The sequence below is a fragment of the Vitis vinifera genome, chromosome 4, assembly GCF_030704535.1.
Source record: "Vitis vinifera cultivar Pinot Noir 40024 chromosome 4, ASM3070453v1".
Lineage (NCBI taxonomy): Eukaryota > Viridiplantae > Streptophyta > Magnoliopsida > Vitales > Vitaceae > Vitis > Vitis vinifera.
Genome location: NC_081808.1, coordinates 24628171 through 24772349, shown reverse-complemented (window position 1 = coordinate 24772349; position 144179 = coordinate 24628171). Strand labels below are relative to the sequence as shown.

General features: G+C 36.0%; 6 protein-coding genes across 11 annotated transcripts in view; 3 read left to right on the top strand and 3 right to left on the bottom strand.

Moving 5' to 3' along the window:
- Positions 1-130, bottom strand: part of LOC100854361 (NAC domain-containing protein 82) — a 6806-nt gene extending 6676 nt beyond the window's left edge. The window contains exon 1 of the mRNA XM_003631867.4: positions 1-130. This exon is cut by the window's left edge and continues 41 nt beyond it. The gene's annotated coding sequence lies outside the window, so the exon portion shown is untranslated.
- Positions 131-7967: 7837 nt separating this feature from the next.
- Positions 7968-55662, bottom strand: LOC100250628 (phosphatidylinositol 4-kinase beta 1). Of its 3 annotated transcripts, none has more exons than XM_010651077.3 (16): positions 53697-55662; positions 48987-49190; positions 48814-48862; positions 47753-47885; positions 47163-47634; positions 45878-45958; positions 45673-45795; positions 44930-44999; positions 33288-33385; positions 33106-33210; positions 31117-31170; positions 18311-18454; positions 18155-18208; positions 17981-18055; positions 8967-9050; positions 7968-8878 (listed from the first exon to the last, which is right to left on the bottom strand). In XM_010651077.3, the coding sequence occupies exons 1-16, from the start codon at positions 55140-55142 to the stop codon at positions 8777-8779; spliced, it is 3294 nt and encodes a 1097-aa protein (XP_010649379.1). In that variant the 5' UTR covers positions 55143-55662; the 3' UTR covers positions 7968-8776. The 3 variants fall into 3 exon arrangements, 2 of the variants coding, with proteins under 2 accessions (XP_010649379.1, XP_002274482.1); XM_002274446.4 differs by having other exon boundaries at positions 48987-49175; XR_002029935.2 differs by lacking the exon at positions 7968-8878 and adding an exon at positions 9172-9288.
- Positions 55663-69114: 13452 nt separating this feature from the next.
- On the bottom strand, positions 69115-69928 carry LOC100252399 (chitinase 1). The gene has a single exon (XM_002274580.4). The coding sequence runs from the start codon at positions 69922-69924 to the stop codon at positions 69115-69117; it is 810 nt and encodes a 269-aa protein (XP_002274616.4). The 5' UTR covers positions 69925-69928.
- Positions 69929-75088: 5160 nt separating this feature from the next.
- LOC100242141 (O-fucosyltransferase 38) lies at positions 75089-101019 on the top strand. 2 transcript variants are annotated; one of them, XM_059736534.1, is made up of 11 exons: positions 75089-75366; positions 76499-76574; positions 77114-77181; positions 88416-88504; positions 88612-88789; positions 96590-96718; positions 97133-97266; positions 97788-98001; positions 98107-98291; positions 100014-100109; positions 100411-101019. In XM_059736534.1, exons 1-11 carry the CDS (start codon positions 75166-75168, stop codon positions 100535-100537), a joined length of 1497 nt encoding a protein of 498 aa, XP_059592517.1. In that variant the 5' UTR covers positions 75089-75165; the 3' UTR covers positions 100538-101019. The 2 variants fall into 2 exon arrangements, with proteins under 2 accessions (XP_059592517.1, XP_010649380.1); XM_010651078.3 differs by having other exon boundaries at positions 75092-75366; positions 97130-97266.
- A 4095-nt stretch (positions 101020-105114) lies between these two features.
- On the top strand, positions 105115-108996 carry LOC100264428 (uncharacterized). The gene is made up of 3 exons (XM_002274669.4): positions 105115-105278; positions 106772-107537; positions 107660-108996. The coding sequence occupies exons 2-3, from the start codon at positions 106931-106933 to the stop codon at positions 108535-108537; spliced, it is 1485 nt and encodes a 494-aa protein (XP_002274705.1). The 5' UTR covers positions 105115-105278; positions 106772-106930; the 3' UTR covers positions 108538-108996.
- A 571-nt stretch (positions 108997-109567) lies between these two features.
- Positions 109568-142402, top strand: LOC100259256 (probable inactive ATP-dependent zinc metalloprotease FTSHI 4, chloroplastic). Of its 3 annotated transcripts, XR_785709.3 has the most exons (18): positions 109568-109974; positions 115481-115736; positions 117319-117694; positions 118441-118699; positions 123307-123438; positions 127535-127609; positions 127683-127808; positions 127901-128010; positions 128090-128168; positions 135901-136038; positions 136144-136255; positions 138392-138555; positions 138651-138756; positions 139559-139635; positions 140911-141054; positions 141145-141313; positions 141666-141746; positions 141925-142402. XR_785709.3 is itself a non-coding variant. In XM_002274694.4 (17 exons), exons 1-16 carry the CDS (start codon positions 109726-109728, stop codon positions 141286-141288), a joined length of 2547 nt encoding a protein of 848 aa, XP_002274730.1. In that variant the 5' UTR covers positions 109568-109725; the 3' UTR covers positions 141289-141313; positions 141925-142402. The 3 variants fall into 3 exon arrangements, 2 of the variants coding, with proteins under 2 accessions (XP_002274730.1, XP_010649381.1); XM_002274694.4 differs by lacking the exon at positions 141666-141746; XM_010651079.3 differs by having other exon boundaries at positions 141666-142402.
- The last annotated feature ends 1777 nt before the right edge of the window (positions 142403-144179 follow it).

The following is a 144179-nucleotide window of genomic DNA, read 5'->3' as shown; positions in this document are numbered from 1 at the left end:
AGGCTATGAGAGAGAGAAATGAAGAGAAGAGAGTAGAGAAATAGAGGTGGCTATGTCTCACTGCTAATTGGAGGGAAGCGTCTCCTATAATCCAAGGCTTCTGATTGGCTGGCTCGCCTCATAAATCAGAAATTCAATTTCCTTTTCTCTTTTATTTTTGTTTTATTTCATGAAGATTCCTTTTGGTAAATGCTTTACCAAACCCTGTTCACACCACTCACTACTCACTCTGTGACATATGTCTTGGATTATTACCACTCGTCTTTATTTTTATTTTTAGAAAATTCATGAAAATGTATATCAAATTTGACATCATAACAAAATCTTGTAAAATAATTATTATTATTATTTTTCCTTTGTATTAATTAATATATTCGAAATTAATACTTTGACAAAATTATTAATTGAAAGTACTTCCAAATATTTCATAGTACCAAAATTTATTACATCAATAAAAATTTTACAATTAATAATTTAATCGTATTTTCCAAATAATTATTATATTTTATTTAATATTATTTTACAAAAACTAAATTTTGTTATCTAGAACCTCATTTTGAGAAGGAAAACAAAAATTGAAAAAGATACTCTTATTTAATTTAAAATTGAAAAAAAATACTTTCATTCAAGTAAAATTGTGAAAATGTTAAATAAAATAAAATAAAATAAAATATAAAAGAAAGTTGTTTATTATCGAATCATAATGGAAAATATTATTGATAAAACTTCTTTTTTTGATAGTTGAATGATTTATTTGAGCGTCAAACCAAATCCCTAGATGATATTTAACTATATGTATGTGATTATTATATTCTTATTTTAATATGTCTCTATATCCTATATCGGATGCATTTGATTCTATAAGGAGTAATGGATGAGGATGTGAAATGTTAATGTATTTTTCCTTAAGTCTTTTGTAGAAAGGTTCACTAATGATTCTTAAATCTTTGAAGTATTTAGAAACATAATTTAAACATCATAAAAATATTTGTAACTGTTTCTTATCCTTAATTTTATTAGGAAATTTATCAATAAATTCTATTGACCTTTAAATAGGTTTTATCATTCCTTGATAAATTTTATATCCTAAAAATCTAATTTTTGTTTGAAATAATATTATTTTTGAAGCATAACACGTCATTTCATTTTCTTTAATTAAATTGAATTTTTATTTTAAATATATGAAATGTTTTTCTAATGACTCAGAAAATATTAAAACATCATCAATGTAAATAATAATGAATTTGAAATGAGAATTAAAGATGTCATTCATTATATTTTAAAACTTACAAAGGGCATTTTTAAGTCCAAAATGTATAATATTCAATTCATAATGACCAAAAAAAACGGTAAAAGTAGTTTTGTATTTATCCTAGTCTTCAACTTGTACTTGCCAAAAACCCGATTTCATGTTGAATTTTCAATAAATTATTGCACTATCAAGTCTTTTCAATAAATCTTGTTTATTGGGTATTGGTTATCTAATAATGAATCTATTTCTTGTTTAGACAAGTCGAGTTGTGTGATAGTGCAAGTTTTCTGTACTACAACTAAATAAGTAATAAATTTAACTTCCATGGTTAACAATGTTGTACAAGTTTGTTTCTTACTTCTCCATGAGATCACACCATTATTAAGCAAGAATGTATATCCAAATGTTGATTTGGACTCATCTGGATTACCTACCCAATTAGCATTCGAATAACCCACCAAGCTCAATTCTTTGCCTTGATAATAAAGGGAATAGTCCATAATGCCTTTTAGATGCCTAAGAATTCTCTATACTTCTTTATAATGCATTGTTCTAGGATTTACTTGATAGTGGCTAACCATCCCAATAGCATAGCAAATGTTTGCCCTTGTGCACATTGTAGCATACATTAGACTTCCAACAGCATTGAAGTAAGGAACATTGTTCATTTTCCTATTTTCTTCTGGAGTTTTGCTTAGGTTTTCATTTCTTGCAAATGAATTGTTAACGAGTTTGCAATCTTCCATATCAAATCGTTCAAGGATTTTCTTAATATAGTGTTTTTGTGAAAAAACTATTAGTTTATTAGAACGATCTCTATGGATCTTTACTTCAAGAATGTAAGATGTTTTTCTCATATCTTTCATTTCAAAAGTAGATGACAACCATCTTTTAATGGTTTGGACAAACTTCAAATCATTTCTAACTACAAGAATATCATCCACGTATAAAGATAATAACACATGTTTACCTTTATGTCGCTTAATATAAACACAATGATCCTTATGAATTATTGTGAAATTATACGAAGTTATTACACAATGAAATCTCAAGTATCACTGTCTGGATGATTGTTTAAAGTCATAAATTGATCAATTTAACTTGCATACTTTGTGTTCTTAGCCTTGAATTATGAAACTTATTATTGTTCCATATAGATTTCTTCATTCAACTCTCCATTAAGGAAAGTTGTCTTGACATCCATTTGGTGTAGCTTTAAATTCATATGAGCTACTATAGCTAGAACAAGGTGAATCGAGGTAAACCTAACTACTGGAGAGAAGGTTTGCTCATCGTCTTCCATTTTAAGTCAAAGATATCCTTGGGTGTTTCTTCATCCTCAAGGGTATTTGATAAATCATTTATGGTGAGAAAATCTTCTATCATGGACTTCCACATAGTACAATTTAAGTTGTTAAGTTTTATTATGGAAGTTAAACTCCTTTCCATTTCCATCCTTTCTCAAAATAAGTTGTAGGGAAACCTGGATCTATCCATTCCCTATTACCCGAATTAAGTTAAAAGCATGAAAACTTTTCTAAGCATTTCTCAATCTTATGCACAATGAAAAAATTGCACTTTAAAATAATAACAAGATTTAGAATGTGTAATCAAATACAATACCTCAATTTGGATGTTCCCGAATTAGTTCTACACGATGAAGTTGAAGCATGAAGTATTCAAAGGTTTATACACCCAAGATCTTCCACTCAATGGCTCTAACTCAATCTTGGCACTCCAGGGGTTGGTCTTTGGAAAGGAAAAGACGATGGCTCTCTTTTCTTTGGAGGTGGAAAATGACTCTCTTGACCCCTAAGAGGGTATTTATAGGGTTTCCTAATTAGGCTTAAGTGACTTAAAGTCTACCAATGACTTGGATAACTTAATCTAGTCTAAAATGGGTCATAATTGATTAATTAACTTCATAATATCATCTAATTAATCAATTAGTCTAATCCAAAGACTTTGTTCACTAATCCCTATGCAACCTCATGTAATTACCAAAACACCTTTATGCACAAAAGTGAACCTAAAGTCAATTCAATCATAATAGATCGTGTCATTAAGGTATATGAGCTTGAGTAGGGACCATTGGGACTTATAGGAGTTCTAACTCCCTCAATATAATTCTGAAGTTGATTCAACATCCGACTATAGAAAATCAACTACACTCTACTACTCTATATAAATAACAATGAAATGAAGCTTGAGCTCGTGACCTACTATCCACTACATGTAGACTCCCTATAAACTAGCATTTATAATCTAATAAGGTAGTGTTGTCACCTATCAAGATTACATCTTCAAACCTTAAATTATAGATCTTATTTATTATGTAATCAATTAACATACTCTAACTCTAAAGAGCATATGTTAAATTTCTACTAAAGGAAATGTTATAATCATAATCTTTTAGGTCACAAGTCCTTTGAATCATCCAAGGGAACGCATTGTCTCAAACCTATAAGATATCATGGTGTCTCTATTGAAAACACCTATTATCACTAGCCTTCATCAATAGTGACCCAATCCATAAAGATATATGACTACCTTAAGATCTCATCCATAGGTCAAAGTCTCTTGTCAACTCTGGCACAAACTCAATATTGTCTCAAGATTGAGAGTCCATGTAATATAGTAGTTTGGTGAATCATGACAATCAATAATCTTACGTCATGATTCACCATACATCTTGTCCAATGTGTAACAATACATACTAATGCACTCACCATGGAATATACATCTCAATGGCTAAGACAAGTCATCCCTCCAATTAGGAGGTAGTGTAGTACAATCTCTATTGGATTGCTCAAATTTATGAACTTACTGTGAACAACTTATCTACTTTTAAGGAACCAATGAGTTGCATCCTCTATGCAACTCCTAATGCACCCAAGTCATATATAATGTAAAATATATGAATGTGTATGCTTAAACAACTAATTAATGCATATAAGATAATAAATATGAAACTAAGAAATATAGATAAATAAATTTATTAATGAATCTTAATTTATTACATTATATCATGCTTTCTATGACTCAATCCCAACACAAGGATCCTCACTAGAACCAAACTTTGATGCCACTTATTGGGACCTAGGGGATACTTCACTACAATGGGAGATAATCGATTGAAATAGAGGATATGGAATTGATACGAGGGACAAAGAACTACATGAACATAAAACCTAGTTTTTTGCTATACAAATCCAATTTGCTCCACCATAACTACAATAACAACACAACCAAAGCAATAATAACCTAAAAAAATATCAACAAGGTGACATCATATGTAACATGAAAAAAAACCTACTAAAGGAAATGAAAAAACCATGGAGAAATATTCTTCCATTTCAACCAAAAATGGGAATACGAAGTCCTCATTGGCTTCTATAACAATGAAGACTATTGGAAATACACCAACACTTTGAGATGGAAAACCCTCTTCTCAGGAATACAAAGAAGAAAAAAGAGTGTAATTTAAAGGGTACCACAATGGTTCAAGCAGTAGCCTCCACAAGCAAAGTTGGAAAGAAATCAACCATAATGAACGTCACCTTCAATGCCTTTGAACTCTAGAATGGTGCATCAAGAATCACCCCCCGTTCTCTCTTTTCTTCTTCATAAGTGGGCTCACAATATGCTCTCTCAGCCACCAAAAGACAGTGTCACACCTTTTTATTATTATTATTATTATTCTTCAACTAAACAATTGATACTCAAATACAGTATAAGTGCTCTAAACAATTTAAATGTTGAGTTCCTGCTTGAATTTGTTCAAAAAGAAGATACGCAAAACCTGTTATAAAGAGCACATCCTGTATTAAACTTTGTAACTATTAGTTAACAAAATATGTTTTGTTTCACGAAAAAAAACTTGTACTACATTAATTTACATATACCAAAACCTCATTGTTCACTACGAGTAGCCCATACTACAAATGTGTTTGACAAATATATATATATATATATATTACATCATTCCTACAAAAAGGTTCAGTCTTTGATACAAAAGGCAAGGCCTCAAAAGACTTTCAATGCAAGCAAACAACATCCAATCACAGTAAAGCATTGTTCAAGCATTATTTCCTACATAGGTTTTCTGACCTGCATCTAGAGGTGGAAGGGATGGGTGAGTTCACAACTCAATAGAAAAGTTTATAATCATCCTAAGCATGCCCTTAAAAACCTTGAATTAAACGTTTAATAGCATGCATGATAAACATTTCATAACCATTAACAAATGTGTAATCATGTCAAACATGTATGCAAGTGTTTGTTGGTTTCATCTTTGCTTTTCCTCATACATCATTTCACAACTGATAAACTGCTTATCCCCACCAATCTACACATCCGATATCAATGCTCCACAAGATACTCGATCAATATAATAATGACTATTCTGGGACATCACCCAATGGAAAGTCATACCCCGTGTCTTTTGGGACTCATACCCAAGGGCAAGACCAACCCTATGTCTTTAGGGACTAAAACCCAGGGGCAGGACCAACCCTATACACCCACATCGGAGTGTCTTCCTCGAGGGCTTTAGGGACTTTCACCCAAGGACCCACAGTCCCATATAAACAATGTATCAAATGATAATGCTTGTAGCATCACATAAACACTTCCCACCAATCAATTCTCTCAATATCATCTATGATAATTCCATATCCTTCTTGTAATGCAACCACACCATGAACCATTTCAACAATATAGAACCATGAATCTTCATACCAATATACGTTCCAATATCATGGTAACATTTTAATGCAATAAACCGAGATGCAATGACACTTTAAAACATTTTATGAAATCATAGAAATAACATGAAATTCCAACAAATGATTCAAGGAAAGAAATCAAATACACCATAGAATAGCATAAAATTTCCTAACTTACACCAGTTTCCTTTTTATGTTTCTTCTATGTAGGCGATCTTTGCCTATTACGAGGAACTGAAATGAAACAACATAATTTAGATCTCCTAACCATTAAAATTTATTCAATTAAAACTTATGAAATTTTCCTTTCTTACTAATTTTTAACAACTTTCTGTTATTAATTTTCTTTTTCAAATCTCATGTTCCCCAATTAATTACCAAACACTAATTCTTTTGATTTTCTTAAAGCCTAACCTATTAACAAATCTCAAGTGTCCAAATAGCCTAATTAATCACATATTTACTAATCTATTTTTCAATCAAACCAAATTAAATAAAGATTCATGTTGATCTTACCATTAATAAAATACTTCAGCTAAAATACTTTAATATTTAATTAATTGTGATTTTTAACTAAAACAGGTTTATAGTTAATTACACTCAACTTTTACACAAATTTTACTATTAATTCTTTTCAGCATACCATTAGGAACCAAAATAAACGAAAATTACAAAATTAAACAACTTGCTTACCTCAAATCTACACTTTCTCTCTCTAGATTCTCTCTCTAACCCAAGTTGCTGCAGGGGAACTAGTGCAAAACGAGCTACAACCCCCTTATAAAGGAGTCTCCATGCAACCAAGCATGAGGTGGCAGACCACATGGCTGCCACCAATCCACCCAAGTAGGAGGTGGCTTTCCACTAACTTCAATTTCCTAATTTTGCACTTTAGTCCTTCAAATTATCAAAAATAAAACCCATAATTGCCCATTAGTCCTTTAGGTTTTCCTAACCCTAATCAGTCCCTAAGAACCTAATAAGCATGCTTAGGTCATTAACTAGTCTCACTTAACCTTAATCAAAGTTTAATTCATAATTAAACATGATTAGCACTAAACTAGTTTTAACATCTAATTAAGCATACTTAAAGTTCAGTACTAAGATAATCATTATTGCCTATTTAATTCATTAGTACTAGGTGTTACCGACAGCCCTAGTCATTGCCAAATAATGGGCTTAAAACCCAGCCACCAAACACAGCCAAAACGTGGGCCTAACAAAACTCTCACGGGCTGGAACCCATATGTTTGAGTTAGCCCAACAATTTTTCAACCAATCTTTACTAAACCTGGTGCATTTGGCTGTTCTCCAGCTGCCGCAGCTGAAGCACAAGGGCCTCCTACTCATACATCACACTTCTCAACTTCATTCCTAGATTTTGTTGTAAACCTCTACCTCATAGCTTGCAGCTTTCCTTCATCACTTCTTTTCTGATAAGCTATCTTTTACCCTGGGTACCTGCAATCTTGACTTAAATTATGCAGACATTAGTGGAGACCCTGGGCGTAATTAAATTTTTTTAACCTTTAGAAAAGCCTCACCTTTTCCAAGTTCCAAACATCCTTAAAAGAATCACATAGATGTTGCCCCTTTCCATGTCTAGATTAGATATGACTATGACAATTCTAGTTCCAAAATGAAACCAACGGTTAATAGTAGTCGCTACATAACCAAAAAGAAAAAAGAAAAAACCTACAAGATGGAACAATCCCTCTACAGCATAGCTAAGTGATGACTTACCAGAGCAAAGAAAAAAGCAGCACATTTAACACCAGATTACAGTATCACAAGCCAAAACATTACCTAGGGTTGGTGCACCCTAGCAATTGTTATTATGAAAATAGTGATCCTGGGCTTTGCAAAATTCTCCCTAAAGGAACAGTAAGACTTCACTGCATGTAACTCAGTACATCTCCACAAGCCAAACCAAATTATTGACTACCTACCACTTGAGTAAGGTGTACAAAAGGTATTGGAAACAAATGTCAACAAACTTCTGATTTTTATATATGATGAGTATTAGAATGAACAATTGCACTGTAAAAGAAACTGAAATCAATAATATATTATACACAATACAATCATATCCTTTTTCCAAGGGCTTTGCTAACACCAATAACAACTTAAAAATGTATCGAAGAATCATGCTTCAGGAACACACGTGCATGATCAAGGGGCTGAGACCACAGAAAGAAACAACAGGCAACCTTTCCTGTGGTGGAGTTATCCATGCCTTTTGTCTGAAGAAGAGATCGACTTTGTACAGAGTCAAAAATGCTTTTCTACTTCAGATCACTAGCCTGCAACACATCATCTGATAAACATAGTCTCAAAAATCACTCCGTGTTCGATCTGCTGTCTCCCTTGAAATCACTCTTTACAGTGTGCCATTTGAAGATGGGTAGAAAGAGGGTTGTATATCTCCTTCAAGTTGAATCAAGGTATAACCCACAAGCCAGCAGAGTTCCATATTACATGAGACAAGAAATGGAAAGAGGGGAAAGACCAAAAAAAATAAAAATGGAAAGACTCTGCTGAGGTAAATCTAGCCTGGAGACTCCCAATGAGTGTTTCTGCCGATACAAATACAAATTCCTCACACTGAGAAAAAACAGGCCACAAACTTTTTTAATCCTTTTCACCTCAAAAGAAAAAAAATCTTTGAAGCCATCCCATAGTGAAACCCACTGGTCTTCTATCACAGTGATTTACAAATGCAATGTTGATTGAAGTGCTTCACTTCACTGAGTAGGCCTTGTCAACAGGACCATGTAACCAACAATTGAACCTAATCTCACAAGATCCCATTTAAAACCCTCTGATAATAATCATACTGCCGTGTCCGCCATGCATCTAAGCTGCTGCTGATCAGGGAGAGCACCAAAGATACACATTGCTGCTAGAAATCAAGAAATACTGTCAATGACCATCATCTCAAAAATATATTAGCTAATACTAAAATGATGATAAAATTAAAATCAAACCTCTTCTGTTAAACTCAGATGGAATCGTTTCCTTAAGTTTTGTATTGTCCGGGGACCACCTTTGAAGCATGGGAAACCAGAATCCTGATCCAAACATAAAAAAGGGTAGCCTGAGCCAACCATTCATTCTAGAAACATTCATTCAATCTTCTTTCTACCAGAATTGAGATGACAAAAGTAGTATGACTCTACTACTCTTTCTTACACTCAAACACAGACACTGTTACAATCTGTGGGGATCCAAATGAGGTGCAAGCATCACTCCTTGAGGCTACCTAGGATGGCAATGAGGCTGATACAGGACCATTGACCCTTCCTTTCACTGTTTAGAATAAAAAATAACTCCTTTCTTTAATCCGATGGGTGGAATAGGACTGGGTTAGAAAAAATGATGGGGGTGGGGCAAGCCCTCAATATAATCTCATATATTACAGTGGACAAAGGTTTAACTTCTGTTCAAACCATGCATTTAATATCTATATATCCCATCAGAAAAGCCTTTATATGTTAACAAAACAATGCCAAAGCCAATTTAGCAAGCTCTTTATGGAGAAGCTGGATGCTCTACAACATTTCAACATGTACACTTGATTTTACACTGAAACAAATCAACAATGGAAGAAAACCCAAATATATAGCTTTTCAGCATCATAAGGCAACATCAGCAGTTGCTTTTCATAGTTGAGAGTCAGTGCCTTTGACTTGAATCACATATCAAAATATATTAGTGAAAATTTCCTATAAGAAAGAACTCCTTCAAACATTTCCACCTGTTAGGCTCTTCAAGAGAATGGTAGCAATTTTTAAAGATAAAAATTATGTTTCCAATATTTTGATAGGTAAAGCAAGAGAATATTACAAAAAGTAAACGCCAATAGAGTACCCCAAAGTACACAGGAAGTATATAACTGTTAAAAGAGAGAAAAAGGAGAAAAACCTTAATTCTCATTCATATGTTTTCTACTTACAATTGAGAGATATATATATACAAGGCTAGGAGTCCTAACTACCATACATGTGACCTATATTAACAAGGAAAGATAATATACTATAAATACATTATATTCAACACTCCCCCTCAAGCTGGAGCATATACGTCATATGCACCAAGCTTGTTACAAATATATTTAATCCTAGGACCTCTGAGAGATTTAGTGAAGATGTCTGCTAGTTGATCATTTGAATTAACAAAACTTGTACCAACACATCCTGATGCGATCTTCTCTCTAATGAAATGACAGTCAACTTCAATATGCTTGGTCCTTTCATGAAAGACTGGATTGGATGCAATATGTAATGCGGCCTGGTTATCACAGATGAGTTTCATCTGTTCATCCTTTCCAAATCTCAACTCCTGAAGAAGATGTCTCAACCATATGAGTTCACATGTTGCCAAAGCCATAGCTCGATACTCGGCTTCAGCGCTAGATCTGGCCACTACATCTTGTTTCTTACTCTTCCAAGATATTAGATTATCTCCAATAAAAACACAGTACCCTGAAGTGGAACGTCTATCTGTGGGTGAGTCAGCCCAATCTGCATCTGTGTAACCAACAACTTGAGTATGACCTCTATTCTCTTACAACACACCTTGGCCTGGTGTACTTTTGATATATCGAAGAATACGGATTACGGCATCCCAATAGCTATCACATGGTGACTGTAGGAATTGACTAACAACACTCATAGGAAAAGAAATGTCTGGACGAGTAATGGTGAGATAGTTCAATTTACCTACGAGCCGTCGATATCTCCCAGGGTCTCCTAAAGGCTCCCCCTGTCCTGGTACAAGTTTGACATTCCGGATCCATAGGTGTGTCTACCAGTTTACAGTCTAACATACCGGTTTCTTCCAGGATGTCTAAAGCATACTTCCTTTGGGAAAGGACCACACCAGAACTGGATTGAGCTATCTCAATTCCCAAGAAATACTTGAGTTTCCCCAAGTCTTTGGTCTGAAAGTGGATAAAAAGATGTTGCTTTAGTTTCTGAATACCATCCTCATCACTGCCTGTAATGACGATGTCGTCCACATAAACAACCAGATAAATACACTACCCCAAGGAGTTATGATGATAAAAAACTGAATGGTCTGCTGTACTGCGAAGCATGCCAAACTCTTGAACAACAGAACTAAAACGGCTAAACCATGCTCGAGGAGATTGTTTCAAGCCATATAGAGAACGGCGTAACCTGCACACTAAACCAGACTCCCCCTGAGCAACAAAACCAGGAGGTTGCTCCATATAAACTTCCTCGGCAAGATCACCATGAAGGAAGGCATTTTTAATATCCAACTGATAAAGAGGCCAAGAACACATAGCAGCCATGGAGAGAAGCAAGCGGACAGAAGCAATCTTGGCAACAGGGGAGAATGTGTCACCATAATCAAAACCATAAACTTGAGTATAGCCTTTAGCAACTAAGCGGGCCTTAAGGCGATCAACCTGACCATCAGGACCAACCTTAACGGCATAGACCCAACGACAACCAACTGTAGATTTACCAGAGGGTAAAACAACAAGATCCCAAGTGCCATTAGAGTGCAGAGTAGCCATTTCATCCACCATTGCCTGTCGCCAGCCTGGATGGGAAAGAGCTTCATGGGTGCTCTTTGGAAGAGAAACAGAGGATATAGTAGAAACAAAAGCAGAATAGGGTGAAGATAAGCGATGATAACTCAAAAAATTGTAAATAGGATGAGGATTACGAGTAGAGCGAGTACCTTTCCGAACAGCAATGGGTAAGTCATTAGGAGAAGGCAGAGTCGGGGCAGGTGAAGCCGAAGGGATAGGAAGTGAGTCAGCAGGTGCCTCAGGAAAAGGGAGAGGAGCAACGACACGAGGGCGACGATGATAAACCTGAAGTGGTCGAGGGGGCATAGCATCAGGTGGGGAGACAATGGGAATGGGCAAAACTTCAGAAACAGGAAGAGACTCAGAAGTGGTGGAAAAGAATGGTAAGTCCTCAAAGAAGGTGACATCAGCGGAGATAAAGTATCTATGAGTCTCAAGGGAATAACAACGATAACCCTTCTGAAGTCTGGAATATCCCAAGAAGAGGCACTTCATGGCTTTGGCGGAAAGCTTGTCCTGTCCAGGAGTGAGAATATGAACAAAGCAAGTACAACCAAAGACACGAGGAGGAAGGAAATAAAGTGGTTGGTCAGGGAAGAGAAGGGAGTGAGGAATCTGATCGTGTAAGACAGAGGAGGGCATACGATTAATCAAATAACAAGCGGTAAGAACAGCGTCCCCCCAAAAACGAAAAGGAACGTGACTATGGAGGAGGAGAGTACGAGCTGTCTCAACAAGATGTCGATTCTTGCGTTCAGCTACCCCATTTTGTTGAGGAGTATGAGCACAAGAAGACTGATGAAGAATTCCATGATGAGACATAAACGAAGTAAATTGGGCTGAAAAATATTCCCTGGCATTGTCACTGCGTAACACACGAATAGAAATATTGAACTGAGTTTGGATTTCAGTATAAAATTTCTGGAAAATAGAGAATAACTCAGCTCGATTTTTCATTAAAAATAACCAAGTACATCGAGAATAGTCATCAATGAAAGTGACAAAATACTGAAATCCTAAAGTAGACGCAGTCCGACAAGGACCCCAAACATCAGTGTGGACAAGCTCAAAAGGAGACTTTGCCCGATTATTCAAACGCTTTGGGAACGAGACACGAGTATGTTTCCCAAGCTGACATGACTCACACGGAAGCGACGACAAAGTGGAAAAACGAGGAACCATCTTCTGGAACTTGGAGAGACTAGGGTGGCCCAGACGAGTGTGAATGAGGAAAGGAGCATCAGTGGAAATGCAAACTGCAGGAGATGAATCTGAGGTGAGGTGATAGAGGCCTTGAGACTCACGTCCTATGCCAATCGTCTTCCCCGTACTCCGGTCCTGCAAGGTCACAAATTTATCAGAAAAGGTAATAGAGCAATTAAGAGTACGAGTGATTTTGCTGATGGAAATAAGATTAAAAGGACATTCAGGAGTATAAAGGACAGAAGTGAGAGGTAGAGAAGGCAGAGGAAGGGTCAAACCAATACCTTTAGCCACAGTTTGAGAACCATTAGCTAAGGTAACAGTAGGTAAATCAGAGGTAGTAGTAATAGAGGAGAAAAGATCCTTATTACCAGATAGGTGATCAGATGCTCCAGAATCTAGAATCCAGGGTCCAAGAGAAGATGTGTGGGTAAGGCAGGCAGAGGCATTACCAGGCTGGGCAACAGAGGCAATAGAAGCCTGAGATGTCTGAGATGCGGAGGAGCTCGGAGGCTGAGGCAGCGGAGAATCAGAGGACTGGGCCATATGGGCAGTGCGAGGAGGTCTTCCATGTAACTGATAGCAACGATCGCGAGTGTGGCCAAGTTTATTGCAATAGGTGCAATGAGGACGTTGACCTCTACCTTGGGTACCACTGCGTCCTCCTCGAGAGGTAGTTTGAGAAACTAACACAGAAGAATCTGAAGCGCTATCAGATGGCAAAGTCTGTGTGGACGAGATACGGAGGAGGCGAGCAAACACATCATCCAAGGACGGAACTGATGAACTTCCAAGAATCTGATCACGAATAGACTCAAGATCCGGACGGAGGCCAATAAGAGTAAGGACCATGAAGAACTTGTCAAGCTGTATTTGTTGAACCCCAACATCAGGAGTAAGAGGCATCACAGTCAAGAACTCCTCCTTAAGAGAGGCAATCTGACCAATATAAGTAGATAGATCCAAGTCCTGTTGGCTGAGATGGACAATAGCAGAAGCCACCTTATAAAGACGCTGGATATCATTCGTGTATAATCCTTTGGCCTGAGTCCAAAATTTAAAACAAGTGTTATAGGCCTGAAGATGAAGAAGAATCCTGGGATCAACCGATTGCCATAATACACTACATAACTGTGCATCTATCTTCCTCCACTGTACGCGGTCAACCTCAGGGATATCTGCCTCCTGGGTAACCAAGTGATCCTCATATCCTTGACCCATAAACCAAAGTTCAACAGAGGCAAACCAGGAGCGATAATTCTCACTGCCAACCAATTTCTCTGAGGTAATCATAGGAGATCCAGAGATAACAGAGGTAAAGATCTGATTTTTGGTGGTCATATTCACGTATTTGGATTGAAGAGAGCCCTAATACGGCTTCAGATTGCAGCGTGGCACCACCGAAAAAGGGAGACGACCTCAGATCGCGACGTGGTACCACCAGAAGGGTAGAAGAACACTTCTCAAGGCACGTGCAGGGATTGGGGTGGAGAAAAAGTAGCCGGAACTTCGCCGGAAAGGCTGTTTGGAGGGCTGACGGAGACAAAAATCCCCAAAAGAGGTACGTGCAGGGCTCGGATGGGAGAACCAGGTAGGTAGGGATGCTGGTCGGCGTCAGGCGAGGCTGGAGGAGGAGGCGCGTCGCCAGAAAAGGTCTCACGCGCCGGCGCGTGAGATTCAGTCGCCGGCCGGAGAAGTGCGCGTGGAGGGTTTTCTGGCTCCAATGCTTTTGAAGAAGTTGGAGATCTCCTCCAGGCGCTCCTCTTGGTGTGGTCGGTGTCGGAAAAAGACGTCGCTGGGAAAGTTCGCCGGAAAAGGTTGCCGGCGTGGTGGAGATCCGACGGCGATGAGGTTGTCCGGAGTGGTTCGGGAAGAAAATGAGGGGACCGGAGTGAAACACGGTCACTGGACGGTTCGCCGGAATTGATTACACGGCTAAACCGAAAAAAAATTAGGTTTTCTCCTTTGGCTCTGATACCATGTTAAAAGAGAGAAAAAGGAAAAAACCTTAATTCTCATTCATATGTTTTCTACTTACAATTGAGAGATATATATATACAAGGCTAGGAGTCCTAACTACCATACATGTGACCTATATTAACAAGGAAAGATAATATACTATAAATACATTATATTCAACAATAACAAACACTTTTTTCGTTCAAAACTTAATCCATGCTCAAAAATTACAAAGAAAAGTGTGTTTCAGTTCTTAGTTAGAATGCTTCTCGTTTTTAGATGACCTTTTGTTCCTTTCCTTCCAAACAGTCCAATAGATACATAAGGAGCAACTCGCCACACCTTTTTCTGTTTATACCCACAAAAGAGTCATTTCATCCTAAAAGGGTCTATCTGACCAATGAGGGTAGCACCCATGACATGCCAAATAGGAAAACCAACAATTACCATAAACTCTTGTTTTGACATAGTGAATAAGGATGTGATTAATAAACTCTTCTTCGAAATGACAAAGGAAACATTTATTTTCCAAAGAGAACCCCTTCCTTTGTAATTAATCCAAAGTTAATACCTTTCCCTACATTGCCTCCTAAGCAAAAGAACTCACCTTTGGTGGCACCCAAGAATTCCAAATAATGCTTGTGGGGAAAGATTTTGAACTCCTCGGCTCCAAAATAGAGTAAAGGGCTTTGATAGAAAACTTATCACTCTTTGGCTCTGTCCAAATCACCTTATCTTCCTCTTATTCTAAAAAAAAAACTCATCCACATTTTCCACCTTCCATCATTGAGAAACATAGAGAAGCAAGGAGTCCAACAACTTCCTTCATCTTATTAGTGATTACCCACTGAGAAGGAAACCCTACTGCTCAAAAGAACTCAATCCTTCTTAGTTGCTTTCCATAACCCTACCTTGTACCCTTCTCTCACTTCTCGGGTGTGCTACCCCCTTCTTCTCCATTCTTCAAACTTATAACTTGCTTCCAAAAGGGCCTCCTTTCATCAGCAAAACATCAACTCCATTTACAAATCAAGTTGAGAGACACCTAAACCACCCATCACCCTCTTCCTCTTTCATTTTTTTTTTAATAAGAGCCCCATCTCCCCAAAGGAAATTCCTTTGAATTCACTCTAACCTCACCCTGACTATGCTTGGCATGCAAAATAAAGGGGACCCCATCCCCCATTGCCACATTTTTAAACGGGGCACTGAATGGAAGACCTAAGAAGATGGAAGCACACCCACCTTGCAACCAAACTCTAGTGCCAACTTTTCTAAAATCTTCCCCTTCTCCACTGTAATTAGCTTGCTTTTATCCAGATTAATTCTTAGTCTTGAAATGACCTCAAACCACATAAGTAGTCAGTTCAAATAAGTCAATTGGTCCTGAGAAGCCTCATAAAGACAATGTTATCATCAACAAACAACGGATGAGAAACTTCAACCCTTGCATAACCTCTGTCCCTCACCTGATAACCTGGTAAGAAACCGTCATCCTTAGCCCTCTTGAGAAGGCAACTGAGAGCCTCAATAGTAAGATCTAATAAATAAGGCAAGAAGGGATCCCCATGTCTCAATCCCCTAGAGTTGTGAAAATAACCCAACGGGGCACCATTAACAAAAATAAAGAACCTTGCTATAGATATGCATCATTTAATCCATTTGATCCACTTATCACCCCAACCCATCTTATCTAAAACTAAGAGCAGAAAGTCCTAATCAACATGATCATAAGCCTTCTCAATATCAAGCTTACAAAGAACTCCACACTCATTGTTTTTCAATATCAAGTCAATGGCCACATTAGCAATAAGAATTGCATCCATTGGTCTTCCCTCCACAAAGGCATTTTGGGAATTAGAAACCACTTTACCCACCACCTTCTTTAGTCCATTGGCTAACACTTTAGCCAACATCTTATGAAGGCCACCCACCAAGCTAATAGGCCTACAACCCCTAAGGTCTTTCGCTCCCCTTTTTAAGGAATTAAAATAAATAACGTTGCATCCAGGCTCTTTACAAATCTACCCTACTTGTGAAACTCTCTAGAAAAGCCCATCACCTCTTCCTTCACAAAATCATGTTTTGAATATTAAAAAGCAGTGAGATGATAAAAGGTGAAGGGTGGGGGTAGGGTGGTGAAGGGCCATTCCAAGCATGGATCCAAGATGTGTTGTGAACTTGATTACCATGCCTATCCCTGTACTGCTGCTAGGTTCCCATCCCTATTCCGAGTAGAGGGGAGGGTTACACGGTACAAGCATCTCCTTGCCATCCTTGTTGGCATCTAGAGCATGTACCTTCATAAGCACACAAAAGGATAATTTTATCCACAAACCATTTAAAAATTTCATTTGTTTTTTTTTTTTTTTTCATTCCTTATAAGCATTCTTCTCAGGACCTATGCTAATGAAGATAGCGAAATGTTTTTCCACAATCAGACTGCATGTTGGAGTTATACTCAGTAATTTCCATTAGAGTATCTCCAGCATGGTAATAAAGCATTAAGGTCTACACATCACATGGGGCGTCTCAATGCCTTGGCTGCTGTCCAAATTCATGTTTAAAATATGACTGGTTGCCGCACCAATGCAGTACTGTGCTAAGCACTTCTTAAAGTTTCCATATGTTCATCTATGCTTGCTTTTCTAGCTAAAACATCACCTGATTTTTCTAAGTGAGATATCACCTCAACAGATAAATTCATTTAGAATCATCAGTGATATCAATTAAAAGATGATAAATGTCATATACAAACTAGCCCAGAAAAAACAGTACACTACTGTTGCAATAAAAAGATCCTATAAATTTGTGGTTGAACCTTCCATTAAATGTATTTCGAGGTTGAATATTAGAATTGAATTTGTGAAACCTTCTTCTCATTTTCTTCTCAATGAGTACCATAGTTTGAATTCAAATGAATGAAAAAAAAAATGCATAGTTTAAGAATAGAAATACATCATTCTATTGGCTACATCTTTTTTAAGATGTAAAATATTGGCGCAAAACTGTGGATAAAATTTCAAAAAAGGAGAAATTAGACATGTTTTAATCAAATAGGTATTGGCCAGCAGAAACTTATTAAAGGGAGTTTCAACTACCAAGGCATCACCTAATTACCTAGACTAAACTATTATTTTTAGTTGGACCGACGTGGGTGCGACTGCCAACTTAGTGGCCTGCCAACTTTCATGATAAGGTTCCATAACGTAATAAGTGACAATTTAGTTGATATTGAAAAGTACTACATACAGAGAAATGTCGCTAGTTGCTTACCTGCAACATTTCAACAAGAAGAATAATGCGCTCTGCATGCTTACGGCATGTTAGAAAACCTTGAATGCATAGAACCTGAATGCATGGGGCAACAATCAAGAGATAATTTAGCGTTTGAAGATATGACAAGGCCATCTGAAGATTGAACTAGTCAAAAGAGTAAGAATTTAGTACTTTAAAATAGTCAAAGAACTCGCTTGGAACTCCCTCAGCATCAGAATCCATGACCTACCACAAGTTCATGTCTTGATCAGTTCAGGATCAATTGAGGAACAAACTCAATATAGAAAGAAGCTTAAACCTACAAGCTGTAATATATTAGTATATTACCTCAAGAAGTTCCCGAGTTAATTTAAATGGTGCACTCTCAAAATTCACACCACCAGGTGAGTTGGAGAGCATGAAGCCAAAATCAATATGTATTATATGACCTTCTTCATCCATCAACAAGTTCCCATTGTGCCGATCCTTCACCTAGCGACCAGAAGAGGAGGATGAAAAGGCAAATATATGTTAAACCAACCCACCAAACTGGTATATACTACAGATAATCCGGGCTCATTGACCAACTAATTCACTGATAAAGTGAATAATGAAACTGAGTTGTAATGAGTTATAATTCATCTTTTAGCAAAATGTTTAGGGGGGGGGGGGGGGGGGGAAGCAGATACAGCTTCTTAACATGCAAATCTGTTGATCAAAGTTTTATTGGCCAATAGGCAGAACATATAAATAAAGGCGCCTAAAAAAACGGGGCACAACCCTCGTACACAGGATGTATGATACAAAATGCACAAAGGAAAAAAGGAAAGAAAAAAAGAAAACAAAAGGGCCAAACATAACTGCCCTCAACTGGGATGTCTTTCACCAGTCAGTTTGCAGTTATCATTAATATGATGGTAATGGATGGAATATGGCTTCTAAAGGTGGCTGATGGGTAAACTTTTTCTCCTTCTTGTTTACTATTATGGTTAATGTAACTCAGAACAATGATCTGTAGGCTGAAGAGTGTGGTCTAGTCGAGAGGTTTTAGATTGGAAGGGATATAGTGAATTTTCCATTTGCAATTTGCAAATGACATCATTTGTTTTGTCTAGTGCCAATGAAGAGCATATTTATAAGCTTAAGCTCATTTTTTAACTTCCTGTGGTGGTGCCCAACCTAAAGATCAGCATAAATAACAGTACAGTCTCACTTCATTGGTGCAGATGAGTGGCCCTTATCTATGTCCTGGATCTGCACATGTATACAATCCACAACTAAAGAAAGCTTCTAAATGGCTACATGGGTGGAAAAGAGTTTACCTGTCCTTAAGGGTTAGGAGTAATTTACAGATCTATCTAGCACAACCTACTACCCTTGCATCTCTAAACTCCCAGTAACCCCTAGAGTAAAGTTGGAGGGGACTTTCCATGGTCAGAGAAACCTCTTGATTGGGTGGTTTAAAGTTTAACTTCTGGGTTTGAGGGGGGACTTTTATGACGACTTCCTCATTAGCAAGTGGTTTCACATGGAACATATTCCTTATTGCATCAAGTGGTTAGAAGCATTTGTTTGCAAAGTAATGGGCGGATTGCCAACTTTTTGTCGTCCGATTTGCACCAATGTCCCAAGGAACATAACGACCTCATTTGTCATGTCCTTTTTGTTGTTAATCATGGGTCACTAAACTCTTTTCAGGAGCATTGGTGCATGGAGAGATCAACCATTCTTCTACCAATATACTGTCCCTAGCACTATTAGGATTTCTTGTCCCAGAATTTTGCTTAAAGACTTGATACGCTAATTATTTTCCTCAAGCATAGTCCATTTGAAAGATTAGAAGTCCTTCAAAAGTCAGACTATCACCAACATCCCCTTGAGCATCATCATGCTGGATCAGAGGCCAAGATGCCTTCCTCTTGGGACAATTAAAAATAGACGTCTTTGCTTGATGAAAGCCCTGAAATCAATTTTGATAGGTACTTATTGGGTAACATGTCTCATATGGGTAGTGAGTGCCTTTTTAAAGATCATAAAGGTGGGATTATCAAGATGTTGGGCTAAATGGTCTCTTATCTCCGAATTTTCCTTGAATGTACTCTTAAGTCCATATTTGGTTGGCTGGATATAGTATATGATGGGATAAAAGATGGGATAACATATCTTATCCCATGTTTGGTTTGTGATGGGATAGGATAAGTTTTCCTATCACTTATACTATCCTATGTTCAATCAAACATGGAATAGGATAAATGATGGAATATATTATCCACTCTTTTTTATATCTTTTCTATATGATATATTAATCCTACATTAAAATATGAGATATACACATCTCATGTATCATAAATTTTTTTTTATATTACATATTTTGAAACATAAAAAATTTATATTAAAAAAATGAAATTTGAAATTAAAAATGAACTAAAAAAATATATAAAATATATCATAAAATAATACTAATATATGTATTATTTAATATATACAAATTATTTTTATATATTGAATAATATAATATAAAATTTTTCATTTATAAATTTTAAATATTTTAATCATGAATATTATTAACAAATAGACAAAAAAAATTATTTACTAAATTTTAAATTGTAGAACAATATCCAAATAATACTAAATGACAGAAATTTCATTTTTTTTATTAGAAAATATCAAATTACAATATAATTTTTATTTTAAAGAAATATCAAATATTGAAAAATAGTATGTTTTTCATTTCATATTTTTTATTCATTTTACAACTCAAATATAAATATGATATGACATATCTCATTAAAAATGGTATCTTGGGATATCATGTCCATTGGATATAATATCCAGGAATATCATATCTCATTAGAAATAAGTATCCTAAAATATGTATATCCTATCCAGTGGGATATGATATCTTAGGATATATATCTTATCCTATTCAATCTCATCAAGCAAACATAGTCTTAAAGATTTGATATTCTGATCATTCTTTTCCTCAAGCCTAGGTCATTTGGAAGTCAAAACTCCTTCAAAATTTAGACTGTGGTTAATATCCCTTTGAGCATCATCTTGCTAGAACTGGATGGAAGATTGAGATGCCTCTCTCTTAGGTAGTAGGTGACAATTAGAAATAAACTTCATTGCTCAGTGGAAGCCTTGAACTCAATTTTGAAGCATGCTCCAGGGGTAAAGTGTGCCATCTGGGCATTGGTTTTCTTTTCGAAGACCATAATGGTGGAAGCAATTCCCATTCCAACCTTAACTCTTGTTTATGTGTAATAATGAATGGAAGCAAAGAGTGGGCTCAATAACAATTTGGAGAATGACATTGAAAAAAAAAGAGAATCGGTTTCCTCATATGGACCCAAGGAAACTGATTTTGATTCCGACTACATATTTATTTTTACAAAAACGCACCCCTCAACACCACCCATTCTTCTCTTCTCACCATCACCCAAATGGGTATATGTCATAACAATATCAGCCATGCAATTTTTCAATTCCTATTTTTATAATTAAAAAGACAATCTTAAAAATTATGATTAGCCTCTTTTAAAATAAAGTAAAATTAGAAAATATAAAATATTAGCACAATTACTTGGATTTTTCTTTTTAAATTTTCATAAATATTTTGCACATTTAAATATTTAATGTTATTTGTTATATTTATAGATTTCTTAAAATGAGTTATAATCAAATCCATATTAGTACAATATTTACAAATATCAAATAAAAAAATATAATATTAAAAATAGCAATTATTTAAAAATAATTATAATATATCATTCATTTTCATTCCTTATAATTAGTAATCAACTCAAAGTCAACGATTTTCATTCACATACTCTTTTTTGATTGTTTTATAAACACTTCAATCAAATTTCTAATTTTGATTCTAGCTCCATCTATTTTGTTTCCCCCTCATTTTGATTCCATGTCTCCTCCATTTTGTTTCCTTAAAGTTTAATAAACATGCCATACGATGCTTGAAAGAGGTACATCATTGGTTGTTCCAAACTGGAAGGTTGATTGGAATTTAATGAAAACCCCTTTTTGGGTATTTGAGTAAGAGAGGGCTACGAACAGGCTACGAAAATATTTTCATTGGTTGTAAGGAAGACTAGAGCTTTCTAGAGTGGGTGGCTCATCATTGTGAATTTTAGATTAGCAAATGGGGAAGCCAAAAAGCTGGTCAAGAAAGGAGCCATCCCTCCATTGATTTTGTCAGGAAGCTTCTACTCTCTTAGATTATCCAAGTATTTCCATTACTTTTGCCTCTTACCTTAGTTTGAGTTCTAGGATGGATATTGGGTTTGCCTTCTTCACTAAGAGACACTATCCTAAGTTGGCATGGGAGTTTTGTGGAAAAGAAGCGTAGGAAGGTGTGAAGGGGATGCTTCAGTGTGCTTATGTTGGATTATTTGGAAAGAGAGAAATTACAAATCATTTTGAAATATGGAACGGTTAGATAAAACTCCTCAGATATCATTATTGTGTACCCTTTTGCTTTAAGCTAAAAGGTTCTTAAGATGCAACTTTAATGTCTATGTTAGAATTAGTTGATTGATTGCATTTTAGAAAAAAAGTAGAGAAATGTTTTCATCACTTTCGCCTTTAATCCAATTAGTGCCCTTTGTATACTTCCAATGTAGTTGGCCGTGCTCCTTTCTAGTTAGCACTATTAATAATATTTTGTTTACCACTTTGGAGAAAAGGACATTCTTGTTCATCCTCAAGAAGCAAGAAGATTTGGTTTCATATGAACCATAGATGCAATCTATGTAAAACATTCCAACATCGTGCACAGATTTCTTCTTTGCTTTAAGGTACTGAAAGTTATTTCTTTGTTAAGTATTTCTTGGGTTTTTTTTGCTCTACCCAAAAACTCCCTAGAGTCTTAGAGAGGAGGTATTGTGCAAAAGAAAAAGAGGAAAGTTAATAGGATAACTCTATAATGTATTGTTTGCTTTCTACCAAAGGACAAGAATCAAAGAGTTTTTGAAAGGACTTAATTATATATTCTGTAGGTCTTGTTTCATGCGGTCAAAGAATGCAGTTGGGGTAGGTGATAGTTGTTATTGGTTCTTACACTTTTCTTTCTTGCCATTATGTTTGGATAACCTTCTAATACACATCCTAGGGACAATGAGTTCCCCTCTAACCCTTTAATACATCGATTATTACTTATGGGAAGAATAAAAGGAAACATGTATAGATAAATAAAATGATTGAAGATGAAACCGAATTCTCCCCTATTCATAAGGTGGGTATTAAGATTATGTGAGATTTGAAGGGACAGATGAAAAAGACAAAAACCCTAGGAATAAGAAGGTCACGGCTGTTGAAGGATAGCAAATGGTTGTTGCTAGTATGGGTCACAATACTCTCGTTGGGCCGACCAATGAGGAAAGGGAGGTGACCTTTGACCTGTTGAGGGTAATCTTGGCAAACGAGAGAGTGAGGGGTTGTTTCCCTATGTTAGAGTTAGGGGATGAGGAGGGTGTTGATGGGGCCTTTTCAATAAGGGAGTTAGGAGGCGGGTTATTGGAGGAAGAGGGAGAGGCTTCAGATTCATGGATGACTAGTTGCCTGGCGAATTTTTGCCACTGCTTGGGTATGCCAACCAAGCATTTTGAGGGGGAGATTTTGAAGCTTCTTAAAAGGATGAAAGGGAGAAAAGAACGGAAGGGGAAGGTCATTGGCAAAAGGAGGAAACTTTAGAGTCCTCAAGATTTGAACTGGAATTGAAAAAACTTGAGTGCTTAGTGAACTATAGTGGTTCAAGATGGGTGTGTGGAGGAACCACCTTGAGCTAAATGAAGCTACGAATTTTATCATGGAATATAAGAGGGGCCGATGACAGTGATAAGAGAAAGGTGATTAAGGCTTTAATTAAGTCTTAGAAAGTGGATTTGGTTTGTCTACAGAAAACTAAGATTCAAGAGATGTCCAGTAGGATAGTACGAAGTCTTGGCATGGGAAGATGCTTAAAATGAGGTCATTGAGAATTTAGAGTTAAAAGACTTGTCTCTACAAGCAAGCCCATTCGTTTGGAGTGGCAGCCTGAACAATCAGTCTAAATCGAGACTTGATCGTTTCATGGTCTCTGAGGATTAGGAATGTCACCTTATTGGGTTGTATAGTGTGTTTTCCCTAGACCAATCTCTAATCACTTTCCTATTCCACTTCATGGGGGAGGGCAAAGGACAGGTCTCATGCCTTTTAGATTCGAAAAATATGTGGTTGAAAGAAGGCTTTAACGATATGTTGTAAGTTTGGTGGGAAGGGTTCAATTTCAATAGGTCAGCTAGTTTTTTTTTGGCTACAAATTTGAAAGCCATGAAATCTCTCCCGAGAGACTAGAATAAGGAAGTCCTTAGTAAGATTGAAATCAAGAAGGATTTAGCCTTAAACCAAGTGGACTTTTGGGATAAAGAAGAGAGAGCCCGTACACTTTCCATGGAAGATATGGAAGCTAGGAGAGAAGCAAGGAAGCATTATAAAAAAATAGGTTCTCTTGGAGACAGAAATCACAAGAAGTGTGGTTGAAGAAGGGGATAGAAATACTAGATTTTTCTATAAGGCAACTAATGCTCATAGGAGGAGGAATTTGATGGCTAGAGTTAAAATTAATGAAACTTGGTTAACATAGGAGAATGAAATTAAAGGAGTGGCCAGAGCCTTCCAAAACCTTCTGACTACTACAAGAGATAGGAGACCCAGTGTAAGCAAACTCTCTTTTGAGAGGTTAGAGACTTAGGAGGTGGCAAGGTTGGAGGAGCCTTTTTCAGAGGAGCCTTTTTCAAATGAGGTTTTTGGTGCCCTTTTGGGTTTTAGTGGGGACAAAGCGCCAGGCCTAGATGGGTTTTCTATGGCCTTCTGGCAGTTTTCATGGAAGTTTGTGAAGGATGAGATTATAGGCTTTTTCAAGGAGTTTCATGAACACGATCGTTTTGTCAAAAACTTGAATGCAGCCTTGTTAGGTTGATCCCAAAGAGAGGGGGAGCGGAAGACTTGAGGGATTTAGGCCAATCAACTTGGTGGGAAGGTTGTACAAGTGGTTGGCCAATGTGCTAGCCAACAAGCTAAAATTGGTGGTAGCCAAGGTGATTTCCAAGGCCTAATATACTTTTGTGGAGGGTAGACAAATTTTGGATGAAGTGCTTATTGTCAATGAGGCCATTGATTTGATCTTGAAAAGCAATGATTGTGCAATTTTGTGCAAACTTGATATAGAGAAGGCGTATGATCATGTGGACTGATCCTTCTTGCTTTTGGTCATGAATAAGATGGGTTTTGGGGAGAAGTGGATCGGGCGGATCAAGTTGTGTATATCCACAGCTAGCTTCTTTGCTTTGGTCAATACCCGTTTAGGTTTTTTCCAAAGCTCTAAGGGTCTAAGGCAAGGAGACCTCATTTCGCTCTATTTATTTGTGATTGCAAAGGAGACACTTAGTTACTTCCTAAAGAGAGCAATGAATGGGGGTTTTTTGTCTGCTTGTCAGGTGAGGGGTAGAGGTGGCGAAGGGATTCAGGTTTCTCACTTATTGTTCGCTGATGATGTACTTATATTTTGTGAGGCTTCTCAAGATCAGGTGACTTATTTATGTTGGCTACTTATGTGGTTTGAGGCCATTTCGGTGTTAAGAATTAATTTGGATAAAAGCGAGTTAATTCCACTAGGGTGTGTTGATAATGTGAAGGATTTGGTTGTTAAGCTTGGTTGCAAGGTCGGAAGCCTCCCTTCTTCTTACTTGGGGATGTCATTGGGTGCTACTTTTAAGTCCATGGCAACTTGGGATGAAATGGAAGAGAGGTTCCACAAGAGATTGGCTATGTGGAAGAGACAATACATTTCTAAAGGAGGGAGAATCACCTTGATTTGAAGCACTGTCTAGTTTGCCCATTTATTTCATGTCTTTGTTTTCCATGCCAAGGATGGTCAGATTGAGATTAAAGTAGATTCAGAGGGATTTTTTGTGTGAGGGTCTTGATCAAAAACCTCATTTTGTAAGGTAGGCAACCATTTGCTTAGACAAAAGAAAATGAGGATTAGAGGTCAAGTGTCTTTCTACTCTCAACAAGGGCTTTTCTATGCAAATGGAGTAGGCTCTTTGCGAATGAGAAAGGAGCCTTTCGGAATCAAGTGATCAGGGGGAAGGATGGGGAAGAACAAGGGGGATGGTGTTCTCAAGAAGTAAGGGAAGGGTATGGTGTGGGGTTGTGGAAAGAGATTAGGAAAGATTGACACCTTATTAGTAGTAGACTTTCCTTTGTGGTGGGTAACAAGCGGAGGGTGAAATTTTGGAAGGATAAGTGGTGTGGGGTCATACCTTTGTGCGATTCCTTTCCCACTTTATTTGCTTTAGTTGTATCCAAGGAGGCTTGGGTGAAAGATGTCTGAAATTTCTCAAATGGAGAGGAGAGTTGGAGCAATCTCTCTTCTCTAGACCTTTTAATGATTGGGAAGTGGATGAAGTATAGAGTTTCTTGTTCTGTCTTCATGGGAAGAGAGTGTAGAGGGATGAGGAGGACAAGGTGCTTTGAACGGAGACAAAGAGTGGCAAATTCTCTATTAAGTTTTTTTTATATAGATAAAGAGAAATATAATAAACTGAAAGAGGAAACACCAAACTAGTGCCCTCTAGGTATACAGGGAGTATACAAAAGCAGCCCACAGACTCAAAACCAAGGAAAGGGAAAGAAACAACAACCCCTACCCTTACTTAGAGCCTAGCCACTCAAAAAAGCTAACAAGAGAAAAAAGACTCAAAACTATAAACACTCTAACCCAAGACCAAAGATTACATACAAAAGAATGTTTCAGCCTTTAGAGTGAAAGCACCTCATTCCCAAAAGCCAACAAATTTCTTTCCTTCCAGACTAACCAAAATATACATAAGGAGACCATTTGCCACGCCTTTTTACGAGTTTTCCCCACAAACGCTCCATGCCATCCAAATAGAGTTTCCTTAACTAAACCAGAGAGAACCCAAGCCACACTAAAGAGGGAGAAAAGAAGATTTCACAATGCCCGCGTCTTAACACAATGAAGTAAAAGGTGATCCACCGTTTTTGCTTCAGAAAGGCAGAGAAAACACCTATTTGCCAAAGAGTACCCCCTCCTCTGGAGTTGCTCCAAAGTAAAGATTTTGCCCTAGGAAGCTTCCCATGCGAAGAAAACTACCTTAGGAGGCACATTCGCTCTCCAAATACTACCATAAGGGAACAAAGCAAAACCTTTGGGCTCCGAAATAGAATAGAGCGACTTGACTGAGAAAACTCCACTTCTAGATGTTGCCCACACCACTTTATCCTCGTCCTCCCTTTGCACCCTAAAGGCTTGGATTTTTAGCATAAACCGCTCCACCATCTCAATCTTCCAATCATTAAGTGCCCTTGAGAAAAGAGGGGTCCAACCATCCCCCACACCATCTGGGTTCCACACATCTGATACCCAGGCATCTTTAGCCAGGGATATGGCAAATAAAGAAGGGAATGACTCACAAATAGGCTCATCTCCACACCACTTATCCTTCCAGAATCCCACTCTCCTACCACTGCCCACACGGTAGGCCAAACTGCTATACATACCCATCCACTCCTTTCTAATAGCTTTCCAAAGCCCTACACCATGCCTCCCGCTTACGGCCCGAGTACACCATCCCCCCTCCTCTACACCATATTAGTGACTAATCGCTTGCTTCCACAAAGCCTCACTTTCAATGGCAAAGCGCCAATTCCACTTACCCAAGAGAGCTTTATTCATCAAAGCTAAATTTCTCACACCGAAACCACCTTTCTTTCTTTCCAGACAAACCAAGTTCCGCCTAACAAGATGTGGCCTTTGCTCAAGAGCTCCTCCCCCCCCACAGGAAGTCCCTCTGAATCTTCTCCAACCTCAGCCTTACTTTTCTGGGCAAATAAAAGAGAGACATGAAGTAAACAGGCAAGCTAGAGAGAGTGCTCCGAATTAGGGTGAGTCTTCCCCCTTTTGATATATATTGTCTCTTCCACATAGCCAGCCTTTTCCGAAACCTCTCTTCAACACTATCCCATACCACCTCTGATTTGAAGGGTGCACCCAAAGGTAGACCCAAATAACAAGAAGGCAAACCACCCACTTTACAGCCCAACTCCAATGTCAAATCCTCTATATCATTCACCCTCCCCACCGAAATAAGCTCACTCTTCTCCAAGTTAACTCTCAACCCTGAGCAAGCCTCAAACCACATGAGAAGCCAGCTTAGATGCATCAACTGATCCTGAGACTCCTCACAAAACACCAAGGTGTCATCCACAAAAAGCAAGTGAGATATCAAAATCCTCTCTCCACCCCTGCCTCTTACCCTCCACACTGATAAAAAGCCCCCACTAATGGCCCTTCTCAATAAGCAACTAAACACCTCCATAGCTATCACGAACAGATAAGGGGAGAGGGGGTCTCCTTGTCTCAAACCCCTTGAACTTTGGAAAAACCCGGAGGGGGAACCATTTATAAGAACAGAGAATCTTACAGTAGAGATACACCACTCTATCCACTTAATCCATCTCTCCCCAAAGCCCATTTTTTTTAGCACTACCAACAAGAACTTCCAACAGACATGATCATAGGCCTTCTCTATATCCAACTTGCACATCACACCCCCTTGATTGCTTTTCAACCTAGAATCCACAGCCTCATTTGCAATCAAAACTGCATCAAGTATTTGTCTACCCTCCACAAAGGCATTTTGGGGTTTCGAAATCACTTTTCCCATTACCTTCTTGATTCTATTTGTCAACACCTTGGCCAACAACTTGTAAAGGCTTCCCACAAGGCTAATCGGTCTGAAATCTTTCAAATCTTCTGCACCTCCCTTCTTAGGGACTAAAACCAAGAAGGTGGCATTTAGAGATTTTACAAATCTGCCCCTTTCATGAAATTCTCTAAAAAAACCCATAATCTCAACCTTCACCACATCCCAACAAAAAAACCAAAACGCCGTGGTAAAACCATCCAGCCCCGGGGCTTTGTCTTTGCCTAGATTTGAAAGAGCTGCAAACACATCTTCCTCCGAGAAAGGAATCTCCAACCCCTCAGCCTCACTACTATCTGAAAGTTCTCTGTTAAGTCTCTCTACGAAGCCTTAAGAGTTAGGTTTTCCAAATCCTTTCCCAATGAAAATCATTTGGAATTCACGGGTATAGCCCAAAGTGAGCTTCTTTGCTTGGGAGGCAATGGGGAAACACTTTAACATTGGATTAAATTCAGAAAAGAGGATGGTCTTTAGCAAATAGATATTATTTTTGCCAAATGCTTTATTTATAAATCGCATCCTTCTCCATTGTGTAAAGACAAGGGCTTTATGGGAAATGTTCTTTCCTCTTTTTGAGGTGTCTTAGGTGCTTTCTTCTTTAATTAGGTTAACACTTTTGGGTTGGAATGGATCATTTGTGGGCAAAAAGCGAAAAGAAGTTTGGAGAGCAAGCCCCTTATGTATTTTATGGGCGGTGTGGAAGGCAAGGAATAGAATTTGCCTTTGAGGACAACATACTTTCCATTCAAAGGCTAAAAAGTTCTTTTGTTTGCTTTATTTGGCCAGAGACTGAGAAATTTATAAAGGATGGTCCTTTCACGTTAATTGGTTTCATTGATTGGTTGGCTTCTCATTGAGGGTGGAGATGTTTTTTGCACCTCCATTTTGGCAGCTTTTTTTGTTGGAGTTGTGTGAGGGTGGATGTATTTATCTTGTATACACGCCTCTTTTTAATATATATATATATATATATATATATACTCTTCTTTACTTATCAAAAAAAAAGAAGAGGTAAAGGAAAAAATAGCACAGTCAAGAAGGGAATAATTACCCATAGAATACTAATACCCGACAAGGGTGTCTTTTGTTGATGGAGTTTGGGCGCAAGGGCAATAACGAAAACTAACCAGAAATATCTCTTCAATGTTTGTGTCTGGAGGAAGGTCCACCTCAGAAACAATAAAAACATAATGGCATTTGATTTTTTTCCCTTGAATGTTTTCTTTTCCTCATTGAAAACAAGCGTTAGCAATCAGATAGATGGTCTTACTATTAACAAGAGTGATTACAGTGTTTTAACTAAGTCTCTAATATGTTCTGACTGTAATGAGGAATAGACTTAGAAGAGCTTTTCGAAATCCTTGTTGGAGTGGTCTTGGGATGTGATGGGCATAGAGATCTTCACAATGTTAGATTTTTTAGATAGCCTTAAATGTGAATAGATAGGTCGTTTTGTTACCTATCTTTTTCAATTACTTTTTTCCTTTCTTTTTGGCGCCTTTTGTGTACCACATGTGTAGATTGGGTGCACCCTTTTTGTTAGGCATTGGTCTTTTAATATATTATCCATTTGCCTATTTTTTTTTTAAAAAGGCTTAGAAGAGCTTTCTATAATGTACTTCCCTAGTAGAAATATGTGGTTTGAGAAACACAACTTGTATGTTTAATTAAGTAAATATAGACAACCTATGAGATATCCAGTTTATGTCTTAAAATCAACAAAGAAAGGTGCAGTTAAAAATTGATGCAAATGCATACAGAAGACCCTCAATTTTGTGTGTCCCACTATATTCCAATATTGAAACCATGGATGGTAAGGTCTAGTTTGGGGTAGAATTGAAGTCCTTTGAAATCCCTGCTGAAAAGAGATTACAGGGAGGGTAGAAGGTAGAGCGTTGGAGAGAGGTAGATGCTTTTTCCAGGCCTCCAGCTAAATCAAGTTTGGGAAGAAGAGTTTATCTTGGTTGCTAGAAGGAATGGAATCATGGTGCAAAGGTAAAGTTGTGCTCCCTTTTTGCAAGGTTTGGATGGAAGGGGGGAGGGTTTATTTGCTTGAGCTGCATAGAAATGGTGCAAGGAGTTATCTTCAGTGCTTTGTTTGCACTAGCAAAGCAAATAAATTTTTGTTGGCTTTTCCAGAAGGTAAAAAGCTTTCCATGAGGTTAGGATACCCTTGGTAAGAAGCTTCGGAAAATTTACATCAACACATAAACTGCAAATACTGATATTAAACACCTCAACTGATATTTCAGACCATATTTGTGCTCATTCATATATATATATATGAGCCAGTGAATTATGCATATGGGTCCAGAATGTGTGAGCACATGCATGCATCTGGAAGAGGATGGTAAGAGATTATCATACCTGCAGAAGATAGCACACTAGAGAATATCCAGCCATACTTTCAACAAAGTTCCTCTGCAATGAAAAATCAGTTCCCAGAACCAAAAGGTAAAATCAAATCTCTAAAAGAATATAAATCAATCTTTTTTTCTTCCCTTAGGAAGTCTAAACAACTATAAAAATCAATCAGAATATGTGATTAGCAAGAACAATAACTTCAAGAATGCAGAAACAACCATGGTATACAGAAAAAATATATAGAACATCCAACCATGATGGAAAAAGGAAAAGGGCCCACCTAAAGGGACTTAGGACTTTTTTTTTTTTTTTTTTATCAGAAACAGAAAATACATTGATAATAATAAAGATGAAGAGAAGGGTGAGAGATCCTTCCCTCAAAGTACAAAACCTGATCAAAGTGAAAGTATACCCTCCACTGTTCTAGGAGAAATACTCATAAAAGCATGTAAAAAAAACTCTCAAAAATAAAAACCAAACTCTCTCAAAAGTTATCTACCCCTTTCTAATTACAACCGAAAGCCAACTAAGCAGAATAACACTAAGGGGAATTCCTCTAAAAGCGAGGGTACAAGAAGCCCAAAAAGAGGAGTAGCAATGAAAAAGATCCCATAACATCCCTTCCGTTCTACACTTTTCCTCAAAAATCCTAGTATGTCTCTCTCGCCACACAACCCACAATACAGTGATACATGCAACATGCCAAAGCATCTTGCCTCTAATTGAATTCCCCAAGCCTCTAAATGAAATAATCATCATATCTCCAATACTCTTTGGTAGAACCCAATCCAAATTAGTTACACTGAAGAGCTTATGCCAAAGCCCCAATGTTATTGGGCAATGTAGAAAAAGATGATCAATTGATTCTCGACTCTCTTTGCATAAAATGCATCAATGAGTACTAAATCCAGAAAAGATGGACTACTCTCCCTCAAATAATCCTTAAACCAAGAGAACAAGGAAGACCATGGGAAAAATTGTGTCCTAGCAAGCACAATAATTTCATTTCTATGCATTTACATAAGTTGCAAACCACCTTTGTAGCAGAAGATGAAACACAGAAACAACTTTAACTAAAATTCAAACAAGAGTTGCTAAATTGAGGAGAGTAGCTCACAAAACTGAATAGAATGGCCAATAGTTTGCTCAGAATTGAGCACAGGGGGAAATGCTGAAAAAGAACGAAGTCCACCTTTGCAGAGTTCAGCTCTTAAGTAGTTTGAAGACATAAAAATACCCATTCTTAGGAACAATTTATAGTTGATTTGGTGCATATTCCTGACTATCTTCTACCATGGCCTGTTAGATCCTTTCCTTTTACCTAAATTAAATTTTGCATTACTTATGTATCACAAATCATTAGTTCCATTTGCAAGTCTTTCTTAATAAAAATGATATTATAAATAAGTAGGCTATTTGCTAATGTGCTTTACATTTTTTTCCCCATGAAAAAAATATGACAATTTATATGGAAGTAGAAGCATGTTGCATATGAGGTTGACACCTACCCAAGGGACAGAGTTGGGTTCCCCTTCCTGTTAATCTAGCTAAAGCGCGCCAATCATGTGCCAAGGACACGCCGCTGTGCCCAAACCTGCATGCCTTCCAACTCCATCCACTAAGCCAAGACTTTCTAACCCAACCCCCACACCCTACCCTCCCCTTAAGCAGAAGAAAAAAGGGAGATATAGTAATTTTATAATATTTAACTCACTTTCCTAGGAATAAATTCCACACCCCTGTAATCTCTCACGCTGATATTTGAGAATTAACTCAAGGTTAGGCAAGGAGATTTAAGGTGGCACAACCCTGCCTCCAGTAATAGTAATAATAATAATAATAATAATAATAATAATAAAAACAACAACAGCAACAATAATAATAATAATAAGATTTTTCTCAAAAGTATAAATAGTTCCAATAATACATGGGGACAAGGATGCATGGCTCCCACACAAACTGAAGGCTAACTACTTTTCTGTTGTCAAGTACCTGGGCAAGCTTAAAGCTTGGAGAATTTTCTTGATACTTGGCTATGAAAAAATCACGTAAACTTGTGATGTTAGGAAATCTACTTTTGAGAGCATGAAGTGAGGCCTACAAAAATAAACATCAAAGAGATCAAAAATCTTCTCACAGTAAATTCATTTAAAACCATCAAGTAAGAAAATTACTGTATCTGGAATGGTTTCAATGAGAGCTGTGTAGGAAGAAGTAACAAGGACTTCGTAAGGGCGCAGCCAGAGAGGAAGACCAGCTTCTTGGAATATATCTGGCATTATCAACCAATGATCAAAAAGTTTCAACCAGCAATTAAACAGAATGAGAAAGAAGACCACTCAACATTCTTAAAATAAATCAGTTAGGACATTGTAGTCAAATTTGGTTTAGTTTGCCATCCATCTTTCTTATTTACCAGTTGCAAATGTATGATGAAGAAAACTTTGGATGGCACAACAGAAAAAATTGAGTAAAATTTTGTATTTGTTTGTTCACAAGGAAGATCACATTACACTAAATCATAATGACTGAATTATCCAACAAAAAAGATCTTCAAAATGCTATAACACAAATAGCTAAAAAAACACTCAACATCAAGGATGGAGAATATAAATCCTGTAAAATTCTCAAGTTAGATTATCATTGTTCTGTCTGTGAACAGAAAACAAGCCCAATGCATTGAAAACCACTCATGATTATTTTTTTTTGATAAGTAAAGGATATTCAATCAAAAGGCAAAACGCCACAAAGTATACAGGGGGTATACAAGGCAGCTAAAGCCTCAAAAAACAACAAAAAAAACACCTCCCTTTAAGTGGAAGCTATCCACTCTAGGAAGCCTATAAGGGAGAACGCCTCCTCACCTACATACAGTTAGTTTGGCCCAACTCCACAAATTTCAAACAAAAAAATTCTTTTGACTTCTGAATGTTCACCACCCCCCTCCCCCCCCTAAAAGCTAATCTATTCCTCTCCTTCCACACCGTCCAAAAAATACACAACGGAATGGAATCCCAAATCTTTTTCCTTTTCTTTCCCACAAACGAACCCCTCCAACTAACTAAAACCTCCTTTACAGTTACTAGGAAAACCCATTTCACGTCAACTAAACCAAACACTATATCCCATAGAGCTCTAACCACTGTACAGTGTATAAGGATATGATTTACACTTTCTTCCTCACAACCACACAAGAAGCAGCGATTTGGAAGTTGTAGTCCTCTTCTTTGAAGTCTATCCAAAGTCAGCACCCTCCCCCACGTCGCCTCCCACGCAAAAAAAAAGCAACTTTAGTTGGCACCCTTGTCACCCAAATGCTTCTTGAAGGAAAGCCTGTATCATCATACCTCACCAGCAAATTATACGCTTCCTTGACCCTGAATTGCCCACTTCTTCCTTTTCTCCACAGGACTGAATCTTCTTCCCAAGAGGGTTTGTGACCCCTCAATATCTGAAGAAAATCCCCAACCATCTCCAATTCCCAATCATTGAAATCCCTCAAAAAATTTAGATTCCAATTTCCTTGACCCGAATTTTGATCCCACATATCCTCAACCGTTGAGTTCCTTTGAATCGCCATGCCAAAGAGATGAGGAAAACAATGGGACAACGTTGTCTCTGAACACCACACATCTGTCCAAAATCTGATCGTGTTGCCCTTCCCTACTTTGAAGATCATGTTATTCCAGCACCACTCTGATTCTTTCCAAATCTCCTTCCAAACCCCTACTCCCACCGCCCCCATAGCCTTCTTTAGCCTATTAGTTTACAATTGATAAAAGGGATGGGGTTTGTTTATACATTGGTGCTTGAATGAGGTAAATACACAGAAATTGACCACAGTACCAGTTCAACTGGAATCCCCACCCAAAGGTGAGTGAGTAAATTGATTTTTTCCAAACCTTAAGGTATCAATTTTGGTGAATGGGACTCTCATTGGCTTTTTCCAAACCTTTAGAGCTTTGAGGCAAGGAGATCCATTCTCTCGTTATTTATTCTTGTGATGAAGGCTTTGAGTTGGTTTATGTCTAGAGAAGTAGATGAGGATTTCAATAGGTTTTAGGGTGGAGGCCATAAGGAGCAAGGAGGTAAAGATTCCATACTTTCTTTTTTTCTGATGCTTCTCTTTTGTTTTGTAAGGCTGATCGCCTTCAGTTAATGCACATTAGATAGGTTTTATTGTTCTTTGAAGCAGTTTCTAATTTAAACATTAATTCAGACAAAAGCGAGCTTAATCCAGTTAGGAGGGTGGAATAGGTGGATTTATTGATCTCTCACATGGGATGCAAAGTAGGCAACAATTTTGTTATTTATTTTATGAGCGGTTATAATTTAGTGATGGATTTTTATCAGAGTTAGGATTTTTTTTATAGGTAAATAGTAATATATTAAAACAAGGCACTCCAAAAAAGTTTCCCAAAATACACACAAAGTATACAAAGGATGTCTAAAAGCGCCTCAAAAAAGAGTAGGGAACCAACAAAAACAGCACCGCCTTAAACAAAGCCCAACCAATCTATAAAATCAACAACAGAAGAAAGGTCGGCAACTAAAAACCCCTTAGCCCACACCCAAAGATTGCAAAGGAAATAAAATTCACACCCTTGTACCAAATGACCCTCATCTTCAAACGCCCTAGCGTTTCTTTCCTTCCACACTATCCAGAATAGGCACAAAGGAGCAACAAGCCACACTTTTTTTATCTTCTTACCCACAAAAAAAACCATGCCAACCTAACATCTCTCTAACTAATAATGGAAGCACCCACAACACCCCAAACAGAGAAAACAACTAGTACCTAAGCTGCATTGATCTTGATCTTCACCATGAAGTTTCCTCTCTTATGGGTAGTGGCTGTTTTGTGGAAAAAACTTCTATTTATGTCTCCCTCCCTCAACCATAACTCCCTAGATTTTTGCCTCCAAGAGGTTTTTCCCATCACCACCCACTTCTTATACTCCTCCGTAGCCTGTTTTATGAGATTCTGCTCTTCTTCGGATAAAGCCCTATTCCCTTCTACAGAATCCCAAAACACCACCTGGTTCAAGGCTCCCTCCTTTCTAGCAGTGGCATTCCTAACACTTCCCTATTCCAAGTCTTCAAAATAACCTTAAGTACTTTCAATTTTTCAGACAGGATGAAACTAAAGAACCCTCCAAAATGGAGACCTAACCACCAAGTTCTTAGCAAATCCTTAAAACCATTCTTCTTTAGCCACATATTATCATTAGAATTAGTTTTCTATAAGAGTCAGGATAGCCTATCAATATATAGGCCTAGTGAAGTTAAACACTTTGGAATTCAATTAATAATATTTATAATTCTTTTAGAAATTTTCTCTTCTACTTTTATTTTTCTGCTCTATATTCTTTGCACCACTATCCTACATCCACTTGAGATTACTGCTCAACTCTTCTTCTACTTAGGCTTTGGTAAAGAGACATTTAAGACCAAACTAACTTCTTGGGAAACATAGTTCTTGTCTAAGGCTGGTAAATTTACCTTGTTAAAGGGCACACTTTTTCTACTCTCACTATTTACTTTTTATCAAGTCTTGTCATCCATAAGAAGGTGTGGTATATGTTTTTTTTTTCGATAAGTAAACACATATATTAGCAAAAGGCAAAGCGCCGCATAGCATACAGGGAGTATACGAGGCGACGAAGACCTCACAACAAAAAAACCAAAAGGACCAAAAAACCCACCGACCCTTAACTGGAGGCTATCCACTCCAAGAAACCTATAAGGGAACGAGGCTCCGCACCATTATACAATTTTGCCCACCCCCACATATTACAAACAAAAGAATTCTTAACTTTCTGTATAGATAACTCCCCCCCGAATGCTAATCTATTCCTCTCCTTCCAAACCGTCCAAAAAATAAATAACGGTATGGATCTCCAAATTTTCTCCCTTTTTTTACCCACAAAAGAACCCTTCCAGCTGAGAACCGCCTCCTTTACAGTTTCTGGAAAGACCCACTAGGCTCCAAACAGACTAAGAACAATCCCCCACAACACACTAGCCAATGTACAATGAATAAGAAGATGATTAACGTTTTCCTCATCACTACCACATAAGTAACAACGATTAGGAAACTGTCATCCTCTCTTTTGAAGCCTATCAAGAGTAAGAACCCTCCCCCAAGTAGCTTCCCACGCAAAAAACGCTAGCTTGGAAGGAACGTTCTCCACCCAAATGCCCTTTTTAGGAAACAAAGGGATACTATGGCTGATCATCAACCCATACGCTTCTTTAACGCCAAACTTCCCATTTTTTCCTCCCTTCCATAAGGCCAAGTCCTCCTCCAAGGTAATTCTTTGACTCCTTAGGATTTGAAGCAATTCATCTACCATGTTCAGCTCCCAATCATTGAAGCCTCTAATAAACCTTAGGTTCCAACCTCCTTGGCCAGAATTCTGGTCCCATATATCCCCCACAGTGGCACTCCTTTGGGCAGCCACATTGAAGAGTTGAGGGAACCTCCGGGCCAGCTCCACATCCCCACACCAAGGGTCCTTCCAAAACCTGATTTTGGTGCCTTTTCCTACCTTAAAAATCATATTATCCCAACACCAATCAGCTTCTTTCAGAATCTCCTTCCAAACCCTAACACCAAACGCCCCATTTGCCTTTTTAGTCCTCCACCCAAATTCCTCTTGCCCATATTTTGCCACAAGAACACGTTTCCACATCTCCTCCTTGGCACGAGCAAATCTCCACACCCATTTTCCAAGTAGAGCTTTGTTCAAAGGGACTAACTTCCTCAAACCAAGCCCCCCCTTCTCCTTACCCACACACACCCTCTCCCAATTGACTAGGTGGGCTTTTCTTTCCGTACTTATCCCTCCCCACAAGAAATCTCTTTGCAACTTTTCTAGTCTTCTTGCCACTATCCTAGGCATACGGAAGAGGGACAGCTGATATAATGGCATGCTAGCCAAAGTACTCTTTATGAGTGTGATTCTACCACCCTTGGAGGTGTATTGCAGCTTCCAAAGGGCTAATTTCCACCTCATCCTTTCTTCCACCCCATCCCACACACAAACAGCTTTATTAGGCGCACCCAGAGGCAGCCCCAGGTAAGTTGATGGCAGCTGACCTACCTTGCATCCCAACTCCACAGCCATCTCAAGGATCTCATCCACCTCCCCTACTGGAATAATTTCGCTTTTAGCCAGATTAATCCTCAACCCTGAAACGGCTTCAAACCAACATAAAATCTAGCTCAAATAGGTCATGTCATCTTTCTTAACCTCACAGAAAACTATAGCATCGTCCGCAAAGAGAAGGTGGGAAATATTAACAGCCTGCCCCCTACCCCTCCGGATTCTGCACCCGGAGATGCAGCCCCCTTCCACAGCCCTCCAAATAAGGGCACTCAGCACCTCCATTCTCATGATAAACAGATATGGGGATAGAAGGTCGCCTTGCCGAAGCCCCTTAGAGCTAGAAAAGAACCCAGCTGGCTCCCCATTTACTAACACTGAGAATTTAGCAGTTGAGATGCAGCTCCATATCCACTCCACTTAGCCCCAAATCCCATTTTTTGCATAACCCTCATCAAAAACTGCCAATTAACACTGTTGTACGCCTTTTCAATATCTAAGTTGCAGATCAGACCTTTCTCTTCTTTTTTTTTCCATGAGTCAATCACCTCATTTGCGATTAGAGACGCATCCAAAATCTGCCTACCCATGACAAAGGCATTCTGATCTGAAGAAACCACTCTACCAATCACGTTTTTAATCCTATTGGCCAGCACCTTGGCCAAAAGTTTATACAGCCCACCCAAGAGACTGATAGGCCTGAAGTCCCCCAGCTCCTCCGCCCCTCCTTTTTTTGGGATAAGAACCAAAAACGTGGTATTGAGGCTCTTGAGAAAAACATTTTGCTCATGGAATTCCTTGAACATCTCCAAAACCTCCTCCTTCACAAACTCCCAGCAGAATTGCCAAAAGGCCCCCGTGAAGCCATTCGGACCTGGAGCCTTGTCCCCATTTATGTCCATTAGGGTCGAATGGACCTCCTCTTCCATGAAGGGAAGCTCCAAGATGTCCGCTTCTTGTTGGCTAATCTGATTCAAATTTAACCCCCCTATATCTACCTTCCACTTCGAGTCTTCTGTTAGTAACCGTTGAAAAGCATATACTATTCCGGTCCTTACTTCTTGCTCCTCTGACAGCCAGACCCCATTTATTTTTATTCTTTCCATGGTATGCCTCCTTCGGTGCGCGTTTGCCATTCGATGAAAATACCCCGTACTTCTATCCCCTTCTCTCAGCCAAAGCTCCCTTGAGAGCTGTCTCCAGTGTATCTCCTCCAACTTAACCCACTTAGCATAACCTTCTTTTGCTTCTTTTTTGCTGGAAAATTCCTCCTCTGTCAGACTCTTCTCGCTTTCCACTTGGTCCCAATAGTCCACTTGTTGTAAAGTAGCCAATTTATTACTCTCCAAGTTCCCAAACACCTCCCTGTTCCATACTTTTAAGTTCTGTTTAATCGCCTTCAGTTTTGTAGCCAGCTTATAGCTAACCCTTCCACTAACCGACATCCCCTGCCACCAACTCCGCATAAGGTCTTTAAACCCTTCCACTTTCAGCCACATGTTCTCGAACCTGAAAGGTGAAGGACCTCTTCTTTTGCCACCCCCCTCGATTAGAATTGGAAAATGATCCGATATAGGCCGAGATAATCTCTTCTGGGTCACATTGTTGAACTGATCAAGCCAGTTGGGAGAAACCATAAATCTATCCAACCTGACCCAGGCTTGATTATGAAGCCCCCCACTCCAAGTAAAAGAGCCACCTTGAAGGGGAAGGTCAATAAGCTCAAGGTCATCCATAACCTGAGCAAACCTCCTCATAGCTGAGGTAACCCTCCCTTGCCTGCTTCTTTCCCCTTGAGATAGAATAACATTAAAGTCTCCCCCTACACACCAAGGTTCTCCCCAAAGACCTCTGATTGCTCCAAATTCATCCCAAAGACACTCCCTATCCTCTTTGGTGAAAGGGCCATAAACACCCGTGAACACCCAGACTACCCCATTTTCCACAGTTCTGAATTTACAGGAAATTGAGAATTGGCCCTCCTCCCACTCCAGCATTTCCAAGGACCTTTTGTCCCAACAAATCAGCACACCTCCAGCTGCTCCAACAGCTTCAAGAGTTCTCCAATCTAAAAATCTCCCCACCCCTAAACTTTTCACCACCCCTTCAGTCATTAACTGTATTTTTGTCTCCTGGATACAAAACAAGTCCACCTTCTGTTTTCTAACCACAGACTTAATAATCCTTCTTTTATTAATGTCATTTGCACCCCTCACATTCCAACTCAACAGTTTAAGATTCATTAAACAAACAATAATTGGCCCCCTCTATTTTTTAGATGATTATTCTTCTTGGCATTCCCCTTATATTTGACTGAACATTCCAACCTTTTGAGCTCTCTCTCAAATTTTGATTTCTCCAATAACCCTTTGCTATGTATCATTTCCCGTCTTTTTCTAATTTTGGACAAAAAGTCCAGTATCTCCCTCTCCAGGCCTTCTATTGAAAATCCCAAAAGCTTGCTAAACTTAGCCAAACTACTTTCCTCCCAATTAGTCTCCTTCTCGCTCCTTAGATCTTGGGACCCAGTCCGAGCTGGAGTCCATTCCGGGTTTTGAACCTCTAAAACATCACAATTGACCTCAATCAGGTCCCAGCAGCCCTCTCTACTCGCTGTAGCCCCCCCTGTAGCTGCGAGCTCCATCTTGTTTTCTTTCTGGAGGCTCGCCCTTATTTCCCCAGAGTGGTCGCAAAACTCCCTCTCCGAAGTCCGACCAAAAAGAGTAGAAGAAGAAAAAGAGGATTCCACAACCCTTAAGTTTGAAATAGACCCATACCTTAAGGCTTCATCCACAATCACCCTCTCTGCCATTGAGCTCTGGAGAGCCGGCTGCTGCTTCCCACTAACCTCCTTCTCACAACACTTAATGAATTCCATTTCCAACTTAAGGCCCAGATCGTCTTCATTGCCTGTGCCAATGATTTGGGCCTGCGAGTGGCCCAGACAGCCCCCAACCATAATAGCGGGCCCATGAGACAAGAGCTCCAACCCTTCGGAGGCCCGTCCCTTAGCCGGCCCACGCTCTATCCCTGTTACAGCCAACTCAGCCCCCCTAGAAGGAGGCGGGCCTTGCTTAGTTGGCCCAGAGTCCCGCTTCAAGCCCACAGGGCCAATACCCGGGCCAGACGCACTCGACCCATCGCCCGCGAAGCCAGAACTCTGCCGGGTCACCCGCCCGAGTTGAGCCCAGTTTTCAAACTCGCCCCTACCCTCCCCTCCCACATGCTCTCCCGTCACGTCCTCTCACCGACGCTGTTCCTTGGGTCCAGCGCTCGGCATTTCTCCCACACGCCATCCCGCGCGTGAGTCACCACCACCCCTGACCTCCTCTCTCTGCCGCCCAAACCCATCTCGGCCATCCCCCTGTTTTTTCCTCAATGCCGGCGAAATCTCCCACCACAAAGACAAGGCATGTACCTCCCCCTCCACCCCGATCTCCATCGAACTCAGCAAGACCCCTCCATTCAACTTTACCAGGACCCTTGCCCATTCCAAATCCTCCTTCCTTTCCGTTAGAGGATCGATGCCTAAGAACCCACCGCACGCTTCCCCCACTCTCCACAGAATCGACGGCACCCACAGCGAGATTGGAAGGCCCAAAATCCTCACCCAAGCTTCTTTCCTATCTTCACCCTCTAAAGAACATCCAAACTTCGGGCTCCACATCTCCAATCCCAGTTGAGTCCCTCCCACTGATCTCACCCCCAAGGCTAAAACCCTCTTGGCTTCTTCCAGAGTCTCGAATTCCAAAAGGGCACAACCCTTACCCAGTCTAGCCAAGCCTAATTTACCTTTCAAACCCCACGCTCTTGCCACTGACCACCCCAATCTCGCTAAGTCCTCTTCTCGTGCTGATCTAGGGTTCCATTTTCCTATCAGGCATTGCTTCAATCTGCTCACCTTGTTCCTTATTTCCTCCTCCTTTGTCTCCACTCTGACCCTTGTGGTATCCCTGAACTCCGGGCCCTTGACCACTTCCACGTACGACCTGCCTGAACCCCTTACTCCTTGATCCATTTCCTTTTCCTCGAGCCAAAGTCCTACCTTCCGTAAGGACTCCACCATAGAAACCTATCCTCCCTTTTCCCCCTTCCCTTTTGGTATACAGATACCAAATCTCCTCTTCTCCATGTCTGTCACCCCTAGACGGATGAAGCTCCCGGCCCTGTTGGCCTCTCTCACCAGAGAATAGTTCCTCCCTTTTTCCTTCCAGCCCTTCTCCCATCTTCCTTCTTTCCCATCCCTCATGCACTGAGTCAACCCTTCTATGAACAGCCCCACACTCGCCGACCCCAGACGGACCCAAGACACTAACTCTCCCTTGCTTTCCGAGATAATAACATGGCTCTTACCATTTCTCTCCTCAGCTTCTACTTCGAACACCTTCGATTCCACCACGAATCTACTTCCCTTCCTCTTCCCACGATTCTCCGCCCGGCTTTCCCCTTCCTCGCCTTCGCTCGCCTGTTCACCCTCGCTCTCTCTCATCTCTCCCCTTTATGACTTGAACGACTATATCTCCCATCAAGAAGGTGTGGTATATGTTAAGAAAATTTAAAGGGAGGTGCTATAGGGAGTAGGGCATACTAAAAAGAGGATATCCATATGGCGAGGTAGTTAACTATTTATCTGAAAAAGCTGTGAGGGGGGCTTGGAAGTTTTAAGGTGCTCAAAAACGCTTTGGTAGAGAAGTGGTTGTGGAGGTTCACAACAAATAATAACATTTTTTTCCCAGACTGCAAGGTGGTTATGGTGGAGTCATTCTTTGGTTTCTTGACTCTTTTCAAGGTGATAGGTGGTTATGACAACAAATTGATTTAGAAGGTTCCACAAGTCTTTGTCATCCAGTGAGTCTTTTTTCTAAAAAATATTTAGATGTCAAGGGGTCACTCCAAAGTGATTTTTTGTCTAGGAGGCAACATGGATGTTATGTTGTCAATTTTAAGTTAGAATTTGGGTCCACAATGTATACCATGCTCCAATACAAACCCTAGGCCAAACCAACCACCCCCCTAACGCTTCACTCCCTCTTTCATATGTAGCTTGAAAACTACAAATGGGAGGCATAGACAATAGACAAATCATAAATTGAAGCTCACAAAGATATAAATATATGAGAGAAAAGCTTGAACCTGAAACATACAGTTAACTAGAGAGGTAATACCATGTAGAGTCACCAATTTTTCTAAAAACTTAAATTATTAGGATTTGGGCCCATGATGTATCATACTCCAACATTGGGAAAAGATTCTCTTGGATTAAAGTTTGATAATAGGCCAAAGTTTCGTTGAAAGGTGTTGCCTTTGCAAATAAGACGTAAAATCATATGTGCATATCCACATCCATTGCAAGTGGACTTCCGATTTGTGGTCCTTCATGCTTTCCCTGTCCAAAGTATCCCTTATGATCAATTGTTTATTATAAAAAGGTTAAGGGCGGATCAGGATACAAGAACCTTTTGGCACTCAACAAGGCTTTACTCAATAAGAGATTGTGTGGAAGTTCTCTATTGAGCGGAATAATTTGTAGAGTAGATTTATTTGTGGTATGTTTGGGATAGAAGAGTGGCTAAGGAAAGTAAGAAGACTTGTGGGATGAACCTTTGGGAAGCTATTAATAGAGGTTAGGGTTACCTTCCACCCAAGAATGAGTAGTTTAATAGATCATGGATCTAAGACTAGTTCTAGCATGATCTCCACTTTCACAAATCTTCTAAGAAAGGCCATTCTCTAGAATTGTGAAAATTGTGAAAATTGAGTTTTAACAATCTTTTTTTAAATATTCCAAATGGAAAACAGATTAGCTTTCATAGGATAAACCCACGTCACTCTTGAACAATAATCAATAAAAGCAAATAAGCAAATCAAAGGAAGGAAGTAATGGGAGCAGGTCCCCAGGGGAAAAGGTGTCCCAAACCAAAAGGAGGGCTATCTCCCAATTAGCTTCTAGAGACTCAACCTTTGTTCTTTGGTTTTTTTGCCAAGATGATCTACAATTTGCAAAGTTGAAGTACAACGAAAGATACAAGGATTAAGGAGCAACCAAACCCTATTATCATTCATAAGCATAATGATAAGAAACTAATATGAGTAGATCACTAAGAATGGTTTTTTTTTTTTTTTTTCATTTGCTAGCATCTAAACTTCAGAATGGGAATCGTATTTTTAAAAATTAATTCTTGAGTTTAGTGGATACAAGATTTTCATTCTAGTGTTCGACAAAAGTTTAGAAATTGAAATTCCAATCAAACTTTATTTCCATCATATTGATTAGGTATCTGGAAATTAATATAAATTTACATCACAACCTTCCAAGAACTATTTATAAAAATTTGATCTAATTATAAATAGAGTAGTCCACGCTTTATCTTAATTCACTAGGAATGTGAATAAAAGAAAATGCAAAGGTCCTTCATAGGTACAAGTTTTTCCCAAATTTGAAAGGCTCCCATATCCAAGGAAATAAAAACTTCCCAAGGTATATGCACCCAAAAATGGTAATCATATACAAGATATGCATTTTTTCGTAATCTTACATTCTTACGTACGCTATACATTTTTTGTTTAAGATACTCATGAACCAAACACATTCTTAAGGTCAAGAGCCTCTTGCCCATTTTTGGACACAAAAAAGAAAAAGGGGGGAAAATAGCTATTTGCCCCGAAAACCCAAATAAAACTATGCATACATGTACCAAACTACCTACCATAGAAATGAGAAATAAGTTGCACGGCAAGATGCTCCTGCCTACAATCATCTCCACTCTTCACGATAACCTATGCAATAAGTAAGAAAGCAAAAAAGGCATGTCAATTCCAAAATCAATATGAGATATAGGTAAACCATAGAAACAAGTTTCTTCCCTCACATCCAATGAATATAAAATTGTTACACATGAATCTACCAGTTATATCACTATGTTTGTGGTAGGTTGACAAAACCCATTCAATTACCCAGCAGACATTAGATCACTAAATCATAAGAAAACCAATACTATGATAGGGTGGGGTTGGATGAGGGCAAGTAAACAAATGCAGAACTTACAGAACGAAGAGAGGGATAGTTTTGTGGCAAGATGCTTGTATAGCTGTAATTTGGGTTGTGTGGAGGGAAAGAAATGCGATGATTTTTTAGGATAAAGCAAGGAATTCAGAGAATCTTTGGGATTCTATTCATTTCCTTGCTTCTCTTTGGGCTTTTTGTTCCAAGGTTTTTAAGGGGACTCCCCTTATTGTGTTACAACTTGATTGGCTAGCAGCGTGTAATTCCTTTGGGTTTGTCTAGTCTAGAGAGTTTGTTCGGTTTTACTTTGTATTTTCTTGTTTTCGTATTCTTGTTGTTTAGTTTTCTTTGGTGGAAGGATTTCTCATCCTTCTCTTGTACTTCTTTTTTCTTTTAATATATTCCTTTGTCGTTTCCTATCAAAAAAAAAAAAAAAAAAGAACTTACAGAACGCAAGTCCCAACCAGGTAACTTTCCATACACTGAAGCTTTGCAAATCCTCTCTTTCTTTACCTCCCAAAGTTCACCAGATAGAGCATCACTGGCTTTGGGAACACCACCATTTGTAACCTGCTAGGGATAAAATCAATCTTTTAGATACAGCATTTAACACTACACAACAAAACACAAAAGATTTTCAGAAAACACCCACCTTTGGTTGTGTGTCTGATGAATCTTGGCCGGCACCTTTCAAGGGGAGTCCAGGTGGAGCTTCTCCTTTTGCAGCAGCCGCCTGCAGAAATGTCAATTAAATTAAAGAAAATAACAATGAAAATAATAGGAACTAAAAGTGTTGCATGAAATATGCTACCCATCACAAGCACATATCTCTAGAAACATGCTTGGGACGAAGAAAAAAATTGAAATGGCAAGTCATGAAGAAGAAAGCAAATGCACTGGAAAATCAGATACTAAGGAAAACAAGTGGACTTCAAACAAAGCACCATGTCTAGAAATGTAGAACAAGTGAACACCAAAAACTCCCAACTTGCATGACACAGAGCAACTATCAAACTCTTAGTACGTAAATCAAAATTTCTTCCACCAGATAATGATTAATAAAATGGGTGCAAATAAATACACCAAACAAAAGGTAAACAATTCTTCTTTTTTCCCCCCACCAGGTAGCATTATTTTTCCCCTCTTGACATTTGAATCTTGAACCTTTCACGCCCCATTTCAACCCTTTGCCGCTTGAGTCAAGTATCATGGGCATACAAGGGATAAACAATGTGGACCTACAAAAGAATCTAGCTTCCAAAACCATGTGGAAACACTTCTATGACATTTATAAATAAACAAACACATATGAGATATGAGTCTAAATCCAATCATAATCATATAGATAGAGAAAAAATTCAGGTAAAACATATCTTCATGAAACCTGCGTCCAGACATCTAGTGAATCACCATCCAAGGCAAAACCCAAGAAACAAAGCAAACTGAAAACCCAGTGGATTAGAAGATCCAGTTCTTAATAACAGATAATCACAATCATCATGTCAACCTTAATTGCAAATGTCAAACCTGGACTTTGAATTAAGAAGTAACTGCCACAACCCAACATCTAAAATTAAAAAAACAAAACAAATACTTCTCCATGCTATCATATGCAAATTATCAAGATTTTTTTTTTTCTTACCAGCTAAAATGATTTGGTCTTTTTCGATCTCTCCAGATCTAAGTAGTTGTTTAGTATAATTTGCCCATCTCTAACATAATATGATTTAATGAAGAGGGAAAATGAAACAAAAACAAACTTATGTTCTGGAAGTAACATGTCATACAAACATACTTCTGATATACATATATATATAGAAATGTTTTCAACTTAACCACCCATAACCATAAGAAGCAAGCATAAACTCGACATTATATAGTGAAGAACAAAGGCAATAACAACATAACTAATAAAAAGCATCCATTCAAAGGCCCACCTTTACTTCCTCTATAGCTATTGTACTTGGAACACGCCGATGCTCTTTCCTACGGGGTGGCTCTTGATCCTCTATGTCTTCCATGCTAACCCCAGGATCTGCAGTCAGCACAACCCTCACCCATTCCAAATCATTATTATTTTCTTCTCTTGAAGCAGAGCGACGACTACCCCGACGAACACCAGGATCCAAATCAAGTGATCCCATGTTCTTTGACTGGCCAAATGGTCGATTCTCCACAGAAAGACTCACCTGAACAAATTTTACTTTTGCTTCCCATAAATGAGCCATTGCCTGATCAATTGCCTGAGAAGTGGATCTCGAAATCCTATCATTACTATTTCGATATACTTCTTGTGTAGTCCACAAAGGATATGCCCAAGGAGGTGGCTTTCGCAATAGTGCATCTCCATTTGCTAAAGGAATCCCCCCTCTAGAAAGCTTTTGAGCGCTGGATGCATCCTTTGTGTTACTAAGAAAACCACCAACACATATTAGTTTGGGTCAATTCACAAGGGCCTCTTACAATAATCATAAAGATAGGAGAATGTTTTGCACCATCTATATAGATCACATAATTCCATGTTTACCTTGGCATTTCACCTTTCAAAACTTCAACACAGATAAGATAAGGTGCCTTTTCCCTAGAGTTCAAAAGGACCGCTTCATCTTCGGGTATATGAACCACGCGATACATACCCTTCCCCATTGGAAAGCACACTCCTAAAGCAACATTAAATGAGAGGATGGATTCAATTTCATAGAATAAAAAACAATTAAAAGAACTCATCCAGCTCAAAAAAACATTAAACAGCAAAGAACTAGGATTAGTGCAGGGTAACCATCTATCACTAAAAGCACAAAATGAAATTTAGAATAATTAGTGAATACTTTAACTTTCTTGATACTTTTAAATTTCAATATTTTTCAAGCTCTAAGGTAAGGCAAAATAAAACAATGAGCATATAAATTACTTAAAAAGATCATTGAGCTCAGAAAAATTTATGCATCTCAATTTATTGACCCAAATTATGTACCAAAAAGAGTTTTTAACCTAAATTGAAATTGTCAGCTCTCTACACCATGAACCTTGCAATAAATCATAGGATTACAAATTGAAACCATAATATCAAAAAGAGGAACTAATATAATGCACTTATCCCCATAACTAAGTAGAATATCCCAAAAATAAAAAATAAAAACAGAGTGTATAGAGTGCTTTAGTTAAAAGACATTTGGCATTTGGGATAGGGTTTGTGTGCATAAGTACACGTGCATGCATGTGCCTATATATGTATGTGTGCGTGTGTGTGCATGTGTGTGTGTGTGTGTGTGTGTGTGTGTGTGCGTGTGTGTGTGTGTGTGCGTGTGTGTGTGCGCGCGTGTGTGTGAGAGAGAGAGAGAGAGAGAGAGATTTTCGTATAGTTCTTTATTCTTTTTAACTCATTTACTTCATTTTCTTACTTCGTTACTACTTTGTAACAATCTAAAGGGAACATCTACGCAACAACCACTACTTTCAAATGCATTATCAACTTTTTGGAAGCTAATATAGTAAAATATTATGAACTTAATTACAATTATAAAAAAAAAGAATCAAATGTATCTATAACCATTCCTCAAACCAAGTCAACCACATCTAAAGAAGTACCTCCACTATTTTGAGCATCAGCAATATGTGCATTGATCTCCCCAAGTGACTAGAAACACAGGAATCATAAATTCAGAAAATTGGTTAGAAAAATATTCAAGAACACACACACGCATATATATGAATGAACATAAAGCAAGTTGGCTGAATAATGTAATATTAGAATAGACAACCTCATGAAGAGCACTCTTGCGATCTTCAATGGGAAAAATATCCACTAAGCCATATGACGTATCACACAATGATTGCACAAAGTCTAAGGACTCATGATAAGTCCCCTTGCGAAAAGATGCATCATTATTAGGAAGTGGAGGCCTGGCATTCAATTGTTCATTCCGTTGCCTTGGTGAGCCAGGACGCTTCTGCCAAATTAGAAGCTTAAATGAATCAAGTTAAGGCAAAATCAGTCATGTTGATATAGAAAACTCTTACCAAAGGGGTCTCAAATAGTATTCATACATGAAATCAATTACAGACTGATAACTCCCCTGATTCAACTAGTCTTCCACAAAATGGACTAGCTGACTGGGAAGGTGCAACATGATAAAAATCACTTCTGAATAACTTAATAATTTTTCCATATATTCCTTACTTTAATTACATTTTAAATTTTACATGCGACCTATATAAGAACTTTCTGATTTTATTATTGACTTTTACTTAATTGGATGATAGCACTGAATGATTTTGTTATTTTATGTTTGCTTTGCAGAGGTCAGGTCTTCCAGAATAGGTTTCTTCACTGTATTGATTGCTACCAAGGGAGCTCCTTCTTTCCTACACTTCACATCTCTACCACATCATATTTTTTTTCATGAATGGAATGTTAGCAACTGCCACCCTAAAATCCTAGCCAAAATGAGAATGTGAGGCATTTGTAGGGAGCATTGTGACATTATTTATAGAACTCAATTATCAATGTTTTCAGTAAAAGAAGTGGCTTCCTTAAAGCTCAATTATCAAAAAGAATCTGACTTTTTCACTTCATTTAAAGAACTACATTACCAGTCTTTTAGGAATATTAAAAGAGGAGAAACGCAACAAAAAAGTACACATCCTTCAAAAGATAAAGAAAAGAAATTCCCAACAAGATGAGAAACATAAGAGCACAAATAATAAGAAAAGGGGAAACTAAGACCCCAAAAAGAACATCTCAATTGGCATCTGAACGGCTGAAGCATGGTGGCCCTTTCCGGAACCCACTTCATATCTCTTTTTATTTTAATCAAAAACAGACAAATATATTAAATAAGAATAGAAAACATGACAAGGATGAGAAATCCTCCTCATGAAATACAGACATGATAAAAAAGAGCTAAGTAAATCTCCTCTATACAAGGGGATAAACAAAACATACAAAAGTCTATACAAGTGTGACAACTCCTGGTCCTATAGACCCTGCCCTAAGGGATGCAAATCGACAACCAACTACTTCATATCTCTAACAAGCAAAACATAAAAGTTGAAGATTTCACAAATGAAGTCACTATACCAACAGGTCAAGTGCCTAGCCCCTCAACTAATCGATAACAATCAAAGGAATCTCCCTCAATCAAAACGTCATAAAATCCCATAGAGTGGTGTCACAATTATTCCAAAAGTGCCACAACTTGTCTTTGATTGGACCCATATAAGCCCAGATTATGCTCCCTCCACGATTTTAAATTATGCTCCCATACCCAACTAACCTAAAGTGCCCAAAGCACCTCTATCAAAGTTAAGCTTGAGCATTCCCAAAGGAGGAGAGAGAGAGAGAGAGTGATCAAAGTTTTTATAGGCGCTCTTCAGACACACATCCAGGAGCGCTTCAATGAGAGGTTGTTGCCAAACACGTTGAGGTGTAAGAAAAAGAACATCAACCCTAAAATGCCTTCAACTTAGTAACACATGGTTGAGGCACACCTCATGCACGCTTTTCATACCTTATGGGTGACGCGTAAGCCTCAACAAAATTGCTGATGTGCCCAGAAAAATAAAAATAAAAATTGATCGAGAGAGAAAAGAGAATATCCTCATTATTTCGATCTGCTTTTGTTCTCATTGGGGTCGCCACTTTTCTATTTCTCAAGTTGTAGATTTTCTCTCTTTGCTTTTCTCTCGTTTCTCTGGTTTCTCCACTCATCTCTCTCATTTTCTTTCTATAGTTTTGTTTCTCCCTCTCATCATCTCTATCATTTCTTTGTTTTGTCTTTTTTATTCTTTGATTTGTGTGGAAAGTCAAACCAACATCAACCCCATCACATGGCCTTTCAATGCATCTAAATAATTATTTTCTATTTGCTATTTCCAATGGCTGAATTTCCTTTTTTTTCCCTTTTTTATAGTTAAATTTATTGAAAGGAAAATTTTTTCCTTTCCTTTAAATCATTATCAAATCTATAAGAATATTATAATGGAAATAGAAATACATGTCACTCACTCTATTAACTATTATTATTTTCTTTTCTTATTTTATAGTTACATTTTATTTCAATACTCAATTATATGATTTAATTATTTTTTCCAAATAAAAATAATTACATACTACAATTATTATTATTTTTTAATTTATGTTATGGAATTATTAACATGGTTTTTATGAAAAATAAATTTATAATGAAATTTATTATTTATTTAATTTTATTTTATAGATTTAAAACTATGAAAATTAGAGGCCTAAAAGGCTTACGCCTCACCACATGGGCACTAAAACGCTTCACCTTACACTTTCGCCTTTAAAAACCTCTCTCTCTCTCTCTCTCTCTCCCTATATATATATATATATATAACTAAAAAGGGTTAAATATACACTTTACCCCCTCAACCTTTGACATGTTTTACACTTTGTCCCCCCATATTCAAAACTCAACACTTTACTCCCTAAACTTGTTAAAAAAAATAATACTTTGCCCCCAAACTTTGAAAAAAACCAATGAGCAACTTATTAAATAAAGAAACAAGGCTGAAATGCAAAGAAAAAAACATGTTGTCCAAATTTGAAGTTGTCACATTTTGCAGTTGTGTACGAAAATCATAAATAGTCATGTGAACATCTCTCTAGAATCAAAAATCAAAACAAGTGGTTGGTTGGAGGTCAAGAGTGGTAAGAGAGCCCTATGGGATTGGAGTTTGAAAAGGGATAGGGAAGCAATGGGAGCCTTTTAACATGAAGATTTCCTTCAGGATGGGTAATGGGAGTAGCTTGAAGTTTTGGAAAGACAAATGGTGTAGTAAGCAACTCTTATGTAAGATTTTCTCTTCCTTGTTTGCCCTTTCTGATTCAAAGGAGGCATGAGTATCTGATTTTTGGGAGCAAAGTGGGGAAGGAGAATCTTGGAACTTTCATTTTGTTAGAAACCTGAATGATTGGCAATTGGTTGTTATGAAGAGGTTCCTTTCAAAGCTCCAAGGTCAAATAGTGAAGGAGGAGGAGGATAGAGTAGTGTGGAAGAGAGATAGCAAAGGGGTCTTCTCTGTAAAAAGGTTTTATTCTTTGTTGGAGACAGATTCTACCATTCTTTTCCTTTAAGGATTATTTGGAGCTCGTGGATTCCTATGAAAGTGAGCTTCTTTACTTGGAAGGCTTGTTAGGGAAAAGTTTTGACTTTGGATCAATTTCAAAGAAGAGGATGGAAGTTGGCTAATAGGTGTGCCTTATGTAAAAAGGAGATGGATTCCATTGATCATATCCTCCTTCATTGCGGCAAGGCGAGAATTTTATGGCAGTTGGTGTTCTCCATTTTTGGTGTACGGTGGGTTTTATCTAAGTCAATTAGGGAGACTCTCCTAGGGTGGCATCACTCTTTTGTAGATAAAAGACGTATTAAGGCTTGGAGAGTCACTCCTCCTTGTATTTTCTAGACAATATGGAGGGAAAGAAATAGGAGATTCTTTAATCGTGTAGAAGTGTCTGATCAGAGACTAAAGAATTTGTTCCTTTAAGAGGGGTGAGTCAGATATGTGTTTTTTGATCATGTTGAACATATCTCCTCTAGTTTCACCAAAAAGGACTAGGGGTATGGCACTAAATGCTTCATAGTTGTCCAAGTTAGGAGGTGGACTCATATAGCCCATCATGGGCTTGAGTACATATTAGTGGCAAGCTTGGTGTACTCCATAACCAAGTATATAAAATGATTCTCGAGTCTTGATTTGGCAACTAGAGTTAGAAGCTTAAGAAAGTAAGATTGGCTCAAACACTATGAACCTTAACTTGGCAATACTAATAGGGGAGAAGGGACAACTTACTAGGAAGTATTGTGTCACAATATTTTCCACCAAAAAGGTCAACTAGTTGTACATGTGGCCTTATATTATTGGTTCATGTAAATGTGATGTCATTTCATTGATCCTTGATTTTTTTAGCTTGCTTAGCTCTTATCCAAAAAAATTTCTATATAGAAGACTCTTAAGGGGTCACCATTTGAAAGGATTTTGGATTTCTTTAAATATTTTTTCTCTTTTGAAAGACAAACAAAAAAATATATAATAAATAGCACCATCAAAAAAAGGGGGCACACCTTATGCATACATGGAGTAATTTAGCATCTCAAAGAAAATAAAAAATAATTGAAATATCCGAATAGTCACTGATTTTAAATTATACAGGAAAGTATTAGATGATATAATTGTGTATCTCTCCCAAAAAAGAATTTACAAAATTGAGTATTTATGTTATTATAATGCAAGGTTCCACATTTGCAAGATAATTACAGTTACCTTTCCAATAAAACTGAACACTACGTGCTTTTCCCAATGAATTAAGTAATAGCCCAGCAACGAACAAAAAATAAAAAAATAAAAAAATGAAAAAAGAGAAAGAAGACCATGCACAGCTAAATGACATTATGGCCATATTTTCAGTAAAGATCAACTACCATTCAAAATATTAATTGTGTACTGACCTCTTTGTTTCTCTTCGAGCCATACAGCTCTGAATCTTCCACAGAACGATCCCGGTCTCTGAACAGCTTGCGAAAAAAGTTCTCTGTCCCCGGACTGCTTTCAAACAAACCACCACCATTGCTGTTTTCATTAGCTAGGGAAACTTTAGCATCTTCAGGATGCACACGGAACAATTTACGAAACAAAGAAAAGTCTGAAGGATCCTCTTCCTCACCATTTGCATTCCCCTTCTCTTCATCTTCAGTTCTATCATTCCCATCTTTCTTATCCTCAAATTTCTCCTTAAAAAATTTTCTAAAAAACCCTTCCTTTTCATCATCTTCAGCAGATCTAGAACCAATTTTTTCTTCAGAATTCACCCTGTCTTCCTCATCATTTTTATCATTGCCATCCTTCTTGTCTTCAAATTTCTCCTTAAAAAATTTTCTAAAGAACCCTTCTTTTTCATCATCTTCGCCAGATTTTGAACCACCTCTTTCTTCAGAATTCACCCTATATTCCTCATCATTTCTATCATTCCCATCCTTCTTGTCCTCAAATTTCTCCTTAAAAAACTTCTTGAAAAAACCTTCTTTTTCTTCATCTTCTACTGACTTTGAAAGAGATTTATCCTCCGAATCACTCTTGCTGTCACGAAATAACCTCTTGAAAAACCCTTCAGAGCTCGATGTCAGCTCCTCATCTTCATCCTTACTATCTCTCAGAAGCCTCTTGAAGAACCCATCCTTCTCTAATTCTTCATCATCCTTCTCTACAGACTTCCTAAAAAGCAACGCATCTCTTACTTTTGGACCAGGAATAAATTTCTTGAATATCGTGTTCTCATCAGGTGACTTACAACCCTCATCCTGCAAACTGTTTCCCAATGAAGGTGAGAAGGATATAGAACGGTGGGTAGGAGGTGACGATGTTAAAGACAAAAACCGCTGTTTTGATGAAAGTATCCTATTAAGTACTAGACTCTTGCTCCCAGGGCTGGTTTGTGCATTAAGAGGTCGAACCAGGGGAGGCCACTCACCCATCAAAGTTGCTGCAATCTGACACTTCTCTTGAATTCTACTAATCCCATCATTGTCATCGGAGTCTTCAAGCTCTGCCATCAAAAACCAATGCACCTTCAGTGCTATCTGAAGTGACTTGGAGCACATATCGATGACAAACTTATCCAAAGATGGGCTTGGCTTGTGAACCAACATGTAACAAATTTGGAATAGGTAGCTCTCGATGCCCGAGAGCGGAAGTGTGTACATTCTATTACAGAGGTAGTCTCGAACCCCCGGGTGATCATGTTTGTACAAATAGCTAACAGCAATCCACTCACAGAAAAAAGACGAGTCAAAAAATCGAATGAGCCACCCATTCTCACCAGTCTCGCTGGTCAGATTGGTTCTCGTAATCTCACGAGGTGACTCATCCACGCGATTCAATCCCAAAAGCCGCACCATTGTCAATCTACCATCATAAACCCTAATCACCACTCAATCAAATCCAAAAACCCTAATTTCTTCGGAATTCAAACACGTTTTCCCTCAATTCCAAGCCCTAACAACTCCAATCCAATCCACAAACCCTAACAACTTCCCCATGCACTCCCCTCCAATATAAACCCAACCACAAGCCCTAAATACCCACAGTATGTCACCAGAACCCCCAATTTTAGATTCACATGAAACAGAAAACAAAAACCCGCTATCTGTTTGGCATCCCGGAAAATGGAGAGGAAAACAGAAGAACAACTAGAAACGATGGCAAACCTTTCTCGAGAAAGTTGCAATTTTCGGAAAATAAGAAATGAAATGAGAGATTCAATGTGTCTTACGCAGAAATGAAGAGGCTACCAAGCGAAGATCGTTTGAATCTTCAAAACGACGTCGTTGGCCTCGTCGTTATTGTTGTTGCTGTTGTTCCCAAGAGCAGAACGAAGTTGGGAAAAATTATGATTACATTAATAAATGTCCGAAATTTTGAATACTTCTAACCTGCGCCGGGAGTGAGGTGTTCGTTTATGTTTTTTATTTTTTATTTTTTTTTTAATTTCCCTTCCCTCCAAGTCCAAGCAAGCGTGACTTTTGGGAGATACGTAATTCACGGCACTCCATATGATAGAGAAATCTAATGGTGAGCAAAAAAGGAATTTATGCCTTTCCAAAATTGGGGGAAAGGAAAAGAACATTCATAGAAATATGTAGTTGGGAAATGCTTGAAATTAAAAAATATGAATGATTTTTCAACTATATTCTTTATCTTTATAAACAATTAAATATGTTTAACAATCTCATTTATTTTTTTGCTTTTAAAAACAAATAAGACATATATTTGATTATAGGCTTTCTCTTTTCTATTCTTAAAAACAAAATATGTAAACATTTTCAAAAGATTTATTTTGAAAAGATAATAGTTTCTAAAAAAAAATTGGGGTATTAAAAAAATTATTTCCTCGCATTTAAAAAAAATTTAAAGTAATTTTTAAGAATATAAGATAATTCCATACTCTTTGTGTAAGAATTCCAACATTTTATATACAATTTACTACTATTTTCTAAATTTAAAAAAATGGATAGTGTATTTAAACAAGACATATAATAAAAAGTAAAAATAAAAAAGATGTACAAACTCAATTTACCAATTAACTATAAAATGTTTATGAATAATAACTCTAAGTACACCCAAAGTTATACACAAGAAAAAAAAAATACTAAGTTTGGAAGATAGAGGGTATGAGGTAACTTAGTTTTAGTTGTAATCTCACATTTTTGTAACTTTTCCTAGATTTTAATTTTAAAAAACTTTTAGGTTATATTTGGTTCCCGAAAAATACTAAGCAAAGAAAAAAAATGTGAAGAAAAATTATTTTTTTCATGTTTGGTTCTCCTATAAAAAAAAATATAAAAAAAAATCAAATATAATTAAAACTAATTAAAAACTTATGTATTTTTAAATTATTTAATCTTTATATTAATGAGTTAAAATAAATAAAATGAGTTTGAAGTAACAAAAAAATAATGTATTAACTTTTAGTCTTTTTTTTTATTTTTCTTCATTTTTTCTTTCCTTTTACTTTTCCTTTGTGTTTTATTTTCCTAACATTTTCCCTCAAATTTTATGGGAACCAAACATAGCCTTAGTCCTTTAATTTAATTTTCAGTCTTTCAGTTTCAATTTGCAAATTTATATTGTTGGTTCTTTTCTTAAATTTCAGCATGGTTAGGTAATTTTTAACACTTTAAGGGATGAAATGTGGGGAGGTTTTTTATATCCCAGTTTTACTCACCATTGGTTTATTTGTGCATGATTTAAAAGAATCTAGTTTCTAGCCGTGGTTGCAATGACTAAAACAACCATGGGAATGAAATATATGTTGACTAGTTATGAGGGTCGTAAATCAAGCAACTTTAGGAGCGCACTTAGATTTAATTTTTATGATTATGGAAGTTACTCATAGGTTGGCTCTCATGAAAAGGAACTCATTTAAACCATCTAGTTGCAAGGATCCAAAAGGTAGTAATCAAAGTGAGTTGCCTTATTTTGAGGTTGTTACAAGTGATAGTGGTCTTCAATCGAGCTCAAATTTCTTGGTAACACATTATTTAAGTAATAGTTAGATTATTTATTCATATGTGTACATAAAAATATTTTGATAAATATGCAAGGTTGCACAATAACTTACAAATAGTCTTTCTTGATTAATTTAATAGGTTTATTAGTTTAATTAATTGGAGTCCAATAAGGTTAATTAATTAATCATGACTTAATGAGTTAGACTAAGTGACTTAAGCCTAAAGTAACTCAATTACTTAAACCCACAAATAAGTCTATATTAACCCCTTTAAGGATTTATGCTCAAAGTTCTATTATTTAGTTTTATAAAGAGATGAACCTTAGCCTCCATTCCCTTAGAGGTGATTCCGTCATCTTCACGTACCAGAATTTAGGAAAAATATCCATCAAGCGAAAGATCGTGATCTATTCGAGATCCACACAATTGTCTTCATCGATCGGAATTGATTCAAGAACATATAGATCAAAGGTAAAGTTAATCATAGATTTAATATCTCGAGGATAGTTTTGCATACATTTTAACAAGCTAAAGTTTAGAATGGAGCAATCTAGACATTCCAACATGCTTCACCTATGGGAATGTGTGAAATAGCTAAGAAGTTCCTTGTTACAATTAGTTGATAAATTAATTTGTTAGGTAGGAATATTTCTAATAAATATATATCTCATATGTGGGAATGAGTTTTACACTCAATTATAAGTAAGCATTTGAGTATTTGGAAGAGCACGATACAAAAATCTTCTACAAGAATATTCTTATGATTGATGCATGATTAAAATTGATCGAAAACAAAAAGTTTATACAATTTTATAAAACAATTTTCAATTTTCAATTTTCTTTTGTTATTTAGCTATTTTTACTTCAAGCTCAAACTTTCATAAAATGAATTATATCCAAATCATTTATTGCTTAGAATGGTCATGAAATGCTAGGGCACATTTTATTTATATATCATTTATTTAATTTTTGTTATAGTTACTATACATCCAAAAAGATGTGTGTTAAATTATATATATATAAATAAATAAATAAAACCTTAAAAGATAGTGAAGTGAATGTGGAATTAATTGCAAGACTTGGTTCACATTGCCCATTGTTAGATAGCAGCAGCAATAGATAAGTCTAGAAAAGAATTTGACTTGTAATAGATTGGGTTTTGTAATTTTGTTTTGTGTGTTGCTGGCATGGAAAAGATGTAGGTCATGGCAAATTTCTAAAAACAATTATGAAAAATCATTTTTAAGAATAAATTTTTTAAATTATTTTATGATTTTTGTAGAAACAAAATTTGTACGAAAACTTGAAATGTTTTTAACTTATTTTAAATATTTTTTAAATATGTTTTTAAACTAATTTTTATATCTAGTACTTTATTTTTAATCATTTTATATATTTGTATAATAATTTTTTAAAACAAATTTCAAAAGGCAAGTGAAAACAATTCAAACATGTTATATCAAAAGTGAAAACATATTGTTTTCTATTTTTAAAAACAAAAAAAAAAACAATTTTTTGATTATCAAATATGCTATTCTACCTTTTTTTTGTTTTGAAAATGAGAAAATTGTTAAAAAAAATAGTTATCAAATACATATATAGTAATTTTCTATTTATAAGAATAAAAAACAGTTTTTTAATTATTAAACATGTTTTCCAATTTTTTATTTTAGAGAAGAGAAAATTGTTCTTAAAAACAGTTATCAAACACACCCGTAAAAATTCTAAATTGAAAAAGATGAAGGCATAAATCCAAAATATGGATTATGAATAACTAAATTCAAGTATAACTATGAAATAATTTAATCCTATTACTATAATTAATTCAAGTAATCTAATTAATTACTTGAGGAATGAATGGGATACATGCTTGAGACAAGAATGACTGTAAAAGATTTTAGATTAGTAACTTTATAGAAGATAACCACATGAAATGGAACTTTCTAAGAAGCATAAAAACTAGGATACACTAATTAATTGTAGTCAATTAAGTTCATCGGCATAAGCTAATGTTCATGGGAAATTTTTGGCTAATAGTTGATTATTTTTCCAAAATGACAATGTTCATACAAATTATTATAATTGATTTTTACAAACCGTTCATAAAAATAATTTTATGTTCTTTAAAATAGAAAATAATTTTAAAATTTTAAAAGCACAATCAATAAATTTTTTATTTGAAGTATTTTTTAAACATTTATTATGAAAATATGTTTTTTTTGGGATAAATTTGAGATATCTTAGTATTTTTCTTATGATATTATAAAAAACATTTAAAAATATGAAGAATATTTTGAAAATTTTTATATTGTAAAAAAATGTACAATTACTACATGAAGAATAATTCTTTTTTTGTAAAAAAGAAAATTCTTTTTCTATATTAGAATTTTCAAATAAACCTAAAAGTTATTGAAAATTGTTTTAAAAAATATTTGGATATTCGAGGTCCAAATTGAGTACCTAACTATGTTTAGTTCGGGGAAATATTAGGAAAAGAAAAAAAAAATTAAACTATGGTTTTCTTACGTTTGATTTCACGGTAAAAAATATAAAAGAAAATAAAATATAATTAAAATTAATTTCAAATGTATATATTTTAAAATTGTTTAATCTTGTTATAATAAAAATAAATAAGTAAGATGAATTTTAAGAAATATATAAAAATAATTCATTAAATTTAAATATATTTTTAATACTTCTTCACTTTTTTTTTTCTTTTATATTTTCCTTCAAATTTTTCAAGAACCAAATATAGCTTAAAATAATAGACACCAATAATTAATAATTGAATTTTTAATGGTAGATTTGAATTTTTTTCAAACATTCCCTTAAATTTATTATACTTTGGTGTGCTTTCCAAATACTTGGTACACCTTAGAACTTTTTTTCTTGACTACCGACACATTCTTAACAGCCAAGCACTACCTAAAAACAAAGGAAGTGCACCTGTCAACGGAAGACAAGGATTCACCTGTCGAAGGTGGGACTAACTGGCTGGCCAAGGCCTTCGATTTTTCAGCCGGATAGAGAATTATTGATATTTTTGCTTTAAGGAGATGAACTTATTACCACTGCACTGGTCAATGGCCAAATCATCAATAGCAGCCTTACAGTTTTGGGCCCGGAATAGCACATGGCTTGCCTTTTATTTTATTTTTAAATGCAAAAGAATTTAAATCAAGGAAAATGTTAAAGGAAAATGGTTTTCTTATATTTGATTTCATTATGAAAAATATAAAAAAAAAATCAAATTGAATTTAATTTAATTAAAATTTATGTATTTTTAAATTATTTAATATTTATATAATATAGAAAAATAAGTAAAATGACTTTGAAAAATCATATAAAAATAATTTATTGGTTTCAACTGTATTTTTTATTTTTGTTTTTTGTTTTTTTTTTAGTTTCTTTTCTCATATTTTTCTTCAAATTTTTCAAAAACCAAACATAACCTTAAATAAGAGATGGACCCATCATTGTACTTAATTTATCACAAGAGGATTGAAGAGCTTTGGAGGAACCAAAGCAAATAATGATCGAGTAATTGTATTTCATTTTCCAAGTAACCATATTTTTGTAAGTAGTACTTCCATTATGGACACTTCTATGAAAATTTTATTAGTATTTGCCTTATAGTGTACTTGAGGGTAATTATGAGGATTACCTGATTTGAAAAGTAAAAATAGCTTCTAACCATTATAAAACATTTTAAATCTTTTTAATTGGCTTCTAAGCAGACTTGGAGATATTTGAAGTATATAAGTAGTAATCTAATAGCCAAAGTTTAAAGTATTGGTTGAATCCGGTATGACTTAATCAAGTCGTATTTATCTTGGCCTTTTCCACGTAAAGTGTAATACTTAATATCTTCTTAAATATAGATTCAGTTAGGACCGTATGCAGGGAAGCAAGAATTCCAGATTCCAGTATCTGAACGGAAGCTTTCACTGTCACCTCAAATAAGGAATCCATTCTCTATTAACAAGGTATCAACATTGGTGTAGTCTGTGGGAACTCGAACAAAAATGTCAACACCCTTCAGAAGTCGTTGGTTAACCATGGGTGACAAGGGTTACTTTGATTGGTGCGCAAGTATGGAGATACGCCAGCGAAAGAGTGAACGACAAGTACAGGCCTTGCTCCAAGAGATGAGGAAACTCAGGGAAGAAAACGACGTGTTGCATATTCAGGTGTCCTCATCGGGCCCTCCTCGTAGCCGACAGCCAAGAAGTTAGCGAACGAACTCCAGGCGAAACGATGAAGCAACATACCCTGGGAATGCAGAGTTCCCCTCCAATGAATCGGAAAGGATGCCTGAACAAAGATCTCCACCAGCCTATCACACGCAACAGGATAAAAGCTCAGACTCCACTCGTTCATCCTTGACTTCATATTCTCCCTGAATTTTCCCAACAACTAGCTAGGAGTCACTATGTATTTCAAGCTTGGACGTTGACAAGGTTAGAGCAAGGCTAAGTCTGGTGAGGATTGCCTCATACTTGGCTTCATTATTAAATGCTAGAAATCCGAGCCGAATAGCCTGTTCCAGTTGTTCTCCGGTTGAGGACTGTAAGAGGAGGCCCATTCTGGATCCTGAGACCTAGGATGCCCCGTCGACATGCAGTATCCATTACATCTTTTTGGGAGAGCTTACACCTTGATGAGGTTTTTGGGGTGTTTCGGCTATGAAGTTAGCCATGACATGTCCCTTCATTGCTAGCCTGGGTTGATACTTGATTCCATACTCACTTAGTTCAATGGCCCACCTCACCAGTCTCCCGAATAGGTCTGGTTTGTGCATAATGTTTCTGAGCGATGGATTCGTGAGTACAATCACTTGATGAGCTTGAAAATAGTGGTAGAGCTTTCGTGCAACACTTCTCAAGGCAAAGGTTGTGTATTCCATATTTGAATACCGGGTTTTGGTGTTGACCATTGCTTTGCTTACGTAGTAGACAGACCTTTGCTCCTTGTCATTTACGCAGCGGAACAGAATGACACTGATAGCACAATCAGACACTGCTAAGTACATGTATAATTGCTCACTAAATTGAAGACTACTTAGAATGGGTGGTTGAGTGAGATAGCGTTTAATCTTCTCGAATGTTGTCTCACATTCATTTGTCCACCTTATCGCGCTAGCTCATTTCAGTGTGAGGAAGAAGGACTTTAACTTGTCTGTAAATCAGGCAATAAAGCGTCCCAATGCAGCTAGTCGGCTCATGAGATACTGCAGTTCCTTCTTGCAATTTGGGGGCGGACATCTCCATGACGGCCTTGATTTGGTTCGGATTGACTTCTATCACTCTTTGTGTAACCATGAACCCTAAGAATTTGCCTGCGTTGACTCCAAAGGCGCACTTGACTGGATTCAGCTTCATGTTGTACGTTTTCATCAAACGAAAGGTTTATTCCAAATGTCATGCGTGCTCACTCTTGGTTTTGCTTTTTACCACAATGTCATCGATATATACTTCCACAGTTTGGCCGATTAATGGCTTGAAAATCTTTGTCATTAGCCTTTGGTAGGTGGCGCCAACATTTTTAAGTCCAAACGACATGACCTTGTAACAATATATCTCGTGTGGTGTCACAAAAGGAGGTGTAGACCCCCCCCCTCCTCCCCCCCACCCGAGGAGCTGGGCTTTCTGGGGATTAGGATTATTTTTTTGCTGTTTCTCTGATGGCTTTCGAGTAGGCTGCTCTGGGGGCAGCAGATGGGATGTGTAGCAGAGGATGGTTGGCTTGCGGAGGAAGACACGAACAGAGGAAGGGAGAAAAAGGAAAAGGAAGGTGATTCCGGGGAGCGAGAAAGAGGGATGGAGGAAAAACGCACTCTGGAGGTGGCGGACGAGGAAAGAGGAACCCAGACCAAGGAGAGACCCGAGGTACGTTCTCTGTTAACCCTGTATTTCCATATTCTTGGATGATTTTTGGCTTGGTTACTCTGTTTCCTTGATGGGTTTTTGAAAGAAAAACTGGTGAGGTTGACTTCATCACGTCCATTACGAGGCGTCTAAGATCATTGTTCGCACTTTTGCTTGTGATAAACTCGAGTTTTTTTCTTTCCATCCATATTCAGCTTAGTGGTTTCCGTGAAAGGGGGTTTGCTTCAGCAATATGTTTTTTTTTTTTCTTCTCTTTTCATGCATGACTGTCATTCTCGTGCACCCTCCTCCACATTTCTCTCTACGCCGCGCCTATCTCATTCCCATAGGAACCCCAAAGCCACTCGCCTACCTGCAAGGGAGCCACGCATGCAAGCCGCCTTTGCCATCTCCGCCGTCCGCCTCTTCTTTGCCGTCGACGGCATGTTTCGCCCTTCCCGTGGTCTCCATTGGGACGAGGCTCGGCGTATGGGCAGCGCGGTCAATGACTGACCGACAGTGGGACGCGCCTTCGACGCCGACCACGGTTGCGGCATTCCCCTCAACACTGTCGCCATGCAGCTGGAAGAGAAGGAACAACGCGAGTCGCGAGCCCGGACCGCCAGATGACCGCGGTTCCCGCGCTCTGCGCAGCCGGGATTGAGAGGGCGCCGGAGTACGCGGATGCGACGGGAAGAGGACGGGTGTCGGTTGCCATTCTCTGGCGTTTTTTCCGACGTGGTGGCGTCGCCGCTGCCGCCGCGAGGAGGTGGCGATCGTGCTGAAGCCAGGCGCGGAGGGAGAAGCAAGTTGGAGGAAGGTGAAGTTTTGGGCTTGGGTTTGAATTTGGAGCCCATGGCCCAAACATATGCTGAAGATGGAGCCCAAGCTCTATTTAATATATGGATGTGGGCTCAGGCTTATGGGCTTAGGCTTGATGGATGGATATTATCACTTATTATTATTATTATTTATTATTATCATTATTACTATTATTGTTATTATTATTAATAATAATTATTATTATTATTATTATTATTCTTATTATTATTATTGTTAATTATTATTATTATTATTATTACTATTATTGTTATTATTATTGTTATCATTGTTACTATTATTACTATTGTTATTATCATTATTCTTGTCATTATTATTATTATTATTATTAATTCAATTTTTAAAATCTTATTATTATTATTATCATTACTATTATTATTATTAATTCAACTCTCATGATCTCATTTATTATTATTATTATTAACTCAACTTTCAAAATCCTGTCATTATTATTATTAATCCAAACTTTCAAAATCTCATCATTGTCATTATTATTAATTCTCATTTTTAACATCAATTTATTATTATTATTGTCATCATTAATCCAAACTCTCAAAATCTCATTATTATTATTAACTCAATTTTCAGAATCTATTCATTATTATTATTATTATTATTATCATTAATTCAAACTTTCAAAATCTTATCATTGTCATTATTATTAATTCTCATTTCCAACATCTATTTATTATTACTATCATCATCATTAATCCAAATTCTCAAAATCTTGTTATTATTATTATTATTATTAATTCACACTTTCAAAATCTTATTATTATTATTATCATCATTAATGCAGACTTTCGAGATCTTATTATTATTATTATTATTATTATTAATTCAAACTCTCAAGACCTTATTACTATCATTATTATAAATTCAACTTTCAAAAGTCTATGGCCTCGCAGTTCAATTTCCTAAAGTCCGTTTCTCATTTTCTTTAATAAATTTCGATTTAATCACCGGGGCTCTAATCTTCAAAATTTAATTCCAAATACTCCAATTTTCAAATAAACCCCAATAATCCAGTTTTCATTCGAATAGTTTTTAATCGCATTTCAGTTCTTAAATAATCTTCTGATCTTCTTGATTTTATATAAGCAATAGTGATTCCTTCATAATTCAAAAACACGGGATTCGTAAGATTAGTTCGTGAACAATAAATTGGGCTTTGTTGGGGGCCCTATGTTTGATCCCTTTTTGACTGTCAATTGTCGTGCTTAATGTATTTCGCTTGAGCTTCGTTTCGCACTCCGATATGCATGGGCTATATTTTGTATTCATTAATTGTGCACTAATCCCGTTTCTTGATAGCGTGTTGTTGTTTGCCGCCCAGGTACGCATTCACTCATTCTGATCATTCACTATACATATTCTGATTCTCATATATGCATGATTGATGTGAGTATCCATTGACTTTCTCGTTGATTGTCACGTCAGTTTCATTCTATTAGTAGAGACCCGACTTTAGGGGCTTAGAGGGGTGCTACGGTCTTTACCGTACCTTCCCGATGAGTAACCTGACCCCCGAACCCGATCAGGTTTTTCACAGGCTACCTTTTCCAAAATAAGGAGTCACACTTAGGGTTTTTCTTTCTTATTTTGTTTACCCTTTAAAAATAAAACAAAAATAAGTGGCGACTCCAAGTCAATTTTTCTTAATCAATAAAGATCAATTTTTCGAAATCAAAATCGAGTTTCGCCATCGAGTGGGAAACGCATGAGCCGAAATGCGGGGTCCATAGGAGGTCTTCTCTTCCTCAGGTTGGAACATGGGAATCTGATGGTAACCGGAGAAAGCATCTATGAAAGAGAGCATATCGTGCCTAGTAGTGGAGTCGATTATCTGGTCTATCCATGACAATGGGAAGCTATCCTTTGGGTAGACATCATTTAGTTTGGTGTAGTCAACACAGACTCGCCATTTTTCTCATTTTTTTGGGACAACCACCACATTCACCAACCACTCTGGATACTCTACTTCCCTGATAAACCCAGCTGCCAGTAGCTTTTCTACTTCGGCTTGGATGAATCTTTGCCTTTCCGGGTGGAAGCATCAGACCTTCTGACGGACAGGTCGTGAGGAAAGGATAATATTGAGCTAATGTGAGGCTATTGGTGGATGGATTCCGAGGCATATCGGAATGGGTCCACGCGAAAACGTCTTTATTCTGCTGAAGTACCTCTATGAGAGCTCTTGCTTCCTCCGTTGTGAGGAGGGAGCTAGCATAGGTGAAACGATCATTTTCTTCTAATAGATGTATGATTTGCAAGGGGTCGATCGCCGGTGGATTTCTTTATGTCGATCACTATAATTGCTATTGTTTCTCCATACTAGTCGGTTCAGTAAGAGACTAAGCAACACTTGTGGATTTGGATTTTTGCGCCACCTAGTAACATTGTTGTGCCGCTAATTGGCTTCCAAAGAGGTTAACATGTCCGTCTTTAGTCAAGTAGCTCACCATTTGGTGATACGTAGAGGGAATAGTCTTCATGTCGTGCAACCATGTGCGTTCCATGATGGTGTTGAAAAGGGATAAGTCTTCTACGATTGAGAACTGCACATTGAGGACCACTGGTTTGGCTTGGACGGGTAGTACGACATCTCCCAGAGAGGTCATTGATGCTCCATTAAACCCTAAAAGTATTTTCCTGAGATTTTCTAAAGCGGACGATGAGAACCCTATCTGCTTGAACGTGAACATCTGTAACAGGTCAGCTGAGCTACCTAGGTCAACTAAGATCCGCCTTACATCAAAATCGTTGATCCCTAATGTTAGGATGAGAACGTCTTGATGGGGGTGTAACACCCTATTGGGATCTATCGAGGGAAAAGTGATTGTCCCATCTATTGGGTGCATCCCCTTATCAGGCAATCTTAGTTGGATTAAGTTAATCTTCTCTTGTACGGAGGTGGCTCGGAGCAGCCTTTGCCTCTTTCGCTTAGAGTTGTATTCCTCATCAACGGGCCCTCCATGGATGTAGTTGATCACGACTTTGGGAGCTGCTAAAGTTGTAGGGGTTTGGGCATCTAGGTCTTAGTTTGTTCGTGCTAGTCTTCTCTCCGAGCAGATGTACTACTTTAGGTGTCTGACTCTTACCAATTTTTCCACTAGGTAATGGAGACTTCTACATTGCTCCGTGGTGTGGCCATGTTCCTTGTGGTAAGACACTTTCTACTTCAATCCTGCTTAGCCGGATCCGTCTTGATAGGTTCTGACCATCTAAAATCAGGTAGATCTCGGATCAGGGGGAGAAGCTTGTCGTATGAAATGTTGAGGGGGGTGAGGCTAGCTTGGCTTGACTGATGTCGTTCGCCTTGCCCCTTACATGCTTGCCTTCGTTAGCTTGTATCTTAGAGCTCTTGGTTGAGTCATTCCTAGTAGGTTGGTTGGTGACCAGAACCTGCTGGGTAGCTGCACGGACATCGTCTTCGAGCATGGAGTACTTGTTTGCTTGTTTGAACAGATCGTCTATAGTCATAGGAGGTTTTTTTGCGAGGGATTCAAAAAAAGGTGTACTCGGGCAAATACTCCTCTTAAATATTTGTAGAACGATGTCCATGTTGTAAGATTCTACTTAGAGCATAACCTGCCCGAACCACTTTACAAACTCCCTCAACGATTCATTCTCCTACATTTTTACGTTCTGCATGGTACTGATGTTCTGTTTATGCAGTGTTGAGCACAGATATTGTCCCACGAAGGCCTCCGAAAAATCCTGGAAGTTATCGACGGAATTCATCAAGAGGCAGTGGAACCATGAGAGAGCTTGGCCTTGGAGGCTGGTTGAAAAGACCTTGTATAGTAGCGCATCATTCCCTATGTCAAGGGTCATGAGCTACCTGTAGTGCATGATATGGTCGAATGGATCACTGGATCCATCGTACGTAGAGAATTTTGGAACTATGAACCCTTTTAAGGGCTCGTAGTTGATGATGTCAGGGGGTGAAAGGCGAGGAGAGCATATCATCCAACTGCGTACTGATAGAACCGGGAGGACCTTTTCTTGTCAAACCCCCTATTGGTTGTTGTGCTGGTAGATGGGAGAGCCGGTCTGTGAAGACAAGTGCAGCTGAGGGGCCAGGATATGCCTCCTAGGCCATTGCTTCATACGATTTTCCCATCATGTTGGGCGTTTGAGGCCCTAGCCTTCCGCGCATTATATCTGATAGTTGGGACTTCCTATCGCGTCTTCTCTTTATTGAGATTTGTTCAATTGATATTTTGAGTTTACATGGTTGAATCATTTGAGTTAAACCTAGAAATTGTTTTTTTCTTTCAAATCACAACAAAAAACACCAAACGATAATAAATAAATAAAAATGAGAAATCTTTGAAAAATTAAAGATTCTTTTGAAATGTTTTTTAAGCACTGATTGTTCCCATAAAGAAGAAGAAGAAAAAAGTTGACAATTTCGTTGTGATGAATAATGAGAAACATCATATTCTTCCATCGATCATTGACCATTTGTATTGGTTTCTCTCTATCTTCTTCGCTTTGGGCCATTGGGTGTGTTTTGCGAAGGAGACTCCCTCCCTTTGCTCAAAAGAGCCATCAATCCCCCCTCTCTCTCTCTACATGGTGTGGGTTGATGTGGGAATTTGAAGAAAATGGGTAATATATTATTTTATATAAGAATAATTCATTATTTTAAATACTTATGTGTGGTATGAATTATATTTATATGGTAATGGTTTATTATTTTATATTAAGAATGTGACATGAATTTTATCAATTTACCTAAAAATTTATAAGACAGTTTTGTTTTTTTTTTTTTAAAAAAAATCCATATTATTTTTTATTATCTTTTGAACCTGCATAAATTTACATATACTCATAATGTGCCTCAAGGCCCTTTGAGTCAACAACCCATACAACTTTCAACCAGGCTAATAGCATGTGAGAACCAAATGCTCAATGAGACCAGGCAAGGCTGCCCAAGAGAAGGGATGGTAGCAATAATGCACTACAACTGAGAACATGGGAGCCAGCCATGATCCATGGTCAAGACCCACGATGTGGCCGGGAGTACTTTCGTCACCTATGTGAAATCATGTTCCATATCAACCGTATAATACTGTTACAAATAATAAACAATGAAACAACAAACTTATTCTTAATTTCTGCTACAAAATAATTTCAAACCACACATCAAATGCGAGTGGAGTTAAGCAAGAAAGCTTGCGATTTCCTCTCATAGTAATAGCCATTGGCAGAAGAAGCATCAGCCGAGAAGATCATTACTCCCTTCACATCAATTCCATTTTTCTCTAAAAGCTTCAATGCATCAAAAAATGCCTCCCCTTGAATCCCCCTCCCGTCAACTTCATAGCTAGGCAGCAACTTCTCTTGATCGAACTGCTTGGCTCGGAGCTTAAAAGCTTCAAGGTACCGTTTCGGTGTACTAACTTTGTCGGTGTAGAATTGGTAGTTGACATAGTCTATAAGATCTCCATATCCATCACAGAGCTGTATGTAAGGCACGGCTCTACTATTAAAGGGTGCAATGGTGGCTACCGAAATGACACTTTGATTCTTCAAGAGGGAGATGAGCTCGCCAATGCAGTATGGGAAAGTTGAATTGCGTTTGGGGAAGTTTTCGTAGTCTATGTCAATGCCATCAAGATTGTAAGTGACAATAAGGGATTGAAGAGAGGTGAAAGCATTGGAGATCCAAAGCTCGGGGTCCTTTGGATCATACCAGCGGAGGATTTTTTCCCCGAGGCTCCATCCGGACAGGCTAGCTAAGGCTCTTACATTTGGGTGTTGTGCCTTGATGTCTGCTACGGAGTCAGGCGTTAAGGTGGAAGCCCAGTATGGTGAGAATATGCCATTTTGAGCGTTACCTGATTCGTCTGCATCAATGGCAAAGCCAAGTATAAAATGGAAGTCGATGTCTTTTTCTATTGGAACATCATCAAATGTCACTGGAACCCCTGTAGCTCCGATATACTCCATCATGACCTTCCCATCTGGATCATAAAGATTAGTTCAGAACATTTTTTATGCTGTGAAATTCACCCAAAACATGCTCTAAAACCGATATGAACCTGCAAATTTTCTGGAAGCATAATTTCCTTTGAACACTCACCCGAAAATCGTAGGAAGATGAGCGCAAATATTAATCCAACAAGGAGGACAAAGAAATGAAGCTTGATCATCCTTCTTCTGCTGTCTGTGTGATTGAATGTAGATATAAAACAGATGTAGGTTAGGTTATATAGATTTCTGGAATTCCCAACCAAGCCGGCTCAGACCATTTTAATAATGCTCTAAGCCAAATATACCCGTAAAAAACAATGTTATGTAGAGCAGATCATAGGGCTGCTAGTGAAGGTTACAACACTTCGGTCTATGGTTTTATATTGTTCCCGAGGAATGAGTCAGAGTCTGCTTGCACTTTGATTGTGATATTCTCAATGTCAAGTAGGATGTGACAGAGGCAGCATCTTCGTACCATCCAAAAATATATTTAGGACCAATTCTGAAGGAGGGAGATCTTGATGACAAAAGGGCATACTTCAAAGTCGTGGTGTCGGTCATTGACTCGGGAGGTCTTGAGGCACATCTATCTCGGTATCTCGGATCGGTATCGGGTGATACGCAAAAAATTCTAATTTAAGAGCTTAAAATAATTTTAAAAAATTATAAACATTATTTAAAAAATTAAATACAAATAAGTAAAGTGAAAAATTAATAAAATAAACTTCTATTATATTAAAATTATTCAAATTATAATAAAAACATACTTTTGGGATGATTTAAAATAATATTAAAAATCTCTAAAAATATTTTAATTTAATCACTTGATAATATTTCTTGTTGAAGATGAAAATAATAAAAAGTAATTTTTTTTATAAAAAAATGTTTAAATTAAATATTTTGAATTTAAAAACAAATATTTTTAACTATTAAAAAAATAAAACCATGATTCATCTTTAAAAAAATAAATATAATTTTTCTTATAAAATATATTCATTAATTTTAATTTTTATATAAATATTCATTTCCTATTTATTTGATATAATTCTAATATTCATTATTAATTTTTTATCATTATAATTTTCATCAAGTTATTTAAAACTCAAATTCCCACCAAATACTCGTTATCTACTTAAAAAACAAATACATATTATTTAAAACCTAAATCCTCACCTATTTATAAAAAAAAAAACTCAAATCCACATATGTTAAATACTCATAACCACCATTGATCGGTCAAACACCCATTTCTCTCCGGTCCCCACAACTAGCTCCTCCGCAGGCCCACTTTCTCTCTTCTCCCACTTCCATCGGCCACCTCACCGTCGTTCTCCGTCGATAACAGCGGTGCTGGAGTCCGGCGACTCTGCCTCCTCCTCATGTTGCTCAGTTCCATCTCCGGCAAGAACTTGGGGGATCCTACACCCATTTCTCTCCAGTCCCCACAACCAGCTCCTCCGCAGGCCCACTTTCTCTCTTCTCCCACTTCCATCGGCCACCTCACCGTCGTTCTCCGTCGATAACAGCGGTACTGGAGTCCGGCGACTCTACCTCCTCCTCATGTTGCTCAGTTCCATCTCCGGCAAGAACTTGGGGGATCCTACTGGCGACTACAAGATGCAGTCCATCTCTGTAATCTGTATTTTTCATTTTCGTGGGTTTTGATCCTCTCATCTTCTCCACCATTTCTACTCCAATATTACATTTTTTTCCATTACCAATAACCCAAATAGCTTAGTCTCAACATGATCTTGGAGTTGTCTCAACGTTTCCATGGGATTCACTCTTTCAATTCAACCGAGTTTGTTCGACAAAATATCCAACTCGGGTATCGGTCCGGTACTGGCCATGGTCGAGGCGGATACGACTCGGCCGAGTCGTACCGGTATCGACCGAGATTTTGAACCCTGCAAAAGGGTCGGCAAAATTTGAGGTGGTCAATGACACTGCGAGACAGAAACGATTACCTGATTACATTACTATTAAGCATATACCATATAATTAGTGTAGGCTTTATAATTTTGTCATGATTAGTACTTAACAATATTTAGGCTATGTTTGGTTAGAGAAAAAGAAAATAAAGAGAAAAAATGGAAATAAATTAAAAGAATAGATTCAAAGTCAACAAACTATTTCTATATATTTCTTCAAATTTATTTAAGTTAATTTCCTCTGTTAGGTTTGATTTCTACCAAATTTGAGGAATAGTAGAAAAAAAGAAAAAATAAAGGAAAATAAAAAAATTAGTTTAAATTCAATAAATTATTTATACATGTTTCTTTAAATGCATTTTACTTATTTCCATTTGTTATATAAAGATTAAATAATTGAAAAATATATAAATGTTTAACAAATTTTAATTATATTTAATTTTGTTTTCATATTTTTCATAGTGAAACCGAACATGAAAAACATCATTTTCCTTAATAATTTTTTTTCCTTTAGTACTTTTCGGAAACCAAATATAATATAAATAAATTTAAAATGTATAAAATTCTAACTAATTTTAATTATATGGGATTTGATTTTGTATTTTATAGTAAAACTAAATATGATAAAATAATTTTTATTATCATTTTCTTTCTTTTCCATTGTACTTTCGAGAAACCAAACATAACCTTAAGCATTAGTCGATCATCAATCACTCTAAAATTGCAACATTTAAGGAAGTTAAACTCTCTTTGTCAAGAGACTTGACCTTCATTTGGGTTTTTACTTTAGGTACTTTCTTTCAAATTTCATACGTTTTGAAAGTGTTGCTCTTGCCCGACCGGTTGAGTCTTCTATATGCAACTGTTCCAATTCTATGAAATATACCTATACATGTGAGAAGACCCATGTTCGATTGCTTATATGAATAATAATAATAAATTAGTTATTTTTGTTCAATCCATATCAGAACCCGAACTCTAAAGGACCCATAACTAAATCTATGACTTCGAGTTAAATGTTTGATCCTAAGGTAAATCCTATCAAAGGCGATCATCAACCAATCAAATTAATTTCTATAAAGAATTAAATATAAAATAAATATATAAAATAATACTAACAGTTATATTAAAGGAAATCATTTAAATAAATCTTAATTACTACAACAAATTTTAACGGTAGATTTTCTAACACTATAATAATTCAATAATAAATTACATTATACAACTTAGATATAAACTATTAGATTTGAAACAATTACAAGTGAAATCAAGGGAATTATGGTTTTCATCCTAAGGTCTCTTTAGGAGCTTCAATAGGCATTTGTCTTTTCATCAACTAGATCTACACCTAAATGGGGAAGGGGGTGACCAATTCTACTATGCTCAATAGAGGTGTTTCCTTCCACCCAGGGAAAGGTATAATAACTTAAATTATATAAAGTCTTAATATGAATATTAAAACATTACAATTATCCACCATTAAGACTAGTTGAGTTTTAACAAGACATTCATAAATATATATAAAAAAATTTAATGTTGCATAGTGTTGATTGTCCACCCAACAAAATCATGGGCTATGGGAGATTTATTTGTTTATTTATTTATTTTAATTTTTTTTATAAATTAATCTTCTTTATAAATAGATTTGTTTTGTTCATGTTAAAAGTACTATAATAGCACACTACAAATTTTATAAATTTATTATTAATTACTTATATAAAGATCAAAATTGAAAAAAATGGTATAAGTGAAAATATTAATATGGTGTTTTCAAATTTTTTTTAAATGGTAAATTGTTTTAAAAATTATTGAAAAATAAAGAAGAGAATATAATCACATGAATGATCTTGTGGAATCTATAATTTAAAAAATAAGTAAATATTATAAATATAAAACAAAAATACTAATATGAATAAATATTATCTCATATTTTTTTAAATTAAATATTATCTTACAAGTATAATATAAATATATTGTTTATTTATTATATATATTTTTATATTAAAATAATTTAATTATTAATTACAAATGTAGCATAATATTTAGTTGATATTTTAAAATAAAAATAATAAAAAATAAAAAATAAAAACCACAATATGATAATAACCTCACATATAACATTATTTTTAATAATAGTATATTTTATAACAAAATATGTGTATTATGCAAAATTTTAATTAAATCTTTTTCACAATTTTTTATATTAATGAAAATTCAGAATTGAACAAAATTTTATAAATTAATTTAAAAAAAAAAATAATTTTCACTTTTTTTAGTCAAATGGTATTTTTAATAAAAATTATTTTCAAAAAACTATAAAACTTGTTTCAAATCAAAAGTAAATTCTTGGCATTTTATCTTTTGCAATTAACATCTAATAATTTTCCATCCACGTCATCATATAATATAACTTTACCTTTTTAAATATATTTATTTTTATTAATATTAAATTTTTCAAAAGGGAACATGCATTCTCTTTTATTTCTTTTAACACCTCTTTGACTTGAAGAAAAGAAAACTCACATTTTTCGACAAACTTAAAGAATACAACCAACTATCTAAGATTTGATTGCGAGCTGTCCAATATTTTATTACGGATTTCATTAAGATTCAAGTCTGACATTTTCTTTATAAATAGAGATTGGAAAACTCAAGAGTGAGTGTTATAAAAATCCCTTTCTAACTTTTGTAACAACTTCTTTCAAAAATCTAGTAATATGTATTCATCCCTTTAATTGTCCTTATGCTATCAACAAACATGTTTGTAATTAACAACTCTTTGTAATTAAAGTATATTTTCAATACAATTCTTTTTTTCAGATTCAAATCTTTGTGTTATATTTTCAATACAAAAGTTCTTTTCAAATTCAAATCTTTTTATGATTAATTTTCTCTAATAAATTAGACCGTAATTATTTTAATTTTTATGCTTGAAGTTCATTAATCAAAATTAATTTGTTGAGTGCAACTTTTCACTAATAAATCAGCACATATGTCCACCTGACACATTTTTCCGAGTTAAAAAAAATATTAAATTATTGAATTTGAAGTGGGAAGCAGGGAAGATTCTGTACGAACGGGACAAAGGGCAAGAATCAATCATCGTCCACGATCCAACAGCTATAAAACACCAACGGTAATATCAAATCTCCTAATCAAACGGTTAGGAACCTCAAACGATCTCCATCTCTCCTAACTGTTTCACACCCAAGTTTCGCTCATTTCATTACCTGTAATTTGTAGAAGAAGAGAGAAGCGTAGGAATAGAGTTGAGACATGTATTGTTGAGATGGTGAACAGCAGGGGTTATTCCCACTCGAGAGCCTCTTCAACATCTAAGTTTCTCCCCAGGAAACCAACTCTTTATACCATCACTGTGTATATAATCCTTCTCTTTGCCTTCTCCATTGTCATATTTCTATTCTATACGAGGGATGTTTTGGAAGATGAACAGAAGCCCCTGTCCTCGGAGGATTCTCAGTTTGTGCAGGTATGACTATTTTATTCACTGTATTGCACGTATGCAGAGAAGGATCTCGATTTGTCTGGTGCTTTTTAGAACTGGGTTTTCGTTTTCGTATTATATTTTTTTGATGGGTGTTTATTGGTTCTAAGGCGGGGGAAGAATGTACGATTTTATTCTTTGTTCTTTACATTTATATTGTGGGTTTTTTTTGTGACCTTTCAATTACGTGGGGTTTGCTAATTTGGGGTCTTGGGTAACTGTATCCTTGTCTTTACATTTGTTTGTGAAGTAGGTTCTGAGTGGCTCAGATTTGTGAAAGTTTGTAGATCTGAAATTGGGGGTTGAGGGGTTTATTTGTTCTTATGTATGAATGTTGGTGCAACTTGGAAGTAAATGATAATGTTGAGAGCAGTTTTTAGTATAATGTGATTAGAGACATTTTTCCCCATTTCCCCCCTTTCTGATAGCACTAGAACGGAACAGATTAAGAGTTTGTTTGAGGGTCATTCTTGGGGGGCTTCCTAGTATTCCCCAAGAAAAAAAACTAAGCATATAAAATTTAAGGTGGTAAAAATTTTTTAATGCCTCAATTTTTTTTTAAACAGTTTTTCAAAGTCATCCAAATGAAATCTAAGTGTTCGGATGAATACACTTCTTGTTTCTCTCTATCTCTCTCTCTCTTTTCTTTTTCTTTTTTTAACTTCTATATAAAAAATAAGTTCTTAAAGACTTGTATTGAAAATGTATTGATTTTTAGAAACTAATTAAAAGAATTGAAGTATTAAATTATTAATTCAAATATTAAAATTTTGATATTTGTTTCTGGTAGCAATACTGAGTGGTACATACCACTTTGTTTATATATACATATATAGATGTATGTATATATTCCAAACCACATTTTGAAACTCCTTTAGTAATTGCTTTGGCAAATATAGAAGGTGAAAAATACAACGGTATGTTAAACCATCTAGCTTATTGAGCCAGAACTCAAATCTTCTTCTGGCTTTGACTTGCTTAATTTAATTGGAGAATGTTTATGGGCATTCCCTGTGAATAGCAGTTTCTTTTAATGAGTAATTTTTTCCATTTCTAAAGAAAGAATGAATGCAATATTTTTATGGATTAATGAAGTTGCTCTGCTTCCAATTTTCAGATGCAAGATGAACTTTGGAATGCTCCATCCAGCCATGGTTTACACCCTTGTGTCAAGCCTACTTCTAAATATAAAGGTTATTCTTAAATTTTTTCTCTTCTGCATCAAAATCTGGGCCCTTCTTCCTTGACCAGAACTCATAGAATTATTACTCAATCATATGTTTTAACTTTTGTAGTAGTACTAGTTTTATTAGTGTTTGCAGCAGCAAGCCTTTCTTCCATATTTTAAAGTTCTCCATTTGGTCTTTGTCAAATGCATTTTATTTTTTTCACTTTGCTCCTTCAAACTTTGAAATAATAGAAAACTATTTCACTGTTGCTTTTTCTAGTGAAAATTTTACAGAAAGAGTAGTCATACATAAGCAATGCTTCAAGGTCTTTCTGTTTTCCATTATACTTCAAGGAGACAAAATGCCACTAGTAGTTGAGGGAAGTTTGTATCCTATATCCTCTTTTTTTTTTTGTGCACTTTAGGTTTTTAGTATTATTTGAGATTATATCCTTATTTCCACAATTCCTAAGTTACCATTTGGTCTTGATATGCACATGGAAGTTCCCCCTTTCACTCTCTCTCTCTAAACTTACTCTTCTTTAACTTTGGTTGCAATTTCAGCCACCCAAGGATGGGATCGTTATATGACAGTAAAAAGCAATGGAGGACTAAATCAGATGCGTACTGGTGTAAGTCTTTTAGCATTTGCATCCCATGCCATCTTTTCTAACTTCTCATATTTTCTTCTATTGCTATTATTAGAAAATAAGAGAAGTACTTGGTTAAGACAACTCCTTTATATAAAACATGGATTGTTTTCTGGAAAATGGACTTTTATAAGCTATGTTACATGGGTTTGAGTTCAGGTATTGGGTGCAGGTATGTGTCTAGGTGTTGGATTCTTTGCATTCCAAAATCTTAGGACATGAGAATTTTGCTGAAAGTATCTCAGCTATGAGAATTCCTCATATACATCATCAATAAAAAATAAATTAACACTAAAAATTTCCTTATCTCAGCTATGTTACATGGGTTTATTGTAGTTGAAAAATATATTTATTATATCTTTTCTAGTTTAATAAGATGTTATACATTATTTTACTTTGATGTTATCGTTAATTGTACATAAAGAATTTATTTATTATTGATCTTTTATTTTAATAGAATGCTGAGAAAAGTCTTTAAGAAAATATTATACCAAATTATTAGTAAATGTTGATTAGTTTAAAACTTTAAAAATTATATTAATTTTGTAATAAAGTTTTTCTAATATACTGGATATTGATAAAATATAATTTCTATTTAATTTCTTATCATACGAAAATTTTGATCTTTTTTTATATATCAATTATTATAATTTATTTTTAGATTTTTTAAGATGTTAATTTTGATATTTGTCTTTAGATTTTATGCTATTAATTATTATATTTATTTTTAAATTTTATATGATATTGATTATTATATTTACCTTTAAATTTTATTTATTATAATTTAAAAAAATAACAAACAGATAAAGCATTTCTTCAGTTACAAGACTTAGAAATTAATTCATTTAAATTTTTTTTTTATTACAATTTATGAATTGTATTTTGTACATTATTTGTTATAATTAAAAAAAAATGATAGGAAAGAGATAAATAATGGAATAGTTGTATAGGATAAAATATAAATATGATTAAAAAAATTTAAAGAAAGAGATAAAGCAATCATGAGCTAAATAGCCTAATTTGAAGCAATATAAGAGTATTTGACATTGATCTCAACTTGCACTTGTGTCATATCATGTCGACAAGGGTATTTGGGCTAAAGTTAATGTGTCCGTATATTACAATTTATAAACATATTTAAGAATAAAAAAGAAAGGCAATAAAAGAGAAAAGACGAGTTCTTGTCAAAGATATATTTACTTTTGATTAATGTCTAATTGTTTTTTTTTTCTTTTTATTATATTGTATCTAAGTGCTCATACCCATCGCTAAAATCCTTTTTGGTTGAGTCTCCATTTCCTAAATTTGTAAGTGTGAAGGATAGACACCTAAACAATACCCATACTCAAAACATTCACACCAAAACCATGAACATGGCTTTGTATCATTAAAACACCCCTCAAGGAACGTTAGTGCTTGAATGTGCCTTGCAACTTTGTACACCTTTTTCCTTATTGCTTAGAACATAGATCCTTGGCTTATCATAAAATGTTTATTGGCTCTTAGTGAGCTTCACTCTTTGGTATTCCCTTCCATCTCACTAAATACTCCATTATAAGAGGTACTTCTTGTTGTTGAGTCATAAGATCAGGCATGATAGGACATTACCACCATGGTAGGTGCCTTCTAAGACTCTCCTTAACTTGGTTTCTTGTTTCCTTGACCAAGGCTTCAACAAACTTGTATGGAAGGCAAAATGAATTTTAAGACATTAAGGGAGTTCAACCTTGTAGGACACTTTACAAACTTTACCCACAATAAGTAGGGCATTCATATCTTCCGTGCCAATCGTTTATGTCTTAGGGACTTGAATTCCTAAGGTAGTAACTTCACAAGGGCTAACTCCCTAACCTAATCCTTTGTAGGCCACCTTCTACTATTGACCCATTTCTTTGTTCTCTCAACAACCTTATCAAGGTAGGGGTGAGCTATGGTAATTATCAACTTACTCATGCAATCCTTTAACAAACTTGTATGTCATAACACTCTTAATAAAACTATAAGATCATCACTTTGATGTAAGGAGTGGTTATTACCTCATAGCTAGCTTGAGTGCTTTTCTACTATCTCACTTCTTTATGGTTATATGAACATTAGGCCATGTGTAACAACTTGGCCATTTATTCTTATTGATGGTTATGGTTGCCTCAATATAGTTTCAATAGGACATTCACTCTTTTTTCTTTTCCATCCATCCATTCATTCAAGATGAAAGCTTATAGAAAAATGAAGGTTTGACCTATCTACCTTGAAGAGCTTTCCCAGAACTTCCTAGTGAAACGAGTGTATTTTTGGCTAATGATAAATTCAGGCCAATCCAAACTCTTTTTTTTTCTTTTCTGAAAGATCATGAACAAACATTTTATTACCATGAAATAAATACAAAGAAGGATGAGGAATCCTTGTCTCAAACACAACCACTTCATAACTCTAATCAAAAGTAAGAAAAATTGTTTATTTTAGATGTTGATGGAAATACACAACCAAGAGCGGTTAGAACTAAGGATTCTGAACTTAGGGGGGTAGAAAATCCCTTGCAAAAGAGATCAACTAATTAGCTCCCAATTTTGGTAACATATTTGCTATTTGGCTAGTTGCTTAAGGAATTTTGCCAAAGGAACACTCCAACTTTAGATCAATATTAAAAAGTTGGCGTAACCACCCATTAAACCTTCACAAGCCTCTCTTCTTTTTATTAACCCAAGATGGGACTATTGCAAAATCTTCCTCTACTAGAAGATTGAATAAACTCTTAGTTTTATCTAGCTTTAAGTCTTTTGGCAAGACTAATGTCTTTGTCTTGATGGCTATATCTTTCTGTCATTTATAATAATTTATCTCACTAATGTTTCGTGATGATTCATGAGCATTTCTCCAATTCCTAACTGTTTTGGGTTACCTAAGGAGCACCCTATCAAAATCAACTTCATGTAGCCCATTAGATGAGGCATCCATGTTGGGAGTATCTCTTCAACCAATTGAGCAAATATATGTACCATTGGAGTGCATGATATACATTGTGGGTCTTTCCCTATCAAAAAAAGAAAATATACATCGTGGGTCCGAATCCTACAAGTTTAAGCTTTTAGGAAAATTGGTTTGTCTATATATATACTAATTTCCATTTTAGCAATAATATAATGCTCAAATGGGTTTCTGGAAATGTTGCATTGGCTGATTCCCAAAAAGAAGAAGAGAAATAGATTAAATCTTAAATTATCTCCAAAGTACTCCATTTATCCTCCAAATTACCTCAATTCCAAATTCCAGTACTTCACCGGGTTACTTACGAACAAAAATATTACCTCTTTCACTTCGAGTTTGTAAGAGTTGTTATAAAGGTAGCTAAAGAATTGATCCTCCGCCATGATAGTTGATTTGTGTCCCCTCAACTAAGGTAATATTGATGATAAAGTCCTCAATCAAACTCTCTCATGGTCATGCAAGTGTCACCAGCGGCTCCAACATTCCTCTAAGGACCTTTACCTTATATTTTTGGCACACATTATGAGTCTTGTCATAGGTCTCATTTCTCATTTGAGGCTAATAGTAAGCATATTCTTTTTTCTGATAAGAAACAATCATTTCATTGTGATGAAATATTAGGTACAAAGAAGGATGAGCAATCCTTCAAAAAGTACGTAATTCTCTATACAAAGAGGGATAAAAAATGACAAATGAATGTATACTAGTTCAAGAAGTCAAATATAGCTACAATTCACAATGGTATAAAATCTCCTACAAAAGAAACTATATGTCTAGCTCCACGTTTTGCTAATGCATCTGAGTAGTAAGCATATTCTAGTAGTATCCTTGGGCACCGTTGTCTTGGATTTGGGCTTGTAGAGTCTCTATCTTTTGGCGCATTAGGGGTTGTCATCCACCTAAAACTACTTTGCCTTTTCCTTACTAGTTATGTTGATAAGGCTCATGGCCTAGTGATCCTTTATTGGATTAACCAACTAGCATAGGGTTTACTACCATGGAACCAACCTTTGTCTTATGGGTTAAGGCATTGACCGCCTGATAAACTCTCTTGAGTATTGTACTCTCACAACTCACTTAGGACTTAGCTTCTTCTAGTTTGAAGGAGCCATTGATATGCTATCATTCTTTACTGCAAAAGGTAGCTTCAAGAAGTAATGATTCCACATGTATTTTGACTCTTGCCATCCCATTTTTGTAAACCCTACAGGGGCACTTCTTGTTGTTTAGCTTGTGGATTCCATAGGCTAGAGGATGCCTTTCTTCATGATATCCATAACAACTTAGGCTTTGATTGAGAAGTGTTTTCAAAATCATTTTTGAAAAATTGTTTTTGAAAATTGGTCTATGATGTTTGTAAAACAAAAGTTTGCTTGGGAACTTGAAATATTCTTAACCTGGTTTTTGTTTTTAAAATAATTTTCTAAAATTAAATTTAATTTGTAGTATTTTTAATTTTTAATTATTCTTCTTGTTTTTTTAATTATTTTTTAAAATAGTCATTAGAAAAAAATTGAAAACAACTAAAATATATTATCAAAATATGCCTTGTTTTATGTTTTTAAGAATTGAATGTTGTTTTTTGTCTTTTGGTTGCTGAATATTGTTTTATGTTTTTTTGTTGCTAAACATGTTTTCTATTTTTTTTGTTCTTAAAAACAGAAAATTATTTTTGAAAACAACTTCCAAACATACCCTTATATCTTCTTTTTTGTCATTTAATTTTTTTTCCATCTTTTATTTATTTTCCCTACTTGGTTTCTGAAGAATTTCTGAACTCCTTTATTGATAATAATCAGTACACACCATACACATATATATACACAAATGACTGAATAAGAAAAAAATCAAAAATCAATCTAGCTTAATTCTCTCCTAAAATTAGGAAACTAAATCATAAGGAAATATCCTAAATGATCTCTCCTTTTTTATTTCTAAATTAAAGTCCTAACTTTGGCATTATTTCAACACTCCCCCTCAAGCTGGAGAATATATATCATATAATCCCAGCTTGCAAGTTAAGTCTTCGAAGTTAGGCCTAGGTAAAGCTTTGGTGAGGATGTCTGCGGTTTGGTGCTTGGTAGGAACATAGTTTAATTTGACCGTCTCACTAGTCACCTTCTCTGTGATAAAGTGCCTGTCAATCTCAACATGCTTGGTCCTGTCATGATGCACGGGGTTCTTTGCTATGCTTATAGCTGCCTGATTATCACACATCATCAGAATTGGAGATGAACTCATTTGTCCCAGTTCACTAAGAACCCTTTTTATCCAAATCCCTTCACAGATTCCCTGTGCAAGAGCTCTGTACTCAGTTTCTGCACTACTTCTGGCTACAACTGATTGCTTCTTACTCCTCCAGGTAACAAGATTTCCCCAGACAAAAGAACAATATCCGGAAGTGGACCGCCTGTCAATGATGTTTCCTGCCCAATCCGCATCTGAGTATACTTCAGTGTCACGGTTCTCTGTCTTTCTGAAGAATAGGCCTTTCCCTGGTGTCATTTTTAAATATCTAAGAATCCTGTAGACTGCTTCCATGTGTTCCTCAGTGGGGCTGTGCATGAATTGACTTACAGCACTCACTGCAAAGCCAATATCTGGCCGAGTGTGTGAAAGATAAATCAAGCGCCCGACAAGCCGCTGATATCTCCCCCTGTCTACCGGTGTACTTTCTTTCTCGATACCAAGTTTCTTCTGACTATCCATAGGAGTATCAATTGGTTTGCATCCAAGCATACCGGTCTCCTTAAGAAGATCGAATATGTATTTTCTTTGAGAGACTACGATTCCCTTCCTTGATCTAGCCACTTCCATACCAAGGAAATATTTCAAATTTCCAAGGTCTTTAACTTCAAACTCTTCTGACAAATACTTCTTCAAATTCTGTAACTCCCCCATATCATTTCCAGATAGAATAATATCATCGACATAGACTATCAATATGGCCAATTTCCCGGCATGAGACTTCTTGACAAATAGAGTATGATCAGCCTGACCTTGTTTGTAGCCCAGCTTCAGGACTGCTTTTGTGAATCTATCAAACCAGGCTCGAGGAGATTGTTTAAGGCCGTACAAGGATTTTTGGAGTTTGCAAACCTGATTCTTTGCCATACTTTCTTCGAAACCAGGTGGTATTTCCATGTAGACTTCCTCTTCTAGGTCCCCATTTAGAAACGCATTTTTTATGTCCAGTTGTTGCAAGCACCAATCTTGATTGACAGCCAATGAGAGAAGGATCCTGATAGTGTTCAGTTTTGCAACAGGAGCAAAAGTCTCCTGATAGTCTATCCCATAGGATTGTGTAAACCCTCTAGCTACCAAACGAGCCTTGAATCTTTCGACTGATCCATCTGCTTTGTATTTTATGGTGAAAATCCACTTGCACCCCACAGGCCTCTTCCCAACCGGCAAATCTGTGATAGTCCACGTCCCATTCTTCTCAAGTGCATCAATCTCATCTTGTACTGCCTTCTTCCATTCTGAAATTTTTAATGCCTCTTGTATTGTGTTGGGAACCTGAGTATCATCAAGAGAAGTAGCAAATGCTCTGTAAGATGGTGATAACCCTTCATACGTAACATAATTCCCAATTGGATGATCTGTACATCTCCTAACACCCTTCCTCAATGCAATTGGCAAAGTAGAATCATCAATGCTGGGAATTAACACCTCTCCAGCCCTATCCTCACCTATGTTCTCTTCAGGAAGACTTGAATTGGAGTCAATATATTGGCCACATGTTGACTGTGATCCGTGCTCTAATTCCTGTCTTTTCCTCCTCCTGATGTAAACTTGTAAGTTCTCATTAGCAAGTTGTGGGGCTATAGGTTGAATAGGCATGGGAGACTGGATGGTCACGGGAGAAGGAACATTTGTGTGCTGGGCTGGCTGAACTGATGGCGGCATGGGTGTGGACAACTCAGTGGGCGCGAATTGGGAAGGATTTGGTGACTCTGAGTGAAAAGAAGGTACACCCTCAAGAAAAGACTCCCAAACTTGATGTTCATTCATGCTCTCCCCCTGAACATGAGATTTGGGATAGAAGAAGACATGTTCAAAGAAAGAGACGTCCATGGTGGTGTAAAATCTTTTGTTGGTTGGAGAATAGCATTTGTACCCTTTTTGGGTTGGAGAATACCCTAGAAAAATGCACTTATTTGCTCGAGGAGCAAATTTGCTACGATTTTGAGGATACACATGAACGAATGCCGTACAACCAAATACTTTGAGTGGTAAATCAGAAGAGGCGGCATGGGTGTGAGGAAACTGTTTTAAGAAAAGTTGACGTGGGGATTGAAAGGTAAGCACTCTGGATGGCATACGGTTAATCAAATAGGTAGCTGTGAGAATAGCTTCCCCCCAGAAATAGTTTGGAACATTAGAGGAAAACATAAGGCACCGGGCAACCTCCAAGAGATGTCTATTCTTGCGTTCGGCCACCCCATTTTGTTGTGGGGTGTCAACGCAAGAACTTATGTGGATAATGCCATGATTTTGAAGATAAGTACTGAGACTACTAGTAAAGTATTCCTTTGCATTATCTGACTTGAGGACTTGTATTTTGGAATTGAATTGATTTTGAACCATAAGATTGAAGGTTTGAAAAATGTGCCCGACCTCTGACTTTTCTTTCATAAGGAAAACCCATGTTACCCGAGTATGATCATCAACGAATGTCACAAACCATCGAGTGCCAGAAATATTTTTTATCCGGGAGGGACCCCACACATCACTATGTACTAGAGAGAAAACAGTCGAAGGTTTGTATGGGATTTGAGGATATACTGTTCGAGTATGCTTTGCAAACTGACAAATTTCACAGTGATAAGATGCTGGATTTTTATTGATAAATAATTTGGGAAACAATTTTGCAAGGTAAACAAAGCTAGGATGACCAAGACGATAGTGTAACATTATAATCTCACTATCTTTATTGACCTTAGAATTTGACACAGAATTGAAAGACTCTGACATACTCTGAGACTGTACGCAACTTGCTTGAGAGACTTGGTTTGAGAATTGGCCACATGAAAGGAGGTAGAGCCCGGAACACAGTTCAGCACTGCCAATCATCTTCCCTGATTTCAAGTCCTGAAAAACACACAAGTTTGGATAGAATTTAGTAACACATTGGAGATCATGAGCCAATTTGCTAATGGACAAAAGATTACAATCCAAGTTTGGAACATGGAGGACAGAGTCAAGATATAAGTCTTTAGTAAGTTTTATAGAACCTGTCCCGGCAATTTTTGACTTTGAACCATCAGCAATATGGACGGATGAATGACCATTACTTGGCTTGTAATTTTGAAGAATGGCAGCATCTCCTGTCATGTGATCAGAAGCACCTGTGTCTACTATCCACGGCCTCATTCCTCCTCGATTAGCAGTGAAGGCTACACCGGTAGTACTGCCACTGCCAACTTGGCTTAATAATTTTTGTAGCATCTCCATCTGCTCTTTGTTGAATGGACTCGGCTCGGGAACAGATGTGCTCTCAGAGTTGGCAGCCACGTGTGCTCTGCCATCTCTGTCAAACCGTGGCTTTGGTTTCCAATCAGCAGGTTTGCCATGAAGCTTCCAGCAAGTCTCCTTATAATGGCCTGGTTTCTTACAATAATCACACCAAGGCCTATCCCGTTTCTGACGATCTCCACCACTACTATTAAATGACCGAGCAGCAAGGGCAGAGGCATCCAATGTTGGGGCAGGTTGCTCTTTTGATCCCATCATCACTTTCTTTCTACTTTCTTCACGCCTAACCTCTGAAAAAGCCTCCCTGAGACTTGGCAGGGGTTTAATGCCCATGATTCGGCCTCTAACATCATCCAATTCCCTATTTAGTCCTAGGAAGAACTTGAACAGTCTCTTTTGTTCCACAATTTGCCTGTATGTTGCTGCATCATCCGAACATTTCCATGAGTGAGTCTCAAATAAGTCAAGTTGCTGCCAATACCTTGTGAGTGTGTTGTAATACTGAGTAACTGACTGCTCTCCTTGGCGGAAGTCATGTAGAGCTGATTCAACCTGAAACAGTTCTGAAGTATTTTCAGAACTTGAGTAAGTTTCTTTGGCTGCATCCCATATGTCCTTTGCAGTCCCAAATAGCAAGAAATTTTCGCCTATGTCATTGTTCATGGAATTGATAAGCCATGACATGATCATGCTGTTTTCAATCTTCCACTTCCTGAAACCCGGTTCTGTAGTTTCTGGCATGACTGCTTCTCCAGTGAGGTACTCATCCTTTCCTTTACCGCAAATGAACAGCAACACAGATTGTGACCACTGTAAATAGTTATGGCCATTTAATTTGTGTCCTGTGATGAGAATAGGAGAGGAATCATTGCCACCAAGGTTTGGAATTTCAGATCTGCCCCCTGATTCTGGTGACGTGACGCTGGATACTTGTGATGATGCCATTCCGTATTTTGTCATGGACCGGAAAGGTAGAAGAACACTTCTCAAGGCACGTGCAGGGACTAGAGTTGAGAAAAAATAGCCGGAGGACGCCGGAAAATCTGATCAGAGGGCCCGCGGAAGCAAAAGGACCCCAAAAGAGGCACGTGCAGGGCTCGGATTGCACAAACAGGTAGGAAGGGTGGCTGGTCGGCGTCAGGCGAGCCTGGAGGAGGAAGCGCGTCGCCGGAAAGTGGCTCACGCGCCCTCACGCGCCGGCGCGTGAGATGCAGTCGCCGGCCGGAAAAACGCGCGTGGGCGGCGCGTGGATGGGTTTCTGGTTCCGGTGCTTTGGGACAAATTCGAGATCTCCTCCAGGCGCTCCTTGCGGTGTAGAAAAAACCGTCGCCAGAAGTTCGCCGGAAAAATTCGCCGGAAAAGTTGCCGGCGGTGAGTGTTTTCTGACGACGATTCGACTGACCGGAAAGCGTTTTCTCCCTTGGCTCTGAGAACAGGGACTGATGACCGGAGTGAGAGAGAGAGAGAGAGAGAGATGATCGGATTGAGATATGGCCAGAGAGATTTGGCCAGAATGAGTGATGGCCTGAATAAGAGGTGGCCAGAAGGGATTAGGGTTTCAGAAAACTGGCTCTGATACCATGAAGAATTTCTGAACTCTTTTATTGATAATAATCGGTACACACCATACACATATATATACACAAATGACTGAATAAGAAAAAAATCAATCTAGCTTAATTCTCTCCTAAAATTAGGAAACTAAATCATAAGGAAATATCCTAAATGATCTCTCCTTTTTTATTTCTAAATTAAAGTCCTAACTTTGGCATTATTTCAACAGTTTCCTTGCTTAATGAGAAAAGAATCCCAATGCACATAGTGCATAAACATTGAAATAAAATCGAGATCTAACATATTCTCATGTTGCATGAAAGTGAGTCATAGAGTCCTAAAAGTGTTTTTTTTTTTTTTTTTAAAAAAAAAAAAAGATTTCCCTTCATGATATTGGTATTTAACTAGATTAGATCCTTATGATGTTCTTTCCCATAGAAGAAAGTCCAGTTGTTTTTTAGGTTTTTGTGGTTTGGGATGGTTGGTATTTTCTTCTTCTCTCCCTCTCTTGCTAGCCTTTTGGCGTGGGTTATATACTTCGTTGTGTATGTGGTTGCGCCATTTGTGCTTTTTAATATATTCTATCTTTTACCTATCAAATAAATAAATAAATAAATAAATAAAATAAAAATAAATAAAAAACCTAGATTAGATCCTTATGATATCTTATGATGATCAAATACTTATGCACATTTTTTTTATTTTCTCTAAACATGTGTTTTTTTAATCCAACAATCATTTGTAAGAACAATATTCTATATAATCTGACAATGAAGCGTATCATATTTTCAATATCAGTATTATTGAAAGTATATCATCACGATAAAATGTTTTGATTGACAAGCAGTTGAATTGAATTCAACAATGAAATTTCAGATGATGCCAACCAACTTTTAACATCTGTAAACTAAATTTAAGACTCGGTATCAATACTTTAGCGCATAATTTTGAACTATATGAAATGTTCACTAAGGGAAATTTCTAAATGTTGGCAGTTGATATAAAACATGGATGAAAGATGGCGACTAATGCCCAAGTGTCATTGCCCCTTTTAGAATATTGTTATAACTTGAAACAGTGGTTTGATGTGTTACATCTACTATTTTAAATGGATGGATTAGTGCTATTCTATTAACTAAGCTTAAATTTTGCTTTTTGGTTTTCTTAATTATAATTTAATCACCTTGTTTTGTTCATAGATATCTGATATGGTGGCTGTGGCACGCATAATGAATGCAACTCTAGTAATTCCTCAACTGGATAGACGCTCATTTTGGAAAGATTCAAGGTCTTTTAAAGCATTACTTTCTCCTGTCTGACACTTTGGAGCTACTCAGTTCTTTTCAGCATGTCTATTCTACTTACATGTTCTAATTTCTACATATATTGATGCAGTACGTTTGCTGATATATTTGATGAACTTCATTTCATGACAACCTTGCAAGGGGATGTGAGGATTGTCAAAGAGCTCCCTAGGCAGTTGGAGTCTGTTCCTCGAGCTCGGAAGCACTTCACATCCTGGTCTAGTATGGGCTACTATCAGGAGATGACACATTTATGGGAGGAATATCAGGTATTTTTTCTTTTACTTTTTTTTTCCCTGTTTATTGATGAAGTAAAGAATTCATTGTAAAAATGGTAGCCAATGCCTGAGCACCCAAGGTGTATGACAAAAGAAATTATCTAAAAGTGCAAACAAGAAAGCCCACTCTGAAACCAATTGCTTGCACCTGAACAAAGGAGGACTTTGCTACAAAGAACATCCTTGAAAACTCTCCCATTCCTTTCCTTCCAAATATACTACACAATATTTATAGCCATCTTCCTCTCCCTTATTCTAATGTTCTGTTTCTAGCATAAAGATTCTAAACAAATAGCAAGTAAAATACTGAACAATTATTTAAAGAAGACCTAGGCTGTCTTGGGGACACTGAGGTGAAGCTTACTCCGGCTCTGAGGTGCTTGGGGCTAGGTTATTTAGGTGTTTATGGAAAATCTTAGCTCAAATGACAGATGGCTAGGCTCTAGTATTATACAAGAGGACAAGGTATTTGAGAAATAATTGGCAAGATCTCCTCTCTGGTGGTTTTGATACAAGAAACCAGGTTGAGGTTTTAGAGTTGTCAAAGCTATTTAGAAAGTAACAAACGGGGCCTTTCCAATCATGGCCCTGTAATATTAGGGTTGAATGCCATCAGGTGGGTCCTATTCCCTTTAGGTTTGAGAATATGAGGCTTCAACATTTACCTTTGGGCCATTGGTTAAGATTTGATGCAGGGAGTGTTCTGTCTCAGGGTGGGAGCACCATGGCACCATGGGTTTGCACAAAACTAAAGTTCATCAAATCAAGCTTAAAGAGTGGAATAAGTAGGTTCTTGAATGCCATTGTGCTTGAGGATAATGTACGAAGAGAAAATAAGCTGGAAGCAAAAATTTGTAGTGAGCTGGGTGAAAAAAGGGGATTGCAATGTGAAGTATTCCACAGAGCAGCAATGGAAAGGGAAACAAAAAGTTCATCAAATTTATCCTTCAAGTAGGTTAGACTTTGGAAGATTAGGAGGCTATTTTGGATGAAATCTTGAGTTTCTTTTCTTACCTCCCCTGTAGAAGTTATCTTTTTACATTTTCCTTGGCTAGATTGGTATTCCATTCCAGAGAAGGTGTTGGGCCTTTGAGAGACCTTTTTTTCAAGATGAGATGAGAGAGCATGGTACTTGAGTTAGACAAAAACATAGTTGCAAACTCAGTTTACCTCCTTCCTTGTAACCGTGCTTTTCATCACCAGAAAACCCTATATGGCCAATTTCCTGATTTTGTGCAAGAGTTGAGAGTCTGTGGATCACTTGGTTATTCATTGCTATTTTTCCTATGCACTTTGTCAGTGGCTTTTGTCTGTGGCAGCATCTCTTGGGCAGTTCCAAAAGAAATTGCAGCAATATGGAAATTACTTTTGAGTTTTGATCATCAATGATTGGATCAAGTTTCCTGGAGGAAAAAATGATAGGACAAAAATCTTGCAGACTTGTGCCACTCTAGCTGTCATTTGGGTGATAGGCTAGAGAGGAATATAGGTTATAAGAAGGTATCTCTGGATGATGTTTGGATATACATTTATTCCCTCTTTGGAGTTTGGTGTTAATGATTTTTATGGAGCTTCTCTTGGTATTTTGTAAGGAACAAACATATTATTCATCCATTGAATGATAAATACAAAGAAGGACAAGCAATTCGTCAAAGATATATAATTTTTATCAGAAAGTAAACAAGTATCCTGTTCCACAAAACGACTGTCCATCTTCACAAAGAAAAGAAAAAGCAATGTACACATAGTAGAGAAACTTCATACACTCAAGGGGGAATAAACTCTCCAACAATGGAGACCAAGTTCTTTGCTCCTAGCTTGGTTAACCGGTCCACAACTTGATTGGCTGAATGAGGAACCCAAGGGAAGGAGCATCCCACCTCACTAGCAACCTCTATGATTTTGCATATCCAATTATCAAACTTCCATGAGCCTCTCTCCCTATTAGACAACCGAGATACTACAGTAGTAGAATCTTCTCTACAATTAATTGGATAGGCACAAAGCTTTGACCTGCAACAAACCCAAACGCTAATATCTCTGCCTCAATAGCTGACCCTACTCCTATAAGTTTAGAGTAAGCTCTCAATACTATAATTGAATGATTGCTTATCACGCTTCCAAATACCTAATTGTTTAGGATTGTTCAAAGAACATTGGTCAAAGTAACTTCACCTAACCTACTAAAGGGGGTAAATAGTTAATCATAGCTTTCTTTGATCTCTCTGAGTAGCAGACACTCTTCCAATCTAGTATTAAAATATACAAAGAAATAACCGCAAAAGGAGAAGAGAAAAGGTAAATCAAATCCCAAATGGCATCCATAAATCTCCATCTATCATCAAATACCTAGCATCCCTCTTCAACCATAAGACCCTTATCAAGGATAGGACAACCATTAGCCAAGGAGTCTTCTCTTTTGGTAGTTTGGTAACTAACATCCTTGCTATGCCTCTAACGGGAGCCCATTTGACATTGCCTATGCAAAACAATCTATGACAAAGTTCTAGTGTTGTGAGACAATGGAAAAAAGATGACATGCTAATTCACGATTCTTCAAACACATAACACATTGGTTGGGCTAAGAGCTTTATAGGGCCTCCTCAATTGAACAAAGCTATTAGTATTAACCTTTTTATTAGCTACAACCTATGTAAAAGACTCTACCTTGGGTGGAGTTTTTGAGTTCTAGTTTAACTTATTACAAGTAAAAGGGTACAAGATAAGAGTGACTAAAAGAGCTTTATAGAAAGAGTTCATTGAGAGGAGTCTTAAGGGTGCTAATGAAAAAACTCTTTATCTAGGAAGGAAAGTGATAGGTACACATGTAGTAAGAAGGAAAGAAGGCTAGTTAGTTCCTCAAATCTCTAAATCAGAAATGTTTCGACTAAAATTGAAATTCCTAGATAGATAGGTAGGGGATGAAACTAGAATAGAGGAACCAAGAAAATTTCTCAGCCTTGCAACTCTGAAAAGATTTGGAATTAAAGCTGGCGAGATCAATCACCAAACCAAATATCCTCTTAAAAAATGTAATTTTGTGTCATGTCCCATTAAATACTAGTTAAAATTATAAATATCGTCGAAAACTTGAGTAATAGCTGTCCAAGTACAATAGTGCAACCATCTAACAACAGTGTTGGTATCCCAACCATTAGAGTGCAGCTCGTAAATGCTTAAGATGACCCTATACCAAAAAACTTTGTTATCTCTAGGAAACCTCCACAATTGCTTACCTAGAAGAGCTTTATTCCTCAAAGAGATTCTCCTTGATCCAAAACCTCCATTCCTTTGACGTTTGTACACCCAGCTAACTAGGTGGTCTTTCTTCTCTTCCTCAAATCTTGACTAAAGAAAGTCCCTTTGTACTCTTTCAATCCTGGAGGTCGCTTTTATTGAGACCTTAAAAATTGAAACTAAATAAATGGGGATAAGTGATAAATAGGATTGTACAAGGTTTATTCTACCTCTCAAGGAGAAAAAGGCTTTCTTCTAGCCATGTAACTGACAAGAAATCCTAACATTGGATCCCTAAGAGAAGAATCTCTAGGAACCATACCAGAGGGAGATCTAAGTTGAAAAGGGGCCAATCAAAGATGCTAATTCCAGCAAGAAACTAAAGCATGAATAGAATCCTCTCTTACACTAATGCCTGCTAATGAGTTTTTTTCTAGATTAATTTTTAGGCTTGATATGCAGTCAAACACCATTAAGATAAGCTTAAGATTTTGGAACACCTCTCTATTAGCTTTTTAGGGAAAAAAATGTATCATCTGCAAACTGAAGAAAATAATGATTTGCTTAGTGTCATCATGTCATATTAGAGAATGATTTGCTCTTTTTTCATATTAGAGGCTTCATTTTCTTACAGTACTACTGTCTATCGCCCTTCACACAACCTCTTTAAGCTAAATATTTTATGGTTGTCCATTAGGAAACCTAGGCCAAATTGGAATTGAGATTATCATCAGAATCTTAGAAGTGAGATTGTTTTAATTTTAAGTCTGTGGGAGAGGATTCTACTATAGAACATGTTCTTGGTTTGAGTAGTTATTCTAGATTTAAAGGGAAATTCACTACTTGTTATTTCCTGGGTGAGGAAAATGTCATGGGATGTATGCAAGCTAGGTTGAAAGCCTTCATGGGTTTAACATCTACAAACCTTTTTGTTTTTTTTTTTTTGTTGTTTTTTTCCCATGAAGACTTGAACCAACCCTTTACCACTTAAGCCAACCTTTGTTTTTAATGGGAAAACAAAGATATATTAGGAAGCATCAATTAAAAAAAGGGACACACCCAATGTATATAAGGAGTATACAAGAGAAGCCACCTAGACAAAAAAGAAGTAGCACCAAAGACAAGAACGACTAGAAACCACTATCCATGGTTCAAGATATCAATATAATCCAATATAGAAGTGCACCCTCTCCCTTATAGGGCTCTAGACCATTCCATAAAAGACCTAATACGGGTTTCTTTAAGCGTATGCTTGTTTAGTTCTTCCTTATTGAAGGTGCTTTTGTTTCATCAAATACTCCACACTCTCCTCTGCCTTTTGTCCATGCCCCTCACCTTCTAACTTGGTAATACCAATTGTAGCCCAAAGATAGCTAACATGTTGCACCACTTTCTAGTTATTTCACAATGGATAAAAATGTGGTTTGTCAATTGCTCACTAAGTTTACAAAGACTGCATTTATTAGTCATTGACCCCTCCTTTCCTCATAAGAACATCAATGGTTATGATCTTCCCCCACACAACCTCCTAAGGAAAAAATAAAAAATAAAAAATAAAAATGTGAAGAGGCATAAGTGCCCAAATTTCTTTGGTAAGAACAAGGCTTGATTCTCATCATGTAAAGAAGTATAGAAAGATTTCACTTGAAAAGTCTCTTCCTTCCCTAAAGTAGCTATCCTCTCTTAATTCTTGCTCTCTCATCTTATGGATGAGCTCCTTAAATTGCATCACAACTCCTAACTCTGAACTCCCAATCTTGAAAATGCCTTTTGAACAGAAGGGACCAAGAGCCTTCTTCCTCCCTTGCCACTCATAACTGAACTACAATTGCATTCTTATTAGAGGCAATCATGAACAATGAAGGGAATGCCTCTTTTAGAGAACATTCACCTATCCATCCAACCAAAATTTGGTTTTGTGGCTATTCCTATCCAAAATGGAGATCCTAAGGTTGAATTCCTCCCATCCTCTTTTAATTGCTTTCCATAACCTCATACCAAAAGATTCTCTTACTTCTAAAGTATACCAACCACTTGACCTCTCCATATTTTCCTTGGATTATCTTCCTCCATGGGCTATCATGCTCAAGGGCATGTCTCGACAACCATTTTCTTAACAAGGCTTTATTAAAAACATCTAACTTTTTCATTCTCAATCCTTCATTCCTTTTATCTTTACACGCTATTCCCCAACTCATGAGGCACATTTTTCTCTTTTTAAGATGACTCCCTCACAAGAAATCTCTCTGATATTTTCTAACCTTCTCACGTTTCTTGGTATCACAAGAAGGAACGTGAAATATATGGGAGGGCTTGCGGAGGCGCTCTTTAGGCGAGTCAATCTTCCTCCCTTCGATAACTACTGTTTCTTTTAGGGGTCAATCTCCTTTTAAACCTCTCCTTAACTAAATCCCACACTACACAAGACTTATAAGATGCTTCCAATGGTAGCCCAAGATAGATGGAAAGGAGGCTCTCAACCTCGCACCCAAACAATGAAGCCAAAATGTCTAAATCTTTCCCTTAACCAGTCAAAGTCATGTTACTCTTTTTCAAGTTAACTTTCAAACCCGACACAAGCTCAAAACATGGTAGGACCCAATTCCAATATTTCAGCTGATCAACATTAGCCTCAAAATAAAAAAAAGAAAAGAAAAAAAGGCATCATTTGCAAATAAAAAACTTTCTTGGATTGCTTAGAGATTTGGTAGCTCAAAGCTCCCATAACTAGAACAAACAAATAAGGGGAGAGGAAATTCCCCTCACCTTAAACTTCAATAGCTTAGGGAGATTTCCATTAGAGAGTTGTTAACTAGAACCCACCTTCTTATTGAAGAAATGTAGAAGCAAATCCATGTCAACCATCTTGGTCTAAGGCCCATTTTTTTCATGATTGAAAGGAGGAAGTTCCAATTGACGTGATCGTAAGCTTTTTCTAAGTCTAGCATGCATACCAATCCCTCCCTAGAGCTTTTTTTTTCTTGAATCTATGGTCTCACTAGCAGTCAAGGCTGCATCAAGAATTTGTTTGCCCTCCATAAATGCATTTTAGTGCTTTGACTCCACCTTAGCAATCATCTTTTTTAGTCCATTCACCAAAACCTTGGCTAGGATTTTCGAGACTCCCAACAAGGCTAATCAACCTGAGATCCTTGATATCTTCAGCTCGCCCCTCTTTATGAATAAGAACCAAAAATGTGGCACTGAAAAGCCCGTACTTTGTGGTAGCTGATTTTTGCTTTGTTCGATGTATAGTAGGTGATGCACCCTTCAGTTAGGGAATTTCTCTTGAGTCAGCCTAGATCTTTTATTGGAAAGAAAAAAAGAAAAAAAAACTTGGAAAGTTACTCTATTATGTGTGTTTTGCATAGTTGTGACAGGTGCACTTAGACTCCAGGCAGCACAGCGCCATGCTTTGGTGCCTCACCTGACTCTAAGTGTCGCCCCTTCACAAAGGTGTTGATTAGGCGCGCAAGGCACTCGCCTCTAGCCAAGCGCAACACCCCAGACAAGTGCGTCTTTTCCATCATTCCTCTTCTTCTTCTTCTTTTTCTTCTTCTCCTTCTTCTAATCTTCTCCGATGACTAAGTTGCAGAGGCTAAGGCTTTTCTTTTTGGCTTTGTTGTTTCAAAACAACATCATTTTGGCCTTTCAATTTTTATTTTTATTTTTTAAAAAAAGTGTCAAAACCATGTTGTTTTGGACCTTCTTTTTTTTAAAAAGAAAAAAAAAGCCAAAACGACATCATTTTGGACCTGTTCTTGTATTGCAGCCCCCAAATACCAGTTTTGAAGCCGACAAAACAAAAAACAAAGCTCTAACTTCTTGGGCTTCAAAAGGACTTTGCACCTTGGTGTGCCTTGAGCCTTTTTAAATTATGATGTTTTGGACCATCTTGAGGGAGAGAAATAAGAGAGTCTTTGGTAATTGTGAAAGCTTGGACCAAACAATTAAAAATTCTTTCTTGAACCTTTTTTGGAATTGATTAGATTGTATATTGGGGACAATTTTTTTTCATTGATAGAATTTGTGGATTGGTTAGGCTCTTTCTAAGGTGCGTTCCCTGGTTTTTGTGTCTTTGCACCTTATTTTTTGGTATTTTGTTTGCTTTGTATACATTGTGTTTACTTTCTTTTCTCTTAAATCCATTTTTCACTAACCTATTAAAAAGAAAATAAAAAATCAATGGATATGGTGATTGACCAAGGAAGGATTCCTTATCCTCCTTTTCTTTTTTTATTTCAATATAAACCAATCTATTATAAAGAAAAATCAAAACCACCTTGGTTTTTAAATTAAAATAGTGGTCCTATACAATCAACAAAACAAACTTGCTTCTAATGCTATTTTTGACTAAATAGGGTGGTTTTGGTTCTATGGTGTTAAATGCCCCTGAGTTTTGAATATTTAATTTGTGAGCAGTGATATCTTATTAGGTTTGTTCTGTAATTAAGTAACACAAAATAAGCTGAAAGAAATACTTTATATCCACTTGCTTGTTTGATAAGTTCAATTTCTAGACTTCAAGGTGGCTTATCAAGTTGGTTTATGCAGGTGATTCATGTTGCAAAATCTGATTCTCGACTTGCAAACAATGATTTGCCTATTGATATCCAAAGGTTGAGATGTCGTGCTTTATACCATGCTCTCCGTTTCTCTCCTCAAATAGAGAACCTGGGAAAGGTTTGAACTACTGTTCTTGTGGTATTTATTTCACTAATCTCCTGATGGAGGTTTTAATTTTGGTTTCATCATCATACCTAAGTCCCAGATACAACTGAATAAGTAAATTCTAAGAACTCTCTTTCAAATCTCATTGAAATGTTGCAGATCATGATTAAAATTCATAGTGGGCCAGATTTTGAAATCTGTAAAATTTTGTGATGGCTCAGAGCATTCAGATTGAAATGCCCAAAAATTTTGAAGTCTCAACACACTTTAAAACCTCACTGCAAATTCATCGTGTTTCATTAGGAAAAAGAAATGTACATGATCCCCATTTGTATTTGCTCTCAGTATGCATGCATTTAAGAGGTCTCCAATGGGGCTTCCTGTTAAATTAGGTTCTGAGCATGCATGATGGTGACACCACAGAAGCTGGTGGAGCGGCTGAGATCACGCGGTAGAAGATACATTGCTCTTCATCTGAGATATGAGAAAGACATGCTTTCATTTACTGGTTGTACTTATGGTCTCACAGATGCCGAATCTGAAGAGCTGAGAATAATGAGGTGAGCGGTGACATGCACGCATAAGGAAATGCATCCATAGTTGCATTCATGTCCTAGTGAATAGAAGAGTCAAACTTTCCTGCTTCTGTCTTTATTTTTGTTCTGTAGTTCTCTTCTGTACTTGTCTTCCATGCTGGAAAACTGCATCTATGAGGGGCAGTTAAGCATTCTTTTTGTTGCCTTCTTTGCAAGGTTTTAAATTTCAGTTTCAGCACCTAGTCTTGGTTGAACAAAATTGAAATAAGAGCTTAAACTTCTATATTTTTTTTTTCCCTAAATATTGTAATGTGGAAGTATTGCAAAGTTTGAACCATCGACAAGTTCAAAATTGTCTAGTAGTGAAATTATGACAGGATAGTTTTATTTATTCCCAAAACGTTTATTTGATTGTTCAGAAATATGATAAAGCAGATTGTTGGATTCGTCCCTCTAATTTTGATGCTAGCATTTCTCAAAGGAAGTACCTTGTTCCTCTTTAAGTATTATTCAGTAGGATATTAGCTTATTTTCCATTTGTTCAGGGAGAACACAAACCATTGGAAGATGAAGAAGATAAATGCAACAGAACAGAGAATAGGAGGCTTCTGTCCGCTAACTCCGAAGGAGATTGGAATATTTCTTCGAGCTCTTGGTTATCTTCCATCGACATTAATTTATATTGCAGCTGGTGAAATCTATGGTGGTGATGCTCGCCTTGTAGAGCTCAAATCCCGCTTTCCGAATTTAATTTTCAAGGTTGGTTGATCAATATCTTAGCTCATCTAAACTGCCAAGATAGTTTAGTTCCGTAAAACTGGTTAAGTTGGTGCAATTATGAAGAGAGTGCCAAATTGATGACAGGAAACAATAGCAACTCAGGAAGAATTGAAAGCATTTGCCCATCATTCGTCTCAAACTGCAGCACTTGATTACATTATCTCTATAGAAAGTGATGTGTTCATTCCTTCACATTCGGGTAACATGGCAAGAGCCGTTGAGGGGCATCGCAGATTCTTGGGTCACGGCAAGACAATCACCCCAGACAGGTATTAGTCAAAACAAAAATATTTTTATTTTCTTCATTTTTTCTGTTTGTAAACTGAAACTCAGACCACCCAAGATATGCTTGGAATTGATCTTATCTATTTTGCTTTTTGGTCAGGACATGAGTGCCATGCCCCAATAATTTTCCATGAAAAAAGTGCTCCAACTGACATTACCTTGTTGCAGAAGCAGGGTGTCCTAATATGATGTTGGACCTTTTTATTATCCAAACATCCATAGATAAAACTAGAAAAGTAATAACTTAATTGTCTTGTTTTCTATCTAGTCTATTAATTAACAATATCTGAAGGAGATTATGAAAGAATCTGATTGGTGCTGGGAAAATTTGTCTTTTCTGGTTGGGAAGGGCTCCAAAATCAAATTTTGGAAAGACAGATGGTGCACTGATACTCCATTGTCCCAATGTTTCAACCATCTCTTTGTCCTTGCCGTGCATAGAGATGCCTCGATTGAGGAGATGTGGGACCATCATTCGGGTCAAGGAGATTGGAATCTGATTTTTGAGAGGGATTTCAATGATTGGGAGTTGAATATGGTTGGTGATTTGCTCCGTACTTTGAGGGGCCATAGGCCTTCCCTGGAGGATGACTCAATCAAATGGAGGCAAGGAAGGAATGTTTCTTTCAGGGTCAAAGAAGCCTACAGGTTGTTGGATAAATCTAATGCCTCCTTGTTTCCCGCAAGGGGAATATGGGTGGATAGGGTTCCAACGAAAGTCAGTTTTTTTGCTTGGGAGGCTACTTGGGGGAAGGTGCTCACTCTGGATAAGCTTCAGATAAGAGGGGTGCAACTTCCAAACTGTTGTTTTTTGTGTGGTTGTGCAGAAGAGAATGTAAATCATATTCTTTTACATTGTATAGTGGCTAGAGCCCTTTGGGATATTATTTTTGGGTTGTTAGATATTAAGTGGGTCTTCCCAGAAACGGTTAAGGAGGCTTTAACCTCCTGGAGGGGCTCTTTTGTTGGGAAGAAAAGGAAACAGATATAGAAATCCATTCCGTTGTGTATTTTTTGGACGGTTTGGAAGGAGAGAAATAGGTTAGCTTTTAGGGGGGGTGTGGTGAATGTTCAGAGGTTAAAGAATTCTTTTGTTTGTAATCTATGGAATTGGGCCAAAGTGTATTTAGGTGAGGAGGCTTTCTCCCTTATAGGCTTTTTGGAGTGGATAGCTTCCACTTGAGGGGAGGTAGTTCTTTCTGGTCCTTTTCTTTTTTGAGGCTGTATCCATCTTGTATACTCCCTGTATGCTTTGTGGCGTCTAGCCTTTTTTAATGCAATCTTGTTTACTTATCAAAAAAAAAAACAATATCTGAATTGCATTGAGAGTTTTGCTTGCATGAGTTTTTCCTGCACATGAGGTTTTTGTTTACTTAGGTTCTGTTTGTTTCTCTGGAAATATCTTGTGGTAGAAAAATTATGTTTCTGTTTAACAAACTGAATTTTAAAACTTTTTTATCAGAAAATTTCTTTCCAAATTATATCATGAGTTTTGATTTGCTCTGAGGTTGATGGAAGTTGTTCCCTCTACTTTCATTGCTCCATTGTTGTAGTATCATTTCATTGTTTGGGGAAAAGAAGGCTTTCATGCTCCAAACTCAAATTGAGGGGAAAAAAAATGAGAGGTTTAATATTATTTCCATTTTATTCTACTGAAGTTCCTCCTATCAATCTCTTATATTCGTGTTTATTAACTTCATTTGCAGGAAAGGACTTGTTGACATTTTTGATAAACTGGAGGCAGGACAGCTAAAAGAAGGATCATCATTATCATATCTAGTGACACAGATGCACAAGAATAGGTGACTTTATTGCAACCTTTTTCATAAAGTTTGTTAGAAATAAGGGCATATCTATACCATTAGGTTATTTTTAGGCACCACACTGAAATGGGATCATTTTTTAAGGGAACTGTAAATCACTTTTAATGAGTCTTTAACACATAATTTTGTTCGATGAAATGGAGTCATTATAACCTAACCATACTGAAATGAGAAAATACAACGCAAGACAACTTTCTCTTATTTTCTTGAATTTCTACTACCTTAGTTTGAACAAAGTATTGAGAGATACAGGCTCATTTAGTTTCCATGTGAGTTACAGGCAAGGAGCTCCAAGGAAAAGAGGAGGTTCACTGCCAGGAGTTAAAGGCCGAGCACGGTTTAGAACTGAGGAATCCTTCTATGAAAATCCATACCCAGAGTGTATATGTAGTTCAAAGAAACATTAGATGAGAGACACAGTCAACACCACCATGCAGTTCTTCTGGAGCAGCTCTGTGAATCCCTTGATCAGACCTCACTTAGCCTGATTTGTATTCAGTTCTGGGGTAAGCTATATTGAGGCTCTGAGTAGGAATCTCAAGCAAAATGGCAAACTCTCTGTTACTTCTTTCTTCTCTCCTTCCCCCACCTTTTTGTTATTTAGGCTTCTAATTTATTTCATTTCGATGGGAGGGGGGTTGCATGATAAAATCCTTGGGGAAAAGAAGTATTAGTCTGTTCATAATTTGGGAAACCTTGAGCTATTGAGCTGTGAATTTCTGGAAAGCATCCAATTCTGTGTACACATGCTTGAATACACAGCTGTTTCATTTGCTATCAACTGAATTTCATGGATAGCCCTAAACTATTAAAGAGAAGGAAAATGTGTTGGTGTTTGGCAGGTTGGAATATATGATGGGAATGAAAAAGTCATTGCATTTCCTGCTCATTATTTTGCTTGAATTGTCTTTTAGCAATGAGAATAAATCTTTTTATCTAAATATATTGTGGGTTTCACTTCATGGTTTTCTTTAAATTTAGATGACATTTTTTATTCTTTTAAAAACTAAACATCCGATATTCCATAAACTTATATTTTTTGTCATTGATTCTCAAGAAACCTCTTGATCTGTAGACTGGACGAAAAGGTAGTTCAGTCTAGGACATTTACATGAATGAAAATGTCTATCAAATTCCAATTTCTCTACTTTTCTCTACATGGATGATTCACATCCGCTCGAACTCACTTTCAACGCTCGAACTCATCCGAGTCTATTTGGAACTTATAATGCAATAATCATCCCTTTTTAACTTTGACCATGAAGGGTCACTAAGACTATACTTTGGTTGATGTGACTATGTCATTTTTTGATAAGTAGATGTCACTCACCATGATCGAAAGAACTATACCATTTTTTCGGACTAATGAAGTTTAAAAAAATCACCCACAAGAAGGAATGAATTAGGTGTTAATTTTATTTACTCTCCTTAAGATCCTTTCCAAGTAAGGGTTTCACTATTAATAATACCTTAAGATCGAAGTCTTCAACCTTTTTATATTTGGATAATTTGGTTCTAAAGGATTTTCACAAACCCTTTTATGTATTCCATTAACTTGAAGTCTTTTCAATCGAAACTAATAAGAAGAGAAGATTTCAATGCTTCCAATCCTAGAACAATTATAGCTTACAATACACAAGAAATTAGGATGGATTTGAAAGGTGCATTAATGAGATCTACAAATTAGAATTCAATGTACTTAAATAAAGAGTTTTAAAAGTGAGAAAGTAGGTGTTTTTCAATTCAATGCAGGTATTCTTTTATTGTAATGAGACTCTTTAATTTATAAAAAAAAATAGCTTTAAACATTTGAAATGACAAAATTAACCTCAAGCAACCAAGTTTTGATATGACTAGTTGACTAGTTGTAGATGTATTTAACAAACCTTCGTAACTTTAAAACACATTTTAAAGGAGGTCATTATATGTATGGTGCTATAAACTTTTTCTCCTAATCAATACGATATATCACAAATCTAATTTAATTTAAATAATATAAAAGCATATTTGAAATATCATGCTTTAGAATAGCTTATGTTAAAGGATTCCATGGGTGTAATTCGTATATCCATCGTTATATACCAATGAAGACATCGATTATACTTTAAATTTACAAATCAACTGACTTATGTAAGCTTGTTTGTCCGTAAAAGTGAGAATGTTGTTTATTTTTTCTTTTTTAATACATTCATACGCTACTATTGTTAAACTCTTTTTTTTTAAAATAAATAATAATACATTAATTTTATTAATGTATTGATAATGTTTGTTTGTTTTTTTTTTACTTAATTTTAAATGGAACTTAAAACTAAATAGTACTTAATAGTGTTAAAAATAAGGTCATTTGTTATTATAATATTTTATTTTTATTAAGTATTAAAAAGTAAGAAAAAACTACTATTTTATTTTTTTCTATTCAGCCAAAAATTTTATAATAAATTATGAAAAAGTAGAAAAACAAACAATAAAATTTGAAAGTAAATTGCTTTCAGTAAAAAAACTCAAAAAACTAACACACTTTAAGTGTTAATTTGGAGTTCATTTGCTTAATAAGAAAATCAAGAAAATTAGCAAAAATTCAAAGAAAAGCATGTAATTAGAGGTAGACCTTATTTGGGAAATTTTTTAGCTTGAAGTTGAAGTTAAAAGCCACTATTTTTAAAGAATAATATTTATATTATAAAAGTTTTTTTTTTTTGCATAAGTCAAAATAGAATTTCTACTAAAATTATGTTTGGTTCCATAAAAATTGAGAGAAAATGTGAGGAAAAGAAAATAGAAAGGAAAAGTGGAAAGAAAGAAAAAATTAAGGAAAATAATAAAGAGATTCAAAATCAATAAATTATTTTTATTTTGTTGTTCAAATTTATTTCACTTATTTTCTTTCATTAAACATCAAACAATTTTAAAATTTATAAATTTTTAACTAATTTTAATTATATTAAATTTTCTTTTATATTTCATATAGTAAAATTAAATATCATAAAATAATTTTTTTAACATTTTTTTTTCTTCCCTTAGCACTTTCCGAGAACCAAGCATAACCTAAAAGCCGTAATGTTTTTGAAATCTTAGTTTATCACACACTCAAAAATTTAGGCTACAATTGACTCTTCTTTTAGCATAACTAAAGTGATTTTTCTAAAAACTATAATGATAATAAACTAGATCTTATGGCAAAATGCCAAAGTTAAAGAATTTTAAACCAAGTGGTTTTTGTTTTTCCATTTTTTTTAAAAAACTAAGACTATGTTTGAGTCTCAAAAAGTACTAGGAAAAGAAAATATTAAGACTATGTTTGATTTCTGAAAAATTTGAGGGAAAATACAAGAGAAAAAAATACAAATGAAAAGTAGAAAAAAAATAAAAAATAGATTAAAATTCAATAAATTATTATTATTTTATTATTTTAAATTTATTTTATTTATTTTAACTTATCGATATAAAGATTAAATAATTTAAAAACATATAAGTTTTAACTAGTTTTTAATTATATTTTATTTTCTTTGATATTTTTTCATAAGACAACCAAATATGAAAAAATCACTTTCCTTCATTTTTTTTTTATTTTCTTAATATTTTCCAGAAACCAAACACAATGGAAGAAAAATTATTTTCTCATATTTAATTTTACTATGAAAAATACGAAAAAGTAAGATATAATGAAAATTATTAAGAAATTTGTATATTTTTAAATTATTTAATCTTTATACAAAAGATTTAAATATGTGAAAAAAAGTATAAAGTAATATATAAAAAAATTTATTAACGTTAAATCTATTTTTTCTTTCCTTTCATTTTTCTTCTCTAGTTACTTTTCTTTGCATTTTCCTTCAAAACTTTCTGAGAACCAAACATAACTTAAAAGTTGAAAGTAAAAATATATTATATAAAATAATAAGGTTATGTTTGGTTATAGAAAGTACTGAAGAAGGAAAAAAATGAAAATGAAAAATGGTCTTCTTGAGTTTAGTTGTAATATGGTAAATATATAAATAAATAAATATAATTAAAATTAGTTAGGAAAATTGTATTTTCAAATTGTTTAATCTATATATAAAACAATTAAAATAAGTTAAATGAGTTTGAAGTAACATATAAAAATAATTTATTTACTGAAATTTATTTTTTATTTTCTCCTTTTTTTTTTTTTTTTGCTTGTATTTTCTTTCAAATTTTTCTGGAATCAAATATTGTCTAAGTGAAAGAAATGAGATACGAAAATATAATATGTCAATAACGTAAGAAACAAATTGGATATAGAAAAACAAAGGGGATAGAATAAGGCATTAAATAAAGATTGTTAAAACTAATGGTCAAAAAGTCCATGAATATACAAAATGTAGAATAAAATATCAAGAAAAAAAATAATTGTTGCCAATGTTGATAAACAGATGATTTTTTTTTCTTAAAGTTTTATTTGTAGGTTTAATTTTGCTAATATTGACTTTTTTTAAATTTCTACATTATTTTAAAAAAAAAAAACCTTTCCAGGCATTTAAAATTATAAATTATTTTTGCTAAAAATTTTGTTACTCAAATTAAATTTTTATAAAAATTAAGGTTATCTTTAGTTTCAAAAAATTCAAGAGAAAATGCTAGAGAAGGAATATAAAGAGGAAAAAGTAGAAGGAAAATGATGAATATATTTAGGGTTAATAAATTATTTTTATATGTTATTTTAAAGATATAAAGATTTATAATATATTTAGTAGTGATTTTGAGAAATATTTTTAATATTTCTAATATTTGAAAAATAAAAATTTTTAAGTGTTAAAAAAATTAAAAATATTTTTTAGAATTACAGTCAAATCACTTTAAGAATTCATTTGATAGTGATTTTTAAAAGTGTTTTGGGATGAAAATAAGGTGTTTGAAAAACGTTTTAAAATTTTAAAAAACTATTCTAAAAATTTCGAAAAAGACTTAAAAGTGATTTTTAGTGGATGACTAGAGAGTTTTTTTTTTTTTTTTAAAACACTTCAAATATTTTGAAATACTCCAAAAATGCCCCCAGGTGATTCCCATGCCTCCCTTCCCCTTTCACTCATACCTCTCTTTCATTCTCCTCCTCCACCGCTCTCCATCCGCGACTACGAAGTAGGAAAGGCGCTCCACTTTCATTCGACATCGTTGATCTGATCGAAGGTAACGCTCTGTTCTTTTCTTGTTTTTCTTTTCCTTTTTTTCTAATGCCCGGTTGTCTTGAAATGTTAGTTAGGGTTTGGGTTTTAGGATTGTTTGGTTAGGATGAAAGTATGAGAAAATGAAATGGTTTCATTGAGTGATATTAACAAGTGCTATCAAGTATCAATAAAATCTGTAAATCCTCAAATGTTTTTACAGGAATTACTTCCAAGCCTTAACACTTTTAGATCTATTTTTCAATAGAGCAGTCGAGTCTCATTTCCCAGTACTTCTTTCTCTAAAACCCTCATTCTCTATTCTGATTCACATATGCAATTGCTCTGTTTAGGGTTTTTGAGTTCAAGTGTTGCCGGTCCATTTCTTTTTTAAGGAAGAAAAACTTTGTTTGGTGATATCTTGTTATTTAGAGCCCGTTTGATATGGTTGTTGTCTCATTGCTGTTTATTTGTCTTTAATTTTGGGATTTTTATTCTTCACATTATTATTATTATTATTTCAAAAAAAAAAAATTTCCATAGGGGTACTGGAGAATCATCTCCAAGATAAAGATCCACTGCTAGCATTTTTATTTATTTATTTGCATTTAGCATTTCAGAAATGAAAATGTAGGAATAGGTTCTGCCATAATTCAAGCTTGTCCTTTCATCTTGGGATGCCAGTCCTACTCACGAATCCTATTGTTCATTTCTATTCATGTTTTTACTTGGTGACCTTAGCGGCCTTCTCCATGTCTCTGTACCTTCATTTAACTTGAATCATATCTACCAAGGGAGTACACAAGAGAGGAAAGACATGTAAATGAAAAGGGGAAAAAAAAAAAATCTTCCTTTGAAAATTTAATTATTTCACAATGGGCGAACTTTGGCTGCAACTCATCTTGCTTTAATCTAATTCAGGATTGCATTGATTTCTATTCAATTTGCAGAGCTTCACTAATGAATTTAGGCTAGTTTTAGATTTTTTATTTTAAATTCCTTTAAGATGTGACATTATTGGTTAAAAAATTTGATTTTCTGAAAAATGACATAGTTGTGAACCTTTGACATCTTATGTTAGACAACCAATTTTCCCAAAAGCTTAAGCTTGTAGGATTTGAATCCACAATGTATATCTTGCACTCTAACACCCTCCCTCACATGTAGCCTCCTTTGAGCTTACATGTGGGTTTAATAAATCATGGAAATAAAGCAGTAAATTGAGGAAATAAATTTGCGGTGTGGTTTGAACACATAATTCCCTTCAAACGAGGCTCTAATACTATGTTAAACAACTGATTTTTTTAAAAGCTTAAGTTTGTAGGATTTGGGCCCACAATGCATATCATACACTAACATCTTAATTATCATTTGGGAATTTGATTGGATTTGGATGAATTTTGGATTAACTAAGATTTCCAAGAAATGAGGCAGGCTTAGACAGGTAAATTGCCTCTTCGTGTCTCAGGTTCTTGTGGCATTGTTTTCTAAGAATTTAGTGTTTTTGTTTTTGTGCAGGGTCAACTTTAATCAGGGGCTCGGTGGTGTCACCATAGTTATTTATATTGGAAGTGATTGTAACCCAAGTATCTAATTGGTATTGACCAGACATTGCCTTGTTGCAGCTATTAGTTTATGCAATTTCTCTTATCTTCATTACCTTTTTTATTTTAAGTAATGGAGGATGCAATGTTAAAGTTCTCTCTACCAGAAAATATCCTTCAGCCATTATTCTCTGTTTCAAACTCATCCACCCTGGATGAGACACTAGAACTTCTTATAGAAGCTTCAAAGACCCCTGGTGGTCGCCTGGACCTGGGTTCCAAGAATATCCTTCCAGTTGTCCTTCAGCTTAGTCAATCCCTCTCTTATCCTTCAGGTCATGATATTCTATTGCTGTCTTTAAAGCTTCTCAGAAACCTATGTGCGGGAGAAATGACAAATCAAAATTTGTTTATTGAACAGAATGGAGTCAAAGCAGTTTCAACTATTTTGTTGAGCTTTGTAGGGCTTGATTCTGATTCAGATTATGGGATTATCCGCATGGGGTTACAGCTTTTGGGAAATGTTTCATTGGCTGGAGAAAGACATCAGCGTGCTGTTTGGCATCACTTCTTTCCAGCTGGGTTTCTTGAGATTGCAAGAGTCCGGACACTGGAAACTAGTGATCCATTGTGTATGGTTATATATACTTGTTTTGATCAGAGTCATGAATTCATTACAGAGATCTGCGGAGATCAAGGATTGCCTATTCTGGCAGAAATTGTACGAACTGCTTCAACAGGTAAACCTGGATTTGTTTTTTGCTTGTGATTATTTTTGGCTAATTTTAATTACATATTGGTACTTAGACTTAACAACAGAACAAACACTAAATGTTTCAACCCTACTTTTGAGTGTTGCCAGTTGGTTTTGAAGAAGATTGGCTGAAGTTGCTTCTTTCCAGAATTTGTTTAGAAGAATCCCATTTTCCTATGTTGTTCTCTAAATTATGCCCAGTTGGTACTTCTGGCAATTATGAAAGTATAGAATTTAAAGTCGATGTTTTTGCATCAGAACAAGCATTTCTTATGGATATTGTGGCAGAGATCTTAAATGAGCAAATCAATAAGATGACTGTATCCAGTGATGTTGCATTGTGTGTTCTTGGAATATTGAAGAAATCTGCTGGGGTTCTTGATTCTGTCTCTACATGCAAATCTGGATTTTCTGCAGGATCCAATGCTATTAATGTTCTTAAATATTCACTTACCATTTTGAAAGAGATCTGTGCTCGGGATGCTCAGAAAAGCTCTAATGAGCATGGATCAGTGGATGTTGTTGACTTGCTTGTATCATCGGGGCTTTTAGAACTGCTTTTATGTTTGCTTCGTGACCTTGAACCCCCTGCAATAATTAGGAAAGCCATCAAACAAGGTGAGAACCAAGATGGAGCAGCTTCTTATTCACCCAAGCACTATCCTTACAGAGGGTTTCGGAGGGATCTTGTTGCTGTCATTGGCAATTGCGCATACAGAAGGAAGCATGTACAAAATGAAATCAGAGAGAGGAATGGAATACTTTTACTATTACAACAGTGTGTAACTGATGAAGAGAATCAATTTTTGAGGGAATGGGGCATATGGTGTGTAAGGAATTTATTAGAAGGCAATGTAGAGAACCAACGGGTGGTAGCTGAATTGGAGCTTCAGGGATCTGTTGATGTGCCTGAAATTGCTGGACTTGGTCTCCGAGTTGAAGTGGATCAGAAAACTGGACGTGCAAAGCTTGTAAATGTTTCATAAAGGTGTCCAAAGCTTGAAGAGAACTTGTCCTGGCTGGAGCTGATTATAGGATTCATCTGGATGTTTTATCTTTTGTCATGCTTGAATCTTGTTGTCCATTTATAGATCCTTGATCAGAAGGATTTTGCCAATGGAAGATCATGCAGATATCCTTCAAGTGGTGCTATTCTTTGCTCATTTTCCAGTTGTGAGAAAAACTGGATGACGGTATTGGAAGAGCAAGAGGAAAATCTAGAGCAGTGGGTAGGACTCTTGCCAAGCTTATTGTAGTAGTTGAACTTTGTGGCATGTGGACTGTTTACCGTGGATTATGAGTGAGTCTTAATAGATTAGTACGTACTGGAAACTTGAAAACAGATAAAATTAAGTGAAGGCGAGGAGTGAATGTATTTTTAGTGGTGATAGTGTGATATTCAATGTATGTAAACCAAGCTCATTGATTAACAAATATTTAGCTCATCCCTGATCTTAGCAACGACTTAAATAAAAGTGCGTTTGAAAATGATTTTAAGAAGTGTTTCTAACATTTTTAATACTTGAATAATAAATTTTTTTAAATATTGGAAATATTAAAAATGCTTTTTAAAATCACTATCTAACGGACTTTAAATTAACTATGATTGTTATTACTTAATATATATTAAATAAAATAATATAAAAAAATTTTATTTATAAATTTTAAAGATTTTAATCACAAATATTGTGTAATTAAGAGAAATTTTATTTTATTTTTTAAAATTGAAAATATTGAAATATAATATAATTTTTATTTTAAAAATAAAAAAATTAATATATATTTCATAAACTAAATATAAACATAATATAACATATCAATATTAATTTTTATTTATTTCATAAATTAAATATAAATATATCATAATATATCTCATTAAATATAATAATTGATAAGGATGTCGTATTATATGTTAGGATATATATATATATTGTATTTTATTTTATCCAACCAATCATTGCCACGTATGAAGAGATCTTTTTAACCATTGGTCGGAATACTATTTATAAGCATCTCAATGGAAAGCTGAGCGGTGTTGGGCTTCCAAATATGAAACATTGAAACGTCACCGTTTTGATAATCCCTACCAGAACGAGTCCGGCTTGGAAGATAAAAGGAAGCATTTCGAGCGTAAGGGAGCAAACAGTAGAGTGAAGAAAACTGATGAATTGAAGATGATACACAACCTCTCGAAGCCCCTTGATCTCATACACTTCCCAAAGCCCTCCAAAACTCTAATCACTAAAACTCACTTTTCTTCTTCTGGCCCTTATGGACATGTTTCTCCACCAATTTTACGGTTCAAGAGCAACTCATTTCTTCTCTATGAGCGCACCAGCCTCAGCATTAGGGCTTCTACAATTTCCTCTTCGGCTTTGACTTCGCCGCCTGAAGAAGATGCAGAGTCCACACAGCTATTTGAGGTTTGTTTGCTTTTCCTCTTTCAATTGCTGGTCGGTTTGGTTCCTGAGAAAACGGGGGTGAAAATGAGGAGAGCTTTTTTGGTCTTGCCATTTGATATATATCTGATTTTTTTTTTTAATTTTTATTATCCCTTTTTGGGGGGTGGGGGTGGTGTTTTTAGGTTCCAAGGTGGAGTGGCGAATTAGAATGTGGTAATTTTTCGCTTTAGGCTCGGGTTACTGGACGCAGTGCTTGAAAGTGTAATCATGGGCTGTTTGTTTTCTCAGAAAATGTAGGACATTATAAAATGCCAAACTTTAGAGTATTGAAATTTTGGGTCTTTGGAACCTGGACGAACAGAAAGCTTGGTTCTGACTTTGGATGGGTTGCCGATTTTGGTAACAGAAATAACAGCTCATAAAAACTCAGGTCTGTTTGTCAAATTTTTGAAAAACAGTTCTCAAAAAGAGATTTTGAGAACAGTAATTAAAAATGGTTCTCAATTATATTTGGGAACTAAAATCTGTTTGGGAACTCAAATATGAAAAATAGTTTTCTCTGCTTTTTCTATGAAGATACACTTATTTGCAAAAGTTTCCAAAGTATCTTCCATGGTTTCAATTGTTGCTCGGAGAACTCTAAAAAAACAATTGAAAACATCTCACAAATTTTCTAAACAACAACCTATTTTTGGAACAAATTCTGAAAAAATTGTTTTTGTGGAAAGGCGTTTTCTAAGTTAGAAAACAGTCACCAAATAGGCTGTCAATTTTTTTTTTTTTTGGTTTTCTGTGTTTTTTCCTTCTGTTTTCTCAGTGAGTTCACCAATTCAAATGAAATTAGGTTATTAACAAAAGGTTCTTGCATTATTGCTGCAATACATTAGCATATCTTATTTTTGAGTTTGGGAACATGGGTTCTGATAAAAAATGTCTTATCTAAAGAGTGTGGTTGTTTGGACTGTAATATGAATATAATATAGAGTTCATAGATGAGGTCTTATTTTTAATTTTTTTTATTGGCAAACAGAAAAATTGATCGAAAGCCTACCAAAAAGGAGGTGCAACCCCAATACACCAGGTATATGCAGAGAGCACACAAATCCAAACAAAGGAACATAAAAAACCATAACAGAAGTAAAAACCTATACAGCCTGTTATTGACCAATCATCTCAATGAAATCCATAGGGAGTCATCCAACCCCATCCTAACCCAATAAATAAATGTCTTCAGAAAAAAGTCTTTTGACACTTCATTGGGATGCTCCTCTTCCCTGAAAATTCTACCATTGCATTATTTCCATATGCACACCAAAAAATTATGGGAGAAGAGGAGGGCGGGTGGTGGCGCAGGGGCGCTCCAGGCTCCATGCTAGCCTAACACATGCTCTCCTGAAAGCCTAAAAAAGCCATCACAGGGTCACAGAGCATTTAGGCTTTTGCACAATGGATTAGAATATTGATTGCTGACTCCTCTTTAACCCCACACAAACAAATTCTATTAGCTAGAGATCAGCTCCTTTTCATAAGCTGATCCAACTATCAAAATCTTCTCCCTAGCAGCTTTCCAAGGGAAGGAACAAACCACTACAGGAACCCCTGATTCCACATATTCTGAGCTGGAAACTTCTCCAAGATTTCAGAGGATAAAGAAGAATTATAAGATTTGAGAGACAAGCACCCATTCTCCACTCTTCTCAACACCAACATATCCTCTCCTAATCTCTGGATAGCCACTGCATGAATGTGTTAAAAAATACTGCTTATTCCTAGTTCCTTCATTGTCCCAATCATGAAACCCCTTATGAAAGCAAGGGTTCTAATAACCTTGCCTGTCCTTTACCACCCAAAGATCCCCAACATTTCCATTGGAAGCAATTTTTTAACAAGGAAGGGCAGCAATCTTTCAATAATAACTATCCACTCCACCTATCTAACTAGAACTTAGTAGTTTGAGCCCATTTCAAACAAAGATACAAGTTGTGGGCTAACATTCATTCCACCTATGTCTAATAGCCTTCCAAAGGCCCACTCTGAAAACCTCTCGTACCACTTTGGAACTCCAACCACCATCAATTATGGCAAACTGACCTACAAAAACCTGTTTGCTTTGGCAATTGTGCTCCTTTGCATTCCTCCATAACCATTTTCCAAGAAGAGCTTTGTTTTAGAGTTGTAAGCCTCCTTAAACCAAGTGCCCCCCCCACACACACACACTTCACAAGATGCAACTTTTTTCTTGAAAGTTCATCCTTTCATATGAAGTCCCATTGATTTTTTTTAGCATGTTTCTTATTGTCGTAGGAATGATAAACAAAGATATGTAATAGATTGACAAATTAGAAAAGGTGCTATTGATCATGGTCAACCAACCTGCATCATTTTTAAGTGTTCCTCTACCACTTCTCATACTGAACAAGATCTGAAAGGGGCCCCAAGTGAAAGTCTTGGTAAGTAATAGGTAGATCACCTATCCTATTTCTCATCTCTAAATATCAACAACCTTCTCCATTGGGATAACTCTCTTTTCAACAAATTGACTTTCAAACCATTGATCATTTCAAAACATAAAAGCATCCATTTTAGATGCATAGATGTTCAAAACCACCTTTTCCCTTTCTTACACAACAACAATCTAGAAGGAGAGGGGAATGATCTGAAACCGGTCTTGGAAGGATTGCTTGACCTGTCGAGGAAAAGTGCTCCTCTTCACTCCTTTAAAATAATAAATAGGCCTATAAAAGCCAGCAAACAACCATCCAGCCCCCCACTCTTAAGTGAATGCCTCCTAGATAAAGGGTGATATAGTTGTTAAAAGCTTATAGTACATGATGAGAAGATACAACGATGCAATATGTTTCTAATAGAAATTGATATGTCTTACAATTTGTATCTTATCTTAAATATATATGATTCATATGTAATACACAATACAATATGTGATATAACGACATACACGTTCAAATATTTTTTCACAATTCTTAAGACAAATCAAATTCAAAATTTTTTTTTCTTAAAAGAATTATATTATTAATTGTTTAAAATATATGGTAAGGTTACAAAACTGGTGATAATAGGGAGAGGGAGGTAAAATAATATGACATGAAAAAATGATGACAAACATGAAAAGTTGGACCTGGATTTCTCATCCTTCATACTTTAAACTATCATTCAATGATTTTTTTTTTTTTGATAAATGAAAACATGAAAAGTTGGAATTTTAGAGATGGCAAATGAAGACATGCATATCCACAATATATATAAGTACATATGCCTAGCTAGAATTTAAAACTAAAAATCATATCTAAAAATCCAAAATTTTTTTTTTTGTGGATTTTATAATGAATGTATGCATTGAACTCATTTGTTAAATTGGACTTTTCAAAACTCCAGGATTCAATTTTTTTCATGAAGTATGACATCATTTAACTCCTTAAATTCTCTTATCTTTCATGCTTACTATGCTTACTGCAAAGGCGATGTCAGGTCTTGCGTGTGAAAGGTATATTAGTTTTCCCACAAGCCGTTGATATCTTTCTTTATCAACAGTATCTCCCTTAATTAATTTTGCCTTGTCTCCTTGTTCAATTGGAGTCTCTATTGGTTTGTAGCCAAGCATACCTGTCTCTTCTAACAAGTCTAGCGTGTACTTCCTTTGTGATATAGAAATGCCCTTCTTACTTCTTGGGACTTCCATTCCTAAAAAATATTTCAAAGTTCTGAGATCTTTAACCTCAAACTCCATTGCCATCAATCTTTTAATTTCCTCTATTTCTTGGAAGTCTCCAGCAAGTATTATAACATCTACGTATACTATTAGGATTGTGATTTTTCCATTTGATGATTGCTTAACATCCGTGGCTCTTAATCACCTTTGAAAATCTATCAAACCATGCATGCGGAGACTGCTTTAGCCCATATAGTGATTTCTTTAACTTGCACACCATTTTGTCTTTCTTATCTTCCTTAAAGCTGAGTGGGAAACTCATATATACTTCTTCCTCCAATTCACCATTTAAGAATTCGTTCTTCACATCCAGTTGAAACAATGGCTAATCCAAATGTACTGCTAGGGATGATAGGACCTGGATTGTGTTGAGCTTTAATTGACCTCCACGAGCTTCAAGTTCCAGTGGAATTATCAGAGTGTTTTCCTCAGAACCTTTACCAGCCACTCTCACATTCTTACAGAACCACAATAATAACCTATTCATCTAGGCAGAATGTTGTCTAGTTTCTGAAGCCTTAATAACTCTTTATGGGCAGCAATATCAGTGCTAGCAGTTTTTTGCAGGTCAGGCAAAGGCTCCCTCCCTTTCCCACCTCCTTGGGTGAACCAACAGCCCCACCCATAGATTTTCCTGAAATTCTAGTCCCACCATTTAGAACAATCATCCTCACTGGTTCCCTGTCCCCCCCTCACGCACCAATAGCCTGCCCTATATCCCCCTGCTCTGGAAAAGCCGCCCCAATCTCCTTTAGCCAGCAGACCCATTGGGTTCCTCCCGACCCAAACAAAGAAGAAGGAAGAGAAACAGCCTAAGAAGTCCCATCATTAAGAGAGAAGTTGGAAGCCAGAAATTGGGATCAAAGATTTACTGGGATTATCAGAATCTCCATTGCTAGGGTGAACAAGAAGGCCAGAATGAGAAAGAGATTGTGATTCTTTCTTAAACTTCACCATCTTCTGAGCATTGAAGACACTGCTGTGCTTGTCTGATGTCTCCTTATCAGTGCCTCTTCCTTTTGCACCAAATGCCTCGGGGAATAACCACCTCTTGGTTTTCTCTCTGGATTCTAGGCAGGAATCACAATACGATAGGCCCATTTGCATAAGAGAATGAAGATCCAAATCTATGGTCCATCCATCAGGCTCAATGAATTCCTTCACTTGGGCTTCCTTGGAAGCAAGCTCATTGAGGCAGCTCCTTGTTATTAAAGATCCATTCCGTGTATGCTGTTAGTTTATGAAATGATGTCTTATTGATAGAATTGGTTGAGATGCATGGATGCACCTGTGTATGTATTTGTATTATGGCTATGGGCTCCATTCATACAACCAAACTGGCTTAAACCAAATAGTCTTACATCTATAGAGTTACATTATATGAGACATGTATGGGAAAGCACTTAATGCATTTAGTAATTGATGTTGTTTTACTTTATATAATGTCAAAATTAGTGTATCGTAGCCCCAATCGAAATTTCCATGTTCTAACATCAATGTGCAACTCACTTAGAACTTTCCATGCACCACAATTCTGTACATGTGATCAACTTTTGTGAGCTATTACCTTTTTATTTTTTTTAATGGTGTTTGTTATTCTTGTGAATCTCCATTTTAATGTTTGAAGGCTGCTCAGAACTTATGTATATCATTTTCAGATTACTCCAAAGTGTACAATTATGGAGATGGTATTGTTGTTGATGTTATTCTGCAAGAATTTTAAACACTGTTTTGCTTGCAACTAGATAACTGGTTCATATGTTTTTTTCATCACATTCTAACCATTGTGATAATTTTCAGAAATTGAAGGATGCAGAGAGGGAACGAATAAATAAATTGGAAGAACTTGAAAACAAGGCTAATGTGCAATTAGAGAGGCAGCTTGTCCTGGCTTCAGATTGGAGTAGGGCATTGTTGGCTATGCAGGGAAAATTGAAGGGGACTGAATGGGATCCTGAGAACTCACACAGGATTGACTACAGTGAATTTTGGAGACTTCTTAACTCAAATAATGTCCAGTTCATGGAGTACTCAAATTATGGCCAGACAATATCAGGTTGGAAATTTATTCTCAGCAGATGGTTTTTTTTTCCATTTCCTTATTATTAATATTATTATTTCTAATTGCTCAATGGATGGAACTTAGAATCCATAGTATGCGATGTTGGAAGGAAATACATGTTGGTGTCTAAGTGAACAATGCATAATGTGAAAGGACAAGCATGAGAGTATCAATTCTAAAACGCCTCATGGTCCAATACACTTACAAAGAGTCAGATAAGTAAAAGAAGGGGATTGCAATTTTAAGTTTTTCTATAGGGTGACTAATGGAAGGAGAAACAGGAAGACCATCAAGTTTTTAAAGAATGAAGAAGGGGCTATGTTAGACACTTCGAAGAGTATCTCTAAGGAGATAGTGAGATTTTTGAAAAGTTATATGCTATGCCCCCTAGAGATTCATGGAGGCTAGAAGAATTGGATTGGTTTCCTATTTCAAAATAGACTTCAAATTGGTTGGACTGACCCTTTATTGAAGAGGAAGTTTGTAAAGCTGTCTTTTAGTTAGACAAGGAAAAAGCCTTGGGGCTGGATGATTTTTCCATAGTAGTGTTTCAAGAACGTTGGGACGTGGTCAAGAGGATTTATTAAAAGTGTCATGGAGTTTTATAATAGCAGGGAAATCAACTAGAGCACCAATGCCACCTTTATTGCTCTAGTTTCGAGAAGGAGTCAAACCGTCAAAATATCATACTTTAGGCCTATTAGCTTGGTCTCAAGCTTGTATAATATCATAGCTAAGGTTCTTCTAGGTCGAATCCAAAGAGTCGCTCATGAAATCATCCATATCTTCTGGGGTGCTTTTGTAGTGGGGAGACAAATCTTAGATGCAATATTGATAGCCAACAAAATGGTGGATGAAAAGAGAAAATTACGGGAGGAAGGAGTGGTCTTCAAAATTGGTTTTGAAAAAGCCTATAATCATGTAGATTGGGGTTTTTGGGACCGTGTTCTAGATTGAAAGGGTTTTAATACTAGATGGAGATTATGGATGAGGGGATGTTTGTCCTCAACAATTTTACAGTTTTAGTGGATGGAAATGCCAAGGGGTGGTTTAAAGAAACAGAGGATTAAACCAAGGACATCCTTTTTCTCCTTACCTTACTAAACTAGGTGAAGCTCTACAGGGGTTTAATCTTTGGTCTTGTGATAAATTTTAGTTGTTCAATGAAACGATTGGAATTGATTTGCCAAATGTTGTTTTCAGATAGTGGTGTTCTATCTTACATGGTTGCCTTTTCTCTTAAATTTTGAAACTTGGACTCTCTTTACCTCTTTCATGTGTCTTTTGACTGAGGCAGTGATTTCTTTTTGTGTGGCAACTTGATCTAAATGTAAGAAAGTTGTGATGCCTCATCCAAGTGGTCTGCCTCTTCAAGAGCTACATCTGTGTTAATTTTTATCATTATTTGAAACAGGTCATTTGCTGTTCTCATATTTTTACTGGCTGAGCCTCTGAAAGCATGTGCTCTTATGTTTGTTGCCAATGCTTGCAGGTTGCTTAAAACTTATTTACCAGTTACCTCTCATATTTATTTCCTAGAATTTTGGGTTGATATTGCTTTGATTCTGCTTTGCAGTTATTCTGCCATACTACAAAGATGGAAAAAAGGAAGGGGGAGAAGGAAATTTAAATAAGGAAATTGTTTTTCGGCGCCATGCAGTTGACCGGATGCCAATTGATTGTTGGAATGATGTTTGGCGAAAGTTGCATGAACAGGTGGTAAATGTTGACGTTCTTAATGTGGATGCTGTACCTGCAGAAGTCTACTCCACTATTGCAACTGCAGTTGTATGGTCAATGCGGCTTGCACTTTCTATTGTATTGTATCTTTGGATTGATAATTTGACGAGACCAATTTATGCAAAGTTAATACCTTGTGATTTGGGAACTCCTAGCAAAAAGCCAAGACAGCCACTCAAGCGACGTACACTTGGATCGTTAGGCAAGAGTCGGTAAGGGAAGGGTGATTTCACAATGACTTTGGTTATTGACTATTTATTCTGATTTCATTTTGTCCTATAGGTTGGTGCTTGATACCATTCTTTTGACTGTTTCGCTGCTATCAATCTATTAAATAGTATTAAAAAGAAAAAAAAGTTATTTAGGCTAAAAACTAGTGCAAAAATACATATGTTTTTATGCTAACATGATCACTGGCGATTCCAGTCAATCTGGTTTGCTGATGCTTGTTTAGTAGCTGTTGTGATGGCATTAGTAAGTTCCATATCAGAGTCTCCTCAAGCTGGGAACTCCTTTCTTGGGTTGTAGCTTTTTTGAAACAGCCAATCTAACAGGGTCTTCTCTTGGCTGTCTGGTTTGGTGTACCTTTTGGAACTTGTTTCTTGACAATAGTAATAAATTTACACATGGTGTCTTATTGTGTTGTTTCTACTTTCTGGAATGGTTTTTTATTTTTTAGTGTTGTCAAACTATATAGCTTATTGTGTTCCTTTCTATTTACCAGAAATGGTTTTTTTTTTTTTCTTTTTGTTTGTTTGTTTTGGTGTTGTCAAACTGTCTAATTATGAACATGGTACTCATTCAATATGGCAATGTTCCATAGATTCTTTATGGTTTGAGTTCTTGAAATTGTGTCATGATGGCTTTTCTGTATATAGTTGTATTAGTGGTAAGATAGTTTATGCCAGTGTAAGGTGCACTTTACTTGGAATTTAATTTTTAACTGCTATTTCACCAGGGCAAAGTTTATATCAGCAGAAGAAACTACTGGTGTTACCTTTGATGATTTTGCGGGCCAGGAATACATAAAAAGGGAACTGCAAGAGATTGTGCGTATTCTAAAGAATGATGAAGAGTTCCAAAATAAGGGCATCTATTGCCCAAAAGGTGTGCTTCTCCATGGGCCTCCTGGAACTGGTAAAACATTGCTGGCTAAAGCTATTGCTGGTGAGGCAGGTCTTCCATTTTTTGCAGCAAACGGCACTGATTTTGTAGAGGTGAGGCATGATTTTTCTTGTGAATTCTTAGATATAATGAAAGACATGAGGATGATGGTGAAGCAAGTTGCTTCTTGAGATTTATTGCAGTGTCTCTCAACTGTCACAGTTCCGTTGTAGATTTTTATCAAAGAGCAATTGGATGATTTTTTAATGAAAAGAAAATTAAACATGTGGTACAATGTAATCCGAAAGATTATGACCTGTACATGTGATGAACAAATTCAATAGAAGTAGCATGAGAAATAAGGTGGTTTCATTTTCCCCTAAAGATGGTCTTGTTTCAACTTGCATCAAGTCTAGAGACTCAAAGTGAGGGTTTTTGTCTTAGTTGTTGTTTGAGGTGTCTTCTGATTTAAACAGCATCTTTCTCTGTTTCATGCTTTTGAATTCTTTTTCCCTTTTTAAAGATCATGTTGGTTCTTTCAATCAGCTTGGCATTTGCTAAGAAGGATTAAATTTTCCTTGGTTTCAAACCCTTTCCCTAACTTCTGCTTTCATGTAGTTGCATGTTGTTGTTCTTGTGTATATTGGTACATTTCAGAGTGTTCTTGTTGTTCATTTTGCTACTTTTATTTACATTTTATGAATTTTCTTATGTCAAACTAATATCTTCTCAATGTCATGTTTATTTGCTGCAGGGACATGTATGTAACAAATATTTTCACAATTAACAAAACTGAAGATGAATAAAAAAGAAAGCAGTGTGTATCTAACTTTTTTCAACTTCTAATACAGTTTATAGATTAAAAAATTAAAAAAAAAGCAGAAGAATTTGAGTAATCGACTTAGGATTAATGCAAGCATTCCATCTATAGGAGAAATATCATTGCTAAAAGTATTAGCATTATTCTGTCAAGTTTGAATGAACTCTCTTGCTCCATTTCAAGTATTATTTTTTTGAATTACTTGATTTTTCAATCAAAGTTATTTTCCTTGTTTTATTATAAAAATTCTATTGTGGGCTGGGAACTGGTTGTGTGCATATTGTCCCTTGGTAGGAGTAGTGTGCAAAGTTGTGATTATATAAGTAGTGCCTTTTCCCCTCTTTGGAATTAAATTTTTATGGCCACAAGGTGGAGAATCTCTGTGAAGGATTGGTTTTTGACCTCTTCAGGATAGCTGCAAATATATCAGCTTCAGTTGCAGATTATTGGTCTTTATTTTATTTCATGTTATTTGGAGGAGGGGGAGGGGAGAGTTTAGTTTGTGTTTCTCAACCAAGATTCAATATATTCCCCAATAGCCAGCAGTTGGGACTGGTGAACTTAATCTCAAACCTTATTCAGAACATCAACATCTGGGTTGAAAGGGAGGACAAGATTGTCTGGAGGCTTCCTAAAGATGGATGCTTCTTCATCAAGTATTATTTTGCAGAATAGGATCTGCGTGTTCTTGGAAAAAGAAATACAGGGGCTAAAGAATTTTCAGTTTCTGATTATTGGGGCTGCTCTTATTCCTCCCAGGGCCTGGTGCAATGGTTGGTGGGCACTGTTGTAACGCAAGGTTCACTAGATGCTTCAGATGGATTCATTCTTGAACCTTATTCATAATGCCAATAACAGGGGCATTAGGACAAGATAGTTTGGAGGCTCTCTAAAGATCAGTTCTCTCTGTTAAATCACATTTCACAGCTGGGAATGGGAGGAGTGGTGTGGGTTTCTCAAAAGAGGAACAATGGGGGTCACTTTTCCTTGTGGATTTTTTCACAAGGATGAAAGTTTGTGGGAGGATTTTAATGATTGACCAGCTTAGGAGTGGTTGCATCCTCACCATTTATGCTCTCTTTGTATATCAGAAGAGGAGACAGCCTAACATTTGCTGATTCATTGATTAGTAGTCCAAGACCTTTAGGTGATGATATTTTTCCTGTTCGGTGCAATGTGGGTGCTCCCAAATGGTTATAGGATTCTTTCGCTTGAGGGGACTGGAAGAAAGTGCAGAGAAACATCACCATTGTTTGTGACCTGGTGCATTTTGGGGATAGATGAATAGAGGAATATGATGATTATTTCTTTTAGAGGTTTGGAGAATTCAATCAGAGGCAAGACTCTTTGGCAAATTGCTTGCCTCACTTTATTGTGGATTGTGTGGCAAGAGAGAAACACTAGGATATTTGAGGAAAAGTGGAGATTGGAAGGGATGTTGTGGAATTTATTTCACTTCTACTCCTCTCTTTGGGTCTCCTGTACTGCCGCTTTTAGAGGAGTTCCACTTGATCTTTTGCTTTGTGATTCAAATGTTTGAGATAGTTGGGGAATGGTTTTGTGTATAGTTTTTGTATAGTGGGGTGTCTATCTTACTTTAATCAAGATCTGTATTTTTGAGTGAAGGACCTCTCATCCTTCTCTTGTACCTTTATTATTATTAATAAATATTTTGTTTTTGATAAAAAAAATAAAAATGAATAGGGGGATATTTGATGATAAGTGTTAAAGATTGTTCCTTGATCCCTGTTGTATGTGGATGGTGGAGGTTGTTAGAGGAAGAAGCACCTTTCTGGCTCTTTTAGATAGCTTGCAGTTTTTGGGTTAGAGGAGTGCTTTGGTTTTTTTGGGAGTGATTCTAATAAAATTGTTTTTAGCCTCAGAACTTTTATCTGAAGTGTACTTACGGAGAGTCGGTTAGTGTTTGGATATGGATAAAAAAATGTACTTTTAATAGTGTTTTGGGTAATGTGTTACACAAAAAAAGTTGACTTTTGGCAGAAGCACCTATCCAATGCTAGTCCAAAAAATCACTTCAAATGATCATCTAGATTTCCATAGTGATTTTTAGAACTTTGCCAAATGCCCAAATTTTATTAGAAAAATGCATCCAAACATTAGAAAGTGTTTCTACTCTTCCCACAATCACTCTGAAGCAGACTAATTTTTCAGAATTCTTGAAACATCATTCCCATTAACCTTAGTAGGAAATTGTTTTCATTTTCAAGGTTACTATGCATTATGATATGCTCCGATTCAAAAGCTGTATGCTAAATTGTCTACAGTCTAAATTTTTTCATGTTTTATATCACAGTGAGCTTTATCAGATTTTTTTTCTTCCCATTTGAGTGCAACCAATGTTCTAATATAATAATCAAACTTCTCTCGTACGGGAAAAATAGTATTATTTTTGGAACCTCTCATAGGTCTTGTCAGTTTCCATCATGTTAGAACCATTGATAAATCATCTTTTCTTACATTGTCCGATTACTTTGGGATTGTGACATAAGATATTTTTAGAGGTTGGGATGGTGTGGGTTCAGCCAGACAATATTCATGATATAATGGTGATTTCATTCAAATGCTTTGGGAACTTTATTAGAGGCAATACTCTTTGGAGGATCGCGTGTCTCTCTTTGTTATGGATTGTGTGGAGAGAAAGGAATGTTAGAATTTTTGAGGACACTTGGAAGACGCCGGAGATGATGTGGGATTTGCTTCATTTTTATGTTTCCTTTTGGGCTTACTGTGCAGACATTTTTAAACCCTATCATTTGAGTGTAATTTAGCTTAGTTGGCTTTCGATATGTTCACCCTAAGGTTGGGCCTATAGGGTTAAGAGATGTTATACTTGTATAGGCTTTTTTGTACCTTTTGTATAGCCCTCCTTGTATAGTGGAGGCTTACTTAGGTCTGTTTTGATTAGGTTTGTATATCATGGGGAGGATTTCTCATCCTTCTCCTTTTTTATTTATTCTCAATTAATGCATATGTTTGTTTCTGATAAAAAAAAAACAATAGAGAACTCTGCATAAGCACTCTGATAAGACCTTAGCTATAATCTTATATAGACTTGTAATCAGGCCAATAGGTTTGAAATTTGAGATTTTGTTGGTTTAATTTTTTTTTGGCACAAGAGGGATGAATGTGGCATTGCTACTTTGATTTATCAACCCATTATTGTAAAACTCTAAAAACACCCTCATAAGGTCCTCTTTAATGACTTCTTAATACTCATGATACATTGTAGTAGTGAAGCCATCATGACCAAGAGCCTTTTCCTTGTTCAATTGGAAAACAACAAAGTGTACCTCCTCTTCTGAAAAGGGATGGTCTAGCCATGCAACTCTTTCTCTAGATATAGGAGACCAATCCAATCCAATCCTTTAATCCTCCAAGAATCACCTGAGGGTTTGGAATATAGCTTACCAAAAAATGCACTATCTCCTTTGAATTATTTTCAATGGTGCCTTGAGTTACATCCTCTTCAAACACCAAGTATTTTAGGAACATCCTATTTCGTTCACCATTGGCCACCTCATGGAAATACTTAGAATTGCAATCTTCTTCTTTTATTCATTTGACACTAGATTTTTGCCTCCAATGAACCTTTTCCTTTAATAATAACTCCTCTAATTTCCCTTTTCTTATGCCTCCAATTTCGGTTTTAGATGTGCAATGTCCTGTGTTTTCTAGAATAGATAATTTTGTCCTATTTTTGGTTAGAGGTATATAGTGGATGATATAATGGGGGAAGAATTTTTCATCCTCTTTTTACTTATTTCATAGTAATTAATTGTTTGTTTTTGATAAAATAAAAAATTGTTTGTTGTTCTGATCACAGCTGTTTAGAGCTTTCTGAATTTGAAGACAACCATGTGACTGAAAAGTTAATTTCAGATGTTTGTAGGTGTGGCAGCGTCACGTGTCAAAGATCTGTTTGCTAGTGCTCGGTCATTTTCACCATCCATCATTTTTATTGATGAGATAGATGCTATTGGCAGCAAGCGTGGTGGGCCTGATATTGGTGGGGTAAGTTCATACGAATCTGCTCATCTGCTTAATAATTCCTTCTCCTCACTGCCTCCCAATTTTTCATGGAATGGGTTCTACCATTGTGATCTCCCATTGTGTTATTGTCTTGCGGCTTTAAACTTGAGACATAGCAAATTCAATGTTTACATTTATCCAACAGTGACCCTGGTTTTTATTTGATTCTTTGCTGCAATTCATTCACCAGCTATTCAAATGATGCCAATTTGATTGAAAAATTGCAACAAGGGATACAAGAAAATTAGATGTGTTAGAGATTGTCTATATGTGCTTTAAAACTACGTTGACTCTTTAACTTTTTTGTACTGTTAATCTATTTAATGAAATCCATTATATGATCAGTTTTAATCCTTTGTGATGCTGAAATGGGCATCCAAAAATATAATGGGCTTGGGTTTGTTGATTAAGTTTTGAGTTTGTTTAGCCTCACCCAATAAAGTTGATGTTAAGGCCAACAGGAACCTAATTACATCTGCTTGAGGTGTGATTGTTTTAGGGCTTTAGCTTAAGTTAGCTTGATGTTATTGGTCTGCTGCCTAACAATGCAAGGTTTTGAGTTCATTGGTTTCTTAACATGGTATTGAAGTTTATTGAGCCCATGTGTGTATAAAAAGAAGGCTCCCATTGAGGTGCAAGAATCTTATTTATTGGGGGCAAGGTTTAGGAGACTTGTTTCAGTGGGGCAATGTTATCCACCCCTGTCGGTTTGGGGGCAAGGTTTAGGATGCTTGTTTCAATGGGGCAATATTATCCATCCCTGTCGGTTGTAATTCAAAAGGGGTGGATAACACTGAAAGGAGTTGATTTCAGTTTTCTAAGTTATTGTGTATGCCTGTGTTTAGTTCTCCTTGTATGGTGGAGGAGTGTATTCTTACTTCGATCAGGTATTGTATTATGTGAGTAAGATCTCTCATCTTTCTATCTTTCTTTTATCAATAAAAATTTGTCTCTGTTTTTGATAAAAAAAAAAAAAGAAGACATAAAACCTCTCTATTTAGTTCTGTGGTTTATGCACTTCTAGTGAAAATATAATAACAAAATTTTCTTTTTTTGCATCACATAGTGTTCACACTTGTTATCTTTTCTTCTAGTGGAGACTTTTTGGAGGCTTTAAACTATATTTCTATCTTTTTTTTTATTTTTTATTTTTTATCTAAGTGAGAGATTCTTGGGTCATGGTGGCACTTCATTGTTTTTTTTTTTTCTCTTGTATATGAGAGTTGAAACTCCTATAAGGCCTTGGTGAGACTCCATGTTTTTTTTTTTTTTACTCTCTCCCTCTCTCTCTCTCTCTCCTACCTTCTATTTTTATTTTTTCCAATGACCATAAGTTAAATGCCCCATTCCTTTTTACATCCCAAAAGAGTGAAGTCTTGGTCCAACCTTATTTGATTGTAGGCAATCACCTTAGGGTTGTCCTACATCATTAACCCCCTTACCTCTGCCATGGAAGTCATTTTCAAGTGGTCCCTATGGTCTAAAAAGGAAGAGCCAGATTCCCTAGTTAAAAAAGAATTATTAAAAACTTTTAGGAGGGCTTTTCCATGCTCCTTTGCATTTACCATCACAATTTCTTTATTTTTCTCTCTCTTGGCTCGTTATACGATATTTTTCCCTCTTTTATATTTTAATTTATTTCCTTCAATAAATTCCTGAATTTTCCATCCTTCTCCAGCTTCCCACCCAACCCCCAAAACCAAAAGAAAAAATAAAATAAAATGGAGGTCTAAAGGTGTGTCATGTATTTCTTCATGAGATAATCTTAGCTACACAATAAGCGCGTATATAGTATTTGCCCTAATAATTTCCATTGTACGAATTTAGTACAATTACACCCTTCCAACATAGTTAACATTATCAAATGTCATCCAGTTTGATATATTATCATTTATAATATCACAACTAAGGTTTCTTTATAAACTAAAGTTTTGTAATGTCTAGCTTCACATGTTGGGTGGAGGGGTAATAGGGTGATTAAGTTAAAAATTGGATGGATAGTGTAAAAAATGAAAGGTGGAAAGAGCACAATAAAATATGCACATTTGCGTTTGTAATTTACATATTATTTTTGACAATCATGTAATTAAGTATAAGTTGCAAATGTAGTGTGGGAAGTAAAAAGGACCCAATTATTTTTTATATGATGCCCTGACTCATTAGCGGAGCCAATGTATGCCTGTGGGGGGTTGGGCCACATATACCCCTCATCAAATTTTAATTAAAAAAACTATATTTACTAATTTTTTTTTAAAAAAACAAAAAGTATAAAAAAAGAAGTTGCCAAAATAATCATAAATAAAAATCCAAATTTGTATAACATATTTACTATATTTTAAAGAAAAATGATCTCATTAATTTAAAACAACTATATTTACTATATATATATTTTTTTAAACAAAAAGTACAAAAAAAGTTGCCAAAATAATCATAATAAAAATCCAAATTTGTATGACATTTATTAGGATTTAAAGAAAAGTAATCTCATAAATTTTAAATAAAATTAACATTTTTTTCATATAAAATCTATTTAATATTATTATTTTTCATTAATTTTTTTGTTCTTATCCTATTCTATTTTTCATTCCTTTTCCCTTCTATAAATTAAATTTGGGTTTTTAAATTTTTGAGTTGTTTATATGAAATTTTTTATTTTTATTTTTGTAGCCTTTTTAAATAAATTTTTGGAAGTATTTTAACTTTGTGTTTGATATTTTATTAAATAATTTTTTAATGGTGGTTTGTTTTGAGATGTTTAAACATTTTGGACTTTGATATTTTACGATGATACTTAATTACTAAATTATTGATAATCCTTCAACAAAAAGTTTCATCACTGCCAACTGATTTATATTAGTTATTTGAAAAGAAAATAAATTTTACTAAAAGAATTATTAATTTTTTATAAAAATTTAATTTTTTTTTTGCTATAAAATTTACTAAAATTATTGAAGATTTTCGAATGAGATTTGTTGATATTTTTCTATTTCTTTTAAATTTTTTAAATGTTTTGATAAAGTTTTGCACTTTTTTATTAAGTTTTTGAATTTTGATTGGGTAAATTGGTACATTATATGTTTTTATTTTCTTTCATATCTAAAACACAAAATTATTTAATTAAATTTTTAAGTTTAAGTTGTATAAGTTGTCTACAAAATAAAAAGGACATACATTGACATCTTTTATATGATTTGCCTAAGTTATGGAGACACCAATGATAAATTTTGAATTGCTTGGGTGATAAGGTTGTAGGAATAGTTTACTTTCAATATTGAGCTGCATCGGTAGAACAATTTTAAGTTGTAGGAGCTAAAATTTGGTCAAACGATAGATTTTCATACTCCCATTGCTAGCAATGATAGATTTAGTTCATCAATTTCCATTAGTATATGTTTACAAATTTGGCTATGTGGGTCAATATACATGAAAAACATTGCCGATGAGTTAGGATTCACTGTTGAAGAGAGCTCGGCCATGCACTTAAAACCTCATTGTAAGGTTTTTTAAATAGCCAAATATTTAGTCCCATGGTAAGTATGCACTTTTTTTATTTTTATTTTTTAATTTTTATTTTTGATACATGTGTAAGAACATCATATTTTAATATGAATCCAGAATAGCTATTTCTTTCTTTTATTTTTATTGTTAGAAATACATACACAGGAACCTCATACTTGAATCCTAAACCTTCTCCAACCTCCATCTACTCTCAAAGCAAGGCCTAAGGCCAAAACTTTTGTTTGATCCTTTATTGCACATGAATACTGTTATTGTACATTTGTGTGATGCAATGATATTAAACCATGTAGACTATAGAATTTTTGTTTTTTTTTTCCTTCATTTATGGTCCATTTGTTCTCATATTTGCATATCCTAATGACTCCAATTTACGGTATATGCTTAGGAAAGACTGTCTATAGGCATCTGCATAGTGGGGCATTTTACTTTTTGTTGCTTGTGTGCTCACATGAGTGTGCATGGGTGTGCACATTGCTGTCTGTCTGTCTGTCTGTCTGTCTGTTTGTGTATCTCCTGAACTCCACTCATACTACTTTTGCATGTAATTTGCCTTCCATAGGGTGGTGCTGAGAGGGAACAGGGCTTGCTTCAGATACTGACTGAGATGGATGGATTTAAAGTTTCAACAGCTCAGGTATGCATTCACTTTTTCTCTTAATTGATAGAAAAAGATTGCCTGATTTAGCTGCTAAACATTGGCTGGTCAGGTGTTAGTTATAGGTGCAACCAACAGACTGGACATTCTAGATCCTGCTCTCCTGAGGAAGGGCCGTTTTGACAAGATTATAAGGGTTGGTTTACCATCTAAAGATGGTAGACTGGCCATATTAAAGGTACTCTTATCAATGTGTTTTTAATGACTAAAGTCATGGTGCTTTGAATTTACATTATAGCTATATTGAGATTCTCTTTATATGCATCACAGGTGCATGCAAGGAATAAATTTTTCCGTTCAGAGGAGGAAAAGGAGGCTCTATTGCAGGAAATTGCAGAGCTTACAGAAGACTTCACTGGGGCAGAGCTGCAGAATATACTGTAACAATTTCTAATCCATAGTTCATTTTTGGCACAGCAATCGGAGTGATAAGCTAATATGTCCATAACTGAAATGCAGGAATGAAGCTGGAATTTTAACTGCCCGGAAGGATTTAGATTACATTGGCCGGGAAGAACTTCTGGAGGCCTTAAAAAGGGTAGGTGGCTAAGTTCTCTCTCTCCCCCACTCTTCAATTCCTTGCCCTTAAGAAATCAACATTTTGTTTGTTGGAAAATGGTTGTGTGGTTCCTTGGTGAGAATAGCCACTTATGCTACAAGGTGACTGACATCATTTGTGCTTGGGTGGTAATTAGCCAGATGCTAACATTGTGGTTAGGACTTCACATTGATGCCCCTAGAGAGCTGAAGCTGAAAGTTGTTCAGAATTTATTCATTATACACAGTTTCTTGTAGGAGATGGATCTTCAATATGTTTTTGGGAGGCATTGTGGTGGGTGATAAACCCTTAAGCAGCCATGATGGATTATTGGTTGGAAGCATAATATACATCGTGAACCCAAAGTCTATGAGCTTAAGTAAAATTGATTGTTCAGCATGGTATTAGACCCTCATTAGGTGGGAGGCAGGGTGTTGGAAGCATGAAATGCATTGTGAACCCAAATCCTACAGGCTTAAGCTTTAAGGAAAATTGGTTGTTCAACATTATCAACCCTTAATTCACTATGTGAATAAGTGGATTTATGTTTTCTGAAATAATGGATGAGATGCCAACTCTATGATTAGAACATCATACCAACGCAGTGGAAAGCAATAGCTCACAATTATTAGGACTTCATTTATCATTTTGGGGAGGACTTATGGTGGAATTATCAGCTTTCTTTAACCCACTCCTTCCTCCCCCATCCTTATTCCCTTTTGTGAATGAGAGGCCCTTTTTTTGCTAGACTTTATTCTTTCACTCATAATTCCCTCTGAAGCCTTGAATTCTATATGAACCTTAGGCATTAAAAAAGGAGGAGATTTTAACCCTTCTATCATCTTTGCAAAATTATTTTTTGTCTCATCGTCTGTTCATGATGAGAAATGTTAGATGTTAGCATATGGTGAGTTCTTTTCCTAAAGATCCTTTTTTTTTTCCAATGCATTATTAAATGTTTGCTCCAAAGCAAGCTTATAGGATATCGAATGCTCACCATAGGTGGTAGAACCAAAAATGTTTGAGGTAGGAAATTATTTGGCCTCAAGTTCAAGTTAATTCAGACTTTCAATTTCAATAAGTAGGTCTTTTTCTCTTATATAATCAATCTATTTTTTTTTATAGGTAAAAGAAGCAGGATATATTAAATGTGTATAAAAAAGGATGCACCAAAGTATACATGATGTTTACAAGAAGCGCCATGAGGTGAGCAAAAAGGAAGAGAGAAAACAAAAAAGAAAAAACACCTACTTCCTCCCACTTGAAGCTTAACTAATCTATAAAGTTTATCATGGTCAAGGAATAGTCATCTATGTACACTTTAGCCAAATCTAAAAAGATACATATAAAGGAGGATTTGATTTCTTAATACACATAAAAGAAGGAATTGGTTGGCCAAAATTAGCCCCAATGGGGTTTGGCTATATGAGGAGGAGATAAAAAAGGATAGTTAGGCTTTTCACAACTTGCTGTCTAATTCGAGGGAGTGGAGACCTAGAATTGATGGGATGTCTTTTAAAGCCTTAAATAATTAGGAGACTCAAGGATTAGAGGTTTTGTTCACCAGGGAGGAGGTGTTTAGGGCCTTGTCGAACTTGAATGGGGATAAGACGCTAGGACCATATGGTTTTCCTATGACCTTTTGGCAATTCAATTGAGACTTTGTGAAAGATAACATGTTGGGGAGTTCCATGACCAAAGAAAGTTTGAAATAAGGTTGAATGCTGTATTTATGGTGTTAATTCCAAAAAAAGGAGGTGCTGATGACTTGGAAAGATTTTAGATCAATTAGCCTGGTGGGCCAATTGTGCAAACTCATTGTGAAGGTGTTTTCTAATAGGTTGAAGAGGTGGTAGGAAAGGTGGTTTTTGAATTCCAAAATGCGTTTGTAGAAGGAAGATAAATTTTTGATGCAATGCTTATAGCTAATGAGGCAATTGATTATGATGAAGAGTGGCTTTAGGGGTTTAGTTTGTAAGCTTGACATTGAGAAGGTGTACGACCACATCAGGTGAGGTTTCTTGATAGTTATCCTTGGTAAGATGGGGTTTGGTAAAAAATGGACTGAATAGATTGAATGTGCATCTCAACAATAAAGTTTTCATGCTTGTCAACAAACACTCCCTCAGGTTATTTTCAAAGCTCTAGAGGTTTGAGACAAGGGGATTCTCTTCCCTATCTTTTTGGGTTTGCGATGGAGGTGATCCGTTGTCTCTTGGAGAAGGCTAGGGAGAGTGGTTTTTTGTTGGGTTATAGTTTTAGGAAAGGAATGGAGGTGTCTTATCTATTGTTTGTCAACAACAACCCAGTCTTTTATAAAGCTTCACTAAGTCATATGTGATATTTAAGCTGGTGGCTTATGTGGTTTGAAGTTATTTTGGGACTGAAAATTAACTTAGAGAAAAGTGACCGAATCTTAATTGGGGAGAGGGTGGTGGCTAATACGGAGACCTTGGCTCTTGAGTGAGGATGTAGGATTGGGTATTTTCCAATCACTTATTTAGGGCTTTCCTTAGGGGCTACATTTAGAGTACAGTTAGTTTGGAACAGTGTGGAAGAAAGATTTTGCAAAAGACTTTTGTTGTGGAAAAGACAAACATTTTGAAAAGAGGGAGGTTGACTCAAATTCAAAGTACTTTGTCCAATTTATCTATTTATTTCACGTCCCTATTTAGCAATGCCCAAAAAGGTTAAAGTGAGGCTTTTCCTTTGGGGAGGAGGGGTTTATAGAAAAAGATGCATTTAGTGACATTACCAATTGTGCGTAGGGAGAAAAGAAAGGGGCTGGGGAATTGTAAGCCTTCTTTCACTTAATAGGGGTCTCTTGGGGAAATGGTGTTAGAGATTCATGTTGGAAGGAGAAGCCCATTGGAAAAAGGTCATTAAGATTGAGTATGGAGGGGAGGCCGTTGGTGTTCTTGTAAAGGAGAGAAAGGTATGGGGTAGCAGTTTGGATAAACATTAGGAAGTGTTGGGTCATAGTTGGTGGTAGAATATCCTTTGAGGTAGGAGATGGGAGAAGGATGAAATCTTGGAAGGATAGATAGTGCAGGGACGAACCCTTATATACAACTTTTCGTTCCTTCTATGCCTTAGCTTCGTTAAAAGAGGTTTGAGCGGAGGATATTTAGGATGATCTAGGAAAAGAAGGGGGGGGGGGGGGGGGGGTGTGGCATTAGAATCATTGTTTGGTAGACACCTAAATGATTGGGAGCTTGATGATGTAAAAATATTTTTTCTCGAGGCTACAAGGGAGGTCGGTGAAGTGGGAAGAGAAGGATAAAGTGGTATGGATGGAGTTTAGGAATGAGTTTTTCTCCATCAAATCTTTTTACTATGCAATTCATTTGTTGGATGCTATATTTTGGAATTCATGGGTCCCATAAAAAATGAGTTTTTTTGCATGGAAAACTAGTTGGCCAATGTGTTGACTGTAGATCAGTTTCAGAATAGAGGGCGGTCATTGGCAAATAGATGCATCCTTTTCAAATACGAAGAGGAATTAATATATCACATCCTCCTTCATTGCATCGAAGTAAGGGCCCTATGGTAGGTTCTATTCTCTTTGTTCGGCATTGCATGGGTCCTTTCTTCTGCATTGATGGAGACTCTTAAGTTGACATGACTCTTTTGTGGGGAGAAAATATAAGAAGGTTTAGAGAACTCCTCCCGGGCTCCCCTATGCATTTTATGACAATTTGGAAGGAAATGAATTAAAGAGTGTTTGAAAGTAAGAACAACTAGTTCAAGTGCTAAAACATAATTTCCTTAACAATCTTGTGTCATGGGTTAGTGTGTTCATAGAAGAAGGCTCAATGACTCTAATTGATTTTGTAGATTGAGTGGGATTCAATTGATAGAGGGAGTAGTGTTTTTTTGTGTTCTCTCTTTCTAGCAATGCCTTTTGATACCTATTGCATACAGCCAATGTATCATGGTGTATAATTTTCTTTTCTAATATTTATAGTATTTACTTATAAAAAAAAATTGCTTGATCTGATTATTTTGTATTTTCAAATGGCCTCCCATTTCTTTTCATCCAAAACGTCCAGAATAGACATAAAAGAGTAGTCCTACAAGCTTTCTTCCACTTACTTCAGTACAAAAGAACCATGCCAATGCAAAATATTTTCTCTTGCCTATCATGGAATTTTAATCTTTCAAGCAGTAAAGGAGCATATGATTAATTGACTTTTCTTCCCATTTACACATGTGGCATTATTCGGCAAAATCCTTCTCATCCTTCCAAGTTGATCAAATGTTAGAATCCTTCCACAGACAACTTCTCAAGAAAAGAACCTTACCTTCATTGGAACCTAAGGGCTTCACACTATCCTAGTGGAGAAAGGTTATGTTCTTCCCTGGGTTAACGAAGTGTAGAAAGATTTGATAGATAATATTCCTCTCTTGGTCCTATAAGTCGCTTACCCAAATTTTGTATTTCACTTTGAATTTCACTTTTTTTCATCTTATCAGTCTTAACTTTTGTATAAAGAGAAGGGAGGATTGGGGCTACGGAAAATTACTCTTTTAAACAAAGCTCTCCTAGGCAAATGGATTTGGAGATTCGCGTGTGCTAAGGAGGAGTTTTGGAAAAAAGTGCTTGAGGCTAAGTATGGGAAAGAGGAGTTTGGGTGGAGGACAAGGAAGGCAAATGGGGCGTTCGGTGTTGGAGTATGGAAGGAGATCTTGAAGGAATCCACTTGGTGCTGGGAAAATATGGGGTTTAAGGTGGGAAAAGGTAACAGAATAAGGTTTTGGACTGACCTTTGGTGTGGGAACAATGTGCTGTCCCAAGGCTTTCCGAACCTTTTCTCCATGGCTGCCCATAGGAATGTCACAGTGGAGGAATGCTGGGATCAGAATACGGGTCAAGGAGGGTGGATCTTAGGGTTGTTAAGGGACTTGAATGATTGGGAGGTGGGCTTGGTGGGCAATATTCTAGCTGTGTTGAGGGATTACAGTGTTACTGTGGAAGACGATTCGGTTTGCTGGAAGAAGGGTGAGGACGGGCTGTTTAAAGTCAAGTATGCGTATAAGGTGTTGGCAAATTCTCAAGGGCTGGATTTCCCTCATAGCAATGTTTGGGTGGGCAAAGTCCCAACCAAAATTGCCTTTTTTGCTTGGGAAGCTACTTGGGGGAAAGTCCTCACTTTGGATAGGCTGCAAAGAAGAGGGTGACATTTACCTAATCGGTGTTTTTTGTGTGGGTGTGAAGAGGAAACGATCAACCATATATTAATTCATTGTACAGTGGCAAAAGGGTTATGGAACATCATTCTTGCGTTGTGTGGTGTACAGTGGGTCTTTCCAAATTCTGTAAAGGAGGTCCTTAGTAGTTGGAAAGGCTCTTTTGTGGGGAGGAAAAGAAAAGAAGTGTGGAAGGCCATCCCGTTATTCATTTTTTGGACTATATGGAAGGAGAGAAATAGGCTAGCTTTTAAAGGGGGGGTGTTGACTTATCAGAAATTAAAAACGTCACTTGTTTACATTATTTGGGGTTGGGCTAAAGTGTACATTGAAATGGAGTCGAATTCCCTAATAGGTTTCTTGGAGTGGTTAGCCTCCAATTAGGGTTAGGTTCGTTTTGTTTTTTGTTTTGAGGGTTGGTAGCTTTGTATACTTCCTGTATGCCTTGAGGCTATTGGCCGCTCTTATATATCATTTGCTTATAAAAAAAAAAAACTTTTGTATAAAAATAGATATCATATTGAAGTGAATTTTGGATCAAGGATCCTATAATGCAATAACATTTAGAATACCTCCCTTGATTTCAAATAGAAAATCTGGTTGTATTTTTAGAATGTTTGACCCAAATCATAAAAATTTGAATATGAAATATTACTATTACCACCCGTCTTACCTCCTAATGATATGGTAGAAGACCATTAGATGCACAAGAAATTGAAATAGGAATAAAATTACTATTTTCTAGATCAAATAATCATTGCATGCATGGATGAATATGTTGGCAAATTTGTGGAATATTGATGGTTGGATTTTACGGAAATATAAAAAATATCATATAGAAATTTTGGAAAATTTTTTCAGTGGAATGGAAATTGATCAAAACTCATAGAAATGGTAGAAAAAAAAACTCTTAAGAAATAATAGAACAAGCAATAATACACATCTTGAAGCTGTTCTTTTTAAGAACACGATATATGTATGTAAAAATTTGTGATGTAGGAAGAAACCACAAGCAATGGTGTTAGAATGGCGATGAGGTGTGATTTGAAGATAGGGGTGGTGGCAACTGGCTTTCCATTATTGAGCGTTGTCAAGAAGTTTCGATACAGCTAGGTTTGGATAAAAAGGAGGTTGTTTGGCTTATTGAGCACCTTGTAAAAGCTTGTGAGCTGGATAGGAAAATGGCTTTCAATAGGAAGTTCGGAGGAAAATGCAAAACCCATCTGTTGGAGGTTAATTGCAGTTGCAATGAGCGATATGTCAGACTTTCTAAGGTCACGATAAACCAGAGATTCATGTTTTTGGTTATTCCAGATGGGCCTAAGTGCAGTGGTTGGATGAACTGTGAAGCAGTTTTATCCTTCTTTTTTATTGTCTCAGGGGCAAAGGTGGCTTGGGAGTTTCCATTTGTTGGTAGGCAGCCAAGGAGTTCTGTGGACATGCGGAATAGTTGTTCCCATCCCTGTGCAAGAATGGCGGGTGAGGAAGATCGGCGATGCAGTGTGGTAGTTTCAATGGGTCGATGGGCCAGATCTGTCATTGTGACCCACAAAGGTGATTGGTTGTCAGTGGCAGGGCTAATGCTTAGCTGTTGGGGTTAAAGGGGTATGCTACATAACTCTGTTTATGCCTTTGAAAGGGGTGATGTTTGTGGAAACAATGGATGAAGCTATTTTTCTTGGAAAATTGGGAAGATAAAGTCGAGCGATGGCCATGTATTTAGATTAAAGATGGTAACCCAGAGTAAATGAAGCTTGGTTTGGTCCTTTCAGAAATGGCTAGGTCAAAAAACAGGGTATTCTGTTTCATCTGTGGACTGAGCTGGCGTTTGGAGTTGGGTCAAAAGTGGGGAAAGGTTCTTGAAATTGATCATCACACTCTGAAATTGAAAGGTTCAATGGAAGTGAGAATTAGAGTGCAGATTTTTGAAGAGCACTCATTGCCAGCAATAATGGAGTTTTCTGATAGTAGTTTCAGTTTCACGGTGTTGGTCTCAGTTGCTGGTGTTCATCGTAGCCATCCCTAATTGTTTGGTGTGAGGAGATTCAACTACAGTTCTTCTCTGGTTGTCAAACAGGCAGGAGGGCCATGGAGATGAAACCACTGGGTGTGGAAGATTATGAATCTCTATGGTATTATTGGATATTTGTTCCCTTGGAAGTTTAGATCGACAAATTAGGAAGCTAATAGGCTGACCAAGAGAGAGATTATAACTCGTTTTGACTTCATTGAAGTTTTGATGCCCATTTGAGGTTTGTGGACCATTGATTACCAATGCTGTTGGATTGAGAAGCTTGGATAGGATTCTGTGTGAAGCTCTGTTTTCTATCTAGTCTACTTGTGTACATATGTGTGTGTGTGTGTGGAAGATTTCTCATTCTTTTTTAGTTAATAAATCATGAGCATCATTTTTTATTTAAAAAAAAAAAAGGAATTCAGGCTTTTTCCCCATTTCACATGTGTAGAGTTGGCCATTAATTATTTTTTTGGTTTAACCTAGTGCATTGCATCACCTCACTTTGCTTACTGTATGATATTGCAGCAAAAGGGAACATTTGAAACAGGTCAAGAGGACAGTACTGAAATTCCAGAGGAATTGAAACTGAGATTGGCATATAGAGAGGCAGCTGTGGCTGTTCTTGCATGCTACTTTCCAGATCCCTACCGCCCTTTCATTGAGGTTGATGGAATAATATATTCTGTGCCATTTCTTCTCATTTGGTGTTTTATGTTCTTTTAACGTTTAAGAATGTATGAATCCAAACTTTGTTGATGTCTTCTGCAGACAAATATAAATTCCATACATAGCCAGCCAAATATGCGCTATGCAGAAACTTCTGGAAGGGTCTTCTCAAGGAAAGCAGATTATTTGAACTCTATAGTGCGTGCCTGTGCTCGTAAGTAATGAAAATTCTTTCTTTTAGAATTCCCCTTGTAGTTTATTCTTTTATTTTTATCATTATCTTTGAGTTCTGGTTCCTGTACAAGTGGCCCCGGTTTGAGTTGTGGGGTACTTTTCTTAGGATTTACTAAAACAGTTGCTACAAGCATATCTAGCCATTGGTATAACCAAGGAGGAAAATGTTGGGATATATTGGCGGTATATCGCCGATATATTGTGTATCGGGAGGGGTCGACACGATATTTCGTAGAGAAAAATCGGAGGGGAGATATATCCGCAAATATTGGCGATATATCGGCTCAGGGAGATATATTGGAGATTTTTTGAAAAAATCGCCTCTGGTGGCAAAATATCGATGATATATCGGAGATAAATCGCCAATTTTTTGGCAATATTTCCCCTCCTTCATGCAACATGATTTGATGGCCCAGATCACGCCTATGTTGATCTGACGGCCTAGATGTGATTCCAATGGTAATATGGTGATCCAACGGCCAAATTACTCCTAGTTTTTTATCCAATGGCCAAAATTGATTTTCCACGGTAAATTAATGTTCCAACGGCTATTTTGGCCCAAATTTCTTCTATAAATAGCCCAAATTTCATCTATTTCATCCATTTTTGCTTTCATTCTTCATTTGCTCTCTCATTACTCCAATTTTTATTAAGGTTGCTCAATTATTCAATCATTTTAAGGTATATTTGTTTTAAATTGTAATTAATTTTGTTTGCAATTGTAATTAATTCATGTATTTTCAATTAATTAGTATGTTTGCAATATGGATGATTTAATGCTATTTTTACATTCAATTGTAATTAATTTTTATATTTTTATTGAATTAACTTAGGTTAATTTGATTATTTAATTATAAATTGATATGTTTATTTTAGATGATTATTTGTGATTTATTTTCACATTTAGAATTAAATTAAACTAGTCAACTTAGCTAAATTATTTAATTAATTTAATTAACATGCTAAATTATTTAATTAATTTAATTAACATGAACTAGTATATTTTGAATATGAAATATGTTTATTTAATGAATTTAATGTGTACAAATTATTGATATTTAATGAAATGAAGTATTTTATGTGACTTTATAATGAGAACAATTACAAAATTAACATTTCTTATTGATCGACATGATATAATTACATCTAATATTGCAAATTATATCATATATATATCAAAATTTTCAATAAAACAACTTTAAAATGTCCATTATACTTCTAATTATATTATTATGAGGTTTTCCTTACATTTCCATGAGTTTTTAACAATTTTAAGCCTACCGATATTTTTTTCCAGAATATCTACCGATATATCTCTGATATATCCGTAAAATCGAAGTACCGATATATCCGTGATTACTGATATTTTCATCCTTGGGTATAACCATGTATTTCCAGATACTTTGGAGACTCCTTGTACAAAGGTGTATTTTGCCTCTGGCACTCTATATTATTTACATTATAGCCCATCTGATAATTTCTCATTTTATAGTTTTAAAAAAAATTGACATTTGCAACCAAACAAGCATTTTATGGGGATTCCTTTTAACATTTTAGCCTAACAATTGTATCCTGATTGTGTTTTGTTATTGTTTTAATTATTAATTTTTTTACCGATAGTAGGCTTCTTGTTTTGCACAATTTGATTATTATTATTATTACTTAGTTTTTTTTTTTGGAATGTTTAAATTTGGGGGAATATGGTTGTTATTTTTTGTTTTTATTATTTTTATGTTTTTAGTTAGTTTCTTTTCCTTTTTTTTTTTTTTGGAATCTTTAAATTTGGGAGAATTTGGTTGTTGGGCAAAACTTTTAAAATTTGCTTCCCAAGTTAAGCCAAAAGAGAGTAGATGTGGATCGCCACTTCACAGTAAGTGTGCAATTTCTGCAATTTTAACTGATAGGACTGGCTCTAGAAAAGAAGGCATCTCCTAAGCAACTGGATGATGTTTACCGTGGGAATAAAAGCAACACTCATTTGACAAATAGTTAAAATCGGCCTGAAGTCTTGGCCTTTTTTCCCCCCTTCTATTTACTTTGTGAGGCATCTGTGTCATGTATATGCAACTATTGAAGCATTAATTGCAATCTCATAGCTGATAGTTTCACTCTGTAGCCAGAGTAATTGAGGAGGAGATGTTTGGGGTTGACAACTTGTGTTGGATCTCTGCAAAGGCTACATCAGAAACGTCAAGGCTCGCAGAATTTTTGATTCTGCAGACGGGAATGACAGCATTTGGAAAAGCTTATTACAGAAATCAAGGTGATCTTGTGCCAAATGTGAGTGTCAGATCTGATAGCCAAAGTTTCAATTATCAAAGTTTTAAATTTTTTATGTAGATTTAAAGATCTCATCAGATGATTGTATGCTGCAGCTTGCAGCTAAGCTTGAAGCACTTAGAGATGAATACGTGCGCTTTGCTGTGGAGAAATGTTCATCTGTGCTTAGGGAATATCAGTCAGCTGTGGAGACAATCACAGGTCATATTAATCTATTGATGTGATTTATTTTGCTTTTTACTAATCAAGCCAACTGAAGCATGAGATTGCCTGGTTGTGGGTTCAGAGTAGTTATCATAAGCATACAAGAGTGAAGATTGAGTCATAGTAATTTAAAGTCTGTTCGGGAGTGGTTCTTGGGGGGTTAGAAGTGGTTCCTAATTTTTGGAAGCACTGTCCTTACAAAAATTATGTGTTTGATTAAGTTTTAAAATTCGGTATTAAAAATCTAGAAAGTTATTTACGGTGACTAACATTTGGTAGGTGCTTCTTCTAAAAGTCACTTTTTTTTTTATATATGTTCCATTATTAAAAACACTTTGTTGGTTCATATGAAAACACTAACAAATTCTTTATGTAAGTATTTCCAATAGATGAGTCACTGGCAGAATCACTACAGGCTAAAAGTGCTTTTACAAAAGAGATTACAGAAGGGATTGGGCAACAAAGAGAGGGGATTGGGCAACAAAGAGAGGAGCTTAGTCAGGGTTTAAGGAGATGACATCCATGTATATTCTTATGTGGACTTAACCTTTTTGTGTAGGCTTCTTTGTATAGTGAAGGTGTTCAATCACTTTCTGATCAGGCTTTTGTACTTGTGGGAAGGACTCTTCATCCTTCACATGTGCTTTTTATCTACAATAAATATATTTTTTGTTTCTGATCAGAGAAAAAAGGTCCTTTTAAAATTCACTCACAAATGAGCCTTTAGTCTCACCAATAAAGTGTGTTATAACTACTAAATAGGTTGTACTGATTTTCTACATGCTTTCATGGTGCTTAGATATTCTACTTGAGAAGGGAGAGATGAAAGCTGATGAAATTTGGGAGATATATACAAGGGCTCCTAGAATACCTCAGGTAGTTCTTGAACTTAAGAAAAAGCATTGATCATCCTGTTACGATTTGTTTGAATGGCATCATATATTGATCATATTTTTTGTTTTTTATTTCTTAGCTAAAAAATTGTATGGCCTTTCTTGTGGGGTAGAAGGTGCAATGGATTGGGATGTTGTATATGCAACCAGTTTTTAAATGAGATTCTATTTGTTTGATGTGGTGGCTATTATAATATTTTTTTTGCAAGTAAAGTTGTTAAAAGAGCATGGCAAAGGGGGGGGTAAACAAATACCCAGGGAGTGCCGAAGTTATGCCAAAGAAAAGGCTAAGAGAAGGACAAAAGGAAAAAACCTCAAGTAACCTATGGCCTAAGAGTTATGAGAGCCTTTACTATCAATGAACGTCAGATAGGAGGCCACCCTCTTGTCTCAGCTGTCAATGTACAAGGAATGCCATTGCTCACAAAGAGTTCCATCCCTTCAAATTTGCCTGTTATGTTCTTTCCTCACCATAGGAATTTTTTTTTTGGTGGGGTGTTGACTGTTCAAATTTCCTTCTTTTATAATTCTGCTGTATTCTAATAATTACAAGTCCTGAATTGATAGAAAAGATTTATTGGGTTTCTGTTAAATAATAATAATTTCAAGTACATTGGAATCCTAACAAATGCAGGCAGCTCTAGGAAAAATACTTGTGATCATCCTTTCATTGATAATCTTTGGCTTTTTATATTCTCACTTTGGGGTTTTAAGCTTTTTTGAGTCAGTTGAAGATCCTCTCACTGATTGGTGATATGAGGTGTTAATTTATCATTTCATAAGGCCTGTTTTCAAAGATGGATACTCTTTGTTTGTTGTTCTCTTTGTTCTTTATTTCAAATTGAAGAGACACAATTATTGAGTCTTGAAGACCCTAAAATCTGTACCATGAGGTTGAAAAGCTTAATTGTTATTGTTTACATTCTTGGTCTATGGCTTGGGAAAAACTTGAAATTGTCTTGATTTGTAACAAGATGTCACTCTGGCCTATTTTGCCTTTAAGGTCGACATCATCTTTTGCTTTTCTTTTTTCTTTGTTCATAAATATTTAACTGCAATAAAAGGAGTTTACACTGACCATGTATTTGTGGAATTATTGTTTATGACTTCTGATAGTTAAAATTTCAGTTTCAATTTTCTCTGAGTAATATTACATCTTTAGGGTCTGGGAATGGACTTGGCTTTCCATTGCCTATTTGATACTTTATTCTGTATATATGAACAGTATGAATCTTTTACTATGTTGCTCATTGTTCAGCCTGCTGTGAATCCGGTTGATGAATATGGTGCCTTAATTTATGCTGGAAGATGGGGAGTCCATGGGATTACACTTCCTGGAAGGGTTACGTTTGCACCTGGAAATGTGGGGTTTTCTACCTTTGGTGCGCCCCGTCCTATGGAGGTAAGCAGAAAAGTACTCATCTTAGTCTTTGCCATTTGACTATAATTTATTATGACAGCTGATGCTGGTTTCTTCCATTTTTATATGCAGACTCAAATCATCAGTGATGAAACTTGGAAACTAATCGATGGTATCTGGGATAAAAGGGTTCAGGAAATTAAAGCTGAAGCCTCAATCCAAGTTGAAGAAGAGAAGGAGAAGCCACAACTTTTAGTGGCCAGCCATTTCCTTTGAGAAGTCAGCATATACTTCATGGCAGGTATCAAGTTTCTTGTTAAGAAAATATTACCTTCTTTTCTTATATTTTATCAAATGATTCTGGTAAACCAATGGGCCTCCCTCAAGTACTTGGTGGTTGTTGTTGTTGTGTATTATACATATATGCATATACAAACCTATATACCCTTCCCCATTCTATAATATATTCGGACGAATGGCAAGAGGAATCTCCCCATCCTTAGCACCACCCATAGATACCACCTGCTGAGGAATCTTAATAGGAAAATGGGGATACTGCCTGACAGTACAAAAACAGATTAAAAAGGCTCATATGGCTGGACAGCATGACCTGTGAATCACTTCTCAGAGTAATTCCTTGTTTTTACATTCAGGTCTTCGGAATTTTTGTTGACCTTAATTCAGCCATGCTTGCAAAACGAGGATGCATGTTGAAGTTGCAAGTGGAACTACAAGTACCTAAGTCTCATTTTTGCCTCAAATGTTCTTTAATCTCTGTCCACGCCATTCAGTTATTCAAGAATAAGTTCATGAGAGTTCATATAGCTTGAAGTTCTCAGCTCTCAGCTTCTATAGTTCTAGATGTTCTAATCTGATAAGAAGTTGACATATTTGTTCATGGTTGATGGGCAGTGTTGCTTCTCTTGCGAGCATCGATCTTTCCAATATTATACCATCAGAGAAGGGCATGTTGGATTTTGCAGGGCCTTCAAGATTGAGTTGTTATCAAAGGTATGGGTGCTAGAGATGTTGAAAGCACAAGCAGATTTTCTGGAGAGTAATTGTTGTCTACTATGATTAAAGCTCTGGAATTTTGGAAAGCCACAGCATGGACAATGGAAAAACAGGCAGATATTCAAGTGACAAGTAAATTGTTAAATTTTTTTTAATACTGTTCATCGTTCCATCTAAATCGATGCTGTGGAATTCAACAAATTTTGAATTTATTAATTTTATTGGGATCTTCAAATTGTAAATTAGACTAATTGCTTTTTTGGCCATAGGGTTCTCTATCTGGACTACAATAATTATTTTTGTTGGCACTAGCCAGGATTACCAATTTTATGAACTGGTCAATTTATTGTGATATAAGACTAGTCAATTATTTTTATTTATTTATTTATTTATTTTCAGCTTTCTCTATATGGATTGGAGCACGTATTAATTTTGTCCCCAAGTATATCTAAACAAAATATTAATTTTGTTCAAATTATAGCTGCTTTTTTTTTTTTGCTTTGTTATTTTTTTGTTAGGCTAGACTGCAACATTTGAAGTTTAAAATAGCATATTTAGTATGCTAAAGGACCCTGCTTTTGGCCCAAAAATACTAGTACTAGTGTTTGAAAACATTCTGCTCTTTGGAAGGCCTAGGAGCCTTGTGGATTGTTCCTGTTGTAGCAATGGTGTTTTATTATATACTGTTGGAGTTGGGTTAGGGTGCCCTAGTGACCCTACCTGGCCTGACCCAATAAATGAGAGGGGGAATAGCTTCCGAGAGTTTTAAAACTACCAGAAAGAAGAAGATTCTCTCTATGTAAGAACAGTCACTCCTTGAAAAACCTGAAAGAGAAGAACACGTTTTGTTCTCTCCTTTAAAACAAAGAAAGAATATGGGCCTATTTGGTTGGTGTTTTTAAGAACTATTTTTCGTTCTTGAAAACCAAAAAAATACTAAAAACTTATTTGGTTGAGAAAGTTGTTTTTGTTTTTCTTGTTCTTAATGTTTTCCAAATGGCACTTTTTAGAGAACAAAATAAAAGTTGTTTTCCCTATTTTTTTTACTATTTACAGAACAAAAAAAAAAGACATAAGAGAACAATTGTTTTTCGTGTTTTTTTCTCTCTATTCTCACATTTCCTCTTCTCCGGCACAGTGGTGGCATCTCCAATAGCACAAAAAGAAGGCAACTATACCAACACATTTGTGCTTTCCTTTTATTTTTGCATATGTTGAAGTTATTTTTGGTAGATCTAGTAAAATAGGCTTATTTTGGTAACATTTATTGAGAAAAATGTTAGATTCGGGTATTGTACAAGCTATTTTGTTTGTTTTGAAATTTATTTTTGTTTGGAATGAAATTGTTTCTCAGTTTTGTTATTCGAATGAGATCTGAGTTTATTTTTTATTTTTATTTTTTATCATGTGTTTTTAGTTTTTTGATTTTTCCCATTTGGATGCTGAGGAAAGTGGGGAACGAGAAAGGAACTTTTATTTTTTTATTTTTTCTGTTTCCCAGTTTTGTTTAAGAAAAACAAAAAATTTGTTTAAGGAAATGAGTTGCTGGGAAATTCATATTTATTGAGAGGGTTTTGCAGGTGATTTTTTTTTTTTTTTTTTTTCCAGTTTTGAAGAAGATGAGAGATGAGAGAGAGTGAGGGTAGTAATATGTAAATAAGAAGGCAGTATTGAGTAAAGACTTTTCTCAAGATTGGAACGAAAGGAATATGAGGGTCTTTTGTATGGATAAAATGGTTGGTAAAATAAAATTCATACATAAAGAAAAAATATATTGGTTAAAGCATATTGGTTGGTAAAATATATTGGTCAAAACATCTTCGAACTTCAAACTTCAAACTTCACAAATATAACACCATCTTCGGCCAGAATCTCTTGGAAAGTGACCATCTTCAAACTTCACCTTACTTAATAACTCAAACAATAATGAACAAAGTGTCATTGTAAATAATTATTGACCAAAGCAAATTTATTAAAATAACAATTTGGTTGCTTTGATTTCAATCATCCAAATAAAAATTATATTTAGATTAATTACTAAAAATAAAATTTAGAATTTTTTTTTTGTTTATATGAAAACTAAAACTTATTTTGATGGTTTCTTTGCATTCTTTTTTCTACATCTCAAATGAACATATTTTGCATTTATTTTC

Bases quoted from the DNA above. Each gene is read 5' to 3' on its own strand.
- LOC100242141 (XM_010651078.3), top strand. From the start codon at position 75,166: ATGGTGAACAGCAGGGGTTATTCCCACTCGAGAGCCTCTTCAACATCT. The intron at 96,719-97,129 runs GTTTGAACTACT...GTGACACCACAG, and splicing joins AAATAGAGAACCTGGGAAAG to AAGCTGGTGGAGCGGCTGAG. The intron at 97,267-97,787 runs GTGAGCGGTGAC...CCATTTGTTCAG, and splicing joins GAAGAGCTGAGAATAATGAG to GGAGAACACAAACCATTGGA.
- LOC100250628 (XM_010651077.3), bottom strand. From the start codon at position 55,142: ATGGTGCGGCTTTTGGGATTGAATCGCGTGGATGAGTCACCTCGTGAG. The intron at 48,863-48,986 runs GTTGTCTATTCT...CTGTGTTTCTAG, and splicing joins GCAAGAGTGCTCTTCATGAG to TCACTTGGGGAGATCAATGC. The intron at 8,879-8,966 runs GTTTGATTTTAA...GATTTCTAGCAG, and splicing joins ATCTGAGTTTAACAGAAGAG to CAATGTGTATCTTTGGTGCT.
- LOC100264428 (XM_002274669.4), top strand. From the start codon at position 106,931: ATGGAGGATGCAATGTTAAAGTTCTCTCTACCAGAAAATATCCTTCAG. The intron at 107,538-107,659 runs GTAAACCTGGAT...GAGTGTTGCCAG, and splicing joins TGTACGAACTGCTTCAACAG to TTGGTTTTGAAGAAGATTGG.
- LOC100252399 (XM_002274580.4), bottom strand. From the start codon at position 69,924: ATGATGGAGTATATCGGAGCTACAGGGGTTCCAGTGACATTTGATGAT.
- LOC100259256 (XM_002274694.4), top strand. From the start codon at position 109,726: ATGATACACAACCTCTCGAAGCCCCTTGATCTCATACACTTCCCAAAG. The intron at 127,809-127,900 runs GTACTCTTATCA...TATGCATCACAG, and splicing joins GTAGACTGGCCATATTAAAG to GTGCATGCAAGGAATAAATT. The intron at 141,055-141,144 runs GTAAGCAGAAAA...TTTTATATGCAG, and splicing joins GTGCGCCCCGTCCTATGGAG to ACTCAAATCATCAGTGATGA.